The 144,179-nt window shown below is 41.7% G+C and overlaps 4 protein-coding genes across 5 annotated transcripts in view; 2 read left to right on the forward strand and 2 right to left on the reverse strand.

The window, feature by feature from the left end:
- Positions 1-2,994: 2,994 nt before the first annotated feature.
- On the forward strand, positions 2,995-16,588 carry dnajc25 (DnaJ (Hsp40) homolog, subfamily C, member 25). The gene is made up of 5 exons (XM_084324332.1): positions 2,995-3,298; positions 4,171-4,323; positions 12,131-12,501; positions 13,762-13,861; positions 15,414-16,588. The coding sequence occupies exons 1-5, from the start codon at positions 2,999-3,001 to the stop codon at positions 15,534-15,536; spliced, it is 1,047 nt and encodes a 348-aa protein (XP_084180458.1). The 5' UTR covers positions 2,995-2,998; the 3' UTR covers positions 15,537-16,588.
- Positions 16,589-22,585: 5,997 nt separating this feature from the next.
- On the reverse strand, positions 22,586-80,361 carry LOC311237419 (spindlin-1-like). Of its 2 annotated transcripts, XM_084325288.1 has the most exons (8): positions 80,258-80,361; positions 67,103-67,243; positions 50,849-50,963; positions 48,350-48,398; positions 44,816-44,951; positions 36,648-36,765; positions 35,815-36,051; positions 22,586-31,758 (listed from the first exon to the last, which is right to left on the reverse strand). In XM_084325288.1, exons 3-8 carry the CDS (start codon positions 50,880-50,882, stop codon positions 31,559-31,561), a joined length of 774 nt encoding a protein of 257 aa, XP_084181414.1. In that variant the 5' UTR covers positions 50,883-50,963; positions 67,103-67,243; positions 80,258-80,361; the 3' UTR covers positions 22,586-31,558. The 2 variants fall into 2 exon arrangements, with proteins under 2 accessions (XP_084181414.1, XP_084181413.1); XM_084325287.1 differs by lacking the exon at positions 80,258-80,361 and having other exon boundaries at positions 50,791-50,963; positions 67,103-67,129.
- A 5,343-nt stretch (positions 80,362-85,704) lies between these two features.
- On the reverse strand, positions 85,705-114,246 carry LOC311237085 (uncharacterized protein; the record flags this gene model as incomplete). Its single annotated transcript, XM_084324891.1, has 18 exons — positions 85,705-85,809; positions 86,622-86,726; positions 87,006-87,090; positions 88,835-88,935; positions 90,396-90,489; positions 91,689-91,737; positions 96,154-96,241; positions 98,287-98,372; positions 100,328-100,409; positions 100,695-100,780; positions 102,769-102,869; positions 108,259-108,310; positions 109,333-109,479; positions 110,837-110,925; positions 111,598-111,676; positions 113,704-113,746; positions 113,859-113,931; positions 114,185-114,246. 18 exons carry the CDS (start codon positions 114,244-114,246, stop codon positions 85,705-85,707), a joined length of 1,527 nt encoding a protein of 508 aa, XP_084181017.1.
- Positions 114,247-136,289: 22,043 nt separating this feature from the next.
- Positions 136,290-144,179, forward strand: part of mfsd14ba (major facilitator superfamily domain containing 14Ba) — a gene marked incomplete at its 3' end in the record, with an annotated part of 30,287 nt that continues 22,397 nt past the window's right edge. Inside the window, 1 exon segment of the mRNA XM_084325120.1 lies at positions 136,290-136,454. Coding sequence (XP_084181246.1) covers positions 136,368-136,454 — 87 coding nt within the window. The 5' untranslated portion in view covers positions 136,290-136,367.

Consider the following 144,179-nt stretch of genomic DNA (forward strand, 5'->3'; position numbering starts at 1 on the left):
CACTGACCTCCTCCACCCCCACACCTCAGTACCCTCACTGACCTCCTCCACCCCCACACCTCAGTACCTCACTGACCTCCTCCACCCCCACACCTCAGTACCTCACTGACCTCCTCCACCCCCACACCTCAGTACCTCACTGACCTCCTCCACCCCCACACCTCAGTACCTCACTGACCTCCTCCACCCCTACACTCAGTCACGGTCCCTGCGATCCACGGACACTGGTCAGCTCTCCATCCCCCGAACCAGACTACGGACATTCGGGGACAGAGCTTTCAGTGTGGCAGCTCCCACCCTCTGGAACTCCCTCCCTGCAGAATTCCGCACCGCCCCAACCCTGGACTCATTTAAAAAAAACTGCTCAAAACCCACCTCTTCAACTTGGCATTTGATTTAACCCCTAACTTTCTCACTTTATATGTTGTGTCTGTCCACTATGTTTGTTAATTTGTCATCCCCCCCCCCCCCCCCCCCTATGTAAAGCGACCTTGGGTCCTCTGAAAGGCACTATATAAAACGAAGTTATTATTATTATTATTATTATTATTATTATTATTATTATTATTATTATTATTATTATTATTATTATTATTATTATTATTATTATTATTATTATTATTATTTCCATGACTGAGCACCTGTCTCAGGAACAGGGTTCTTGATGGAATACACTAACCCGTTGATCTGCACAGTGTTTTGGGGTGTCAGTAGCTGTAGATGGACCAGGTTTTTCTTTACTATATTACACCCTCTCAAGCGACAGGGTGGCTATGAGTGTAATGGTTTGTTTGCTATAATGTGCATTGTTCTTATTCTGGATTACTCCTCTCAACCCGTGCATATAAATAGTTTTGGACAAAGACATTCGAGATTACTGCCTGCAGCCCCAGTGTAGGCTGGTTGGGAGTAATGGTGTTCCCTGCAGCCAGGCTTTTAATCCGTTGCCAGGCAGATTGGAAAATGTCCAGGTTCTGTTTAACTTTGTAGGCAAAATTCTGCATTTTATAAACGAATGTGCATGGAAGTAATTCTAACATAGTTTGAAGGAGTAGCACTCAAATCATATTATGGTTAGTAGAAACTGAACATGAGCAACACGTTTTAATAATTGTAATAATATTAACTAGAGTGAGTAAACTTCACCTTGTTTATATAAGTAAAAGTAATAGTCCTGTTGCTGCAAGTACATCAGAGTCATACACTCAAGTGATTATGTTTTTTAATATCCAAACAGTCCAAGCAACCGGATCCTCAAACCATTTATGGAACAAATAATATGGTTTTACAGTGTTGGTTGCTTGGCTGGTTTATCTATGACAACGGTGTTTTAGTACAGTACTCATCCAGGCAATACTAGACATGATGCAGTCTGCTGCCCTCTAGTGGCCTCTCCTGCAGAGCACCTAAAAGTTAACTCCCAAATGAAAGAGATATTCATATTAGGGATAGGTCAACATTTATTTGCACAGCACCTTTCTATACAGTTAGGGCAGGCTATAAATGTCCTAGAACCCACCTCACCCCTGCCCACTTTGACAACCTAGGATGGCTTAGATAGAGTAGACGACAGAGTACAGCAACTTGCAATGGGCCTGGTCTACAAGATACACTACACGACCAAGGTACCCATGTACATGTCAAAATACTTCCCAAAGGTCAGTGAATACCACGATCACAACACCAGAGGGAGCTCCACAAATCATGTTAAACCCAGATTCGGCTCAAACAAGGGACTAAACACGTTTCACAATTATGCCACATCAATGTGGAACGCCCTACCCAAAGCTGTAAAGGAATGTGAATCACTACCCACTTTCAAACCCACTCTCAAAGAGCACCTACGGGAGACTGCAATTCGAAACTGGCCCCTGTAAATGTCCTAACCCAACCCCCTCCAATGTACAGTAAATGACCATGTATGGTTTTGTCAATATTCCAATGTACAGTCTTGCTTGTACAGTTGTACAGTGTCCCCCACCCCTCCTACCCAACCCCCCACCCCACCTACTCAACCCCCTCCAATGTACAGCCCCCCCCCCCACCCCACCTACTCAACCCCCTCCAATGTACAGTTTCTACGTCAAATGTATATACTCTCTTTTCTGCACTCTTTTTGTATCACAAACATTACTGTATTTGCAAATCTGGTATGTCATAAATGTATAGATGTAGCAGTACTGTCTATCTGTATGTCATGTGTGTCATATATGTTATGATGAATTGAAAATGGGGGACCCTGATTTAAACAAGACAAAAGTCTTTCTCTGGTCTTTCAGTTTTTTGTCAATGGCGAAAGATTGATCGGGTTTAGATACTTAGGTATTCAATAGCAAATACTTCTCTACTTTTATATAATTTGAATGGAGGACTTTTAATTTAGTACTCATTTATCTGGAATTTCTACTTTTACTAAAATAAAGGAACTGTGTACTTCTTCCACCACTGAGAGAGACACACACAGATTATCAAAATAAATGTCAGTGTGCGTATAAATGTGTATCCTGAGTGAGAACTTCTTATTTTCCTAAATTGTTTATATAGATATCTATGACTAGAACCACGGGCGTTATTTTTTTTCGTAGCCGCATTTTGCGGAGACGCTCTCTGCTTGGCCACTACATGTGACATGTGCGCCCAATCGTGTGACGCCTGTTTCTACACCAGTTAAGCTTAGGCACTCTTTCGAAGTTGGTTAAGGTTAGAGTTTGTCTTAGAGCAGGGCGATAGAACACCAGCCCTGATTCCAAACTCTAACCTTAACCAACTTCGAAAGAGTCGCCTAAGCTTAATAACCAGTGACAAACTAGGCGTTAGGTAGTTTGCAGGCTGTTAGACCCGGAAATGGACAAAGACAGCTCGTCACGCGATTGGGCGCACATGTCAGTGGCCAATCAGAGAGCGTCTCCGCAAAATACGGCTACGGAAAATAACGCCTGACTCAGGTGAGTGAGGCGAACATTGTGCGACTCTCTTTTCGGGGGAGCCGACTGAAATAATGGCTGCGCCCACGGAGCATGGGCGGTGTTTTTGTCAATGGACATCGTTCATTCTCTTCATTTTAGCCGTTTCTTCTGTCCCCTCGGTCACCGCGCTCATAGAGGGACTGTACTGCGGCACGGACATCTGTTACGACGTCCTCGGCGTCGGAAGGGAAGCCGTCAAGGGAGACATAGCCCGGGCTTACCGACAGCTAGCCAAGAAGTACCACCCGGACAGGTTCCGAGCAGGGGACCCGGCGCAAGAAGCCGCTCAACAGCAGTTTCTACTCATCGCAACGGCCTATGAGACACTGAAGGTGGGTGGACACTACAGTTTGACATTTCTCTCACAGTGGATAGAAATATAAAGTAAGTAAGTAAGGCTACGTGGAGTTTAGCCTGAGTTGAGTTGGCCGACCTCAGATCAGCAGCGGTGCTGTGCTGACGTCAACCGGCTGCTTTGCCAATGTGGCACTTCTTCCTCAAGCCGACTTGATACTAAATGCCCACAGATGTTCTGACCGGACTATGCATTGCAAAACATCTATCAGGGGTGTAATTTCTCTCCTCTTCTTCTATTTTGTCCTGGTCACATCCATGATCCCGACCAGTGTTTTACAAATAAAGAATCAAATGCTCGGTGTTGCTGGCATACAGTAGCCACATCAGCATACAGTACGTCACACACCTCTGACTCTGAGTGATGATGTGTCCCAGACTCCCAGCGCATCGAGAAGATGTATAGCATAGCGTCACGTTTGAACACTACATCATATTTGTATCTATTTGTTACAAAAATGAATTGCACTACATCCATACCTTTTTGCATTTGAAAAAGTTTACATTTTGTACCTCATTGTTTGCATTTTGTACTTTAGGACGGTTGTACTTATTGTATATTTTGTATAGTGTTTGGACCTTATTATTTTTACTTTACTTTTTTTTTTTACTGTATGAAGCACATTCCCAGGGGGCTCATACAGAACCAAGCATTTCACTGTTCTTGTACTTTATATGTGACAAATAAAACAACTTTAAACCCTAAAGTATACTTATTTCAGTATTTCATATTTCAGGTTGCATTTCAGTCGGTTACCTGCTACTCCTATCCAGGGTGACTTACTGTACTCCACTATACCTTCCTATTGCCTACTATAAGCTATATATAACATAATATAATCTGGCCTAGGATGAGGAAACGAGGAAGGACTATGACTACATGCTGGACCACCCAGAGGAGTACTACCGCCACTACTACACCTACTACCGCAGGCGGCTGGCCCCCAAGGTTGATGTGCGGATAGTCATTCTGGTCACCGTCTGTGCCATATCAATTTTCCAGGTAGGCTGATTATCATATTACCAGCACTGTTATGTTGCATGTTACAGAACTCTTTTATCCAGCGCTGCAGTCATCAACTAATGTGTCATCAAGTGTGGGATCTATCCATCCATCTATCATCCATTCCTTTCTTTCCTCTCCTCTTCTGACATAAGATAAGATATTCCTTTATTGATCCCCTTGGGGAAATTCGGGGGTCATAGCAGCATGGGGGAGGGTGGAGGGGAGGTACAAGTATGGGCAGGGTAATAGTAGAAAGACTATTGCCCCAACTCTGCCTATTTTTAAGAATAGGCAAAAAAAAACCTGTGTCTGCTTTTAACTGCTGCTAAACCACTGTACCATTCTGTGTTCCTTTTTATATACATTTCTTTTTTATTCCAGAGAATCATTCTTTTTTTATGCTGTGCCTTCTTTTTATAGTTTTTTGTGCACAGCACGTTGGATTGCCTCCGTGTATATGTGCTTTATAAATAAATTTGACTTGACTAGTACAGATGGCAAAGCAACAAGGCCATCCATCCATCCAGCTATTCATTTGCTTAAGTGCCACAGGACTTGGCACAAGTTAGGCAGCACCGCAGGTGTCCAGGGCTCCCGGAAGACTTCAATGTCCTGGACAGGAAAGTTGTCCCGGAAAGAAGTTTGGCATCCAACCACAGTGCAAATGTAACAGTAAAGTGCAATAGTAATGTACAATGTACAGGTGATTAAACTGGGTATAAGATATACAGATTAGTACTACTAACTGAGTGTAGTGCTAATCAGATGTATTCACAGAGTTGTACTATAGTATTAATATATACAGTGATGCAGGTATAAAGACAGTATGGTAGTAGTCATACGGGCAAGCAGCGTGACTAGTAAGAGTAGGTAAGGGATATGTACAGATATAGTATCTAGTCTACAGATATGTAAAAGCCTTATTTGCAAGTATGTACAGACAAACATGTGTAATATATAATAATAACTTTATATAGCACCTTTCATACATGGATTGCAGCTCAAAGTGCTTCACAGCAAACAGGCATAACATTAGCATACAGTTGACAGAATAAAAGCAATGCATAAAGTGCAGACATAGGAATAGGTATAAAAGTAGTGCAATATAGAAAGTGCAGACATAAGAATAATATAAGTACAATAAGTACAATGTTGCTCGAAAGCATGTGAACCCCCCCCCCCAGAACAGCCAGTCCCCCAAACACCCCACACATCAACCCCATCAAAAGATGTATGTATATATACATACACTGTAAGAATAAAACATGAAAAAACCCAGCATTATTGTACATGCTATCATACAGTGTTATATGGGTGTATACGTAGGTATATAGAAGGGTTATATGTAGGTATATTCACAGATATGGATATACAGTATTTATATATATATGCGGTAAATTAATATATATGTGGTATATATAGCACTATTGTACATACATTGCATTACCTCCACTCTGCACTGCAGCAGCTCTCTCCGCTCATGGAATGACCGATTCCTTGAGGAAAAAAGTGTTTTGGTACAGCCAGGATGTCTTGAGTGTTTGGGTCCATGTACAGTAACACAACTCGGTTAACCACTACTTCAGCATGTCCATCCTCCGTATCAATAGTATAATAACATTGTTTGTTTTTATCTTTCTAACACTATGGTAGCTGTATTCCAACGCAACAAACTTTTTGTGGTAACGTTACTCCATATTCTAACTCCATCTTGTTGTTGCTCACACGCAACAATGAATTAATGAATGATCATTGCATTTATATAGTGCTTTTCTAGATACTCAAAGCGCTTTTACAATATAGGGTGGAAATTACCTCCTTCACCACCACTGTGTAGCACTCAATGTTGCACATACACTAGCACCAGGCACACATCACACTACACAATGGTTGAAAGGCTCAGGAGACACTGATAGATATCAGCCAATTAAGGGATTAATGTTGGATACCTGATGGAAATTTTACCAGGAACGTCGGGGGAACCCCCCACTCTTTGCGATAGGCGCCCTGGGTTCTTTAACGACCAAATTCAGTCAGGACCTCGGTTTAACATCTCATCCTAATAGTGCGGTGGCTTAGCACCAGATTTGAGAAGGATGTGGACGCGCCGGACAAAAGCACCAAATTTTTTCCACGTGTTCCTCATCATCATAGCTTTCATTTTGGGGTAGGGGCCACGTCATCATGATGGATTTCAAGATGGCCGCCATGTAAAATCAAGGTTCTGCCCATTAATAAATATCTTGGTCCATAGCGCGCTCAATATTTGAGCGAACATATATTGGTATCCCTGTAAACTAGATAAGCTAAGCTTTCCATTGGTATCATTTTCATTAAGCCCAACTGTTGGGAAGGGGGTTTTAATAGGCAATGATTCAAGATTATGTAAAATTTTCGCCTAGAAAAAACTGCCATGCTCATCTTCCAAAAGGTCCCTTGGCCGTTCACATGAATATATCAAAGTGAACATTGGTTTTATAGGTACCCACAAGCCTCTTCTTTCCAGACATACCCACTTTGTCCAACTTGCATGCTATTTGGGGCAATAATCAAGCAGGTTTGTGCATGTGGTACAAATGTGTAGAACATTCTAACAACTGCCAAAAATGTGAATGTTGGGTTAGGGTTTGTTGTTAGAATGTTGAACATAGAAGATCAATTTTGGTGTCAAACTATACATTTTCTGGGTCAATAAAAGTGTTAATGCTATTAAGTTGTGGTGGGGAGCATAGTGTAGCGTTTAGGGGGTGTGAGGTGATGAAGAAGGAGGTCGCGGTTCGGAGAGTGAGAAAGGAGGGTAAGTTGTCGTATGCTGAGGCGGTTAGCAGGGTAGCACAGGGCAGTCAAGAAAGGGTGCAGGGGGTGGAAGGAGGGCATGTGGCAGAGAGGGTAGAGCAGGTGGAAAGAGAGAGGGGAAGGGAGGAGAAATTAGGTATTGTGGCCTTCGTGGCAGGGGTAGTTACTGGTATGGCAGAGGCTAAGGGTAAAACAGCGATGGTGAAGATGATTGTTAGGATAGCGGTTCAACATCTGGGATTGGAAGGTCTGGGCTGGGAGGAGTTGTATAGCGAATTGGCTGAGGGGGCTGAGAGGGACAAAGCAGCCCAGAATAAGATCGCAGGGGGCAAGGAGGGTCCCGCGGAGGGGGGCTCAGACAGGAAGTAGCAGCATTAGCTGCACTCCAATGGACAATGTAGTTGATGACGGGGTCCAGTAGAAGGAGAAAAAGACGGTGAAGAAGGAGAAGAAGGAGAAGAAGAAGAGCCCATAAAAAGAATTGCGGAGGGCAGTAATACCCTGCCGGAAATTAAAATAAGAAGAAGAAGAAGAAGAATGTCACCAGATGAATATTTGTACCATTCTAACAACATATTTACATAATTTTTTACTTTAACAGTCAGACATGCATGAATCGAATAGACATTTTATTAGGATCACTCGTTACATTTATTATTATTATCATAACTCTTTAGCCCGTATAGGTGTATTTAACTGTTATGGAGATATTTTCGCTCGTCTTGTGCAGTGGTCTTGTGCCCGCGAAAATATCAGAATGTTTCATAAAAATTCCCGCGGTATACTGGCCAGCTCTCAGTGCGCATCTCGTGACAGCCGTCGTGGCTTAGCGCAGCCAGAGGACAGCGCGATAAAGGACATGTTTAAAAAGGCTAAACATAATATAACAGGTAAGTCAAGTGTCATTACTTTAGTTATCAAAGGTGGAATCTCTGGACATAAGCAATAGGGATGGGTACCGTTCACATTTGAACCGATACGGTACCGGTACCTGTGAATCGATACCGGTACCCTTTTTCGTACTTTAGTCTCTAAAAATGTAATCTACCTACCTCAGTCATAAAAAAAATATCCAAACTTCAAATAACTACACTTTCGACCGTTTTCGGCTTGCCATTGCCCCGACTGCTTTGTTGTTGAATCAAGTCAAATCCTAGGTAAGCGTATTGTAGAGGAGCCAAAGCTATATATTTAGGTTATTGTATTATATGAATGTTTATATGTTTATTTTTATAACCTTACATTGAAACGGCATTAGGAATATTGATTGGATTTAGATAGTCATTACAGTATGATGTCATAGTCAAACATTCTAGAACATTTGTGATGTCACAGTATGATGTCATGATGTCACAGTATGATGTCATAATCAAACATTCTAGTTTGTGTATCTACCGTAATTCCTCTAATAGTAACCGGTATTCAATTAAAAACCGGGTCTCTATTAATGACCGGGTGCGCTGTTGAGCTAAGCAATTATAAGCCGGCCTCCTAATACAAGCCGGGTATATTTAGTTATTGTTGTTATATGCTGGCCTGGCTGTGCAGTAAATACCATAATGGTATGGTGTTAATGTTTACCAAGAGAGTAAGCCTACCTCAGAATTGTATAAAACGAAATTATTATTATTATTATTATTATACCAGTATTGTGATTGCACTATTTTACTTTATTTAACTTTTTTTGACCACCTGTAAATGCACTGTTTACTACCGTATTTCATACAGTACTTGGTTTCAATAAATGAACCCAGTACATTTTACTGGGTTCAAACTGACACAAAAGGTTGATTTATTCATTATGATCGGTTTGAAAATTAGAAATATAGGCCTCTCTCTTATACATGCCTCCTCCTAATACAAGCCTGGTATCCGCTACAGTTGAAACAAATACAAGCCGGGGTTACTATTAGAGGAATTACGGTATATATATTCAACAATTCTCTCTGAAGAGCTCATTGTGCATCTTGAAACAGTGCTGAGCAGTACTGAACAGATAGCCTAAACAACATAGATTGAAGCCTGCATTTCTATACCAGGGTGCCTTGCCTACCGTTTTGCTGTTTATTTACGGCTTTCAGGGGAGGAGGAATTTTCATGTGTCGAGTCGGCTGTGATTTTGGAGACTGGGAAAATACAGTTTTCTTACCTTGTATTAGTGACGTGAATATTTAGGAAAATTTAGGATCACTTCTGTAAAGAAAGACTTCGCTGTGGAAGAGAAATAAACCATTTGGATATCTTTGTTTTACACCGGGAGCGGCTGTGGACCTTATTTTTCTTTATCAACGAACGTACTACTCACGAGTAAGCAACTTTAACCAGTAGAGTGGAACGTCGGCCCCGATACGTATATTGTGCGTGTGAACGTTGACATGAAAAGAAAAAACGTTAAAAAATAAATAAAGTGCAAAAAAAAAGAATTATTTTTCTTTCTTTTACGGTATCTCACGTGAATCGATACTCGGTAGTAACGACGTGTTTTGGTAAGTACCTTTTAAAAGTACCGAATTCGGTACCCATCCCTAATAAGCAATGACGTTATAGTTTAAAGCTAAACTATACGTTTTTCTCTCTTGTTAGAAGAGGGATAACTTCTTCAGTTAGATTTGATTTGATCTTTATTAATCTCGAACATTTTCAACCATAAACACATTTGTAATAACAAAAAATAAATAAAAACGAAATAAAATACAAATACATTTAAATATATCTTCCTATGGAGGGAATAATCAACATAGCTCAAGACAAATGGTTGTTCGAGAAGGGACAGAAAGAAGCAAAGCTTATCTGGTCCTGCCCCTTACAATATCATATTAATATGTAATAAGTTATCTATCAATACATAGTTAACTAACGGAATAGATAGTTAACTAATCAAAGTATCAGAATGTTTATAGAAATTCCTGCGGCCTGCGGGCCATCCTCTCCTCAGTCACGACTCACGAGAGCATTCGCAAATTATGCTGCATGCATGCATATCATTGTCAAACGGTGCACGTCTCGAGTCGTGCCACTGTCGGTTGCTTGGTTGACAGTGGCATGCACGAGACCACTGCACAAGACCTCCGAAAATATCAGAATGTTTCATAAAAATTCCTGCGGTGGCCATACTCTCAGTGCACGTCTCATGACAGCTGTCGGTGGCTATACCGGTCATCAACACCGTAATGACCAAACGACCAGGATATTCTTCATAGCATTAACACATTTATTGACCCAGAAAATGTGTAGTTTGACATAGGGGTGGACGGTATAAACGGTATACGGTATAAACGGTATGAATTTGCGCTACGGTATGGATTTTGACTATACCTTGTAACCGGTAGAGCAGCTCTAAAATAGCAATGACGTCATGTAACCACAGCCAGGGCGTGACTATTTCACTCTTTTTTGCCCCTAAAAATAGATAGAATTAGTCATAATAGATGTGCGAACTGGAAAAAGTTATTTAGGAGCACAGAGGCTTCACGCAGTGGGCGTGTCAACACGCAATTGTCATTTCATAATATACAGAAGCAAACTAGCTCTTCCACCCTGCGTTTGAAGGCTGTGTGACAACTTCTCTCGCAAGTCGCACAGTTTCTATGTGTAATGTAAACTCTGCGACGAGTCCAATGGTCTAACATGCTTTGCATCCTCGCCATTCTGGAATGCCCACGTCGCGCTAAAACCTTATGTAATGTTAACTGTGGATGTACTAGCCTCAGCAAGCTAACGTTAGCTGGCTCCACTATAGCAGCCTGTCGATGTACTAGCCTCAGCAAGCTAATGTTAGCTGGCTCCACTAGCAGCCTGTCGATGTACTAGCCTCAGCAAGCTAACGTTAGCTGGCTCCACTAGCAGCCTGTTGATGTACTAGCCTCAGCAAGCTAACGTTAGCTCCACTCTAGCAGCCTCCTCCCTCCCTCCCTCTCTCTCTTTCTGCTAACCATCCTGATTCGATTCTTGAAGCTATTTAATTAAAAAGGAAGATATTGATGGACATTAGCTATAGTATAGCTCAGCAGCTGTAACATAATAAGTGTATTACCACTTCAGAAGCATTTATATAGACATTTTAAGATGAGTTAATATACCGTGATATATACCGTTACGTCTATGCTTCAAATTATACCGTGATATACATTTTAGACCATACCGTCCAGCCCTAGTTTGACACCAAAATTGATCTTCTATGTTCAACATTCTAACAAACAAACCCTAACCCAATGTTTGACACATTTGTACCACATGCACAAGCCTGCTTGATTATTGCCCCAAATAGCATGCAAGTTGGACAAAGTGGGTATGTCTGGAAAGAAGAGGCTTGTGGGTACCTATAAAACCAATGTTCACTCTGATATATTCATGTGAACAGCCAAGGGACCTTTTGGAAGATGAGCATAGCATGGCAGTTTTTTCTAGGTTGAAAATTTTACATAATTTTGAATCAGCGCCTATTAAAACCCCCTTCCCAACAGTTGGGCTTAATGAAAATTGTACCAATGGAAAGCTTAGCTTCTCTAGTTTACAGGGATACCAATACCTTTGTGTTCACTCAAATATTGAGCGCGCTATGGACCAAGATATTTATTAATGGGCAGAACCTTGATTTTACATGGCGGCCATCTTGAAATCCATCATGATGACGTGGCCCCTACCCCAAAATGAAAGCTATGGTGATGGGGAACACATGGAAAAAATTTGGTGCTTTTGTCCGGCGCGTCCACATTTTTTTGCTAAGCCACCGCACTATAAGGACGGCAGAGGACGGAGTGCTCCCTGCTGCACAGTCTTGACCGGGGCTCAAACCGGTGATCTTTCGTGATCTGTTTGAGCAAGAACACTCACTTTTAGTGGACGTACGTTACTTGATAACCAAATAAAAAGAAGGGGGAATTATTTCCACAGACCGCAGCTGCAACCAGTCCATCAACTATGTGCGTATTGAACCCCAAGAACCTCCATCTTCCCTTCCTGACCTCCTTCCTTTTATTTATTCAAATTTTCCATCTCTTCCCCACAGTACTACAGCTGGCATAGCAGCTACAAGGAGGCAATCGGCTACCTGGTCACCGTGCCAAAGTACCGCATCCAGGCAACCGAGATTGCTAAGGAACAAGGCCTCCTCAATCGAACCAAGGAGAAGGGTAAGAACCGGCGATCGAAGGAGGAAATGCGAGAACAGGATGAGGAGGTGATCCGTGACATCATCAAGAATAAGATTGACATTAAAGGAGGCTACCAGAAACCGAATCTCTCTGACATCCTGCTGTGTAAGCTTGTGCTGTTCCCCTACTACCTGACCGGCTATGCTGTCTGGTACGTTTCCTGGGTCTACCGCTTCACCATCCGCAGGGAGGAGTACGGAGAAGAGGAGAAGCTCTATCTCACTAGGTAAGATCAGATAAGATAAGACCAGATATTCCTTTATTGATCCCCTTGGGGAAATTCAGGCATCATAGCAGCATGGGGGGGGGGGGGGGGGTACAGGTATGGGCATGGTAATAGTAGAAGACATAAATACAGGCAATAAAATTATAGTACAGTAGAAAAGTAAAAATAGGCAGTGTAAACAATATAATTAACTCTGAATATACGCATCTGCAGATGAGGGTCTGTATGCCCTATCAGTTAAGATAAGATAAGATATTCCTTTATTGATCCCCTTGGGGAAATTCAGGCATCATAGCAGCATGGGGGGGAGGGGGGGGGGGTACAGGTAGTAAAACAACACGGTATACAGGTAGTAAAAAACAACACAGGCAGTGTAAACAATTTGATCAATATGGTCAATATAATTTACTATCTGACTAGCTGAGGAATATTCACATTATTCACAGTGTCACATAAGGTGCAGTATGCATGAGGTAGTGTTATATTATATATTACAATAAATATGGCTACAATAAACACTAGAGTCTAAATATATACTACGAGTAAGGTGTAACTAAGGAGGAGGTGGTGGGTGAAAGGGGGATTGTATTTACATTGTTAGCAAAAACTCACATACCACATGACAAGGAGATTTTACTGATGAACGGAATGAGTGACAGATTGAAAATGGTACCTGGATAATTAATGGAGGCCTCAAGGTGTATTCAAGTGAAGTCAATTTCTAGTATTCGATGACGACATTGCTGGGGCTGGGTATCGTTTGAAATGGTTTGATACTGGTGCCAATACCAATACCTGGAATTCGATACCGATACCAAAATGATTCTTCGATACCTTACTTTGCTGAGTTATGTGTGCATTGCGTGTGCTCTGTAAGCCAATTGGAGGCTTTGTTACATTTTTGATGATTTTGGATGGTAGAACAGAAGACATGTTATATCTTGGAACAAAACAGACTCACTGATGAGATTAACTACATAGGTATTGACATTTGGCATCGAATGACACGGTGTCATTCGATACAGAATTTTTATACCACAGCATTTTTCGAAGCTCGGTAGTATTGAAGCAATTCAATCGATACCATAAGAGTTTCAAATTTCAATACTTGGCCCTAATCATCGCAGACATCATCTTTGTTGGCAAACGAGAGGTGATTGTAACAAATGTACATATTCAGCTCTACCTTCATGCATATTATGACTTCTTTTTTTATATGATGCAATGATAACTTATTAACTTGTTCTATGGCATCATCAGGAGAAACATGAAGATGTCCCAGTCTCAGTTTGACAGCTTGGAAGACGAGCTCAAAGACACCTTTCTGGAAAAAAGCCTCTGGATCAGAGAGAAATATGTGGTATGTTGGAAGACCTGACTTAGTTTTATTTATTTATGTAGTTTGTTGCTGGGAAACCTCACTGTACACTGTGTATAATGACGCAATGGCCATGATATTTAGTTTAATTTATTTGACAAAATCACAAGTCATAAAAAACAACTTGCATTCAGTGTCAAGGATAACATGATAAAGTGGAGGATTGTTTTCCTTCATGGTCCTTGCTGTTACTGGGACAATATATACTGTACATTTACATGAAAATATATATATATAAAAAAAAAGACAGTCACCTATATATATAATATGATTGTCGGTCCTGTTTATACCAGGGTTGGGATCAATTCAATTTAAATTCAATCATTTTAATTTTAAGGTATCCAACTGACTTTTCTTGTAAACAGCCCACTTTTGTGTTTGAACCAGTCCCTAGAATCTACTCTTGATTCCAGCGTTTGAACCAGGCCCTAGAATCTACTCCTTTTTTTAAATACATTTTTTGTTCTCACTTTTTCTTTTTCTTTTTGATCAAATTTTTATTCAGTTTATTTTTTTTGACATAACACAACAACAACAACCATACAACAATAATAATAATAATAATAATAATAATAATAATAATAATAATAATAATAATAATAATAATAATAATAATAATAATAATAATAATAATAATAATAATAATAATAATGACAGGACATAATATAAAATTAAATATTTCAACAGACCTAAAATAAAAGACAATTATAAAGGGAAATAGACACATGTATTACGATGAACCACCTGAGTCCCCTCCATCTCCAGACCCATCAGCCACAAGTCACAACCCCGGAGGACCCACAGCCCGGCCCCCCGCGAGCCACTTTTTCTGTATTTTTGCTCCCATCCCAATTTAGTCGCTATGCCAATTCCCTTCCTGGTCGTTGCGCGCATTGCCCCACTGTCGGCCTAGGGAGGGTGTAGAACTACCACATGCCTCCTCCGATACATGTGGAGTCAGCCAGCCGCTTCTTTTCACCTGACGGCGAGGACTCTCACTGGGGGAATGTAACGCGTGCAGAGGTTCACGCTATTTCCCCCCGATTCCCTCCCTGCTGAACAGGCGCCCCGACCGACCAGTAGGAACCGCAGTTTACAACGACCAGGACACATACCCCGCCGGCTTCCCACCCGCTAACACTGCCAATTGTGTTAGTAGGGACGACTGACCAAGCCGGAGGTACCGCTGACAGCTGGATTCGATCCCAGAGTCTCTGCGGTGGTAGGCATTCTCCACTGCGCTACCCAGCCGCTCCTAGAATCTACTCTTGATTCCAGTGTTTGAACCAGGCCCTAGAATCTACTGTTGATTCCAGCGTTTGAACCAAGCCCTAGAATCTACTCTTGATTCCAGTGTTTGAACCAGGCCCTAGAATCTACTCTTGATTCCAGTGTTTGAACCAGGCCCTAGAATCTACTCTTGATTCCAGCGTTTGAACCAGGCCCTAGAATCTATTCTTGATTCCAGTGTTTGAACCAGGCCCTAGAATCTACAGTTGATTTATGCCTTTCTCCCCATTTCCGCCTCCCCCAGGTGTACAAACACGAACAGGAAGAGGAGATGAAGATGAAGATGGCCTTGGATCCCAGGATGAAGAGGTACAGACGCTGGATGAAGAATGAAGGACCCGGGCGACTGACCTTCGCTGACGACTGATGGGCCACTCACCTGTACATATCTACTGACTGGGTGCCAGTACGCACAGATAACGCACTGTCCTCTGTGCATATTATGTCAAATACGTGTACAGAAAGATTGACAATGCCTGTTTATATTATCAAGATCAAGAGATATTTTTCATAGCGATATTGTATTGGACTTTAAAAATAGGTGAGAGAGATGAAACTATGAGCATATTTCCAGAATTTGGCTTTGGACCCCCCCCCCCCCCTTTTTTTTCTTTTTATAGTTTTTGGAAGATTTTGTGATTTCTGCCCTTTTAACCCCGTGAATTCCAGCTTTGCTTTTGGTGTTTTGATCACATCCCTGTATGAGATATTTTCAAAGCCAGTGTCGGAAGGCTTTCACTACGCTGCTCGGTACAAGCTAATCCACTGCTCCTCAGAGTGGATACATCCAGCAAACTAAAGAAAACAGTCACACCTTTCTATCATGTGCCGGCAACAACTGACATTTTGGCATTTTTTTTACTCCCCCTTAATTAAGATAAAGGGCAAAAATGTATGCTCTCCAGGCACCCCCCCTCCTGTTAGACGCCTTCTGGAAGATTACGTGCAACTGATCTGATTTGTAGTACTGCTGATACCTTTTGTATTAGAAGCAGGAGCCATGGCAACTCAACCAGGAAGGGATACCTTGAGGGGGAAATGAGATCCTAATCTCAACCCAAACATTTCAGTCCACCGAGTCACTTGACGCGATCTGCACGTTCTGTCTCCCAGCGCTCTACCCAAGCAAGGAGGATGATGCAACTTTGTTTACAGAGAGTTGTGCAAGTGTGTGTTTTTAGGAATATTGCCAGTTGCTGACATGACAGTTGGGAGATCTGAATGTGCAATGTCACCTATCTCAGTGTAACCAACTTTGCGAAGGCAGCGAGTGACCACTTTGGAACATTAAAGCTAGATTACTTCGAGCATCGAGTGGATCGAGTATTTGGCTCGAGATTTGGCCCTGAATCATGTTACATCGTCAATTCTTGAGGAATTCTTGCTGTCACCATTGTTTCTTTTGTGCTTTTTAGACTGAAGCAGTGGGGGGGGGGGGGGGGTTTACATACTCCCTCCAACTCTGTTATAACATGCTTTTTTTATTTAATAAAGGTATGGACTGGGGTGTGGCCAAGAGAACCTTAGCAACAATAACCAGCTTTGTTATCGAGTGCTAAGAAGCTTGCGGGCTGGTCCACTGTAGCCTTGTTCACTTTGTCCATTTGCTCTACTGATGGCTCCAGTGATGCATATGGTCAGACAATAGGTACGTTACAAATACACAATACAACTGTATTAATCCCCATGGGAGGACGGTTTAGGATTGACCGATAGTGGCGGTACATGGTCTCCTGTTTCCTGCATTACGTGTACGAAGTCACTGTGCGTCAGATGACTCTACCATATAGTGTTCTCATGATGAATGCATTTTTCATACCAATAATGGCACATTGCCATTAATGCAGTTAACCCTGCAGTGGCTGTTTTGGTGTTCATAACAGTTTGAAGACAAATTTCCACATTTGTCACTAAATCTCCCTTAATTGCCTCTCATTTGATAACTATCTCTAGTTGTTTTTCATATGGTGAGGGGACTTCCAGTACTGAACAGCCTAGTCATCACTGGCATAATGTACCTGCCGGGCTAGAAGTCAGTCACATATATAAACTAGTGCATTTTAATGTGTCTGTCCTTATTTATTCCATTTCCAGATGATCTTAGCATTGAGACGCTTTTGGGAAACCTAGCCTAGTCTTACATAATGCTAAATTGGTTCTTGAATAAGTGGTCATAAATGTCTTCACTATGAATATGTGTCTTATTTATTTGTTTTTACGGAAACCTTTTCACAAATCTGTCCAAACGTCATGGCTTTTGATTTCTATTATTTAAAAGGGCATAGCTGAATCAAGTCTTGTTTCCCATATACTGGATGCTGGAAATTCAAATGTTGAATGAATACATGTTATAAGTTGTGTATTTTCTATCAGTAAAGACTCACTGACTCTTGTTGCTAGTCAGGAACATGCATGGGTTCACCACAAGGGGGAGCACAATATCATTGAAAACCAAAGTCAATTCAAGTCAATATTGGTTCTGTCCAGAATTTTCTTTTAAACTTTGTTTTAACCAGGCGGGTTGACCAAGAACTATTCTTTATCTCCAGTAACAGCCTGTGGGAGTAGTTGCAGGAAAGAGGGTTACATACTGTACTACACACACACACCTGGGAGCTGCACAGTACAGTCAGTCCATTACTGGGCACTTAACAGCTCTATTGGAGTAGGAGGGAATTAAACGGAACATCACCTAAATAAAAAATGCCAATATGTTATTTCCATGGCTTAGGAAAGTTCAATCAATATTTGTGAACATGAGCTACTCTCTCCCAAAGCCAGAAACTAGAGAAGCAAGAATGAAAACATGTGATGTCATCAAGTATAAAGTCTGGAGCTGCTCCATAGACGATGAATGGGAGACTGATTTTGTGGACCCACAGAACGTTTTGTTCTTTTTTTTTATCCAAATTCATTCAAACCTATTTATTCTCGAAAGGCAACTGAGGTTTCCCTCATTTATAGTTACGTCAGAGATGAGCAATCATAAATGAATTTGGAAAGATTGAGACGTGTATTTTTTTATCAGTAAAGACTCACTGACTCTTGTTGTTAGTCAGGAACATGCATGGGTTCACCACAAGGGGGAGCACAATATCATTGAAAACCAAAGTCACACCCCCCCTTGTCAGGATATTGGTTCTGTCCAGAATGTTCTTTTAAACTTTGTTTTAACCAGGCGGGTTGACTAAGAACTATTCTTTATCTCCAGTAACAGCCTGTGGGAGTAGTTGCAGGAAAGAAGAGGGTTACATACAGTACTACACACACACACCTGGGAGCTGCACAATACAGTTAGTCCATTACTGGGCACTTAACAGCTCTATTGGAGGAGGGAATTAAATGGAACTGACATCACCTAAATAAAAAATGCCAATATGTTATTTCTATGGCTTAGGAAAGTTCAATCAATATTTGTGAACATGAGCTACTCTCTCCCAAAGCCAGAAACCAGAGAAGCAAGAATGAAAACGTGTGATGTCATCAAGTATAAAGTCTGGAGCTGCTCCATAGACGATGAATGGGAGACTGATTTTGTGGACCCACAGAACGTTTTGTGTTCTTTTTTATATCCAAATTCATTCAAACCTATTTATTCTCGAAAGGCAACTGAGGTTTCCCTCATTTACAGTTACGTCAGAGATAAGCAATCATAAATAAAGCATAAAAACCACACGGCATATGGCATCACAGCATTAAGACAAGACGAGGGTAACGATAACGAATCAATTAAAACACGTACATTGATTGACCATGGTTAGTGATCAAGGTCTTAAAGGAACACGTCAACATTTTGGGAAATTATCTTATCGTCTTCTCCAGAGATAGACAAGAAGATATATACCAGTTTCCTCTCTGTGCGTTCAGTAGAAAGCTATCCATCTTCTTGTCTCTCTCTCTGGAGAAGACTAAGCTAATTTCCCAAAATGTTGGCGTGTTCCTTTAAAGCTCTGTAACAGAGGGGAGCATCTCAATATTTAGGGACAGTTGGAGTTCATTCCATGACCTGAGCAAACTCGGGTGACCTCAAGAACCAGCCAACCACTAGAACCGGTTCCAACGTTCCATTCCAATAATAATGATGTGACATAAGGAGGTAGCTTACCAGTAAGGGCCTTAAAATGAACAAATTAATTCGCTTTATTCTATTGTAGTGTTCTCAATGTCTGAAACAGAAAATGTACCCATATACTCAGGACATTCCCCCAGGTGTTCTCAATGTCTCAATCTTCCCCAATTCACCGTCTATGACTTGCTATACTTTTTAGACTTTTCCAGAGGGTAGAATTTGACGTGTCAACGAAGGAGTAAGTGGCTCACAGCCCCAAACCCCCCACATCACAACCTGTACACGGTATGCTATTCAGTTTTAAGAATGAGTACTAATGTTACACTATTACGCTTGGCCTGTGAGAACGGAAATGAGTGCTAGTACCAGAGGCACCTCTTTATAGTTTAATGTGCTCCTTTTATCTGCACGCAAACCGGCTCCATTACAACAGGCCCAGGTGAAATACTTTTTTAGGGGTCGCTGCTTATAATACGCTATATTATAATGGAGTTGATGCAGTGTAGCCACTAGCCATATCATGTTAGAAGAAATAAATGAAACAAACAAAACAATAAAGTACTATATGACAGCCAAGACAATGAAATGCAATCCCAACAGTAGCCAATAGTCTCCACATACTTAAGGAACACGCCAACCTTTTGGGAAATTACCTTATTTGCCATCTACCCTGGAGTTAGACAAGCAGATACATATCATTTTCTTCTCTGTGCATGCATTAGGCTTAGGCAACAGCCGCACCGTTAGCCTAGCTTAGCGTCATCCACTGGAAGTAGGTGTGCCAGTGTAGCCTAGTCAGGGGTGCGTTGGTCATGGGACGAGGTTGCACGCTGAGCAACCGGCTCTGTGAGCAGAAGCTCACTTCAGTGACCTTTGGGAAGTATTTCAACATGTACAAGGGGTATCCCAGTGGTGTGTAGTGTATCTTGTAGACCAGGCCCATTGCAAGTTGCTGTACTCTGTCGTCTACTCTAAGCCATCCTAGGTTGTCAAAATGTGCAGGGGTGAGGTGTGTTTTAGGAGTAAGGCCAAGTAGAAGTCTGACCAGTTTGTTTTGTGATGTTTGTAGCCTTGTTTTTAGGGCCTTTTGAGGTGCTTTGATACCATGAGGTGCAAGCATAGTCGTAGTACCCTTGAATGAGTGCTCCTGTTATTCTTGTTTACCAGAGAGGAGATCCGGTACAAGAATCTTGTTCGTTGGTTGACTTTTTTGATGACATTGGTTGCCATTTTGTCACAGGAAAGAGTTGCCTCTAGGATGGAACCCAGGTAGGTAATTTCATCTTTCCTTGTGACAATAATGTCACCCACTGTAACAGAGAAGCCGTTTGCCTTGCTGAGTTTGCTATTTGATCCAAAGAGAACAGGATAGTTTGTTATCAGCGAGCCAGGTGCAGATTCATCATCTCAAAAGCCCTGTTTTTTTTTAAACTTTCTTTTATTGCAAGGGATAGACCAGGGGTCTCAAACTCATTCCATCGTGGGCCAAGTTCATTTTAACTACGCATTGCACCAGGTGAGTTAGTTAAAGAGGTGAGCCAATTAGTGAAATCATCAGCTGGTGTTTAGGCAAGGCTGGAATGAAACCAAGCATACACTCTGCCCACAATGGAATGTGTTCTGCGATAGACAATTCTGAAATTAAAGAACAGAGGACACTTTTTTTTGCATTAAAATGATTTAATGTTCCTCTCTGGGTTGTCAGGGAGCTGCTGCTGTATGTCTGTGTCTCTCACACTGGTCAGATCATCAGATATAGAGAGCCAGGGTGTTGCAGTGTTTGGGTCCAGAGTGACAGGAGTGAACTTGACCCTCTCCTTCATGTTCTCCCAGACTCTGAAGGTCAGGTTGCCCAGGTGTTTGGCCTTGTCTATCAGCGCTCCTGAGACCAGCTGTGGGTGAGGCAGGTTGCACTGAGCTCTGGAAGAATATTCAAGAGTCAGTCCTGCTGTGGGCTTAGCTTCAGAGCCGCAGAGAAGAGATATTGATTTCCATAAAAATAACTGTATTCCTGGGGCGCCCCAGTGGCGCACCGCATAGTGCCTAGCACACCTACGCCGCCGTCCCGGGTTCGCCTCCCGCTCCCGGGCTGATTTGTCGCATGTCCTCCCCACATCCTCTCCCACTCTGTCGGTCTTGTATGGCCAATAAAAGCTGGAAAAATGCTAAAATAAATCTTTAAAAAATTTAAATAACTGTATTCCATCTCTTCTCCATCATGTTTCTTTTTTTTAATCCTCTCTTTCTCAGATTTTTCTCTGTTTTCTCCCCGTCCCAATTCCCCCCCTCCCCTACCTGTTTGTTGTGCGCATGTTCTCCTACTGGTCGGTACAAGGGAACCCTGAAGTCATCCGCACGCTTCCTCCGACAGGCGCGGCGACAGCCAGTTACTCTTTTTTCACCTGGCAGCGAGGACTCTCATTGGTGAAGTGTAACGCGTGGGAGGTCACGCTGCCTTCATCAAGTCCTGCCTCCGCTGAGCAGGCGCCCAGACCTGACCTGTAGGCGTCGCTGTCCACAACGCCAGATTCCCACCCATGACTTGCCCTCCCCCTAACCCAGCCAAATGGGTTAGTATAGCGATCAGCCCAAGCCCCAAGCAATGCCGACTCCGGGAGTCGAGACCGCAGCCTCTTGCATTGGTGACGAGCGCAATCTCCGCTACGCCACCTGACCGCCCGGATTTATAGCACAGTTTCGACCAATTTCTTTATGCAGAAAACTATACAAGTTATTGTAACAGAGATCAATACTCCTGGTTCTTCGGACCGTTATTCAAGAGCTCCATGACCTCCAGTAGAGCCCCTCTGAAAATCTCAGAGGAAAGAAAATTAGCTGGCAGGTGTCTATTACATCGTTTGATTTGCTGCAGGGCTTCAACCATGGTCTGGATATTAACCGAGTCACCGGCCTGAAAGCGTAGGCATAGTACTGAATGGTCAGGTAATCTACTATGGATATCGATAAGATTTGCACATTCAGAGCCAACAAGTTCAGATGGTGTATAAACACTAAATTCAATGCATGATTTCAAGTCAACATGAGGAGTTACAATGTAGTCCACAACAGCTTTCCCCCTTATAGAAATGGAAGTGAAATTATCTTTGTCAGCGTTTAACCTCCCATTTACATACTACACAGCATTTTGAGTATTTTACTAATTCAATGAACAAGTGTGTAGCAGGGTATTTCTGAAAGAGCATACATGTTCAGCAAATCTTACCCAGACAAATACAGGTGGACACTGCCCCAAAATGAGGGCACCAGATACAATTAAAACAGTCACTCAACCACTGAACTTCACATTACATTTTGTATTTTATTTTCAAATGTCTGTTATAGGGATGCTTACATAACCATATAAAAAGAAATTACTTACAGAATCAAGAAATGTTTTAAAATGTGAATGCAAATGAAACGCACTATCTATATTGTGCTAGAGGATTATGCTAAAATACACAGGGCTGGATTTCCAAGTACAAACAATTTGATTGTTATTTATTCACATCACACATGAATCTCATTTCAACTATCCATGAAAAGATCAGATCTGTGCAACAAATTCCCAAATTTCCCCAAGAGGATCAATAAAGGAATATCTTATCTGATCTTAAATTGTTCAAATCATATTATTTGGTTATGTGTACATCCAACCAGAGAAAGACTTTCGTCTTGTTTACATCAGGGTCCCCCATTTTCAATTAATAATGAATTGTAAGTAAGGGTGCAATTAGCACCGTGCAATCTATTCTTTGTGGATCGAGTTGAGTGAAAATCCACCCTAAAACCGAATTTACAATGTGCTGGATATCAGAGCATCAAGACTTACATTTCCCTTTAAGTTGGTCTCTTTGCTGGTGTGATTGTTCCAATGTCTAATATAAAGGTAAGAAGGAAGGAGTGTGTGTGTGTGTGTCGGACTGTCCTTTGCATATCCCGAGAACCATTAATCCGATCAACTTCACACTTGGCACGTGTATTGCTGAGGACCCAGGGGAGTGCAGTGTCGAGCGTGAAGTCGATCGGATGAGCGGTTCTTGAGAACGCTGCGAGCACCATTACCAGGGGGCCAAGCTAATGGCCCACTCCGGATGGCCACGCCCCGAACGGGCAGTACACTAGTAGAATAAAATAGAAGCCAGTAAAGACCCAGTATTCAAAGCAGACTCTGTTCTTTTGCCTTATATTCACAATTAACTGTAAATTGCACTGCAGAGTGTCCCACTCACTTCCCCAATACTGACACTATTGACTGTATAATACAAGAGTCGAAAACGAAGTGCAAGGTGGCTGCAAAAAAAACAAAAGAAAATGATATTGTATATTTTCTTCTCTTTACATTTGAACAGATAATACCCACATACATACAAACACGCACATACAAATATATTTATATATCTATACATTTATATAACATTTCCCATTCGTTGCCAGCAATCTTTTAATGCCTTTTAGGGAGTATTGCAGAACAACATTAATGTGTTGAAATAACACAGGATTATCAAGGGTTCTTTCCCAAACCCTTCCAAAAGGGTGTTTTTCAAAACATCCAACATAACAACATTTGAGTGTATAAGGTTATGACTTCTTCTGATTGCTCAAATGCAGGACACCCTAAAATATCCCAAGTGACTGATGGTGACCGTCCGTAACCGCAATGAAAATCAATTGACCTTCATAACCATCGAACCATTGTAAAATCTGAAAATTGCACGGCATGTTCTATATGTATACAGTTGAGGATGATATAAATGGTCATAGAGGCTCTAAATGAATGTTGAATGTTAAAGGGTTTATTTAGCTTAATTTCAATTATCTATCAAAAGCTCCTCTCCTTTCTTCAAAACACTGCGTTCACATTGAAGTCATGGTGACTTCACAATGTGAGCAGCAGCAGGGCTTTAGGCAGAGGATAAAAACAAGTCATATTTATTTATCCACTAGATATGGCTGGTTTCACAGAAATGGATTAAGCAGCCCCTTGCTGTTTTACCCCACTGAAAGAAACCCTTTAATCTAATACTAATCCAGGTACATGCAATTGGCCCATAGAATGATTATAGAGATTTATGTATATCATAGTGAAATATAAATCCAATCTCAATAATCTTGTTTGGAAAAAAAAAAAAAGAGTCAGAAATCAGCCCATTCACCTGCCACTGTGAATGTGTTTGGAAACCTAGCCCAGAGCCTGTAGCGATAGAGAAATGTAGACATGTCGAAATACTTCCCAAAGGTCAGTGAATTCCATGACCACAACACCAGAGGGAGTTCCACAAATCATGTTCAACCCAGATTCGGCTCAAACAAGGGACTAAACACGTTTTGCAATTATGCCACAACAATGTGGAACGCCCTACCCACAGCCGTAAAATAATGTGAATCCCTACCCTCCTTCAAAACCGCTCTCAAAGAGCACCTACGGGTGGCTGCAATTAGAAACTGGCCCCGGTAAATGTATCCTCTTAGCAGTTGTTTGTATTGAGCCGTACTGTATTGTACCCATTCTGCAATCTGTTAATAAAGTTTTCAATCAATCAATCAAACACAGTCTGACTTCATACTTAATTTTGGCACAGCCTACCTCCTCAAAGCCCCCAGGACTAAGCTGCACACCATGGGCGATCGAGCCTTCTGCTCGGCCGCGCCCAGACTATGGAATGCTCTCCCCAACCACCCGAGAGCACCATAAACTGTTAATACTTTTAAACGTGGACTCAAGACCTACCTTTTTAGAAAGGCCTTTTATTAGTTTTTATGTCTTATTCATATGTTGTTCTGCTATGTCTTCTTTCTTCTGTAGCACTGAGACTCTCAGGAATGTAGGGTGCGTTATAAATTAAATGCATTATTATTATTATTATACTGCAGTACGACTTAATTTCATTAGTATTGGTTTCAATGGAAGTGTTCGAGTGTTGCGTGGTCTGAATGCGGTTTTAGAGACCTCTCCGCCCCACCAAGACAGAATTCCCGGCCAAACGGAGCAAGAGAGGGATACTACACCAGTGGGGCATGTGAATTCTCGGACTAACTTTTACAATAATGAACAACATGTGGAAACTTGGCTCACGGAGACTCTGGAAACCATGGTGACATTCCTAAACCACCCTCCCCCTCCCAAAACGGTCATGCGTGTGCTAAGAACACAATGAAAGGTCCCATGGTTTAAATTAGGTTACAAAACCTTGCAGGAAAACACCATTTGAAAAAGGGCTTAAGTTTGTGAGGTTTGCATTTAGGGTGTACAGGTTTCAGTACTTATTAATGTCTTTGAACCATTAAAACTGCTGTTGTGGTACTGTTGATGACCTAGAACCCTTGGGACTGTTTTTACTGGCATGGACCGAGCGCTCTGGAGCCAGTCGAAAAGAGCCTCAAATAATGACGTTATCCAGTTCCACCCCAACTGGCCCACAGGACATGTCACTGAATGTTGCATGTTCTGTCCACATCTACTCTAACCAAATGCCACTTCGCCGACGGCCTGCATGGGAACTGATCTTGTCTTCTTAAATGGAACATGCCGACATTATGGGAAATGCGCTTACAGTCTTCTCGAGAGTCAGACAAGATAGACACGATAAGCACATTTCCCATAAGGTTGGCGTGTTCCTTTAATGCAAACGGCAAAAAACCTTTTACTCATTGCCTAGTCCTACACATATATGCTCCTTTTAATGAAGATCTTCATTGAAAGGCATTTCCATGTAGCTAGACGTAACCCATGTCCATGAAACCAGCCTAGTAAGAACTACTGTAGTGATCTACAAAACCATTCACCAGAGCGGCTTTCTTTAAATACCACAATATTTATTTTATTTCTTCTATTTTCCAGGCACATGGGGAGGGGGGTTCTCTATTGGTAATATAATCATAAATAGCATCATTAGCATCCCTCCAAAACAAATCTAGATTATTAGCTTGCAGCTAACACTTCCCACTAGTTTCAATAAGAAATGGGCAAATGTAGAGTGTTTTTCATGTGTTAATTGCTTAGTGAGTAAAAATAACAGATTAAAAAATATCAACACATATAGACCAAACAAACACAAAAGGACATTCATCAGACATTTTTACAAGATAAAAATAAAAAAGATTACGAAAATCCATGAATCTACATTTGTATAAATACACAATCGCTATAAGGCAACAGAACAATGATAGGCCTAAAGTATTCCCAGAGTTTTCATAATAATTCTACTGTTATTATGAAGGGGCGGAGACAAGGTTTGAGGAATTTGGCGAACCTAGCAACCAATCTTACCGCCTATAACTACCGAGTGTGTTTGTCGTCTTGTTACTATTTTGACTAGTGCCACTTGAGATGATAATAATTATTATGATTCTCATTAAACAAATTAAATAAAAACAAGCAAGTGCTTAGATCTCTCATCTCTTTTAGAGCATTACTGGAAGTAATTAGTGCTTATGGAATCTGCATTGGCATGATTTGTACTCTATGTGGGTGATGTTGAACCTGAAGTTATAGTAGTGTAATTCATTTTAATATATATAAATAAACCTGGTGTTAATTTCAGTTACACTGCTGTTCTAATTAGCGTTCTTAGGGATGGAATGGTTCATGTAAACAAAAATCCCAACTGTCCGGTTCTCCCACGCGGTTCAGGCGCCAACAAACAGCCTGTTTCACTTTTCTACTGCAATATGTGTAAGTGTGTCTGGAGTGCTTTTGTTTGTAGAACTGGCAAAACTGTAATATTTACTGTCATATAACACTCGTGTTTAGTTTTGTCTATGATGGAGAAGAATTAAGCGGTGAGAATTGCGCACTGCAAGGCATAAGCAAGCCTCAATTGAGTTTGTTTAGCAAACTATATATGCAATCGCAGATAGTAATATTTCCCAATTTCCCACTCATTCCCAATCTTAAACACTAAGCAGAATTGTCTAATATTCCGGCCTACAGAGGGATGCACCTCCAGAGCCAAGTTATTCAACTGCCCACAACTCTTTGATTGAGAGGGAAGATAACAAAAAGCTATTTGTCAGGCAGCGTAGCTACATGAATAGAGCTCCGGACTCATGATCGGAAGATCACCGGTTCGAGCCCCGGTCAAGACCGTTGTCGGAAAGTGTTGTAGTTGTCCAGCAGGGGGCACTCTGTCCTCTGGACTAGTCAATAACAATGCTCCTGTTACGGTGATAGGGACACCATACAGCTGCGAGTGCCGTCCTTCGGATGAGACGCTAAACCGAGGTCCTGACTGAATTCGCTTGTTAAAGAACCCAGGACGCCAATCGTAAAGAGTAGGGGGTTCCCCGACGTTCCTTGGCAAATTCCCAATCAGGTCGCTGACATCAAGGCCACCTAATAATCCCTCCCCCTTAATAGGCTGATATCAATCCCTGCCTCCTGAGTCGTTCAGCCATTGTGTAGTGTGATGTGTGCCGGGTGCCAGTGTATGGCAGCCATTGAGCCTGCGTAGCCCAAGGTTGGGTGCTACCAGTGGTGGTGAAGGAGGCCATTTCCACCCTACATTGTGGGAAGCGCTTTGAGTGTCTAGAAAAGCTCTATATAAATGTAATGATCATTCATTCATTCATATTCAGACCCCCTCATGAGAGCCACGTGGAATTAACAAATACATGTGTTCCTTGTGCTTTCAGCTAACACGCTGAAGGCAAAACATAATTATCATCATCTTTTTACCAAATATTATTGAATTGTCAATGGTATTTCTTCCTCCCCACTGAACCGTACTGAACCAAAAACTGTGATCCCAAAACTAGAAGATGAACCAAACTGTGATTTTATATTTTTTCGTATCCACTTTTTCTCCCCATTTTTCTATTTTTCTCCCATCCCAATTTCGTATATCCAATTCTTCCCTCCCCTGTCTTGAACGTTGCTAGACTATGCCTCCCACTGGTCGGTTGTAGTGAGGACAGAAGCCTTGCATCACGTGTCCCCTCCGGTACACAAGGAGGCAGCCTGTCGCATCTTTTCACCGCAGCAGCTCGAACTCTCAGTGGCGAGGAGTAACGCGTGGGAGGCTCACGCTGCCCCTGATACTTCCTGCTTCCGCCGCACCGGCGTCACCAAACCGACCTGTAGGAGTCACTGTCCACAACGTCCAATCCCCACCTACCGGCTTTCCCACCCTCTAGCAACGGCGAGAGCTGGGCTTGATACCAGCGTCTCCTGTGTTAGAGGCGAGCGCCTTGCCCACTGCGCCAATCAGCCGCCCTAAACTGTGATTTTGTGAACTGTTCCACCCCTACTGATTATCCAAATGTAGTTACATTTTAAGGTCCCCTACAGTACATGAAATGCCCTATGGCCAGAATATATAACCCAACAATGCTTTTCTTTGCCACAAATTACACCTGAAAAGGTGAGGTTGTCTTATATCCTCGGACTAAAGATTATTGCTCAGAGGTTCAACTCTTGAGCGATATTTAGCCCCTTTCGCTATGACATGTTTAGCATCTATGGATTCTTCATGATCTATAGTTTCATATGATACCACTGGCTCCATGCTAGCTTAAAAACAGAGAGTACAACTTAAAGACAGTAACATTACTGTATGATTCCCCAGCTCTTTAGGTTAAAAGAATGCCATACTTAACCAAGGTCAGGACTGAGGAGTTATAATTCCAATTTTAAGATAATCTTTACATGTTTTCACTTTGAGGTGGGTAAATGTTAGAATAGGCTTAGTAATAGGCTACAGTTTAATTGTATCTTTATTCTATTTAAATGCATTGCAAATCATTGCATTTTTATCTCATTTAAAGACAATTTAATATGTAAATATATACTATATATTTATCAGCCACATTTTTCTGTTAGTATATTTGGTCAGACAGATATAATTATATTCTTAATAAAAACAAGATAAAACCATTTTTAAGAACCTTTCAAAAGGTTGGTGATCTTTTATTCAGGCCAATAGGGTATTTAACGTCATGTACAGAAAAGCTTCAGCCTACAGTATGTTAAAGAATGAAAACCTCTCCCGGTCGTTAACTTCATACATATGAAACCAAGTGACTGAAAGCCCAATCATCATCTACATACGTAGACGTGTGACAAAAGTGTGTTAAAGCCTCGAGATTCGAGGATTGGAGTGCATCACTACAGAAAAGACATTTTGTCCTTGTTTTTGGCCACATCAAGAATCGGACAAAATCCAAAGCTAGGAATCGTCTTTCTGTCTCTTCAATTTCCTTAAAGGATCATGCATCAAGGTATTTAGTGCTCGGCATCCTTCAGATCACACCTTAAAATGGCTTCAAGTCTAATTTATACTCCCAACGTCAAAGTAGCGCTGATGCTTTGTGGAAGGTGTTGCAGGTACCGGTGCCGGGTAAGGAGCCCACAGTACCTGCGGTCTGCGGAGCCTACTGTACGTGCCCCTCTCCCAAAATGAACCTGCGCGTCGGGGGGGGGGGGGGGGGGGGGGACACGGCACCGCGAGTGACAAGGCACCACGAGCGCTGCGATTGGCCCACGTGCCTTGAGGGCCAATCGCACGGATGGAACAATGGAACGATAAAGGCTGAAACCCCCACAACCAAGCTGAAGGACAGATGTGGAAACTAATTCAGCCTTTTGGCAGAGGCCATTTGACATCCCTCATAGTCAGCATTTGGTTTCACTCAACGAGGGACACAAAATGGCATGAGACAAAGCCACCAGTGACAGTGGCTCGGGAGGTAGAGCAGTCGTCTGGTAATCCAGAGGTTCCCGGTTCGATTCCCGCTCCTCCCGTGCAGCATGTAAAAGTGTCCTTGAGCAAGACACTTAACCCATAATTGCTCCCGATGAGCAGGTTGGCACCTTGCGTGGTTGCCTCCGCCGTCGGTGTGTGAATGTGTGAGTGAATGGGTAAAATGTGAGGAACAAATTGTAAAGTGCTTTGGATAAAAGCACTATATAAATGCACCATTTACCGCCTATTGAGTTATCTCAGTTGGATTTAGTTTAGATTATTTGAATCGCCACTAGCAGAAGATTTTATAATGGCAATACTCTTCAGTTAAGTGATAGATCCGGATTCATTCTTAACAAGGTGTCAAGTGAAATGACGTCCCCAGGAGAAACGGCTTTTTGGCAAAGTTCAGTTCAGGATGTCAGAGGTCCCGTCTGCACCTTTTGCTGCACTTTGTAGCAACCGGTCTGCATTGGGTTCAATTCAACTAGGGGAGCAAAATAGCATGAAAGGACAAAACTAGGGATGTCTGATATTATCTGCCTTTATTGGCATTAAAATGTAATATCGGAAATGATCTGTGTCGGTTAAATATATATATTCTTTTTAATCATTATTTCTTTTTTACATTTATTTAACCGTTATTTACCCAGGCAAGCAAGTAAGAACAAATTCTTATTTTATTTATTGTCAAAAGTATGCATAATGTTGTGTTAATTCCACGACAAGAGATATGTAATGTTAATTACCTGAAATTATTCAGTTTTTTTGGGGGGGAAACCCCGCATATATCGGTATCGGAAATTAAGAGTTGGACAATATCGGTATATCGGATATCGGTAGAAAAGCCAATATCGAACATCCCTAGACAAAACCTATGACAGCAAGGGGCTGATAACTATAAGCAATTTCCCCTTGTTCTCCTAAACAGCCCCCTGTAGACCTTGGGGCAAAAATAAACATTTGAGAAATGTTCTAAATAGCCATTTAATTGTTCTATTTTTAGCTGCCACCAGCAGCTCTATAGGTCACTCTGTTGGTTTGTTGGTCGGTCGGTTGGTCCAGAAAAATCTCCCTACCCTCTAGTAGGTTTCACTCTAGGAGGCTGAAATTGGGCATGAAGGTTGTGTGTGTGTGTGTGTGTGTGTGTGTGTGTGTGTGTGTGTGTGTGTGTGTGTGTGTGTGTGTGTGTGTGTGTGTGTGTGTGTGTGTGTGTGTGTGTGTGTGTGTGTGTGTGTGTGTGTGTGTGTGTGTGTGTGTGTGTGTGTGTGTGTGTGTGTGTGTGTGTGTGTGTGTGTGTGTGCGTGTGCGTGTGCGTGTATATTCATGTCAATTGGCTAAAAGGGGGCGTTGCAATGAGAGTGGCCCATCACAGATTTGTCATCTCTATTTTGTCCCAAGTTGTATTGTTCTGTCTCAGTGGGTCTCAGGGGCATCTGTGAAGCATTTGAGTGGGTCTTAGGGAAAACACCGAAAACCAAGTGATCTCAGAAGGGTCCGCAGGAGGTTCTCACCACAACCACGCTGTAAATCAATCTCAGGGGGTCTTAAAGCTAGCAGGTCTCAACTGAGTCATATACGTGTCCTCATCAAACATGACCAAATTGTCTTTCTATAAAGGAACAAATCTCAGCTCGTGTCTTAGGCGGTCTTGACCAGGTCATAGACGTAGATGTGGAAGTCGTCGTCGAACTTGATGAAGTAGACGGAGGGCTTGGCCTCCACCTGGTGGATGACCATCCCTGACCTCTTCCCTCCGTCCTCCTTGGCGTACTCCACCTGCTTGCCCACCAGGCTGTCCACCACCTCGCCCGGCTCCCGCTCCGTGGGGGCGCTGTTGTCTGCAGATAAGAGGATTAAAGGGGACGTTTAGGGGGGGGGTGTACACAATTGCTTCCGCAGCAGCCTATCCCCTACCTCACCCACAGGAGAGCTGTCGTCTGCAGGTAAAGCGTAGATGAAATTGAGGCTGCTCGATTATGGCAAAATTACGATTATTTTGATTGATATTGAAATCACGATTATTAAACATGATTACTCGTTGATTTGGATCAGAATCAGAAAGGTCTTTATTGCCAAGTAGTTTTCACATACAAGGAATTTGATTTGGTAGTTTTTTGATGCAACATTAACGGACAGACAATTACAGTAGAATAAAATAAAAGGTGGAATAAAATAAAATGGAATAGAAACTAAATTAAAATAGAAGCGCAATATAATTATAAAATAAAATTGCGGCCATTAATAGCACCCTTAACTGCGTGTGATTGACTAATTGCTAATTATATAGTAGCGCAAACACGCCCATACAGTGTTGCAGTTGAGTGCAATTTGCTCCTGATATCTGGCAGCGCAGTTGGCTCGCAGAGTTTGAGCAGACCTGTCCATGGTGCTGAATATTTAGGCCGAAGTTAGGCAGTGTGCCAGTGAAAATATTTTCAGATTTAGGAATATTTTTAGAGTGAGAAATGAAGGTGTATTTAATGTGTAGTTAAGAGAATAAAACCCGCATTCTCATATACTCCAGAATAAACTTTTCATTGACCGTGTTTCCAGCGTCTACTCATGGACCTGACGAAATGTTATAAATTAAAGGTGGAGCATATGAGTGTGCAGGTTCTATTCTCTTTAATGTGATTATTACCTAATCCATAGCACTATATAGCATTGCCCCACCGCTACGATCCAGGCATCTAAAACATGTTCGTTTTCGCATGGTGGTACAATTGGAACGCGAGTGCAGTCAATAGCGTCCACAACATTGGGGAAGCCAACAACGTTAAAGAACTCCTGCTTTGTCTCCTCAATTTCCCGTCTGTCTTAGCACGGACGCAATGATGATGGCAGCGCAGTTAGCACGGTATTTCACCCTTTGCGAGTTCTTTGTGAATAGCAAGGTTTGTTTTGGGGCTATTTGCACAGACATAGCATCAGAAAAAGCCATGCAATACCTTTGTGAATTTGCCAGTGTGTGTCCTTGTTATTTAATCTACCCCCCCTATCCTAAGTAACACAAGGCAGGTGGAAGATACACAGCGCTTCAGCCAATCTGGCTCCTCTCCCAAGGTTCTGTGGCCAAACTCCTCTGTGTCTCAACCATCAGCATCCTAGCTGCATGAAAAGACATCAGGGAATATTTATAGCATGTTCCCATCACCCAGCCCTTCACTCCTTGTCGGCCATGTCTCATCTGGACATAGGTTTTAGGATGGGTTTTGGGATGATCTGCCACCATATTAGGCTTTGCTGGAATATTTTAACCTGATCTGCCAGATGGTCTGTTACACATAACCATCTGGGAAGCTGTCCTTTGAAATTGTTTGGAATAGAGCCAACACTCAACATATATATATACTTGGCAGAGTATCTTTGTACGTAGCCACCTGTAGTTCCTCAAAGGAAGCCGTCAACACAACTTGAAGCCTGACCAGATGGATTCTCTCATGATCTCGTGAAGCCAGCTGCCATGCAAGATTAGGTCTGTCCATCAGCTCATCAGATATCCTCTCCTAGCAAGCCCCTTGTCTTGCTAACACACCGAGACATGGAGAAAGAAATTGTATTTTTTCCTATACTTTCAATCAGCTGACATCACCAAGAAATCATTTTAGGGTGAGACACAAGACCCCAACACATCACCACAGTGAGTCCAAGTGATGAGACAAGACCCCAACACACCACCACAGTGAGTCAAAGTGATGAGACAAGACCCCAACACACCACCACAGTGAGTCAAAGTGATGAGACAAGACCCCAACACACCACCACAGTGAGTCAAAGTGATAAGACACAAGACCCCAACACACCACCACAGTGAGTCCAAGTGATGAGACAAGACCCCAACACATCACCACAGTGGGTGAAAAGACCCCAACACACCACCACAGTGAGTCAAAGTGATGAGACAAGACCCCAACACATCACCACAGTGGGTCAAAGTGATGAGACAAGACCCCAACACAGTGAGTCAAAAGACCCCAACACACCACCACAGTGAGTCAAAGTGATGAGAGGGTTCCCATTCCATGGGTCAGATGTGTCAGGCTACTGTAGGTTTACTGCTTCCCATCTAACTGCCCCATCACCTAAAAAATCTATTTCTTAATTGATCCCATTCACTGAATCTCAGGATGCTCTTATGCTATTCCTATATAACCTAGTAGTACAGCTCAGTTTTTCACAACCACTGAAGACAAGGTCCTCTAATAGGGCAATGAAGCTGAATTTCAGCATTTCTGAAAACCCAACCTGGCAAAATAACTAGTATGTTTAGCCTCTCAATTTACTAAATGTGTGTCCTGCGCTTAAGAAGAATCCTCGACACTAGGGCTGGGTGATATGAAATGTATATCGCGATAATCCTCTTTAATTTTTCACAATAATCCATTTGCTAATCCATCGATAATCCATTTGCTGTTCATCGCATTGAACTGCATGATAATGTAAAGTATGATATCAAACCAAAAATATGATCCCAATATGATACAATAAACGATAATATTGAATTATCGGCCAAAACCTACTTGACACTCAGTATGCTATTGCTATATCCTGGAACAGTTCAGAGAATAGCTGATGAAGAGTTATAACACTACATTTCTGCATTTTATTTCCACCTCTGAATAATATATTTTTTTACTTTACTGAATTTCAATTAAGTTATTAACTCATTGACCGCCGGGGATTAGTCGGGCCCCGTTCTAGCACGGCTACGCTTTAAAAGATAGGAGTGCGTCACCTTGTTTGTAGAGCTGCCTATAACTATATTCTATATTATAGCTATGGATACAATACATACAATTTTACATCCACCGTGTTATACCGCGGTGAATATAAGTAGCGTTATAGCGTGGTCTGGGGTAATTCCCGAAAGGCTGAGTAATAGGCTTATACGTCAATTCTACTATAAACGTTGCCGTTTCTTGCCTGTACACGCTATTATTCCCAAATCAAAATCATAGGTATTATGTTTCATCATGAATGCATGAAAGGGGGGGGGGGGTAGTTTTTTGATGCTTTGATCGTCACCAACGGCATACGTTGTGGAGTAACGTTATTACGTTAATGTTGCGATCGGGGTGAAGACATGGTTGGATCAAGGCAGGATTGATATCATATAGCCCTTACCTTCACTAGGATGTACCCCAAAAAGAATATTCCAATTATCTGATTGCGAGTCCCAGTATTGGTGTCAATCGTGTCGCCAACATAATCCACCACACATCATGCATCGGGAGCATTTGACGCTTCTCAATCCGATCGTTATAACCGCTCCATTCGCCCGACAAAGAAAAGTGAGCCCGGTGACATTTGACCGTTGTACAGGCCAAGATACAAGGTTGAAAAAAGTGCTCAATACCGCCGTCTAACTGGATGCGGCCGGTATTGCACATTGGCGATCTCAGACTCATTCCCTATGGTAACACCGAGGTCCCCGGATGAATAATGAATAAAAATATCGGGGGGAAAAAGAAAAACGATCAAATAACGTATATATAAGTGGTTGGCGTTCAAAGGATGGCGCCCAATAACGTATATAAACGTTGTTGGCGGGGAATGAGTTAATGACGAGGCAATAGATGAAGGTTGTCTGGAAGGGGTCAACAAAGCCAGCATGATTCTTTAAAGGAACACAGAAATATTATGGTAGACAGTAAGCATATTTCCCATAATGTTGGTGTGTTCCTTTAACAAAATCCAACTAGATTGGAGTAGAGAAATATGTATATGTATGTGTGTGTGTGTATGCATCCCATACAGTAAGAGAGCTCTTGTGGTTTATCCACATTTTATAGAAGTACAAGATCAGATGTAGAAAATGACGAGGGAGAGAGCAAGAGAGATAGAGGGAGAGGGAGAGGGAGAGGGAGAGGGAGAGAGAGAAATGATGTGTGTACCACTAGAGTCTGGCATGATCCTCAGGTCTCCCTCCTTGTAGTCGTCCAGCAGCTGGTACATGTAGAGGACAGGATCCTTCTCATAGGTGATGAAGAACCAGGTGGCCATGACCGGGGCGCTGGCCAGCACCATGCCCCTCCACTCATCCTTCGACCCGTCGTCCATCTCAAACATGTGCTCCACGGCTTTACCGATCATCGTGTCGGCCAGGTTTGCGTCGGTGGGGCGAGAGTTAGCTGTGGAAATTAGGGATGCTCGATATTGGCTTTTTTACCGATACCGATATACCGATATTGTCCAACTCTTAATTTCCGATACCGATATCAACCGATATCAACTGATACCGATATATGCAGGGTTTCCCCCACCAAAAAACGGAATAATTTCAGGTAATTACGGTAACATTACATATATCTTGTCATGGAATTAACACAACATTATGCATACTTTTGACAATAAATAAAATCAGAAATTGTTCTTACTTGCTTGCCTGGGTAAATAAAGGTGAAATAAATGTAAAAATAAATATATATATATATATATATATATATATATATATATATATATTTATTTTTTAATTATTATTTTTAAACAGATACCGATAATTTCCGATATCACATTTTAATGCCAATATCGGTAGGCCGATAATATCGGACATCCCTAGTGGAAATCAATCCCCCCCAAAAATGTAACATTTAAATAAACCACAAAACTACAAAACTAAATAAAAATAAACAAAATAGACCACAAAACAACAAAATTATTATAATATCATTATTATATTATACTATATAGTCTTTATGCAGCTCCAGGCTGTAGACACATCCCTTACCCAGTCTGTCGGGCAGGAGCTCCAGTCCCTGAACCCTCTGGTCTTTATGCAGCTCCAGGCCGTAGACACAGTCGACACCATCGTACTTGATGAGGTAGAGAGAAGGGTTCACTGGAACCTGACGGGACAACAGGATGAAAACAGACAAGAGAGAGAGAGAGATAGATAATAGTACATTGAACATTAACTAGAGATGACTTAAATGCAGACTCTGTGTTTATCATTGTATTATCATTTTGAATTTCATATAGTAATATTAATATATTAATTTAATATAGTTAAATTATTACACCCGTGCATGTGAAGCACTGACAAGGGGGTATTGCAATCACTCCTGTCCATGTACGTGTGTGTGTGTGTCTGTCGCTCTGTCCTCCTAGAGTTCTGATCCCATTTGGATGAAACTTCCCACATTAGGTGCAGCACACATACTTTTAACAGCAGGCGAATGACCCAAATTCCTGATTTTTTTTTTTTTTTTTTTTTAAATCGGTCAATGGCAAGTATTTTATTTGAATTAATTTACACCATTGTCCATTGAAATCAATACTGAGGGTAGACGTAAAACCGTTTGAATGCACAAGGGTGACACTACACAAAGCCCCACCTAGCAAACCTCATTGTAGTTGATATGCATATTTACATCAATATTGTGCAGTCAAAACAATCAAGCATATTATTATAAGTTGATACATCCAGTGGTGTATGCACAAAATCCTTTTATTTATTTTTTGCAAATCTCCAAGTTACAAAAGATTGTGTAAGCTAAGCAGTGTTGTGTTTATAGGTGAAGCATTTAGAATGTTTGCTATTTGGCCAAACGGGACGGCTGGTCTGGGCAGAAGGCACATTCTCGCTGCACTGTTCTACACGGGGGAGGAATCAAATCTAAGCTTAGGATCTCCCTGCTGAATCAAATATACACACAGCCCACATAACCTGTCGTGGACATAACATAAGTATTTGCTATATTACATACACATACACCCCGCACAGCCATACTGAACTCTCCACACACAAGTACACATGAGCACACACATACACACACACACACAACACACATGCTGCATTCGCTCACACACAAACGGTCACTTTAAACTAAATGGAAAGGACACTAAAACGAGGAAAATAAAGGCCACTTTTAACCCTTTCAGCCAGAGCTCCCTGGGTCTCATTGGCACATCTGCCTACGTTGGAATTGCAATGACGATCGAATCTCGCCAGGTGGCAGTATCGCCTACCGTTTGAACTGGGGATATCACTTGTCTTCCAGTACTGACTTTCCTCCGGCTGTTTCCGCCTAGGAGTGGATCACAACATAGCAATCGGTGGAAGATTTGGTGCCTTAGAGCTATTATTTCCCGTATGGTAGCCATGCCCAATATACACAAGTAATTGTGATCGCCATGGGATCGACTGGGATCTATTCATTTTAGAGTACTTTCTGACTGAGGTAAGGTCTATTTTAGGTAACCTGCTGGGATTTTTTTTACGTAAAACATGCTTCTGTACCGATCACAGTGTCGTATTTTACCGGACGTAAAACATGCTTTTTGTAACAATTGCAGTTTCTAGTTAAAACACCCCCCCACCCTTGATGATTTTGTGAAGAAACATATGTATATGGTATATACCTTTGATTTGGAAGTATTTGGGGTTTCAGGCGATCAACCAAAACGATTTGGGCATATTGCATATAACACGTCATATCTCGCGATCTATGAAAAAAGACTGGATTATTTTGGAAAGGGGCGATGTTTAGCGTGTAATAGCGCACAAACTACAGTATGTAGAAATGAACTGGTTTGTCAGTGATGGACTATGAACAATGCCTGTCAAATGACCCATACTATTGTCTCCATAGCTATAATACAGAACACACGATGGGTCCGCAAAACATCGCTAAAATAGTCAATAACGCTGGCGCCATTGAGTAAAGATGGGAAAAGAGCGTGACGCTCAATGAGTTGAGGAAAGAACTGATGTGGTTCTTGTATAGTATAGTTTAGAAAAAGCAAGTATAGCATAAGGATATAGAGTAAAAACTGTATATTGTATAGTAGTGTACACATAGGACCCAGTGCCTTAATCCGTAGATAACATTGTATTGCACTATCTCAGGACTTTAGCATGTCTATTTTAGCATGCCAATTTTATGTCTATTTTATTATCTGTTTATTATGTCTATTTTATTATTTAGTATTATTGCACAATCAAAGCGGGCATGGCCACCCGCATTTCACTGTATGCCCTGGTATGTATGTGACAAATAAACCTCTTGAATCTTGATCTTTATTATTATTATCACTATCTATTTCATTATTGTTTAATGTAAAAGGAAACGTGTTAGTGTTATTATCATAGATAAGAGAGTATAGTACAAGTCCCCTAGGGTTTCTTGGAAAATATTATGTTTATCATTTGTACAGCTTACTTACTTATTAGTGTGTACAGTGTACTAGGCCGCATGTTCATAGCTCTGTTAAATACATATTCTTTGTACAGCCTTGACTAATAATAATAATAATAATAATAATAATAGATCAAATTTATATAGCGCCTTTCATAATATATTTTAACTAGTGTACAGCTATTCAGGCAATAGGGCAAACATTCTAACACAGTGTTCTTTAAACAACAACCCAAGGCCCAGGACAGCTTGACTTAGATATGACATATTCCCGGAAAACCATTTTGGCCTTGTCTCCAGTCTTGTGTGAGACACGACAAAACCCCTAAACACATCTTTGTTTGAATTTTTTCATCTTTGTTTTCATTCGTCATTCCCAGCTGGTGTATGTTAATTGTAAGTCTGACCAGAGCTCTTTCTCACTTTCTGGTCAGACGCTCGTGTTACACTTGTCTCCGATTGTAAACTGAGGATGCTTTCTGTGGCCACAGAAAATAAACTACTATCTGAATTTCTACAGTTCACAGTATTGGCGCCTTTCAAATATTCCACAACACTACCTGCATAATTCTTTGACCAGATTTTCTATCAATTGTTGTTTTTAGTTTTGTGCATATAAGAGGTGGAGAAAAAAAAGGAGTATCCAACCACATACTTGTGCCGATTTAAAAAAGGAGAACACCCCTCAATTTAAAAAAGAAAAAACATGTTATTTCCGTGGCTAAGACAGTTCAATCAATATGTGTGAACACAAGCTACCCTCCCCCAAGTCCAGACACCAGAGAAGTAAGAACCAAACTTGTGACGTCATCAGGTATAAAGTCTGGAGCTGCTCCATTGACAATGAATGGGAGGCTGATTTTGTGGACCTATGAACTGAGGACTTTCCATGGGTGCTCCGTGTCTCTCAGTGTATAAAATCGTTCCCAATTCATCGTCTATGGAGTAGCTTCAGACTTTATACCGGATGATATGCTCAATATGGATGCTCAATGACTCTATGCAACACTAACCCATCCATCTACATTCATTGCATTTAGCATTTTTGTACCTCATTGTCTGCATTTTACTTAATTGTACTTTCGGTTGTACTTTAGTTTGCATATTTGTATAGTGTTGGGACTTTATTCTTCTTTTTACTTTTTTTTTAACAGTATGAAGCACATTCTCAGGGGCTCCTACAGAACCAAGCATTTCACTGTAATGTACCTTATACAAACTAAGGCTGTCAATCGATTAAAATATTTAATCTGATTAAATCGCATGATTATCCAGTTAACTCGCGATTAATCACAAATTAATCGCATATTTTTCATCTGTTCTAAATCTACCTTAAACGGATATTTTACAAGTTTTAATACTCTTATCAACATGAGTCAACAAATGCCTTCTTTATGCAGCCATTTAACACAAAAGGATGACCCTCATGCATTGCAAATTTGCATAAAAAATAATAATTTAAAACAAGTGTGCATGAAATAATAGGGGAAAGAAAACATTAGGAACTTGTTACATTCACCCACACAAGGGCTGAGGACTCCCCCCCCCTCTCTCTCTCACTCTCCCAGCTCTCTTTCTCTCTTGCCCCTTCCTCATCTCTCACCCCCCTCTCTCTCTCTCACACACACACACTTTGAGTCAGAAACAAACATAGTATCAATAATACACCTGTGAAGTCTGAAAAAAAAAGTTTTAAATTATAATATATATTTAATACAAATTTTACATTTTACACAATTGTCAAACGTTAATCATGCGTTAAAAACATAGTGGCATTAAAATAATTGTTGCGTTAACTTTGACAGCCTTAATATAAACTAAACTTAAAACTTGATATCACAAGTTTGAGTTTTAGCGCTCTAGTTTTTGGATTTGGAAGATATTTTCACTAATATCTTTAGATGAATAACATGTATGAATTCTGAAATTGGGTGTAGTTCCCCTTTAAGAGACCACCATTGAGTGAGCACAGCTGTCAAACAGCAGTTCCAAAAGTTGAAGGACATGCAGGGAGAAGAGCAGAGGTAAATTCTAGAGCGGCATCTTTCTCCATTCATGGCAGGAATGAAAAAGCCTAGTAACAAATGTTCATAGTAGGTGTACATAGCCGACGTTACCCAGATGTAGCATCTCTCTGAGTGCCCTTCTCGTTTTTGTGTGAAAACACCTTTCAACTACACACATTCCATAAAGTGTTCAGCACAAATGAAGACCGAAGATTAAATTAAGATTATCCATTCCAGGGCTTGACATTAACTTCCTTCGTACAAGTGGCTCAGATATTTTACTTGTCCGAAAACTAAACGTACTTGTCCGAAATGTACTTGTGAAAATAAATAATAAATAAAACCGACAAGAGATTTGGACAATTATTATAATTTAAACACAGTGTGTGTGTGTGTGTGTGTGTGTATTTGTGTGTGTGTGTGTGGTATATACTGTATGATCAGTCCTCCAGCTCATGTTCACTCCCCATCAGCACCAGCTCATCTTCCTCATCTCCCTCTCTAAATCTAAATGTTAGATCAACAGGTAACAACAAAACAATAACAATATTGAAACACCTTTCTTATATTATTGTCAGAGTAATACTGTGTGTGTGTGTGTGTGTGTGTGTGTGTGTGTGTGTGTGTGTGTGTGTGTGTGTGTGTGTGTGAGTGAGTGAGTGAGTGAGTGAGTGAGTGAGTGAGTGAGTGAGTGAGTGAGTGAGTGAGTGAGTGAGTGAGTGAGTGAGTGAGTGAGTGAGTGAGTGAGTGAGTGAGTGAGTGAGTGAGTGAGTGAGTGAGTGAGTGAGTGAGTGAGTGAGTGAGTGAGTGAGTGAGTGAGTGAGTGAGTGAGTGAGTGAGTGAGTGAGTGAGTGAGTGAGTGAGTGAGAGAATCAAATCTCAGTCTCAGTTGCCTCAGTCTTTGTTTCTGTAGAGAAAGAGAAAACAAATTGATTTAGTCAAAAGGCTCCCAGGTGGAAAGATTTCACAATCATTATGATATAAAAATATATATATTGTTAATGATGTCTTGTAGATTATTATGGATATTTGCAACTCTTATTATTTTAAGGACTGATGAGATAGTTTAGGAAGTAATAAAACATGTAGTGAAAAGTACAGAAATCCAAACTGAACATTTTCGGTGGCAGCATAGTCATATTACAACAGACACTGATGTATTGGGTTTGAGTTTGAGCCTCTTGGATTCCGTAGTTGAGTGATGTCAAACTAGGAAGTCAAGACACACAGTTGTAAGCTGGAGTCCGATGCATTAAGCGACATGTAAACGAACAGCCAATAAATGTGAAGTTAACTTTGAACCTCGGTTGTCAAGCCTCGTCAATATAACAGATACACCTAGCTAACATGGGGCGGGCTGCTTTGAGCGAACGATACGTAAACTCACAATCAAATCAACTGCTCAACTGTTACATGCAGCTATTACTGCTGTGTAAAGTTTTTTCACACACAGGGCTAATGTTAGCTAGCAAGCAGCCCGCTATCAAGCTAGAACGCTAACTAGCAGCTGACTACTGTATACAGTTCCAATAGACTAACATTACACCTCTGTGATTTAAATGTGTCCTTACCTTACCTAGGGTTGGATGCAGTTCCCTGTTGGTCAGTCTGTGTCTGTTCTCCATTTTCTTCTGCTGTGTTTAACGTTATCCTCTTCAAATAGTGCAGCATGTTTGCGAGTGCTCCCTTGACTGGGAGGATGGCCAGTACCACTTTTATTAAACATTCTGATATTTTCGCGGGTCTCGTGCCACTGTCAACTAAGGCGAGCACTCAGAAGACGTGCACCGTTTGTCCGGGACAAGTAATATTGACGTACAGAGATTGAGAGTTTCCAGTGTGACACTGTGAGACAGGCACTTTCTTATATTTAAATATTCTTTTAAATCCTCCTTTTCTCCGCCCGATTTTTCTTTGTATTGATCTTTTTCCCCCTCCTTTTTCCTCCGATTTTCTCCCATCCCAATGTTAGTCGTTATGCCAATTCCCAATCCCCTTCCTGGTCGCTGCGCACTTACCCCCCACAGTCGGTCTGGGAGAGTGGAGGCTATCACATGCTTCCTCCGACACACGTCTAGCCAATCAACCGCTTCTTTTCACCTGGCAGCGCGGACTCTCACTGAGAGGGTGTAATGTGTGGAAGGATCACACTACCGCCCTTAGATCCTATCCGCGCTGAGCAGGCGCCCCGACCGAACTGTAGGAGTCGCTGTTTACAACGACCCGGACCCACCCCGCCAGCTTTCCCACCCTCTAATACAGCCAATTGTATTAGTGTGAACGGCCAGCCAAGCTGGTGACAACGGCGGAGCTGTGAGCTGGATTCGAACAGGCGAATCCAGCGTCTCCGGTGTTGGTAACGAACGCAATCTCCGCTACGCCACCTGACCGCCTCTCCGCCTGATTTTCTATGCTTTTCTCCCCATCCCAATTTAGTCGTTATGCCAATTCCCCCCCTCCCCTACCTGGTTGTTGTGCGCATGTTCCCCCTACTGGTCGGTACAAGGGAACCCTGAAGTCTAACACATGCTTCCTCCGACACATGTGGAGACAGCCAGTGGCTCTCTTTTTCACCTGGCAGCGAGGACTCTCATTGGTGAAGTGTAACGCGTGGGAGGTCATGCTGCCTTCACCACTTCCTGCCTTTCGCTGAGCAGGCGCCTAGACCTGACCTGTAGGCGTCGCTGTCCACAACGCCAGATTCCCACCCACGACTTCCCTTCCGCTAACTCAGCCAAACGAGTTAGTATGACGATCGGCCCAAGCCACAGGCAATGCTGACTCCGGGAGTCGAGACCGCAGCCTCTTGCATTGGTGACGAGCGCAATCTCCGTTACGCCACCCGACCGCCACAAGACAGGCACTTTCTGATCAGATGGAATAACGTTATTATTCGTTTGGGGAATATATATATATTTTTACTTACAAGTAAAAAGCTGTATTACTTACGGACAAGTTAAAGCTGTATTATGCTTGTCCGACATTTTTTTTTTTACTTGTCAGGGACAATCGGACAAGCCTTAATGTCAAGCCCTGCATTCCTATTGTTGTTCTAAAACCTACACCAGCTGAAGACTTAATGTAACCTTTGGGGGGAAAGGTCACGGTTTCCTTTGCTCTCGCAATGTTTACATCCCATCCGCATGGTTTCCCTTTTGGTTTGGTGAAGTTGTAACGAATGACCTCGAACCCCTTTGATTGACGGGGAGATCGTAATAAAACAATTAATTTTAGTCACAAGGGCATACAGTATGCTCACTCTTTTTATAGCCCCGCCAGCGAGAGCTAGCGAGGGGCTCTAGGAACGACAACGTCCGACACCATGTGGTCGCCTGCAGGAGGCTAAAGTCTCCTGTTAGGGGGCAATTTTCAGATTAACGATTAATCCTGTTAATCGTACAAATTTAGATTCAGGAGTCTAGTAGAGGACTCGACTTCCTCAGGCTAGGAGAAGAATCAAGAACCACCCCCCCACCCCCCATTCTGTGAGCTTGCCTTTTAAGCTTTCTTGGAAAAGGGGGTGGGGGAGGGATGGACAGGTGAGGGGAGAGAAAGGAGATAATACAGGAGGGGGAGGGACAGAGGGAACTTCCACAATACCTTACCTTTATTTTTTATAGAAAGTGTCGTTATATTATATATATGTAATAGACAATGGCTTTGTTTTAGCACTGTGTTCTTGTCTCTCCACCAGACATTCTGTCCTCCCTTCTGTCCGTCTTATCTATCCCATCAACCCACTGAAAAGGTACCTGGTCAAGCACGGCGCCTTTCCAGACAGCATGGCTGCTGCCTTCCTTCCATATATGTTGGATGCGACAGCCTACAATGTTTCGTCTGGACTGGGCCAGGGCCTTGGTGGTAGGACCCATACTGCTCTTGTGTTTCCTAATATCAGAGATTAAAAGATAAATGGATTACAAACTAGTGTGTTTACCCATCTCCCTAGTCTAGACGGTCTGTCCGGTCCCGACTTTCACACCCATGGTACAGGCCCCCATGCTATTACAGCCTCCCCAAAAAACAAACAAATGGGGGTGGGAATCTTTGGGAATCTCTCAATTTGATTTAGATTCTTGGGGGGGGGGTGCCACGATTCCGATTTGAAATCGGTTCTCAATTCACTGCGATTATCTAGAGAAGTCGATTACATTCTAGATTGCTTTTAACCTTTGTGTTACAAAGCTTGTACAGTATTATTGTTTGGATGTTTCTGCTTGGCTAATCTTGGCAATCAGTAGGATTTTGTGAACTTGTATTCTAAGTAAAAGCCCCGGTCCTCAATTTCCATACTTGATTCATGTTGGATCTAGGCTTGCAGCGGTAGTCTGTGATACCGGTGTTACTCTGTGTTCAGGCATCCACAAGTACATTACTTGGCCACCGCCCCCACCGGTGTATGCTTTTTAAATAAATAAAACCCATTTAGTTTATTCAGTGGCCACATTCAAATAAAAACCATGTAAAATACTAAACGTGTTATCGAGCGTGTAAGTCGGACAACATTATAAACTGAACGTGTCTGCGTGGACAGCAGCTATTTTTAGGTTTCACTTTCACTTAAGAGTAGTTTTAACTTCATGTGAAGGAGAGAAAGAAGGCTCTAGAGATGTTTGCGCAATATGTGATCAATACGCTACATTGATCCATCCGTCAATGAACAGATAGAAAAGTAATTTAGTTTTAAATTAGAACCGTCAACAATGTCTGTCCAACAAATGGATACTAATCATTGAAAATGGATTAAAAACAGACGTAGACGGACAGACACTGCAGAGCAATGTAGCCGCATAACATTAAAGATCAAAGTAAGTGCTCTACAGATATTGAGCGTCATTTTGTAAAATGTCTGGTGTCACCGGTCATGGGAAATTCCACATCACCGCGACAGCCATAGTTGGAGCACGGCCCAGCCTCGTGACGCTGTAGTGGCCGGAGCCGTGTTCCAACGTGAATCAAGTATGGAAATACTTTTAATGACTGTAGATTTTTAACCCGACTTCTATCATTCTGTTGTGAGGAGGACATGTGATAATCGGCACAAAAAACGTAACCAAAAAGCTCGGCTCCCTGATAAACTCTTCTGGATGACGTCAAGTGCTGATATTAGGGATGTTCACAAATAAATCAACAAAATCAATAACCATTTGTTGTGTATCATATCGATCAAGCTGGACGAATTAAACGATTTGTCACTATTGTATTTTAGATTAAAGATCCAGTACAATGATGTTTTTATTCAGTCATTAATTGCTTATTGTGGAAGATTAATGTCAAGTATCATTCTTTTCAGTGTTTTAGGTCACCCTCTCTGGGCACAGCCAACTCTCAGTAGGCTGAGGGGGAGTGTTCGAGCCAATCAGCAATACCAACTGAGTCACGTGACTAAGTTGCCCTCTACCTGCACGAGCTGCTGCGCCAAAAAAATTCAACGGGGCTCCATGGAGAAACCATGACACTCCGCTGACTAATAAATGTTTTTTCAAAACGGCTGGATGTCATTTAGCCAAATCAGCATGGCTGTGAGTCTTTCACCTTTTACATATCTAGCTTTAGCATGGATTGATTATTTAGATCGCTAGCATGTTCCTTTTGGCCCCTTGATGCGTGCGCACACCGAGTCTGACGTATACAGCGAACAGGTCTATAGCCCCGGTTATTTTCTTTTCTTCTGCTTATGGCAGAAATGAAGGTTTTCTTTCCTTCACCAGTACTTTTGTCCTTGATTACTGCATGTGGGGTTAATGGGAAAATTGCATTTGAATGAATGAATGAATGAATGAAAACTTTATTTAACAGATTGCAGAATGGGTACAATACAGTACGGCTCAATACATACAATTGTTAAGGGGATGCAGACCAGAGAAAGACTTTCGTCTTGTTTACATCAGGGTCCCCCATTTTCAATTCAGTGACATTTATGACATACACAACATACATGACATCGTGACATTTATGGCATAGGGACATACATGACAAACAGGTATATAGTACCGTCCGTTACATTTGTGACATATACCTACGATATTCAAATATACAGTAGTTACCCATAGATCCTAACAGAGATTATATACATATGATGGGGAGGAGACTGTCTATTTGGGGGGGGGGGGTTTGGACCTTCACGGTGGCCAGTTTCAAATTGCAGCCTCCCGTAGGTGCTCTTTAAGAGCGGTTTTGAATGTGGGTAGGGATTCACATCTTTTTACGGCTGTGGGTAGGGCGTTCCACATTGGCATAATTGCGAAATGTGTTTAGTCCCTTGTTTGTGCCGAATCTCATTTGTGGAACTCCCTCTGGTGTTGTGGGCGTGGTATTTGGGAAGTATTTCGATATGTACATGGGTACCTGTGTGGTTTCACCAAAAGATGTTATGTTTAGTTAATGTTCCAATTTCTAAAAGACGAATTGCTAACCCTAAGATAATTTTGGCTAGTGAGTTTTATTTTTTCTAACCTGCCACTTAACATTCAAAATCCCCTGCCTTATCAAAGAGAGAAATGTATATTAGAAGGCTTTGTTCACGGGTCCACAGCTGTATGAACCACAGATGAAGCTACAGTAGGAGCAATCTATTAATAGTCCATTCATCTTCCTATTGCTACAGCAAAAAAAGACTGAAGACTCCAGAAGCTGCCAGCAAATGTGTCACCTGTGAGTCTATAGAAGCTATACTGTGGGCATAGCTTACACTCAGCTAGATGTGACTGATGAGCCAATCAGAGCAGCTAGATGCGACTGATGAGCCAATCAGAGCAGCTAGATGCGACTGATGAGCCAATCAGAGCAGCTAGATGCGACTGATGAGCCGATTGGAGCAGCTAGCATCTGAAATGGCTTGATTTTCATCACATCAAAGAGCTTTAGTCCTCATTTTTACAACAGTTCTAATATTTTGGATAATTTTATGTAAAAATGTATGTGAAAAAATTAAGCAATATTGAAAAACACAATTTTCATTGTACTGAATCTTTATTCTTCTACTTGAATTGTCATTGCAGCAGATCCAGCTGAATTTTGGGGGGAGTCGGGGGACATATCGATTCCTTAATACAAAATAGAAGACTGGAACGAAAAGATACAGTACAACTGGGGGGGTTCAGCTTCTGGAAACGTAGCGCCAGCAATATGGTCAGTGTGACAGTGACATGCTTTATGTTTAATAAGGCCCTGAGCTAGTGGTGACGTAGTAGGCTAAAGCCTCTAGTAGCCTTACGTTTAAAAACACTCACAACTTTTGACAAGAACAATCCAAAAGGCGACAGAAGAGAAAAGTTATGACTTACTTGTGGGGGTTCTTTTTCTTCATCATGTTTGCAGAAACACCTGCGTGTCCTGAGAACAGAGGGTTGAAAGACCACACAAGTTGAGACTCACTCAGGTATGATTCACCATTCCTGAGGTATTGGCATAGCTACTGTTAATAGCTTGGCTGCTTGGCTGCCCCCCCCCCCCCCCCCCCCCCCTCCTCGAAGGACTTGCACAACTCCCGCGAGCAAAAAACATTACCAAGGACAGCTCACACCCTGGCTTCCACCTGTTCGACCTGTTGCCATCGGGCAGGCGTTACAGGTGCATCAGAGCCAGAACAGACAGGCTCAGAGACAGTTTCTTCCCCAGAGCCATCACCACCCTGAACACTAATATGTAAGGAATAATGTATAGCTACAAGGTCATTGTCGCAAAATAATTGACCGACACGGAGTTCGGGAACACCAAGGCGCAGCCGAGGTGTTATAAACGCAGTGAAGGTTCAGTTCAGTTCAGTTCAGTTCAGTTCAGAGTTTTTATTTGCCACATGGAATAATACAATCATAGTTTCTTCATTAAAAAAATCATAAATAGCCATTCCATGGACAAAAGGAGCAGGAAGAAGAATAAATCTTATAATTACCTGCCCCTTATTCCTAAACTAACATGTATTTTCTTAATGGTCGGCGTATAACCTTATTTACACAAATAATCATTTATACCATTATAAAAGAAACACAATCCACAGTTAAACAAGAAAAATTTAAATAATAATAATAATAATAAAGAATAAAGAATAAAAGAAAGAGAAGAGAAAAAAAAAGATCTCACTATTCAGATCACATTTTGATTTTCATACTGACTAAATGTTTTTTTTTTATACATTTTTTTGAATTGATAAACACTGTTACATCCCTTAAGCTCGCTATGGAGAGAATTCCATAACTTTACACCAATAACTGAAGGACACATCTGTTTAAGTGTGGTACGTGCAAACTGATGTTTAAAATTGTATTTTCTCCTACTAAACTCACTTTCTAAATGAAAAAGATTTTGTAGGTCAAGGTCAATTATTTTGCGACAATGACCGAGTATAGCTATACATTATCCCGCTTATTACATGGCTAACTTACTAACAATATACCTAATTCATTTTACACCATCGACAAGACGAGATCAAATGCAGACGCAGTTGTTCTGTGGCTCCTCTGTCATCGCCGGCAGCCGGCAGGTGTGTGGTCTGATTGCACTGATGAGTGCAGCTGTGCATATGCTGAGCAGCTTTCGTGACTGCGATAAAAATGCTTGATTGTGATTGGTCAATAGCGCTCTGTTACCCGTATCAGCGGTCATTATTGCGCGTTGCCCATGACAGTGGTCAGATATCGAGAAATAACTGACCGCTGTCAGGGGCAACCGAGCACTATTGACCAATCACAATCAAGCATTTTGGCAAATGTTAAAACGCCATGTAATAAACACCAATAACTCACCCCTTCCCCCTCCTCCCACACTGTGCAACATCCTAGCCCTCAAGTGCAATATCCACAGTGCAATACCCACCCACTAACATCTGACACTGTGATTGTTATTTTGTATATTGTTATTTTGTATTGTACAGTATTGTAACATTGTTTTATTGTATAGTATTTTATGTTTCTCTTTTATTACTTTTTTTATATTTTATATTTGCTTCCACTACTGCACCAGACAGGGCACAGGCACACCATGCACAAGCCTTAAAGGAAAACTCCAACATTTTGGGAAATTTGCTTATTTGCCATCTACCCTGGAGACAAGAAGATACATACTTTTTTTTCTTCTCTGTGCATGCAGTAGGAGTAGGAAGACATGCACCATTAGCCTAGCTTAGCGTCAGTCACTGGAAGTAGGTTCCTCCATTAGCCTAGTTCCCAACGTCTTCCTACTCCTACTGCATGCACAGAGAAGAAAAAGGTATGCATCTTCTTGTCTAACTCCAGGGTAGATGGCAAATAAGCTAATTTCCCAAATCTCGTTGTATGCAAATATAATGACAATAAAGTACAATATAATCTAATCTAATAGAATGCAACTAGAGCCCGAACGATACTGGATTCATTTAAACCGATATTTGGGAGATAGTGTGAACCTCCACGCGAGTTACGCTCTCCAGGTGTAAGTCCTTGCTTGTTAGGTGATAAGAAGCAGCTGGCGACTCCACGTGTATCAGATTGTGTCTACAGATCTACTGTACAAACCGTTAAGGGTGACAAGAGAGCTCGTAAATGTGCAAGTCATCTACTGTATGATTCTACTGCACTGTAAAGAAATATAAAATACTGTACTGAATAAAATGTAGCTGATGTTTGCGATAATGTCTTTCTGCCCCACAATGCGTATCGTCATATTTTTTCTTGCATTGCAGTATATTGAATTTCAATGTACTGGTCCATCCCTAGGATGTATTATTGTGTCTTTGTTGCAGTGTTCTGACCTGCGTCAGCTCCGTCTCGGTGTCCCGCCGTGCTCTTCATTCATCAGAAGGTTCTGACCTGCGTCAGCTCCGTGTCCCGGCGTGCTGTTCATTCATCAGGAGGCGGGGAGGCACTGGCAGCCAGACTCAGACTGCCTGACCAAGGCAAGCCAATCAAAACCACCACGCCAGTCCTGAAGGACGGAGACGGAGACAGACAGAGGGAATAATTTACATGAACCCTTTCACTACCACACACTACCAAAGGGTTAACCCTTTACACTGTGACAATACAGAAGGTTAACCCTTTCACTGCCACACGGCAAAGGGTTAACCCTTTCACAACCACACTACAGAATGTTAACCCTTTCCCTACCACACTACCAAAGGGTTAACCCTTTACACTGCGACAATACAGAAGGTTAACCCTTTCACTACCACACTACATACTGTTAACCCTTTCCCTACCACACACTACCAAAGGGTTAACCCTTTTCACTGCGACAATACAGAAGGTTAACCCTTTCACTACCACACTACAGACGGTTAACAGTCTGTAGTGTGGTAGTGAAAGGGTTAACCTTCTGTAGTGGGGTAGTGAAAGGGGTAGTGAAAGGGTTAACCTTCTGTAGTGGGGTAGTGAAAGGGTTAAAAACGAACAGATCAGTCCAGCAGCTAGGTTGCCTGGCTGCTACAGAGACAATACCACACCCATATACCAGGACTGACAGAACAAAGGTATTCACCTTTTGAACTCTTATGTAATTACCGTCGTATGGCCTGGCTTTCATTTGCTCACATCTCTACAGCACAGTTTTTAAATCAGAGGAGAGAGTTTAAGGCGTGTGCTGCTGGTATCATGCCGTCCTAGCAGGCAAATATGAATAATAAGAGTCATGATGACATCCTCGCTTTTCATCAAGTCAGGTCCACTTTATTCATACAGTGTTTTAAACAAAAAAAAACAAGTTTAATACAAAGTTTGTTTTACAAAAAATAGACGGAAGAATATAAAAACAAATGCACAAGATAGGTAATGCATTAGAGTCTGCACACACACTAGATAATAATTCCCATGAACAATTATTGGCATATAATTATCTTGTGTTTTATCTTGCGTTTTCCCGTCCAGCACACAACATGTATGGTTTTGGCTGTGATGTGACTGCTTTTTTCTGTCCCACTGAATTTCTTACCTTAAAAAAAACATTAAAATTCATAAAAAGATTACATGTATCTCTAATACCTTCCCCATATACAGACCCACTCTAACTCCTCCAAACATTCGAGTTATTGGTAATTTTTCTGCTATCTGAAGTGTCAAATGTCCATGTGGGGCGACCGTCCAGCATTGACTTCTATTTGGACAACCGGATTAAAATCACTTTAAATCTATTTAAATATTTCCCTTGCCCTATTTGGCATAATTTCAAACATGTTTTGCATTCATTGACAAAATTATGAAGCATTTGCACATATACTTCCATCATAATATACAAACGAATGTTGTCCGCATATGTTAATTTTATGAAATATCATCTGGGGCGACCATCAAGAAAACACAATTGTGGGACTTTTATTTTGAAACCACCTCAAGGACAGGATGTTGCATCAGCCAGTCACATGTGAGGGAAACAACTAGCAGGTTAGTAAGTCTCTTTCATATTGGCAAATAAATCTCTTTTTTAACTGCTGTAATGTAATTGCCACTTTTGGATGTCTTGTGGGACGACCGCCCCAAAACTGTGAATAATACGTTTTATCTGAAAATCTATATTTTGATGATGAATTTGATAGTGACATGTGGTAAGAGCTAGCTAGTTTGGTTTCTGTAGCTAATGGTTAGCCTGTAATATTTGACTGACCTTAAAAACATCATCTGGGCGACCGAGTATCATGTGGGGCGACCACTGCTGAGTGTTTTAGATAATAATAATAATAATAGATTGGATTTGTAATGATAGATATATGTCCTGTATTTGTAGTTTCTGTATATTTATATTTTATTCATGTTTTATATACATAAAGTTCTTTGTTTTAGCATAACTCTTTGTATACTTTAACATATATTTTTCAACATTTCTGTCATTTTTCATTCCTATTTAGGAATTAACGTTTCTTTTTGAGTATTGTACCATCTTATGAGAACATTTTTAAAACGGTATAGCATGACATTCCATTTAGGTAATTGTACATGTATTAGTCATGTTTAACTAGTTTAACCTATTTTCTAGATGGCACAAACAAGCAAACAGACACTCACTACAGACAGCGGGTCAATGTAGACTATCTTGCCAGGAAAAGAGAGAGGTAAAAAAAAACTATAGGTAACATGCAGTATATCTTTCTCTGGTGTATTTCAAACTGTCATGTTAGTAGGATTAGGAATGACCTTTTCTGTAATATCTTGAACTTAAGTTTGTATGTAATTTAGCCCACCAGAATTAGTATCACATTATATACTATTGTTTCAGCGAGAAGAAAACAACAGGGCAAGATTCCATGTGAAGTCAGATGAGCTATCGGAGAGGGAGAAGGCTGCATCCAGAGGTTACAGGGAGAAGGAAAAAGATGGAAAAGGCGATGCTGGACCTGACACCACCATCCATGGAGAACACTCCACCAGTTCTGGCTGGTGTAGAAGTAGAGAAGAGCAGCAGGGCAAGCTGTGGTGGATCCCCTACCTCTAAATGAGGATTTGAATCACTAACATTTACTTTGATTCTACAGTAGGTTTAACATCCCTTGAAACCATACAGTAGGTTATATATCCAGCTCATGATCAACAGTGACATATTTCAACAATAAATGTTCAGTGGATTGCACTGTGCAACATCTCCATTATAATCTGATCAAAGTTTGTTTCGTGTTTGATATATCTTTGGGGAATGTTGACTGTAGGAGCCAAAGCTATATTGTATTGTATGAATGTTTATATGTTTATTTTTATAACCTTACATTGAAACGGCATTAGGAATATTGATTGGATTTAGATAAAGTCATTGAACCGGCTTATTTGTCATAATAGAACATTCTAGAACATTTGTGATGTCACAGTATGATGTCATGACCAAACGTTCTAGAACATTTGTGATGTCACAGTATGTCATGATCGAACGTTCTGGAACATTTGTGATGTCACAGTATGATGTCATGACCGAACGTTCTAGAACATTTCTGATGTCACAGTATGATGTCATGATCGAACGTTCTGGAACATTCATGATGTCACCGTATGATGTCATAACCGAACGTTAATAATTTAACTAAATGTAAAAAATATCAGTGTTTTGTTTTTTGGTGTGCTTCTTATTCTAGGTGTTCAGGTTGCCTGATTTGTTAAAACATGCACATGTACCTCAATTTGAAATGCCTGCAGTTTACCATGAGATAATATAAAAGGAACTAGGGATTGCACCAATCCGATACTCAGTCTCGGTATTGGTCCGATACTGGCCAAATTCACAGGATTGGATATCGGCCGATCCGATACAGGCCGTAAAGCATGCCATCACGTGAACAGTAGTAGCGTGACAACGTTAGCATTAGCTAAACGTAAGTCAACTTGTTAGCAGCGTGCCGCGATCATGTCAGCTGTGTGGAGTTATTTTAAGCTCAAAGAAGAAAAAGGCAAAACAGCCTGTGGTGTTATGCTAATGTGTGTGCATTAATACAACACAGAGTACAGGCCACCGTACTGGGGTCACAGACAGGTACGCAGGGCAGAGTAGACTAAGAGCGGATAATAACGGACCTGTATGGTGGAGCTAACAGAATGAAGACACGCACAAACAAATACAAAGGGTATACTTGTGGAATAACACGACACAGCCAAGTGTAATATCTGCGACGCAAGTATTTCTAGGGGTGGCAGCAACACTGGAAACTTCAACACCACACAACACTTGCAGATTAATCATGGAAAGGGAGTATGCAGAGTTCAGTGCAACGAATGCCAAGAGGCAGGGAGCTAAATTAACTTTTTGACTCACCGGCCAGTGGCGGGTAGATGGGAAGAGTCTACCCGCCAAGCATATTTCTTACCTGCCAATATATATTTTATATATACAATTTTTTTTTAAATAAAATATATATTATATAATCATACTTGTAGTTGTATTATCTGCGAGACATCGCCACCACGCAATAAGTCAAAATGCTTGCTATCTGCAAACAGCTCCACTGTCTGTTTTGGCTGTGTTGCTCTTCTAGAAAAATAATCCTTTCAGGGTTGCCTATTGAAATACTGTACACTTTCCTACTGTACACTTTCCTGATTAATTGAAATGGGGGACCCTGATGTAAACAAGATGAAAGTCTTTCTCTGGTCTGCATCCCCTTAACACTTTGAACGCCACTAGGGGGAGACGGCAAATCCCTCACCGTGCCAGCCTCTTAAGAGGCTGATTTAGCGAAAACACATGATTTCCGCGGATAGATTTCTATATTATATATTTTAGCTATGTGGAAATGGTTGGGCTCATTTGACAATATGCTAGTTGATGTACAATACGCCAAAAGCCGTTTGTTGATCCATGCCGTCGTTCGTTCACAATTCCACGCCAAAAAAGGTAAACACGAGCCCAAATTCAGCTGCATTTCCTCAAAGCCGAGATATGATCGTTTTGCTGCAGCAGCGCGAAATCATTTCCTCGTCTGAAACACATTGTCCAAGTGCAATAATGTCATGCACTGTACACACAACACTTAGTGGTGTTTATCATTCATGAAATGCAATGCATATATTATATAGAGATATTTGTATCGATCACGTTGTATGCCTATATGCATTTTTATAATAATGTGTAGCTGTATGCTTCAATTCCACACAATTACCGTACACATCTCTCGGCATACTAATATTACATATAGACATTTTCAAGGTAAATCAAAGATATGTATAGAAAACGCAGCAATTTAGCAAAACTGTGCATACGCTTCACATTCGATAAATGGGGGGGGGGGGGGGGGGGGTATATCATGATTGCATTTATTCCAAGTGCATAATGTCACACATTGTACACTATGCACTTGGAATAAATGCAATCATGATCAACCCCCCCCCCCCCCCCCCATTTATCGAATGTGAAGCGTTGTCATAAAGTAAAGTATAAAATATCCCTATATGCATTGCATTTCATAAATGCTAAAACACTAAACCACTTCGTGTTTTAGCATTTATGAAATGCAATGCATATAGGGATATTTTATACTTTACTTTATGACAACGCTTCACATTCGATAAATGGGGGGGGGTTGATCATGATTGCATTTATTCCAAGTGCATAATGTCACACATTGTACACTATGCACTTGGAATAAATGCAATCATGATCAACCCCCCCCCCCCCCCCCCCCATTTATCGAATGTGAAGCGTTGTCATAAAGTAAAGTATAAAATATCCCTATATGCATTGCATTTCATAAATGCTAAAACACTAAACCACTTCGTGTTTTACCATTCATGAAATACAATGCATATAGGGATATTTTTTATAGATTACGTTGCATGCCATATGAATTTTTATAATAATGTATATATATATTATATTGCTTCAATTTCACACAATTACTGTATATATCAGCATACTAATATGTCTTCACAGCTGTTCGTGATGAATTTACCTGCATATCATGGTGTAGTCGTCCACAGGTATTCTGACATGTAATGCATGATGCCTGAATTTTCCCCAAGGGGATCAATAAAGGAATATCTTATCTCATTTTTGCATTGCATTGTATTCTGTATATTATAATCTAAGACACACAAGTTATAAAAATCATTGCATTATAAGTATATAATACACACTTGACACTTGATGGAGGGGAAGAAATGTCTTTACTTCAGATAAGTAGTGATTGCATTAGCAAGTGCACCATGTGTTCAACAGATACTCAACACACATGTTGTAAAAAACACATTGCATAATAATGTTCTGTATATACACACTTGACACTTGAAGTGTACAATATTTATTCACCATTGGGTACGCCATGTAAAGTGCATTCACATTCATGTATATATATATTCAAGTCCATTCATTTTCGACCTGTCAAAATGGTCGCTGCACATGTAAAATATGTTTAGTGTTGACCTGACAAAATGGCAGATAACCATTATGTGTGTGCATCAGCACACATGTACATTTATAAAGGTATTGTGTTCAACCCATATCCTCTGCACACTATAAACACTTCTTCAGAGAAAAGCACCATTGGGTACGCCATGTAAAGTGCATTCACATTCATGCTAAAATATAAAAGCATAACGAACTATTTATAACACTTGAAGTGGACAATATGTGTTCACTTCAGGTAAGGCACACCGTGTAGTGCATTACAGTAGCAAAAACAACATACAATGTGTATATATTCAAGTCCATTCATTTTCGACCTGTCAAAATGGTCGCTGCACATGTAAAATATGTTTAGTGTTGACCTGACAAAATGGCAGATAACCATTATGTGTGTGCATCAGCACACATGTACATTTATAAAGGTATTGTGTTCAACCCATATCCTCTGCACACTATAAACACTTCTTCAGAGAAAAGCACCATTGGGTACGCCATGTAAAGTGCATTCACATTCATGCTAAAATATAAAAGCATAACGAACTATTTATAACACTTGAAGTGGACAATATGTGTTCACTTCAGGTAAGGCACACCGTGTAGTGCATTACAGTAGCAAAAACAACATACAATGTGTATATATTCAAGTCCATTCATTTTCGACCTGTCAAAATGGTCGCTGCACATGTAAAATATGTTTAGTGTTGACCTGACAAAATGGCAGATAACCATTATGTGTGTGCATCAGCACACATGTACATTTATAAAGGTATTGTGTTCAACCCATATCCTCTGCACACTATAAACACTTCTTCAGAGAAAAGCACCATTGGGTACGCCATGTAAAGTGCATTCACATTCATGCTAAAATATAAAAGCATAACGAACTATTTATAACACTTGAAGTGGACAATATGTGTTCACTTCAGGTAAGGCACACAGTGTAAAGTGCATTCACATATGTACATAGTGTGTTAGTTAGTAAAGTGAGCCATATGTACTCTGTGAAACTCTGTGAAAATAATCAGCAGCTAACACCAGGACACTGATGAACGGCATTGACAATATAGACCAACATTGCTACTCTGAAAGTGGACCAAGAATAGTGTTTCAAATATATCCATGTGCACAGTAAATTTTGCAGAGTAAATTTTACTCAAACTGAGTCCATTTGAGCCCAAATGGACTCAGTCTATGCTAATATTCTGGTCTGGCTGAAATAGCTCCTGGAATCGGTTGACAAGGTAATCTAGGACCGGGCGTACTTTGTACAGTTTATCAGCCTTGTCTGCTCTCTCGTTGTTGCTAAAATGTAGAAACCTCCAAATGACCTGGTATCTATTACGTGCCATTGTTTTGGAGAAATAGGCGCAATGGAAACATTTTAGAGTTGACCAGTACAGTTTGAGTAAAATGTACTCAGTTTGAGTAAAATATACTCAGCAAAATTTACTGTGTGCCAACACCTTTGTTCTGTACAACCAGTAATACCTATATTGTGAAATACTTACACTATTTACAAGACACTATACAATATACTACACACCCTCAATAACCCTACGCTCTGCATCGTCTGGCCGCCTCAGACACACATTGTTACTCAGCTGATAGAGTTGTGCCCGTCCTGATGACTTGTCGTACAGAACCTGTAAGTCACTTTGGATAAAAGTGTCAGCTAAATGACTAAATGTATACACTCATATATCATAACACATACTACGGGGAAGTACGCACCCATCCATATATATATTTCATGGAGAGTGTTTCCACTCTTAGCACACAAAGAGAGTTTATGCTAGCGATAATGCTCAGCTAGCATAATCTCTCTTTGTGTGGTAGGGTGTGAAACACTCTTGATGTAGGGGGACTCCACACTTCGAGCAGTATGATCTGGTTTCCCGCCTAATGCCTTTTTTTTTACAGACCCGGCACTCTCTCGTGGGATGCGTCTTTTTTGGGGTGGGTGGGTACTTCTCCATAACATGATTTTTTAGCTTGCCATCCAACCTGTAGTGTGGATCTGTCTTTTGGGCCCTGGAAGCTCCCTCCCACCTCACACCCCCCACCCCCCCACCTGCGGCACCTGCCTCTGCCTCATCTGCCTCACCTGCGGCACGTGCGGCACTGGCCACTGTGCGAGCTAAAGCGGCTGCATCTGCCTCATCACACAAGTCAGCGATGACTTGTATTTGAAACTGCATGAGTGACTTGTGCGGTCCTGTTGGCTGTCTGACTCTGTACAGAACATAGGCATTGTTCATGGCTATTTGAAGCAAATATACTACGAACTTCTTGGTCCACTTTGCAGTCTTCCTAATGAACGGATAGTACGAAATGTGTTGATCTAACTTGTCGACTCCGTTCATGCACACGTTATACGTGAGCACGCAGTCTGGCTTCAATGCCGGTACCTTAGTCCTATGACCCTTCTTCCAGACGAGTGTTTCGATTAGAGTGCCATGGTGAAAGCTGCTGATCATTTTGACAATCCGCTTGTCTCTCCAGGCGATAACCATGACCCGATTGTTGTGCAGGGTCATGGTCTCGCCCACCGGCAGCTCAACATTGGTTACACGCTTTATCTGCGCCGGTTCTCCCCGGTGCATCCTCAAGGTACCGCATATGTGGGTCCTCAACTGTAGGAGTATGTCAGACAAGGCCACTGAGTTATAGAAATTATCCATGTACAAGAAATAGCCATTGTTTGACAGACGTCCTAGGAGCCCAACAACCGTGTCCTTGAGGGGTACATAGTCCCCACAAAATGGTCGCAGTGAAAAGCAGTAACCAGTGTGAGAATCACAGAGCACATATGACCTGATCCCATATTTGGTGGGCTTCAGGGGGCTGTACACTCTGAAGTTTAGTTTGCCACGCCAGGCCAGCATCCCCTCATCTATGCTAATATTCTTGTCTGGCTGAAATAGCTCCCGGAATCGGTTGACAAGGTAGTCAAGGACCGGGCGTACTTTATACATTTTATCAGACTTGTCTGCTGTCTCGTTGTTGCTAAAATGTAGAAACCTCCAAATGACCTGGTATCTATTACGTGCCATTGTTTTGGAGAAATAGGCGCAATGGAAAAACTTTAGAGTTGACCAGTACATATATAATTGCGGCTTCCGATCTATCCCCGTTAGGAATAGTATACCTAAGAACTTCCACAATTCTGCAAGGGTGACAGCCGTCCAACTGCGTAGCCTGTTACTCTGCCTGTTGGGATCAATGACGGCCATTGTTTGGTCAGCATACAAGTTTGTTTCCTGTACAATGCCACCCATGAGTTCATCAGTGAGGAACAGCCGCAGAAAGGCAAGGGGCTTGGTCGATGTGATGGTGGCCGCATCATGTAGTGGTCCTGGCTCTGCGTCAAATGTAAATTTCAGTGGCACAAAACTGTCTGTACCTTTGATCCACTCATCGCTCCCACCAGCAGCTGTGCTTTTACGGCCTCGGCCTCGACCTCTGCCTCTGCCCCGACCTCTGCCCCGGCCTCGACCTTTGCCTGTAAATTATGAGATTACAATAACTAACTGGTATACTACAATGCACTGTAGACACATTCATATAATACATATTTAGAAACTTGTGTGAGTGAATGAGTCAGTGTGAGATAGTGATCAAAACTCACCCCGCTGCTTAGCGTGTACATCCTCTTCTTCAGAAGAATCTGTATCTGCCTCAGCAGCTGGTCCTGCTTTCGCTGAAGCAGAAGCTGAAATAACAAGGGACGTCAGCTTTGTCACAATGCATGAGAGAGAAAGAGAGAGAGATAGAGAGAGAGAGATATATACACACCTATCGGAGGTGTGCATGGTCTCCTTGCTGTACGGATGGCAACTTCGACATCGGAGTCAACGTCCTCCATGTCATCGATTGCGCCGTCTGCAATCTCCTCCACAGAGTCTGTGTCAGAATCTGCAATAAAAAAACAGTAAAGTCAGATTGGGGATTACATGCAACATCAAAAGACAAGTTCACGATTCAAGATAGAGAGAGAGAGAGAGAGAGAGAGAGAGAGAGAGAGTGCAGGGGTGGGGGGTGGTGGGGGGTGGGGAACTAACACCTACAGGTATATGCCCAGCAGATAGAGAGAGAGAGAGAGAGAGAGAGAGAGAGAGTGCAGGGGTGGGGGGTGGTGGGGGGTGGGGAACTAACACCTACAGGTATATGCCCAGCAGATAGAGAGAGAGAGAGAGAGAGAGAGAGAGAGAGAGAGTGCAGGGGTGGGGGGTGGTGGGGGGTGGGGAACTAACACCTACAGGTATATGCCCAGCAGATAGAGAGAGAGAGAGAGAGAGAGAGTGCAGGGGTGGGGGGTGGGGAACTAACACCTACAGGTATATGCCCAGCAGATAGAGAGAGAGAGAGAGAGAGAGAGAGAGAGAGAGAGAGAGAGAGAGAGAGAGAGTGAGTGCAGGGGTGGGGGGTGGGGAACTAACACCTACAGGCTGCATGTATATGCCAGAGAGAGAGAGAGAGAGAGAGAGAGAGAGAGAGAGAGAGAGAGAGAGAGAGAGAGAGAGAGAGAGAGAGAGAGAGAGAGAGAGAGAGAGAGAGAGAGAGAGAGAGAGAGAGAGAGAGAGAGAGAGAGAGAGAGAGCAGGTGGGGATGGGGGGTTACTAACTAACATGCCCCACATACATAAACAATTGAGCCATGCATGAGACATCAAAGCACATCAAAAGACAATCGCTACTTCAATCACTGCAATTTACCATGCTGCATTGAGATCAAAGACCACGTGGCGATATCATGCATGCAGTCACAAAACATTCTGAAATCAAATTGTAATTTGATATGCATGAACTTACCAATTCTTCGATTGTACGGCCAAATACCCTCCACTTCTTGCATGGGTTCATCATCGTCCTCCATGTCTTCCATGTCCATTCTGCCCGGACCTATAAAGATATATAATAAATCACAGTTAGCATCAATGGTCAAACATTCAATCATGGACCCATATCTAGGCCGTGCACTTTGCTTTTCATGACATTGACTAAACACATGCATATATTCGCGTTACTGTGTATATACCCCGCGTTACAGACGCAATATAGCGACACAATAATAATAATTCATTGATTTTTATAGCACTTTTCAAAGACCCACATTCGCTGATCATATACATACGCTGCACATGCATGCTTTAGCTTGCAATGTATCTACAAACATTCGATCATACGAGATACATTCACGCACATGGATTCAATAAACACATGCATATATATATATATATATATATATATATGTATTCGAGTTACACATGCCTTGAATTGACCATTTATTGAATTGAAATTACCTGGCATCCACTCGTCATTATCATCAGCGATGTCGATATCAGACTCGTCCGTGGTGTGGGAGGACGGCGGCGACACATGCCGGGTCTTCGCAACCCGCTTCATTGTTGCTCTGACCGGGAGTGGCGCGATCGTTACCGGAGAACTGATCGGTGCCGGCCTCACCTGAGGAGGAGGTGCACGGCTTGTCCCAGCGACAGCTGCGGTAACCAGGGCCCTGACCCGCTTCTTTGTTGCTCTGACCGGGAGCGGCGCGATCGTTACCGGAGAGCCGGTGGCAGCGGCCACGACTGGAGCACTGATCGGTACCGGCGGAGGTGCACGGCTCGTCCCAGCGGCAGCTGGTGGAACCGGGGCCTGGGTGAACGGCAGTGTGGTCTGGACGTATCGGTCCGGGAGTTTGCCTCGCCTTACCGACTTCCTCGTTCTCCTCATTGTGAATACCTACTCTCAACTATTACTATGAAAACGGCTATGAAAATCTACTAACTAGTGTTACTAAAACACGGACTAAGCACTTATCTAAAAGTGCTGTACTTGCTACAGTACTGCAACTAATATTACCTGGTACTACAAAAGAAAATAAGTATTACAAAATGAAGAAAATATATTATCAATCACTACTACTACTAGAAATACTATCACTACTACTATAAATGCTAAATGCTCAAAATCAAATCAAATCAAAACGCTAATCTCTCTATCTATCTATCTATCTATCTATCTATCTATCTATCTCTCTCTCTCTCTCTCTCTCTCTCTCTCTCTCTCTCTCTCTCTCTCTCGATCTCTCTCAATGATAACTGTATTCACAAAATCCGAAGACGCACTGAGCTCACGCTGGGTGTGTTTAGGTTAAATATCAGGTGGGCAGGTCAAGATCGTCACGATCTTTACTATCGACCAATCACAGCAGAGATCCATCATCCTTATAATAATGCAGGTAGATTGACTGATAACATTATACATGTGTTACAACATAGGGCTCTACTGCCACCTGGCGGAATCGAGCGAAGTTGCATGTCTAGACGTTCAGAAATGTGGTAGCAAGATGGCCGCCGATGTCTAGTTCACAAAAAAAAAAAAAAAATAAAAATAAAAAAAATCCGTGAAATCTCGTGAGTGGCATGCAACCACCATAAAAAAACCCCGAGAAATCTCGTGAGTGGCACTCAAAGTGTTAACAATTGTGTATATTGAGCTGTACTGTACCCATTCTGCAATCTGTTAATAAAGTTTTCAATCAATCAATCAATCAATCACACCTCCAGTACAGAAACATTGTTTGAGTTTGCGTGTCAGGTAGACCATTGATTGACAGTCGAGTCTGCCAATTACATCACATCGCTTGCACTCCGGTGCTGCAGCTGGACCCATTGCCCACCTCTGCTGTTGATAACACTAGCCAAGTTATTATACACACAGATACACAGTGGGCCAGTGACTTTGGTGTAGGGGTGTAACAATGCATCGATCCTAAGGGGGAAATTCAACTGCATCGATTTGAAAATGTTAGAATAGATTATCGCAATTTTAATGTGTACACGTTATGTTATTGTCATGTCCGTTACAGCCAACACACCGACATACGCTACTGCATCAACGTTATGATTAACAAAGCAAGGCATTCGTTTTGTTGCATTAACGTTATATTACTATTGCTATCGATAAATCTAGGTGTTCTAAAATCTATTGCTATTGGTAAGAGAGACTATAATAAGTTGGTGTCTCGGAAAACGAGAGCCCTGATCGCGGAGTTTCAGGAAGTAAACAAGAAAAATGAGAGCTTCCGATTGGTCATTTGCTTTATTTCCCATGAAACCAGTCACTTCACTCTACTGTGATTGGACCGTTGGCTTGAGTGCAATGTGGGACTTGTAGTTTTTTAACGATCTCGCAGCGGAGGAAAAAAAAGACGAGAGAGGCTATAATCTGTATTCGCACAGCGTGCGCGTAATTGATTTTTACCGTTCGCATACAAATATTTTTAGGGGCCTGCTTATGAACTACACGCCACACGGCGGGCAGCCCTCTAAGTGTCATGCGCCAAAGGTAAAAACAGACCGCCCCTGGCGGGCGGCGGCCTTTAGTTTCGGTCCCTGCCAAGAGGAAAAGTTTTGTCGCAGCAGCTAACATAGCTGGAAACCATTCAGAAGCGAGAGAAACTCTGCAGACAGTAACAAAGCAAAGCTGAAGAAAACCGAGAAAATAACCACATTTATTGTGCTGGACGACCAGCCCCTTTCTGTTGTTGAAAATGTAGGTTTCCGACGCTTAGCCTCACTTCATGTTGCCAAACCGTCATTATCTCTGACACGGCTATCTCAAATAGGTACAATGTTGTGTTTCTTTTTCAAATGTAGCCAAGAGTAAAGACCCTAACCCTATCAAAACAGCAGTCAAAGTGTATATTTTCAGCACTATGTTTGTTTACCAATGATTGGAAACTCTCCACGTATTTGTACAACACTGTGTACTTTGGCGCACACCTCACATATCGGCATGTAACTCGAGAACCGCTGAACGGATTGTGTCACCTGAAATGGCTATCGACAGGCAACAAATAGGGCTTTAATTCGATATATATATTGTATTAAAATATATGCACACCCGAGCCGGTAGAGGTCGCCAAAGTGCAGGTGGGAAAATCTTCCTCGCATGTTAACATGTTTTACTTGTGATATTTGAATGAATTGAAGAATATTTTTGTTGACCACTTGAAAAGATTTTTCTTTTGTCTGAACTGCATTGTGTAACATTTTAAATAGACTTTTAACTACTCATCATTTGGGGTGACCATTTGTCATGCGGGGTAACCAATGATTGTCAATAACTGTACTAAATTCAAAATAGAATATCCATCAGTTTTGTCTCAAATATTAATCACTGGTATACTATGCTTAAGTGGATACTATCTGTACACATTTTAAATCAGTTTTATGGGTTTTAGAGCAAATATGGGTATTGTAACTGCATTACGAGGGAGACACTGCCATTATAGAATAAACTTGTGAAATCATGGTTTACAAAAAATTAAAGGGCACACAAGCCTGTCTTTCTTAAGATGTATATTTAATTACTGATACCTGTTAAAATATTAGTAATGTTAAGGAAATATATTAATTTTGAGATAAATTACGGTCGCCCCAAATGACTTTTATTAAGGCCATGTCCTATTAATTCAACTTTAAAAACACTCAAATCTATTTTTTTTTCTTCATAAATGCATGTATACACTACATTCCAAATGTTTGAAAAATGGCCAAATATATCCTTATTTTTTGTATTTTAAAATTGAAAAGTCTTATCCGTCAATGACCCTTTTGTAAACCTTTTACAAGGTAGTGCATTAACACAGAACAGCTTAATGCAACGTAGTGACACTTAATAGTAACAAGATGCCATCTATGGTAAGAATATGTCACTCATTACCGACATGCTATAGCTGTGAAGCGTCAGACTCAGATAAAGATGTCTGACCTGGGATACAGATGGAAACAGCCTTTTCTCAGCCTGAGAGAGAGAGAGAGACTCAGGAGGTAGAGCCGTCGTCTGCTAATCGGAAGGTTCCCGGTTTGATTCCCGCTCCTCCCGGGCAGCGTGTCGAATTGTCCTTGAGCAAGACACTTAACCCCTAACTGCTCCCGATGAGCAGGTCGGCACCTTGCATGGTTGCCTCTGCCGTCGGTGTGTGAATGTGTGAGCGAGTGGGTGAATGTGAGGAACAAAATTGTAAAGCGCTTTGGATAAAAGCGCTATATAAATGCACCGTTTACCATTTAGACAATACAAAACAGCTAGACGGCCAGAATTGATCTCAAACTCCGGCCACTTTTCTCGATCGTCCAATCACAACTGTTGCTTTCCTCGGACAAACAAGGTTTGAAAGGATGGGTCAGCGTTGATTCACGCAAGTAGTGGCATTGTCTCGCAGGGCTGAACAACTCCCGTGAGAACGCCGGAGCCGCCTTCGACCCGCCCTCTTCTTATCTTATTCTAGAGGGACATGAGGAAGAGGGAGTCCATGTATTGATAACCTTTAATTAAAAACATACTGATGGGGGAGCTCCAGTAGCTCACCATGTACCTCGACGCGAAAGCATCGGGGAATACCGTGCTGCGTCACGGATCTGGTTGACTCCGAGTTCGATTCCCGGACCCGCCGTCATTTGCCGAATGTCTTCCCCTGTTCTCCCTCCCGTTTCACCCTGCATCTGTCGGTCATGCTTAACCAGAAAAGCGATAAACGCTAAAAAATGAAGTAAAAAAATAAATAAAACACACTGATGGTGGAAGACGTCTCTTTTGCAGGTTATGTCCCGACCGCGAGAGCAAATAACAAGTATATGATATTCCTTGGCATTCTGTTTATATCAGAATTCAGTTTTTTTAATTATACAATACCTTCTGTGTTTTCCGCAGAACAGAAAATATACGGTCCTGTAAAAGTTGATCAGGATTACGATAATTGTTTTGCCCCTGTGACACTCGCGCACACTGGTCCCAACATGGTCGGGAAATTCATCTATGAGCAAAGGCCATGGAACAGGACTGTGGGGCCAACATGGCTGGCACTGAAATTTTGCCCCCAAAAACATGGAGATTTTGCTGAACAGGCCAAACAGGCAAGCCGTGTAGCCAGCAAAAATACACTCCAATGTTTCAATGACATCACTGTTAAACATCCTATCCGGCAGCCAACAGTACAGTAAGTGGGCACAGACTGTATTCCATTTTCTGCAGAGTAATGCCTACTACTAGCAGAGCGGCTTAGCCAATGGGGGGCAGCAAGGACAGAGAGAGGGAATGAAGGCATTAATAATACTGACTCAACTAGGTCGGAGAGAGAGGGAGAGGTAAAAGAGGAAGAGAGGAGAGGTGGGAGGAGAGAATCATCCATCAATGGAATGCAAAAAGAGAGCGTAAGAGACTAAGAGGCAGCAGCGGTGTGTTTACCCGCTCCAGCGTCCAGGCGTGTTGCTGTAGTTAAGGGCCGTCTGTGCAAGATGAGGATCCAGGAGAGAGAGGAATGTCAGGCCTCGCTGCCCAGAGAGAGGAGAGACAATAATACCAGGATCTCTCAGGGTGGCACTTTACCTGGAACAGAGATAGAGGATAGCATCGAGTCATTTCATGAGGGCTGTTGAGCTGGAATCCATTGTACACTAGAAAGAAATACTAGTTTATTCCTTTTTAAAGCAAAGCAGCATTTGCACTTAAACCATTGAACTCAGGGCAGGATGTTACAGAACACGCAATTGTCCTTTACAGTAGGACAGATCCAAATGCTTCAAATGCTGCCATGGTAATCAATGCCAAAATCAAGATTCAAATGCTTTTCGTTCATTTTTTTACCCACTCCAAAGAAATGTCTATAATCACTCAGCATAAGAAAGAGAGTATAGAAATAATAATAATCCAACATTAATTTTGACAATTGGCTCTTCTCAAACAAGGACACAGTCGTGAGAAGAACTACCAGAAACCCTATCTACACCATTACTCTAATTTACCCACTGCATTGAAACTGTGCACAGCTTTGATTATTCCGATAATACTGAAGCGTCGAAGCCCAGAGATTGGTAATCAGGACAGCCCCCCTTTACAGTATTTAATCGATTCAAATCATAACATTAGTTAACATGTTTAAGAATACCCATCTCTATGGAAAACCTCCTTGCATGTTTAAAATATCAACAGGGACCTAGCCTGAATATTGTTTATATAAGAGTGATTCTTATCTGGCTCTCACACAGGAAAGGAAACCAAACGTCTACTGTCAACCAGGTAAATCCCCCCATGACTATAGCTATTTAGGCACTTTCGTTCAGTGATCTTGCATACGTCAAGACTTCATTCAGAAGAACTTAGTCATAATGTCTGCACGAAAAGCAGCAACAACATTCATTGAAAATGATCATACATCCGTAAAAGAAAGGAGAAAGTACAGAGCTGGGGTGCCATGGCAACCAGAGCTCAGACATACTGTATGGCAGTATTTCAAATCAAAAGATATGTGCATGCCTCATTGCCTCAGGAGAAGGCAGAGAGCACCGCTATGAAAATAACTACTTTCACCACTTAACCTGCAGAGAAGAGCACACGAAACCATAGTGGACAAATGTCAAAGGATCGGCCTACCGCATTTAGTAACCTATGCGCAAGTAAAACTCTGACAGAGGAGCTGAGATGCCTACAATGACATCCCATTTAAAACCCACCTCAAAACCCACCTGTTTAGGCAGGCGTATGTCTGATTTTATTTTTTGTCCGATTTTATTTTTTAATGGATTGTTGATTGTAAATGAACTGTTTTTAAATTGTTGTACGGCGACCTTGAGTGCCTTGAAAGGCGCCTTATAAATAAAATGCATTATTATTATTATCATTATGGTGAGGCGCAGCATTCTCTCACAGGTTCAGGGAGACGACACCACCTCTGACTGCTGCCTGGGTGCCATTTATCTTCTCATTCTAGACGTCAACTTTAAGATAAGATATTGCTTTATTGATCCCCTTGGGGAAATTCGGGCGTCATGGGGGAGGTACAGGTGTGGGCATGGTAATAGTAGAAAGACAAATATAGGCAATACAATTATAATACAAATATAAATAAACAGTGTTTAAACAATAATTAACTCTAAATATAAGAATATGAGCAAGTGTAATCAAGGTGCAAATGAGGGTCTGTATGCCCTATCAGTTATATTATACGTATACACATATAATAAATATGGGCAATAAAGAATTAGAATATATACTATGAGTAAAGTAAACAGTATACACAGGTGCAGTATACACAAGGTACCCTAACTGGCATGATATACGTCATACCTCATACGTTATACATTGAAGTCCGTGCGGATTAGGTGGTAAGAGTCAGACACCTAAGCCTTGGCCTAAATACGTATGCAATAAGATAGGAATGATGTGATCAGGACAACACAATGAAATAGGTAAAACAGTGGGTGGTGGGAGTGGGGGGGGGGGGGGGGGGGGTATGAACATGGTAATCGGATCTTCATTTGTTAGAAATCACAGCGGAGGGCGGTTGAAAGGAAAATCACATTCCCCGGATGGGCTAGTTCAGTGTAAGAGCAAGAGGAGGAAGAATACATCAATGAATGTGGAGAAACGAAGCTCCCTCTCTGCTGTCATGGAAACAGGGAGATACCTTAACTGCCCCGATGTCACGTGTTGTCTATGCTGGCTTCCAGCCCGAGACCAGAGTCTGCTGCTCACAGAACTGATCTGCACCACCAACCTAGCGGCGGTGCAGACACCTCCATTCTGACTCCTGAGTGACGTGTGCGCATGTTGCTCATTATGGTTACAAATATAATGATAACAATAATAATAATAATAAAAATAAACTTTAACATTTGTATCGCACCTTTCATACAAGAATTGCAGCCCAAAGTGCTTCACAGCAGTGATGTAGACACAAAATAGAAATAGACATAGGCATAAAATGGGCATACAATTGGCGTAATTAAAGACGGGCATAGAAATGAGCAGATAATTTATATGAATTTATTTATAGATTTCTGTCATTAAAATCTATAGAAAATTATAAAAAATATTGTAATAGATTAAAGGCAGGTCCCACCCACCGCCAGGGTTTGAGGCCCCACTTTGTCGAATCGTGCAGTTTCAATCTTATTGATTATTAATAATATATGATAGATTTGATAGATCACAAAGCTGCAAACGACTTTACCATTAATACATTAGGGAAGGGCTTCTTCCACTTAGGGGTACAACGGTGTCATTTTATTCTTTATACTTTTATTCCACTTCATTTCAAAGAAAATATTGTACTTTTTACTCCACTACATTTATCTGAACCCATCAGTTACTAGTTACTTTGAAGAAAAATACTTTGTCTGAAGATTATAGAGTATACTTTCACATTTGAAGCCTGTCAACTTCAATAGGACAAAATCAGAGCAGCAGAACTGGACCACATACCACTTTCACATAACCTTTATCAGAGCAGCAGAACTGGACCACATACCACTTTCACATAACCTTTATCAGAGCAGCAGAACTGGACCACATACCACTTTCACATAACCTTTATCAGAGCAGCAGAACTGGACCACATACCACTTTCACATAACCTTTAATGAGAGCAGCCTAGCTGGACCACATACCACTTTCACATAACCTTTAATGAGAGCAGCCTAGCTGGACCACATACCACTTTCACATAACCTTTAGAGGTCAATGGATCGATGTTTGAACACTCCCAAGCACTGGAATACACAAACATGTGTACTTTTACTTTAGATACTACCGGTAAGTACATTCAATAGCAAATTGCATGCGTGGGTGCGAGATTAAGCGCACGTAGGGTGGATTTCATATTACTACCAAAACTGCATCCAACCATATTCAGACCTCAGCTTCACATCTTAAATAAATACATTCAGAAATAAATAAGAGGTATATGCGATTATCGGTCGCCCCAGGGTTCTACTCAATCACATTTAAAGGATAACTTAGGTATTTTTAAACCTGGACCCTATTTTTCCATTGTGTGGAGTCTAAATCACTTCAGATGGCAGCCACAAAACGGTTGTAATCACAATAATCACACAGGGAAAACATGCATGACAAAGTACGTCCACTAAAAGAGCTTGTACCACTGACTCAGACTGTTATAATGAGGACTCCGACTCCTCTATTTCTTTTACTACAGTCTGGCTCAAACAGAAGTCATACCTCGAAGCCTGACTTGTTGCACAAAGTGTACAGCCAGAGACTGTGTTGGTGGGGAAGATTTATTGTGCCGCATGTTGCGTTGCTCTCATTTTGTCTTGTGTTGTAAATGCAGCGCACCCTTCCTTCACAGCAATGCACTGTGGGCGACAGTGGCTCGGGAGGTAGAGCAGTCGTGGTAATCCGGAGGTTCCCAGTTCGATTCCCGCTCCTCCCGGGCAGCGTGTCGAAGTGTCCTTGAGCAAGACACTTAACCCCTAATTGCTCCCGATGAGCAGCAGGTTGGCACCTTGCATGATTGGTTGCCTCTGCCGTCTGTGTGTGAATGTTTGAGTGAATGGGTAAAATGTAAGGAACAAATTGTAAAGCACTTTGGATAAAAGCGCTATATAAATGCAGCCATTTACAATTTTTTACCTTAGCCCAAACAGTAGTTTCAGCTCGTGTTGAGAGGGAGGAGGGAGTCACGGCACGTTTCTCTGGTTATTTTGAAACGTCTTCGGTAACTTGTTGAAGATGACAGAAGTGAGCCTTTGGTCGAGAAGAAAGGAAAGACTAATTCATCGTCGTCATATGATGTTCTCAAATCAATGAGTACTCAAGTTTAATAATCGTGATTTCAATATCAATCAAAATAATCATGATTTTTGCCATAATCAAGCAGCCGTAGCGGAAGGGGAGAATTACGACTGAAATAGTCGTCCAATGGCATGCTTATATCCACACACTATATCCTGTGATTCAGACGAATTAATGATGGATGAGGTACTTGGCAAAAAAAAGAAAAAAAGAAATACTAGTAGTCAGCCAAACTAAAGGAAAGGTTCTGTCAGCAAGTACTCAAAATCAATTAGGCATAATCATACTTGATCAGCAAAAATGCTACCAGTGAATTTATAGAATTAGGTAGCCAAGGCCTATATGTAATTACATAATGTGTATATGCATAATGAATGTATACCATGTATAATTTATATAGACTTGCTAAGTGCATCTAAAAAGCTGGCGTGAGCCCCAGTATGTCATTGCTTTTTGTGTGCTTACAGCTTCTCCTACACAGAAATTTGGATGACATTCCACTGTCAAAAATCTCTGCCCAAAGAGGAAGTAAACTAACCGTTGCTACCTATACTCTTTAACATATTGAATAAATATTGTCCCCCCCCCCATATTTTCCATCTCTTTTATAAATAAGAACTGAAAATGAGTTGAAAAAAGTTCTGTCCACTTCTGTGCAGCCTTGTTTATTCACTGTGTCCATGGAAATGACGATGAACGCAGCCATAAAAAGATATGGTTTCCTTATGCAGAAAAGATAGTCTGTTTACTTTTCTGAAAACTACTGTACATCACAGCATAACTCATAAATGTTCAGGCAAGCTTAATTTTGGGTTATCTGTGATACTCTGCATACACCCAATTCAAAGTAATAGCCGCATTTTCTTTCGAACCAACAGCTTTGCTTAGGTGTATTTATTAACGTAAATATTACAAATAGACCCCTTTGTATTTCCTGCTGCAATGTTTGTTAATTAATACAGTTGCTAGACAGGAAATAAACAGGGACCAAAGCTGTTCCCCTAGCTGTGGAATAGCAACAGAATACTTCTGAAAAGGTCTATAGTAGGCTTGCCACGATAGTCGGTCATACCGATGTGCTCTGTGTTCAGGCACTCACAGAGTATATTACTTGGCCACCGAATAAAACCCATTTAGCTCATTGCCCACATCTAATAAAAAATCAACAGTGTTGGGACTAACGCATTACAAAGTACAGTAAGACCGTTACTTTTGGCAGTAACTAGTACTCTAGTCTAACGCATTACCACTGCACAAATGGCCTTCTGTGTTTGTTTTTGATTTGTATGTTTTTTGTTTAATGTACTGTATATTCTATATGCCCTGTTTTTATGTTGAAACACGTTGTGTGCCGTGTTGGTCAGGACTCCCTGGAAGAAGATATCTTGTATCTCAATGGGACATTCTTGGATAAATAAAGGATAAATCTTTTTCTTTTTTTATATTACTTTTTAAATTCAGTAACTCAGACAGTTACCGTTACTAAATTATTTGTTACTGCGTTATTTTAATGTAGATTGGTAGCGAGCATCCATCCTCCTGACTCCTGTTTCACTTGCGGAGATGTTGGGCCTAAAAAAAATAATGGTTTGTTTCCGGTTGCCGACCGACCCTGCCGATTTATGTGCGACCCAATATATTTTATGAGTAAAAAATAAAAAAAATAAATAATTCAAAAAATATAAAATCCTTTATTTTTATTTTTTTTAATAAAGTTTCATAGAAATCTTAGTCAAACCTTTAGTATTATGGATATTAAACATGCTGGTAGAGTACATGCATCCATGTTGTTGTAAACATTTTAATTAAATAAAGAAATTCCCTATCCATAGTCGCCGTGGGAAAGAATAAAATAAAAAATTAAATAAATTCCCTACCTACCCATGGCCTTAACTGACAACCAACAGGAAACAAACAATATTTTTTGTTATGCCTCAGGGTGTGTGTCTTGGATGGGGATGTGGTGGGGATTGATGTGTGGGGTGGGGTGTTTGGAAAACTGACTGTTCACATACCTTCAAGCAACTGAAGTATTGGTATTAAATTCCTCAGTCTAAAGAGATGACCTTGCCCCTGGCAAGCCTTCTAGTGATCCATTGTTAAAGCGCCTCTGAGTGAATCTCTTCCAGTAATGAAGAACACTCTTATCTCAGTTTTTGGATGAATCCCACTCATGAGAAACAACTAATATGTGATTCTTCTTGCAGGGAGTACTCCTATCACAGATAGCTGATAAATGACATTATTAAATGTAGCGTAATACTAAAACAAACTAAAAGCTCAAGGACTCCTATAGGAGCCAAAGCACTCATGAGTTATACCTTATTTCTATTGGCTTAGTTGCCTACACTGTTAAAGTCTACATTTCAGAATACAATGGGGCTTAGCTGTATATTTAGGTTATTGTATTATTATATGAATGTTTATATGTTTATTTTTATAACGGCATTAGGAATATTGATTGGATTTAGATAAAGTAATTGAACCGTCTTATTTGTCATAGGGCCTAACAAAAATAATGGTTTGGTTCCGGTTGCCGACCGACCCTGCCGATTTAGATGCGACCCAATTTATTTTATGAGTTTAAAAATAAAAATAAAAGATTACATTTTTTTATTTTTTTTTACAATAAAGTTTCATAGAAATCTTAGTCAAACCTTTAGTATTATGGATATTAAACATGCTGGCAGAGTACATGCATCCATGTTGTTGTAAACATTTTAATTAAATAAAGAAATTCCCTATCCATAGTCGCCGTGGGAAAGAATTAAATAAAAAATAAAATAAAATAAATTCCCTACCTACCCATGGCCTTAACTGACAACCAACAGGAAACAAACAATATTTTTTGTTATGCCTTGGCGTGTTTGTGTTGACTTGACTCTAAAGTCGCCAACTAAATCGAGTTTTTGTAGAACAGTGTTTCCCCTATATGCGCTGCGCCGCTGCTGAATTAGGACCGCCGCTGCTATGAACTAGACTATTAAAAAAAGATTAAAAAAATAAATAAGATTATAATATTTTTTTTTTTTTTATCATTTCATTTGGGCTGTGGGGGGTGCTTAATGTAAAAGACTGACCTGAGGAAAAGGCTGCAGGGAGAAAGCACTGCAGTCTAGTTGATTTTGTGTTTTGAGCACAAAGTTCATCATAGATCTAGCTTCTTTATTTTGCTCTCAAAGTGCACCATGCATTTAACTTTAAAATGATTTTGTAAAAATATTGTAATGAGTAATACACTCGCTTCGCCAATAAACTGAATAGTTTCAAGACATTGCGTCGGTCTGAGAGAAGAATCATGCATCGGAAATACATTTAGACTGCAGTATTCTGTTGTGGATGGTTAAAACCTTTGTTTACATATTGTGGTGTGGATTAAAACGTTCGTTCCTGGACCCGTTTGCTGCCTGAAATCAAGCTGGCGGGCTTGTTCAGAACACAGCTAGAACCTCCACCACAAGTCTCTGTAAGTAAGCTAGCTAATAGTTCTGCATCCTTACACTAGTTGGCAAGTATTTCATACCACGCTATGTCCAAAAATCCAAACCAACTGTCTTTTGAAGGCCATAACAGGCTCAGTTTTTAAGCTAGCATGAAGCCAGTGGTACCATTATGAAACTTTAAGTGACACTACACATCATTCTAACTTAGCGGAAAAGGGGATAAATATCAACACCTCTGGTATCTAGACCGTGAATATAAGACAACCTGACTTTGTCAGGTGTCATTCACTGGAAACTGTCAAGTTGATAAACAGATTTTGACTTGGGCATTAACTCTTTCAGTGCCACTCACGAGATTTCTCTGGTTTTTTTATAGGTGGTTGCGTGCCACTCACGAGATTTCTCGGATTTTTTTTTTTTTTTTTGCGATCTGAAAAATTATTGCATCACCCGAGCCTACCCGAGTATAGCCGAGCTGCGCCGGTGATCACTGTGGAAAAAAGCTCCCCCTGTCGTCTCCCAGATGACATAAGTGATTTTGGAATGGACTCAATGATGGGGGAAAAAATCCGGTACTCCACATTTTCCAGTTCACTGATCCAGCCGGGGTTACCACAGTTCATTCTGGAGCCTCAGATCCCCGCGGATCATGGAGATCTACAGTGTCGCGTTGGATCCATACACGTATCGATTTTTTCGAATGGTGATCAGGAATTGGAATATACCAGTTGGATACCATCTGATGTCAGGTAAGGACTCTATGTTATCAGTGGTAGGATAATCGGAGTAAGTTTGATGAAGTTATAAGCTGTTTTGTGAAATGTCTTCTTTCGGTTTCACTGTAAAAGCTGTTTTTTATATCAAAACGGGGGCTTTTCTAACTGCTCTGAAACGGAAACGACGCGATAAAAAAACAATCTGCCTTCACAGCACTGACTGGAAAATAGTCTTTGATAATGCGATGGGCAGATTAGACACATAGCCATAATTTAAAACATAGATTAGGCGATATTAACGTTAACATTGGCGCCGATGGTGGCATTCAAGCGGTAAAACGGAAAACCAGGCGTGGCACTGAAAGAGTTAATGGGAGCAATTGAAATAATGTTGTTTTTGTTTTTTTAAGTAACTAAAAAGTTACTTTTCACAGTAACGCATAACTTTTTGGTGTAAGTAATCAGTAAAGTAACTGAGTTACTTTTGAAATGAAGTAACTAGTAATGGTAACTAGTTACTATTTTTCAGTAACAAGCACAACACTGGTTATCAATAATTAGTCAGACAACATGATAAACTGAACGACGTGTCAGCAGATCTATTTTAGTACAGAGTAGCTTAAGTTTCACTTTCATTTAGAGTAGATTTAACTTTGCATGGATTGGATTGGATTTTACTGACAACAAACATAACAAGATTGACAGATCAACATTTGTATTTGCCTTGTCAGGGATAAAACGAAAAGTCCAGGACAGTCGTGAAGGAGAGGCTCTAGAGATGACATGACTTATTTCAGATTAAACCACACAGCAGTTCGACTAGAGAAGAGCTGAGGATCAGTCCTGACCAGCAACAGTGTGTTTTTGCACAATGTGCTAAATAAGGCTGCAGCTACATTGATCCGTCACTGATCAGTCAATGAAAGGATAGAAAATGTACAGAAAATGTACAGAAGGTATTACTGTCCATTGGTTATTAGAACATTTATTAGAACATAATGTCAACTCTGTCTGTCCCACAAATGGATACTAATTAATTAAAAACAGATGTAGATGGACAGACAGTGGATCAATGTAGGCATAACATTAAAGATCAAAGTAAGTGCTCTACAGATATTGAGCGTAATTTTGTAAAATGTCCGGTGTCACAGATAATACCGGTGTTGTCATGAGAAATTTCACATCCCTGTAGAAACCCTAGTCTATAGATAGCCTAGATGTAGCCTATACATAGCCTATACACGCATAGACACGTGGCCTTACAGAAACCCCAACATGAGACTTTAAAAAGTGGACCCACTAGACTAACTACATTATTCACCAGAACAGCACTCTGACCTGCCTAGGTTGACTGAGCAGACAAGCCCTTCCTCAACTACACCCTCATTCACCCTCACAGCTGGATGTACCCAGAGTGACACAAGACACCAGTGGCCAGTAATCAGCCTTTGGAACCACTGGAAAGGTTGGGAGGTTATGCGGCAGCCGGCAGGTGCCTTGCTCAAGGGTACCTTGAAGATTAAGATATTGAGGGGCCCGGCCAGAGATCTGAACTGGCGACCCTCCTCCTCCAGTGACAGCCAGGCCTGCCTCCCTTTGAGGTACGGCAGCTCTCTGTGGAATGTGGTCCTAAAGGAGCTCCAACATGCCACCTCCATTATTCATCACCTGGGGCTCTGGAGCTCTGGCCCGCTGTGTATTATTTATCTCCAGCAGGTCAGAGTGACCCATTATGTCAACTGTCTGTCTGGTAGAGAGGCAGCAGCAGTGGCCCGGGACAAAGTCCTGGATTTGAGCTATAATGGGCAAAGGGACTGCCCTGCTTCTCTCAGCCTAAGCTAGAGCATCCATTAAAAATGTAATGTTCTGTGGTAAGGATTCTACAAATGACAACAACAGAAAAAGACAAATGACATAGATAGGGCAGTGACTGTGTACTACCTACCACTGCCATGTGGTGGATGACCCAAGACTAGGGTTGGTTATCATTTGAAAAAATGTTGTAGGTGTATGAGTACGGTAGATCCCTGTCTAAATGGTAGAGAGTTAACTATAACTCCCTGGTGTGCCATTCCCACGCTCTACTTCCTCATTTCCACTGTGTGCCACAAGCTTCACCATCCTCTGGGAACACCAGCTGAACCTTACTGGCTATTAGTTCCGGCTCCCGGTGTACACAAGCGCACTCATTCCCACACATTTATCAACAGCTTAACCCATAATATATTTCTCAATACAAATGAAAACCAGCCCATACTGAATGTGAATCGAAGGAAGGAAAATGGGAGAAAAACTATTCTATTGGTCTCATTCCAAACACACAACCTACTTAAAGGAACACTCCAACATTTTGGGAAATTAGCATCTACCCTGGAGTTAGACAAGAAGATACATACCTTTTTCTTCTCTGTGCATGCAGTAGGAGTAGGAAGACGTTGGGAACTAGGCTAATGGAGGAACCTACTTCCAGTGACTGACGCTAAGCTAGGCTAACGGTGCACGTCTTCCTACTCCTACTGCATGCACAGAGAAGAAAAAGGGTATGCATCTTCTTGTCTAACTCCAGGGTAGATGGCAAATAATTTCCCAAAATGTTGGAGTTTTCCTTTAAGGCTTGTGCATGGTGTGCCTGTGCCCTGTCTGGAGGTTTCCTGCAGCGCAGACAGAGAGGAAAGAAAACAACATGGGAACTGTAGTGAAGGAACGGAGCCTCCTCCTCCGGGACTCAGGCTCACTGAAACGTTATTGTACTAGTAGGTATAAGGAAGGACACATCTTATCTGGTGACTTGCCTGAAAAAAGCGATCCCCTTTTAATTTTTTATTAAAATGATTTTACAGAATTACAATCAGAATTAAGAGTACATTTCTAAACCATGCTAACTATTTCAGGAGCAGTGAGCGTCCATAGTCCAGCACCCGGGGACTAACTCGCATTCTAAATGCCAGCGCCTTGCTCAAGGGCAACGGCAGGAATAGAGTACTGTATGTATGTAGGCTATATCTCTACTGTACCATGTGTGTCTTTCTCCAGGGGGAAACCCCACGTGATCACGGTGAGAACATACAGACTTCACAGAGAAAGACCCCCAGTGGGGTTCAAACCCAGGACCCTCCTCTTGCTATGAGGCAACATTCCTAACCACTACACCACCGTGCTGCAGTCTTTGTTTTCTCACAGTTTTGAGAAACGCTGACGGGGCGTATGATTCATCCGATATGCGAGAGAATAATTTGGGTTTAGAATTAAGACAATCCATGAACCTCGCAATAAACACTATAGCCTCGGTCCAGATGACATCAGATCACGTTGCTAAATGTCATCCAGAAACATCTGGATTCTATCTAGTGCCGTCCTACAACAAGCCTGGGTCTCTCTCTCTCTCGCTCCATCATCAAACCCAACACCAAAAAGAACATACTGGCTGCAAACGTCATGACTGATGCAGCCAGTATTTAAATGAGGTGGGTTCCAATAAAGCTGGGTCAATTTGTGATTCTAGTATTCACAGTTCAAACACTGAACAACTTGTGTCATTAGAAGATTCTTGTGTCCAAACTGTTAAGAAATAATCACAAGCGTGTTTATGACATGTTCTGCGATTATTATATGAAGCAGTTGGTCCTTGCACAACATTCTACCTAAAGGCAGTTCAAACTAGTGGTGGAGGAGGGTGCAAGTGGGAATATAGCCTACGTTCTCATTCATGAATCAGTTATTGTCAATACTTTTGCATAAAGTATTTACTGTTTTAGTATTTAATAGTTAACCGTGGAAATGTTCTTTACTTCGGATAAGTGGCTTAATCAAGTTGACCTTTGACTTGCTTTAGTTACAAGCGGAGTGCAAAGGACATATAGCATTCACATTATTAGGTTAGAACACGTTAAACAAACTAAGTTGTCAAGCACTGGAAATCCTATGTGTTATAGGCTACTGATGGCATTTCATTAGAACACAGCAATGCATAAATTAGAACTTGTAGCACACTTAAGAGAAACTCATCTGTTGAGCCTAGAGTCTAGACACATCTTTCTGAGGGGGGGGGCTATTATTTATGACGTTAGTCATAACAGTACTGTACTGTATTTGCAAATCTGGTATGTCATAAATGTATAGATGTAGCAGTACTGTCTATCTGTATGTCGTGTATGTCATACATTATGATGAATTGAAAATGGGGGACCCTGGTGTAAACAAGACGAAAGTCTTTCTCTGGTCTGCATCCCCTTACGTGTATTGAGCTGTACTGTACCCATTCTGCAATCTGTTAATAAAGTTTTCAATCAATCAATCAAGTCACGTTACCATAATATTGGCTACTAAACATCATCAGCTGCATTTACAAACAGCAAAGAACACTCTACACTGCTGGCTGCAGTGGCAATGTCAGCCATGTTGCTCACTTAACTTTCACTTACTATTATTTACAGAAAGGACCCATTCAACAATTGAGGGGCTGTCTGGCTGTCTGACAGGACATTTCAAAGGAAAAGCAACACACAAAAAAACAGCGATTCCGCTTTCAAATATCAACATTGGCAGCCCGTGCATTAGTACACAAAACGAAACCTCAGCTTGTGTAGTGTGTAGTTTTACCAGCGTTAACTTCTGTACTAAATGTCACTAGGTTAGTATGCCTTGCTTACCCCTTTTTATTGAGACATTATTGCAAAATATGATGGATTTTTGCCTCTCGCCGTCCAGTATCCGTAGTGAGCAGCAGCCTCGATTCCTCATAAGCAGAGCTGCTTCAGCCATCTCACTCTCCGCCCCTTCGGCACGTTGCCCAATAGTGCGACCGCAAGGAAATGCATTGGCGACATGTAGTTCTCTTCTCTTGCAAAATAATGATTTACCAATGAATGCGACAGTGCTGTCACTGTGGGATAGGGTGACCAGATGCAAAAAGTCCAAAAGTGGGACAACAGTACGATTTTGGTGTGACAAAGTGGGACAGATAGATAATGTAATTTTTTTTATTAGAATAACTGCCATGGTCTTTACTGAATAGATTTAAATCAAAGGTTAAAGGTTAAATCAAAATAAATACAAATTAAATACCACCTAACATCTGTTTTAAATATTCAAACGTCATCACTTGACAGGAATGTCTTGTGTTTGATATTCCCTGTTAACACAGAACTAGGGAAAACAGTGTAGTATAATACAAAAATAATAATACAAATAAATTGTGTTTCTATATTAGAATAACTGCCATGGTCTTCACAGAATAGATTTAAATCAAAGGTTAAAGGTTACCACAGTCGGCTGACCTGTATGAATGGGAGTGTTGTACTGTGTGATAGACACTTGTTATCTCAGCTGCAGTGACCTTGTCCGTCTGGCTATCATTGTTTGGTTTAAAAAGAAACGTATCCATAGATCTGGATGTTTCTTTTTGGTGAGCCACTTTCAAGTGAGACTCACGTCCACTGTGGCGCTTCAAGTTGTATTCTCCTCCATGCGCAATTGAAAACGAACTATGACACAGAAAGCCTGCTGCGGATTGCCTGCTATCTGCCTCACCCAGTCATGTGTCGTTTGCCAGTCTTGGTTGTAACTGCAGGTCCGTTTCTTTTTACTGCTTTCCATCTTGAACTAGTTCGCTTGTAATGTTGTTGTGTTTTTTTTTACCAATCAGATTTGCGATATGAGGTAGCGTCACGACTCAGTCTCAGTCACGTCACAAGCAGGCAAGCAGCACGCTAAAGTACTATAACCAATCAGAGCAATGTGTGTGGACAAGAGGCGGGTTGCTACGTTTACTGTCTGTAGGGAGGGGCTTTTAGACGCATGTTTTTTTTGGCTTCGAAAAGAGGGACATCCTCTCAATATGAGGGACGCGGGACATTTGGTCAAATGGTGGGACAGTACAACCAAAAGGGGGACACCTGATCACCCTACTGTGGGACAATTAGAGGTAGCTAATCAATGAACAATTCATCCATGCATTCATCAATTAATTAATTATGTTGTTGTGGGAAATATTTTCAGGCTTGAGAATATTCAGTTGACTTTGTGCTTATTTTATATATACCTTATTTAATTGGGGACATTGATCTAAGTTAAAAGTTATTATTAAATCTTATTAGGTACAATCATTATCGATATATTATCTATATATATATCGATAATGATTGTACCTAATAAGATTTAATAATAACTTTTAACTTAGATCAATGTATATATATATATATATATATATTGAGTGTGAATTATGACATGTTGTGTTGTGAGTCTGTTCAGGCCTCTTCTTAGTCCAGTGGCGTCTGTGTCAAGGCCAGGGCATACTACATTTTTGTTATCTCTGAGTCGACCTAAAAGACACTTTAGCCAAAAACACAGGCTAGCATTTGAAACTAGGTTTGGTGTGAAAATGCACTGATTGGCCACCAGCCATACGCCTATTATATTATATGGACAGAGCAGAGTATAATGCTGAGGGCTAGGGGATTATCTCTGTACTCACTATCTCTTTCTGGCTATTCTCTCTCTCTCTCTTTCTGTCTTTCTCTGCTTCTACTGTATCTTTAATCTCTGGTATTCTCCATCTATTTTACTATACTTCTCTCCTTCCTGGTTATTCTTTCGTCATATTCCGCTGTCGTGTTATTATTAATGTCTGTTGTGAAGTGTTCCATGGACCACCCCACGTAAATATAATGTAATTATGATTTTGATCTTTTCAATAAATACAAGACATATTGTTTGAACTCCTATTCTGTGTCTAATGATTTATATTATTCTGTTTTAACCATGAGTAAATGGACCAGCTGAGGTGTGTCCAGAAACCACCCACAATGTCATGATGCAAACAAGTCATTCCTCTGATGCCTGGCTCTGACGAGGCTTTTCTGTCTCAGTTCATGTTCAACATTGTCAATAGGGCCCCACTATAGCCCTAGAACAATGGTTTTAAGAGGCCATATATTCATAGGCAACATACTAAGAAAATGTTGCCAACCTGTTCAATAATTTTTCATTATACTCTTGACTCATGTTACGTAATGTGTGTGCAAAACAAGAAATGATAAGATCACACATTACATTAGTGTCATTTCATTTTAATATGTAGGCTGGATCTTGCCGTTTACAAAACTGATTTAGAAGGATCTGCTCAGTGGATTTAAAGTATGGGCTGAAAAGGGGTTAAGGAAAGTGCAAGACGTATACAGGGAGGAGGATGAAGTATTCATGTCCTTTGCGGAAATATCTACAAAATATGATATTCCGAAACATCACTTTTTTAAATATCTTCAGCTAAGGAGTTTTATATCATCTCAGAACCATTCATTGGATATACCGAACATTTCCATCTTAGAGGTAGCAGTCACTAGACACTGTTATGGTAAAGGTCTAATTTCAATGCTATACGACTTATTTGTATCTGGTTCAGATGAATCATCTGAATCAAAACTGAATCAATGGAACGAAGACATAGAGGAGGAAATATCTTTAGAAGAATGGAGCGTGGCATGTAAAGAGGCACAGAGTCAGACAGTCAGTATAGCAACCTAAAACGTATACAATATAAATGGCTGATGCGTACATATATAACTCCTGTTAAATTGCATACGTTTAATGATAATATTCCAGATACTTGTATTAAGTGTAGTGAGGCAAGGGGGACACTGTTCCACTGCATATGGGAATGTGTGAAAGTGAAAACCTTCTGGCAAGATGTTATTGATCTGATCGATCAAATGTATTCAAAGAAGTTGCCATTGAATCCCAAGCTTTTTATTCTTGGTTTATATCCTACCACCCCACATCTACAACGCAAAGAGTTTAGATTTATAGATATGTGCATATTACAAGCAAAACGTGTAATAGCTCTTAATTGGAAAAATGTTGATGGACCAAGAATTGGTATGTGGATTCAAGAAATGGCTTCAAATATGAAAAGATGGTGTATATTGTTAGACGTAAACAATTTTTTTTTGATAATGCCTGGGGACCGTTTGTGTACTTCTTAAAGCATAATACGAATGTTGGGAACTTGCTTCAACAAGAACAGGATTAGGGGGAGTACTGTGGGACAACTCTTATTATTGTGTAAAAACGACAAGAAACACCCTTTACTTAATGTGTAAAACATTTTGGTTGTATTATTATTTATTTATGTTTATTTTTTATTATTTAAATCTGTATCCTTCCTACGCTGTTTTTGAAGTTAATTATTATTTTGTGTGGGGTGGGGTTAGGGGAGGGAGAACGGGGTGAAAATGTTTGCTGAATACTGCTCTGCTGATATACATGTTGCAATTTGCAAACTAAAACCCAATAAATATATTGTTAAAAAAAAGAAGGATCTGCTCTATATGATAGGTTTGTCTGATGATGACCCTTGTGCCGCTATCATTGAATGAATCGAGTATTTATGAGTCTTATCGAATTGTGGTCAACTCATACATAACCCAATGTGGTCAACTCATACATAACCCACTGTGGTCAACTCACACATAACCCACTGTGGTCAACTCATACATAACCCACTGTGGTCAACTCATACATAACACTGTGGTCAACGCATACATAACCCACTGTGGTCAACTCATACATAACCCACTGTGGTCAACTCACACATAACCCACTGTGGTCAACTCATACATAACCCACTGTGGTCAACTCATACATAACACACTGTGGTCAACTCATACATAACCCACTGTGGTCAACTCATACATAACACTGTGGTCAACTCATACATAACACTGTGGTCAACTCATACATAACCCACTGTGGTCAACTCATACATAACTCATACATAACACACTGTGGTCAACTCATACATAACACACTGTGGTCAACTCATACATAACACACTGTGGTCAACTCATTCATAACTCATTGATGACATAAATATTATCTAGACCTATAACAACACTTTTGCAAACAAACAATTATAGGTACTGATTCCACACATACATACAGTATATGTTATCATGTTTGTTTTCTAGACTAAGAGGATCAAATTATCTCTTATCATCAAATACTCGCTATCTAATATATAACGCCTAAATAACGCCTATACTATCTAAGGAAGCTGAAGCAGGCTGGCCTGCCACGAAATCTCCTTGTCAACTTTTACCATTGTGCGGTTGAGAGTGTGCTGACCTACGGTGTGTCTGTGTGGTTCTCCAGCTGCACAAAGGCAGAGCAAGAGGCTCTACAGAGGGTGGTGAAGGCGGCAGGCAGGATCGTCGGGACTCCTCTACCAAACATCACCTCCATCTTCACCTCCACCGCTCCAAATGTATCATCAAGGACCAGTCGCACCCAGCACATCACCTCTTCCAACTCCTTCCCTCAGGAAGGAGATACCGGTCCATACATGTATGCCAAGAGTACAAGATTTAAGAACAGCTTTTTCCCCCAAGCAGTTAGACTGTTAAATACTCATTGACTGTCCCCTCACGTGCACCATGCACTTACTTGATAATCTCTGATTACCACCCATTATGCACTTTATTATTTAAAATATTCTGTTATGTACAGTGTTATAATGTGTTCATGTATGTATATATGTACTGTGGGAGCTCCCCTGAAATGTTGTTGTATACTGTGCAATGACAATTAAAAGTCTATTCTTAAAAGTCTATTCTATCTAAAAAAAAAAAAAATGTAATCCCTGAAGAAGGCATATTTTTTTATTTGAATCATATTCTGTTTATAGACCGTGCCAATGAATATAAAGGCACGTTTTTTCACTAAAAGTAGAGTGCCTCTGCTTTTCTCATTCATTTTAAGACATATACATTAAATAATTAAAAACACTTAACCTAATCTTAGCTATGTGAGTCATGCTAGCCATTCAAACACACACTTGCGCGCGCGCATCCCCGGTTCAACCCCAGCTCCTCGTCTTGAGAGTGTCCTTGAGATGTAGAATTGTTGTTGAGAATGTGGCCTTCAGAAATGTATTTTTGTCAAAAATGAAATACAGTAGCAGGCAGCCTTGCGTTGTATTCAATCAGTGTTTTTATTATTCAATCATCAATTTACCAGCCTCTCCTTGTGATCAGTTCATCATCATCATCATCATCAAAAGATCATCATCTCTTCATCTATGTTCACTCTCTAGTCCTCCGCCTCACATGCCTTTGAACTGCTGCATGATGGAGAGGAGGTGTTCGCTGCGCTTCTGGATACTATTGTGCTCCTCCCTCAGCTTCTCCTGCTCCTGCACCACCTCCTCCTTAGGAGAGAAAGAAGAGAGAGAGAGAGAGAGAGAGAGAGAGAGAGAGAGAGAGAGAGAGAGAGAGAGAGAGAGAGGGGGGGGGTAGGTGGAGAGAGTCTTAAAGCAATGCAATCAATAGAACGATTTAACAGAGGCATTTGGTGCAAACAAGATGAGAACAAATGAAGAGATGGAACGAAGTGGAGTGGGAGACAGAGAGACAAATAGAGACACAGAGGAGAGAGGACGGGACAGAGAGAGACAGAGGGGCAGACAGAGAGAGAGCTGTAATGTCTGATTTCTCAGAAAGCATGGGGTTATACGGTTCTCTGGGTTTTCAAACGAGATACCAAATGTACTGTAGTCACTGTCTGTCTACTTGGACAGTAGGTGCACTCCCTCACTCCCACAGATAGCATTACAATGCTGCCCTTGTTACATTTGAACAGATTATCCACTGCATGCCCAAATTTCTTCACGTCAAGATATATAAAAATAAATAAATAGTGTGTGTGTGTGAGTGAGTAAGTGAGTGAGTAAGTGTGTGTGTATTCGTACACATGTGCTTGTGTATGTTGTGTTTTAATAATTTCCCTTACCTCTGTGATGTATGTATCGTCTGTCTAAAGTCTAAAGTATTCTGTATGACAACTAATAAAGAAACTTGAACTTGTCTCTTTTCTATTTTATTTCATTTACATTTTTTGTCCCCTTTCCCTATGTCCTCTCGCCAGGCCGTCACTGTAAATAAGAATTTGTTCTTAATTGACCTGCCTGGTTAAATAAAGGTTAAATAAAAATAAAATAAATAAAGATGTCTGTTCACACACCCTGAGCTTACAGAGCTCCTTCCTCTCTCTGTCATTTTCCTCAGCTCTCGCTCTCAGCCAAGCCTCATTCTGAGCCCTGTGTCTCTCCACCATGTCCTGTAGCTCCTGCACAACACACACACACACACATACACATGCACACACAAACATTCAGACACACGCACACACACAATATTCAAATTGCACATTTTCAAGTTGGGAGAAATGCTCCATTTAATTTCATGTTATCTAAACCGTGGAAGCAAAATATACTAAAACCAAAAAGTTATCAGATTTACATTACTGAGATTTAGTAATCCAGTGGATTACATCATTTTAAGCAGGCACTCAGTGATATAAGGTAAGCAACCTTCCAACCTGTAGAGTGAATGAGTTGAGGCCTACCTGTTCCTGTTGCTGTCTGTGGGCTTGTTGGGCCTCCCTCTCACTCTGAAGAGCAGCTGCTGCCTCAGCAAACTCTGACTTCTCTCTGTAAACAATCAATATATGAACCAAACAAACCAAAATATCTGTGAGTCTAGTATCTATCTATCTATCAAGTCAAGTCAAGTCAAGAGTTTTATTTGTCACGGCATACAAGTATACAATGAAATGCGGGTGGTCTTGCCCGCAACGATGTGCAATACAGTAGTACAACATATAATAGAATCCAATAGACAACATTGTGCAATAAACAGGTAACATAGTGGGACATCACGGTATTTGTACATAGTTATTTACAGAGCATGAAGGACATGCTAGGTCCCTAGGTAGTGCAATACACTGTTACTACACTATTTTTAAAGTGACCTTTCTTTGTGGCCATAAGTGTGGGCGTGTGCAGCATGAGTGAGTGCTTTCTCATGTTAAAGTGGCTGCTAGTGTGCGAGCGTGCACAGCGTGTGTGTCGTGTGTGTGCTAATGTGTGCGTGTGTGTGTAGGGTTCAGTGTTCTGTGACCCTCAGTGTTCATTGTTCAAGGCTCTGATGGCCTGGGGGAAGAAGCTGAGCCGAAGCCTCTCTGTCCTAGTAGCTGGTGTTTGCAGGCGTCTGCCTGACCTCAGCAGCTGGAACAGGCTGTTATTGGGGTGGTGAGGGTCTTTCATTATTCTGCAGGCTCTGGATTTGCACCTCTTGTTGTATAGAACCTGCAGGGGAGGTAGTGCAATACCTGTGGTACGCTCGGCAGAGCGCACCACTCTCTGTAGGGCCTTCTTGTCCTGTGCCGTGCTGTTACCATACCAGGCAGTGATGTTTCCAGTCAAGATGCTCTCTACAGCTCCGGAGTAGAAGGACTGGAGTATCTTCCCCGATACTCTGAACTTTCTTAACTGTCTCAGGTGGTAGAGGCGCTGCTTCGCCTTTTTTACAACTGTGTCTATGTGTGTTGACCATGTCAGATCCTCTGAGATGTGGACCCCCAGGTACTTAAAGCTGCTCACCCTGTCCACGGTGGCCCCGTTTATCCTCAGTGGTGTGTGTGTCTCCTGCTGTCCTCTCCTATAATCCACGATCAGCTCCTTGGTTTTACCAATGTTCAGAAGCTATCTATCTATCTATCTATCTATCTATCTATCTATCTATCTATCTATCTATCTATCTATCTATCTATCTATCTATCTATCTATCTATCTATCTATCTATCTATCTATCTATCTATCTATCTATCTATCTATCTATCTATCTATCTATCTATCTATCTATCTATCTATCTATCTATCTATCTATCTATCTATCTATCTATCTATCTATCTATCTATCTATCTATCTATCTATCTATCTATCTATCTATCTATCTATCTAATTATCTATCTACCTACCTACCTACCTACCTACCTACCTACCTACCTACCTACCTACCTACCTACCTACCTACCTACCTACCTACCTACCTACCTACCTACCTACCTACCTACCTACCTACCTATCAATGTATCTATTTATATATATAGTATCTATCTATGTCTGTCTGTCTGTCTGTCTGTCTTTCTGTCTCTCTGTCTGTCTATCTACATACTGTACATGTTCTTCTCTGAGGTGTTCCTGACATGTTCTTCTCTGAGATGTTCCTGACATGTTATTCTCAGAGCGAGTGACTGATGGACTGACTGAAGGAATGAGTGAGTTAGTGACATTGGTCGCTCAAAGAAAACATTAATAATATTACATAAATGTGAGCTTTAATTTGTCTACCGACCCCATGTTCGTATCAAGTAGGTCTGTGTTTGTTCTTACCTCTCCAGCTTTTGAAACTCCTGGTCCAGAAGTGAGAAAGCTGTGTGGATCATCTCCATCGCCTGTGCTCTCACCGCAGTGAAGTCTCTATGGACAGTCACCTAGGATAAATACAATTATTCACCAAGGATCACATACACTGTATCATTTTAATTCAGTTAGAAATGTACAGTAAGTGGTTGTAACCTATAGTTAACTAGGAGAATACATGCACACAAACATTTGCAAAAAATAAGAAAAGTGCTAAAAAGGGGGTTGGGGTGTCATTCTCTCTTATCACTCTTCAAATCACCCCCTGTGTAAAAGTATTGTTGAGAGCACTAATAGGCCTATTGCTTAAAGGAACACACCAACACTATAGGAAATGCACGTATTGTCTTCTCCAGAGTCAGACAAGAGGATATATACAGTATAGGGATGCTCGATATTGGCTTTTTTACCGATACCGATATACCGATATTGTCCAACTCTTAATTTCCGATACCGATATCAACAGATATCAACCGATACCGATATATGCAGGGTTCCCCCCCCAAAAACTGAATAATTTCAGGTAATTAACATTACATATCTCTTGTTGTGGAATTAACACAACATTATGCATACTTTTGACAATAAATAAAATCAGAATTTGTTCTTACTTGCTTGCCTGGGTAAATAAAGGTTATATAAATGTTAAAAAAAATATATATTTAAAATTTGAAAACCGATACCGATATTTTCCGATATCACATTTTAATAATATCGGACATCCCTAATACAATACAATTCCTTCTCTGTGCATTCAGTAGAAAGCTATCCGGCTGCAAGCTAGTCTAGCTCAGCACAAATTAATGGAAGCGCATACAGATCAGCTAGCCTAGTTATTTGCTAGTTGGCAGCGCCTTTCATATAATGTTGGCATGTTCCTTTAACAACCAAATGTATTTCCAGAAAGTAACAATTGAATACAAATGAACCTAAGTCACAGCTTTTACACAAGGCTTTTACACAAGCAAAGTCCCCCATTCATTATGGAGCAGATATTACATCCAGGTGACAAATTTGATATCGTTATCTCTCTCTGATCTATAGGTTTAGGAGAGAGAGATGCACGTTCACACATAGTAGCTGGACTGCCTTAGGGGCACAGGGATAACAATGCACTTATGGACACATATAAGAGAGAGGAGCTTGAGCAGTAATGTGACCCTATTATTTTTTCTCATTTGGATATTTGGATATATAAAAAACTGTACTTTTATTTTATTTTTTATTATTTGTTATATTATTTTTATTTGTATTAAATTATAATGTCAAATATTGTAAGGAAGGGGCAGGGCTTGATAAGTTGTTTTACTTCCCTGTGTTCCTTCTCGAACACTTATTGTATGGAAATAGTCTTTGACTATTAACCTTTTTGTTTTTTAAACTTGTTAAGTTGTTTTATGTTTCTATGTTCGAGACAAATAAAAATCAAATCAAATCAAATCAAATTATTAAAAAGGGGGCAACATTCCCCTTTGAACACGTTGACATGTTTTAGGGTGGATTTCCTGTGTAACTGTTGTGTAGGCAGCACCTGTGCGGCTGCAGCTGTGCCTCTCCTCTCAGACGGAGACAAAGCAGAGTCACTCAGCTCATATTTGACGTTGGGAACCTTCGTCGGAGCGAACCTGAAGTCAAAATGAGAACGAAAGCGCCCGTCAAAAAACTGAAACTCACTTTGAATACGACTCACATCGAACCCCAGACAATAGATGCACATTGACTTTCAGACGCACACACACATATACAGACACTCAAATCTTCAACATGAACCTGCAGATCAAATGTAAAGAGCATGTAGGTTAATTATATTAGATTAGATAATATTAAAATGTATTGTCATTATACAGCACAGTAGGACAGTACAATGAAAATAAGTTGAAGGTGAAGGTGAATGCAGGCTTCATTGATTTGCTGCCCACTGATATCATTATACACGCCTATGTTTACATTTACATTTACATTTAGTCATTTAGCTGACACTTTTATCCAAAGCGACAAGTCAGCAAGAGAGGTACCTCTCTGGCAGCTAATGGTCAGTGGCATTGTTCATCAAATAGTAACACTTGAGTGTTACACTCTGAGTGCATAGTAGGCTAGTATAGACATAATAGCATGATAGGTACAGTGCTAGTATAAGTAGCATAGTAGTAGGGTAGGGCCTACATAGTAGTAGAAAGACAATTTATTTTTTCTTCTTTTTTGTTAATTGTTTTTAGTTGAAGGCGGAACATTGGCTGGGTTTCGGCTGTCCTGACTGTGGTGGGTAGTTCGTTCCACCATTGTGGAGCGAGGAGCGAGAATAGCCTGCTTCGCTTTGACACTATGTGACACTTGCAGACATTTCCAAATGATAAACGTGTTAACTTTGGCAAAAAAAGAAGAAAAACTGCACTTCAAAGAGGTTTTCAGTGGTTGCATAGCAACACGAGTTATAACTAGGCCTTCCCCTATATAAGCATCTGCTGAACCCTGCTAGATGAAAAAAGAAAATAGGTGTTTGAGGAAACAGGCCCTTAGAGCAACCTTTATGTACCAGTGACACAGCCAGCTAAACAAATGTGTCCCCAGTACATTACTATGAGTCAGTTGCAGTGGAGCAGAACGGGAATCAATAAAATATTAATGAAACAAGGAAATGAAAAGATGGAAGGGCAGATATATGAGTAGGCTGGATATAATAAATCATATTTATCTTTCTCCCATAGAGTCAACTGAGACAGCTGAGAGACAAACACACACACACACACACACACACACACACACACACACACACAAAGACACACATGCACGCTAACTGTCAGGGGAGGGGGGGGGGGGAACTCACCCATGACTGATTCCCTGAAGACCGAATTCAGACAGAATCTCCTTCATAACTGCAGAGAGGAGAAATAACCTCAAAACACAATGTCAACTAAACCACAGAAAAATAGATACATTTACATTTAGTAATTTAGTTTATCCAAAACGACTTGTAAATTGTGTACAACAAGTCAGCAGGAAAGGTACACCTCTGGCGACTAAGGGTAAGTGGTATTGTTCGTCTAGCAGTGTCAAACTTGAGTGCTTCACTTTGAGTGCGTAGTAGTATAGACATAGTAGCATGTAGGTAGTCGAATAGACACAGTAGCATAGTAGGTAGTAGAATAGACACCGTAGCATAGTAGGTAGTAGAATAGACACAGTAGCATCCCCTCTACAATCCCCTCTACCACAATTAGAATCTACCCAAATCAAAAGCCCTGGGTAGATAAATCCGTCAGTGAGGCTCTGAAAGTGCGCACCTCAGCCTACAACACAGGCTTGTGACAGGCAACATGAATGAACACAAGACGGCGAGATACAACGTCAGGAGAGCAGTAATAGAGGCAAAACGGCGTTATAGGGATAAAGTTGAACTTAAGTTTTAACAGGCTGACTCTAGAGGTATGTGGCAGGGCCTCAGAACGATGACAGATTACAAAGGCACCTCCCTCAAACTGAACAGTGACATCTCCTTAGCAAATTATCTCAATACCTTCTATGCAAGGTTTGAGGCTGTGAATAACAACACCAGCCTACAAGCCACGGCAATGGGGAGGGGGGGGGGGGTCTGCTGAGGGAGATTCAGTGTTCAGAATAACAGAACATGAGGTGAGGAGGACCTTTAAGAAAGTGAATATCAGGAAGGCAGCAGGACCGGACGGCATCCCCGGCCGCGTCCTGAAAGTCTGTGCCGACCAACTGACCCCGGTATTCACTGACATCTTTAACCTGTCCTTAGAACAGGCTGTCATCCCCACCTGTCTGAAGAAGTCCACCATCATCCCTGTACCCAAAAAATCTACGCCCGCTTGCCTCAACGACTACCGCCCTGTAGCTCTCACCTCCATAGCCATGAAGTGCTTTGAGAAGCTAGTGAAGGGCTACATCTGTTCCTCCCTCCCCATCAACCTGGACCCCCTGCAATTTGCATACCGCCCTAACAGGTCCACGGAGGACGCCATAGCCCATGTGCTGCACACAGCAGCATCACACCTGGACAAGAGGCAGGGGAACTATGTGAGAATTCTGTTCATCGACTACAGCTCAGCATTCAATACCATAGTCCCCTCCAAACTCATAGCCAAGCTCAGGGACCTGGGCTTGAACTATGACCTCTGCCAGTGGGTCTTGGACTTCCTGACGGGCAGACCCCAGGTGGTAAGAGCAGGCAACTGCACCTCCTCATCCATCACGCTCAACATAGGGGCCCCCCAGGGCTGTGTTCTGAGCCCACTCCTCTACTCCCTGTACACACATGACTGTGTGGCACAGCGGAACAACAACACAATCATCAAATTTGCTGATGACACAGTAGTGGTGGGCCTGATCTCTGCCAACGACGAGAGGGCCTACCTGGAAGAGGTAGAGAATCTGTCACAGTGGTGTCAGGAGAACTGCCTCTCCCTGAATGTCAGCAAAACAAAAGAGATGATTGTGGACTTCAGGAGGTCGGGGGTCAGGGACTACAGCCCCCTCAGCATCGACGGGGCACCGGTTGAGAGAGTGAACAGTTTTAAGTACCTTGGAGCCCACATATCCGAGGACTTGACATGGACCACACACATTGACAGTGTTGTGAAGAAGGCACGACAACGCCTCTACTTCCTCAGGCGCCTAAGGAAGTTCCAAGTCAGTCAGAAGATCCTTAAGAATTTCTACTCATGTACAATAGAGAGCATCCTGACTGGCAATATCACCTCCTGGTTTGGGAATAGCACCGCACAAGACCGAAGCAGACTACAGAGAGTGGCACGTTCAGCCGAACGCACAATTGGAGGGGGGCTTCCCACTCTCCAAGACATTTACAACAAGCGGTGCAGGGGTAAGGCTAAGAGAATTATTAAGGACTCCAGCCACCCAAACAACTGCCTCTTTGAACTGCTGCGGTCAGGCAAGCGATACCGGAGTCTCATGGCAAGCACAGAAAGACTCAGAAGAAGCTTCTATCCCCAGGCCATCAGGTTGCTCAACGAACAATAACACTATGCAACAACCATCAAATGCACTCACAACACAACACACACAACACACACATCCATACGCACACACTCACTTTAAACAAACAACACACTGCAGCACCCACTCTCCACACTTTAGAACACCTAGACACACTTTATATTTATTGGTAAAGGATTTGCACTACAACCCATACCTCAGTACACCTTACTGTAAATTGTACCTCATCCCATTTCTGCTTTGCACTATATAGTATTGTATATTAGTATATTGCATAGTATATTGTATATTGTACGGTAACTCAGTTACTCTATTCTGCATCGAACATTGTACATATGTATATACTGAACACTGTCTACGTACGTGACTTCTATTTTTACTTCTATTTTTACATGCTATACTATTTTATTTTATACTCATCTTTTGTCTAGCACAGTCTCTGGAGCGTAACAGAAAGAAGCATTTTGTATAAAAGTATTCTGTACTTCTGTATGACAACTATTAAAGAAACTTGAACTTGAAACTTGAGCATAGTAGGTAGTAGAATAGACACAGTAGCATAGTAGGTAGTAGAATAGGCATAGTACATATTAGTACATAGTAGATATTAGTATATACATAGTAGCATAGTAGGCAGTAGTATAAGCATAGTACATAGTAGATAGTGCATAGTAGTATAGACATAGTTGCATAGTCGGTAGTAGTATAGGCATAGTAGCATAGCACATAGTAGTATAGACATAATAGCATAGTAGGTAGTAGTATAGACATAGTAGCATAGTACATAGTAAATAATAGTATAGACATAGTAACAGAGTAGGTAGTAGTATCGCATAGTAGGTAGTAGTATAAGTATAGTACATAGTAAATAATAGTATAGACATACAGTAGTAGCATATTAGGTAGTAGTATAGACATAGTAGCATAGTACATAGTAACATGTGTGTTTCTGAAGTGGGGTTCACTTGCAGGAGGTTCCAGGGCGTCCCATGAGGAATACATTTATTCAACTATTATTCTATTCACTAGAATTGGGCCCGATGAGAGAATGTATGAGATCATAGGTTTCTCTCTGTCTCCAATGCATCGCCAGACCTCTGTCGTGTGCAAGAGGTGAGCAGGGGGCAACTGGCCACGAGGTTCTGGGCTTCAGCCCCCGAATGCCCTTTTCAGATCTAGAAATCCAAATAAAGTTTTGCTCTATTCGTTGCTGGTGTCTATTTCCAGTTTGAAAGGGTGCATGTCCTAAAGAAGACATAGTAGTAGAAAAGACTCACGCACATCCAAAGTGTAGTCACGTGTGCTTGACTAAAAAATGTATCTGTAAAGTTGCAAAAAGAAGTCAGCACACCATCTGTAGTGTTCCCAAGTTTTATTCAAATAAACACAACGTTTCGGCCTGTGGCCTTTGTCAAGTGTCCACTTGGGACACTTGGCAAAGGCCACAGGCCGAAACGTTGTGTTTATTTGAATAAAACTTGGGAACACTACAGACGGTGTGCTGACTTCTTTTTGCAACTTTACTGTCCTAAAGAAGACACCTTCAATAGGCTGTAATTTTACCAAAAAGTCACACCAGAGGAACACTCTCACAGAGATTATAACCTGATGCCAGGCAGAGACCAGGCCCAGGCCTACTTTCCCATTGTCATCACGGTGGGGGTGTGGGACTCAATTGCAGGAGGAATGAGGCAGAAGAAGGTCCAAGTGTGTTTACATGTAATCAAGAAATCAAAGTCGAAGTACAAAACAAAAAACATAATATCTCACAGTAGGGAACTGGAGAACTGAAAGTCCAAGAGCCAAAAAAAAACAATGTGGGGAAAACGAAAACACGAGAAACACCTGGGTTACTGTAAACAAGCAAACTGAGACCTGAGAGGGAAACAGACTAACAAAGAACTACAGGAAACAAGGCAGGGACTACAACTACCGAACAAGACCCAAAATACAAGAAAGAGAACACAAGTCCATGATGGAGAACCTGGAGGGAGGGAGGGAGAGAGGGAGAGAGAGAGAGAGAGAGAGAGAGAGAGAGAGAGAGAGAGAGAGAGAGAGAGAGAGAGAGATAGAGATAGAGATAGAGATAGAGATAGAGATAGAGATAGAGATAGAGATAGAGATAGAGATAGATAGATAGATAGATAGATAGATAGATAGATAGATAGATAGATAGATAGATAGATAGATAGATAGATAGATAGATAGATAGATAGATAGATAGATAGATAGATAGATAGATAGATAGATAGATAGATAGATAGATAGATAGATAGATAGATAGATAGATAGATAGATAGATAGATAGATACCTGGTTGTCTCTCTGAGGGGTTGATCAGCTTCATCACTTTCAGATCATTAAACTCCTGCTCTTCATTCTTCCCTCCAAATATATACAACTGTATATATACAAAAAAAACATACACAGCTCTGACACAGAGATTGAAATGCATATTGTACAGCTATTAACACCTATTAAGACCCAAATAGATACATTATATGAAAGAAAGACCCAAATACAGTAAACTACTGCCACAGTAGTAGTTGAAATGTTCACAAATTGTGAAAATCGTGGTGACCTACCGCCCTGTTTCTATCCTTACATCCATCTCGAAAGTCATGGAAAAAATAGTATACGAACAGATCGAAAAGTACCTCGCGGAAAAAAATCTAATCTACGAATTCCAATCTGGCTTCAGAACATCCCACTCCACTGACACATGCCTTCTCTACTTGAACGACCACATCAAACAAGAGGTGGACGCGGGCAAATACTGCGGCATGGTCATGCTGGACCTACAAAAGGCCTTCGACACTGTCAATCACACCATTCTGATTGACAAGCTAAAAGCAATTGGTTTTGATAGTTTATCAGTGAGCTGGATACAATCCTACCTGGAGGGGAGAGAGCAGATGGTGGAGGTAAACGGTACCCTATCCCCCCCCCTCACAGTGAGCTGTGGTGTTCCACAAGGAAGCATACTAGGACCGCTACTATTCCTAATTTATGCAAATGACATGTCGTCAGCTTGTGACTGCAACTTGTTCCTGTTTGCGGACGACTCAGCCCTGCTGGTCTCTGACAAGAACAAGTTACAGGTTGAAAAAGCCCTCAGCTCGGAACTAGGCAAAATCTGCATATGGCTCGCCGACAACAAACTATCATTACACATGGGCAAAACAGAGTCCATTCTCTTCGGTTCAAATAACAAACTCAGCAAGACCGACGGCTTCTCGGTTACAGTGGGTGACAATATTATCACAAGGAAAGATGAAATTACCTACCTGGGTTCCATCCTAGAGGCTAATCTTTCCTGTGACAAAATGGCATCCAATGTAATAAAAAAAGTCAACAAACGAACGCGATTCTTGTACCGGATCTCCTCTCTGGTAAACAAGAATACCCTGAAGACTCTAGCAGGAGCACTCATTCAAGGGTACTACGACTATGCCTGCACCTCATGGTACCAAAGCACCTCAAAGGCACTAAAAAACAAACAAACATCTCAAAACAAGCTAGTCAGACTACTACTTGACCTGACTCCTAGAACCCACCTCACCCCTGCCCACTTTGACAACCTAGGATGGCTTAGAGTAGACGACAGAGTACAGCAACTTGCAATGGGCCTGGTCTACAAGATACACTACGCGACCAAGGTACCCATGTACATGTCAAAATACTTCCCAAAGGTCAGTGAATACCACGATCACAACACCAGAGGGAGCTCCACAAATCATGTAAAACCCAGATTCGGCTCAAACAAGGGACTAAACACGTTTCGCAATTATGCCACATCAATGTGGAACGCCCTACCTAAAGCTGTAAAGGAATGTGAATCACTACCCACCTTCAAAAACACTCTCAAAAAACACCTACGTGAGACTGCAATTCGAAACTGGCCCCTACAAATGTCCTAACCTAGTTGTACAGTAAATGACCAAGTAAGGCTTTGTCAATATTCCAATGTACAGTGTAAAATGTGTGTGTGTCCCCTTCCCAACCCCCCCCCCACCTCCAATGTACAGCCCTCACCCAACCCACCCAACCCCACCCCACCCAACCAACCTCCTCCAATGTACAGTTTCTATGCCAAATGTATATACACTCCTTTTCTGGACACTTTTGTATCACAAACAGTACTGTATTTGCAAATCTGATATGTCATAAATGTATAGATGTAGCAGTACTGTCTATCTGTATGTCATGTATGTCATATATGTTATGATTAATTGAAAATGGGGGACCCTGATGTAAACAAGACGAAAGTCTTTCTCTGGTCTGCATCCCCTTAACAATTGTATGTATTGAGCTGTACTGTACTGTACCCATTCTGCAATCTGTTAATAAACTTTTCAATCAATCAATCAATCAAACCTACAAGCCTAATGTACCAGCATGCAGCAGATACAGTACTCTGTCTTTCTGAAACACACAGGAACCCACGTGGCTGCGCAGGATGAAGGCTGTGTGTCCGTGTCTGCGTCCAGCAGGAAGCCCCACATATAGAGGCACCTTCCATTTCATCTTAGCTAGAGAGAGAGAGAGAGAGAGAGAGAGAGAGAGAGAGAGAGAGAGAGAGAGAGAGAGAGAGAGAGAGAGAGAGAGAGAGAGAGAGAGAGAGAGAGAGGAGAGAGAGAGACATTAATGAATATGAACATTTGGTTGTGAGCAAAATGATCAACGTTGTGTTTGTACTACAGGGTCAGCTTTAGCTTCACTTTCATCTGAATGGTACAAGAATAGTTTGTGTTTATGAGCGGCAGTAGACAATCCCACCACCTGATTGCAGCCTAACATTCTGTACCCTAGTATACTGTATTCTATTATTTCTATTCTCTCATACTAGGTGGAGACGACGGGGGAGGGGGGAGAGAGAGAGGCCAGTATTTCTTTATGATACTGTGTTTGTGTTCATTACAGCCATTGATTTCCCCTGCCAATCCCCATCCCTGCTGAGGGCTATACCCGTCTCTGTTGCCTCACTATTGTCACTCTCAGTGTGACGTAGCTATCAGACTTACTGTCTGACCAGTGTATGTATTCTGCAGTCATTACGCTTTAAAGTTGTAGTAGCCCGGCCCTCTACTATCTAGTGATGAGGAGGGAGGTTTACTTCAACCTTCAATGAGGAAGGTGTAAACAATGCTTTGCCTCTCTAAAGAGGAGCCAGCATAAATTAATCCAAGCTGGTAATTACAAGAGGTAACATGTAGGCAATAGCTGGTAAGAGGACATATCCCTTTTAGTAAGTAAGTAAGTAAGTTTTTATTTACAGTATTAAAGCACCTTTTCCAACGATGTTGCAAAGTGCTTCACGTGATACAGAAATAATACAAAGTATATCACACAACACAATAATTAAAACAAGGTGCAACACGGGGGCGGTTAGGTGGCGTAGCGGAGATGCGTTTGTCACCAACCCCGAAGCTGTGAGCTGGATTCGCCTGTTCGAATCCAGCTCACAGCTCCGGGGTTGTCACCAGCCTGGCTGGCCGTTCACACTAATACAATTGGCTGTATTAGAGGGTGGGAGAAGCTGGCAGGGTGGGTCTGGGTCATTGTAAACAGCGACTCCTACAGTTCGGTCGGGGCGCCTGCTAAGCGCGGATAGGACCTGAGTGGGATAGTGTGATCCTTCCACACGCTACGCCCTCTCGGGGAGGATCCGCGCTGCCAGGTGAAAAGAAGCGGTTGATTGGCTGGACGTGTGTCGGAGGAAGCACGTGATAGCCTCCACTCTCCCAGATGATCTGACTGTGGGGGGTAAGTGCGCAGCGACCAGGAAGGGATTGAGAATTGGCATACGACTAACATTGGGATGGGAGAAAATCGGAGGAAAATGGAGGGGGGAAAAGATATATAAAAAAAAAAAAAAACAAGGTGCAACACAAGAATATAAAAAACAGCTAAATACAAGAGGATAAAAACATTACAGTACAGCCCCTGAACAGGGAAGGCAAGTTGGTAGAGATGTGTTTTGGGGCAATGGGTATCTCTTTTAGGGGAATCCCGAACAATTCCAATATATATATATACAGTATATTATTTTTGGTGGTGGGGCTGCCTATTTGCTTGTGTTTTGATCACTGATTTGGTCTTCAAAGGGATACTAAGGGATACAGACTACATGTCTAAGAAGCCTATCTGATTAGTTACCAATTGGGAGTCATGTCAGTCCACCCCGGAATGTACTAATGTAAAGTGATTTGAAATGCTATGAAGCAGAATGCTATTTGCTATCCTCGTCCTAAGCTAGTGGAAGTGATGAGGCATTCTAAATTAAGTTGCTAAGCCATATCCGTGCGTCAATACCCGCTTGTCACTACACTAAATTCAGCCACTGACAGACTCACAAGTGGCCTATACTCGGCTCATGAATCGAACAGCTTTAGTGTTGGATTGGTTTCTATTTCTATTCCTGTCCGTGTGCTCTCACACATTACTGAGTTTGTGGATCTAACAGTGGTGTCGTTATTCAGCTCACCAATACTCAGTTTATGGATCTCGTTTGATGAGGAGACGGTTCCATCTTCGCCGGTGCTTTTACCACCAAACAGATAGATATCCTGGACGGGATGAAAATGTGGGGAAGACATAGTAATGACATGGAAACCACAAAGAATGTCTCGTAGTGCAGTCGAAAGTGTGTGTGTGTGTGTGCGTGTGTGTGTGTGTGTGTGTGTGTGTGTGTGTGTGTGTGTGTGTGTGTGTGTGTGTGTGTGTGTGTGTGTGTGTGTGTGTGTGTGTGTGTGTGTGTGTGTGTGTGTGTGTGTGTGTGCGTGCGTGCGTGCGTGCGTGCGTGCGTGCATGCGTGCGTGCATGCGTGCGTGCGTGCATGTGTGTGTGTGTACCTTGTCGTGGTGTGCTGAGAGTGTCTGTCCTGCTGAGGCTTGTGGTGACTCTCCCTTCATCTCCAGTCTCTGCCACACCAGACTCTCTGGGGACACAGGGTCGGATGGTGAGCAAGGTAGTATGCCATAGCCCACGCCAAAAAACAGGGTACCGGTCTCACAATCTCAGGCTACGCTAAGCTACATGTTTACTCCTTCTCCATCCCACACCAAGAGACCAACTAACTCAGACAATGTTCCTTTAATACAGCGGTTCTCAAACTACGGGCGATATATAGTGGGGTCACGGGTAGGCGATATATACCGTACTTTTCGCACTATAAGCCGCACCTGACTATAAGCCGCAGCAGCTAAATTGAATGATGTGTACATATATAAGCCGCACTGGACTATAAGCCGCATGTGTTTTAATGTTTAATGACCATATGTAAGGAGTGGAGTTTGCGGCTTAATTTGACTCAACACGGGAAACCTCACCCGGCCCGGACACGGAAAGGATTGACAGATTGATTGCTCTTTCTCGATTCTGTGGGTGGTGGTGCATGGCCGTTCTTATATTGAGCTTTAAGTTCCCACCTCTACAGAGAATGACTCCCACCTCTACAGAGAATGACTCCCATTGGGACACAATACTGTCGGACAAATAACAAGAATTAACTCATTTACAAGTTGTATTAAGTAAATAAGGGAACAGATAAATACCATTTCAATGCAGTAAAAAAAGCTATATTTTGATTTTCGGGGTTTTGTACACATATAAGCCGCACCATTATATAAGCCGCAGGGTCGAAAAATGGAGGAAAAAGCCGCGGCTTATAGTCCGAAAAGTACGGTAAATGCAGTCCATTTACAATCATCACTGACATTGTATATCTTTCAGGGTTCCATTTGACTATGCAGTATATGATGTCAAGGCAGGTAGTGGCTGGTACTGGAATGTTGCTGAATGAAACATCACTACAGTTAAAATTATATTATCAACTACTATTACAGTTGATATTTTGGATACATGGTTTTTGGATTGCTCAGGAATTCTCTGTAGCGATGTAATAATGCACCACAGTGAGGTGTCAAGTGAGTTTAGTATCACACACAGTGGTTGGTTTGTTTGGAAGCACGCAGAGAGAGTTGGACGAAGTTCCACTCGCGTTCCACTGTCAAACATCTCTGCCCAAAGACGTAGTAAACTAACCGGTGCTACCTATACTCACATTATTGTCCTTTAACATATTGAATAAATTGCATTATATTATTGTTTCCACCCATATTTTGTAGTCTCTTTTATAAATATGAACCCAAACATTTCTTGAAGAATAAAGTTTAAAGTTAAATAATACAATTTCACAACATCTGTGCAGTCATGTTTATTCACTGTGTCCATGGAAACAATGATAAACGCAGCCATAAAGGTAGGATTTCCGTACACAGAAAAAAATAGTCTGTTTACCTTTCTGACAACTACTTCACTGCATAATTCATAAATGTTCAGACAAGCGTAATCTTTGGTAATTTGATACCCTGTATGCACCCAATTCAAAGTTATAGCCACATTTTCTTTCAAACTAATTTGGCCACGGTACACATTTGGGCTCTCTTGGGCAGAGACGTTTCGCAGGCTGTGACGTACAGGCGTAGAGACCGCTCTGCGTAGGAGTGTGGTGTGAAATCAGAGGGGGAGGTGGGGAGAAGCGTTCTAAAGCTCTGTTTGTTAGCAAACAGCAAACAAAGAACACTCACAACACTCTTTTCTGACGTATTACAACAGTTACCAGAGTTATACATACAAACTCTGAACTTACCCTTTTTATGTTGTATTTTCTATGAACCAAAGCGGTGCCCAGAAGTTTTGTGCTTGTTATTTGTATAGTATTTTGTATAGTATTTTTCATTCTATATGAATTGAAAATGGGGGACCCTGATGAAAACAAGACAAATGTCTTTCTCAGGTCTGCATCCCCTTAACAATTGTATGTATTGAGCCGTACTGTATTGTACCCATTCTGCAATCTGTTAATAAAGTTTTCATTCATTCATTCATTCATTCATGGGTTTTACCTTCCAACTGTTTCTTTACCTGTGTTGAGAACATGGACATCACTCTTGTAGCTTCCATCTTCTCCACAACCTCCAAACATAAACACCTGCTCACCCACCAGAGTGAAGGTGTGATTGTACCTACACGCACGCGCACGCACACACACACACACACACACACACACACACACACACACACACACACACACACACACACACACACACACACACACACACACACACACACACACACACACAACATTAACACACACATAAACATATGTATACATAACATAAACACACACACACTTACATGCAAACAAACATACTGTATGTATACATAATATAAACATGCATATACACAAATTCCTACACACTTGCATGCAGACACAGAGGCATGCTCGCACACAAACACCAAGTTTATCCCATACAATCCTAGGATGCAAACAGCAAATAATGAAAGAAGATGATAAATGAATGCACGTTTTACACATGGAAGTACAATAAATAACCTAATGATATAAACCTGTAACTGACTACAACCCATACTGTACAGCCCTGGTCCCTGTTGTTCCAGAGGGCTGTGTGAATGTAGATTCGGTGGATAACCTTTGCTTTCATTGGATCCGTTACTAACCCCACTGTAGAACGGAGCTACTTCACTGAAATGAATAACTGCTGCCATAGTAACACTCTCTCCACTCTCTGCTATGGTACTGGCTGGCAAGCTTTCTAAGCAACTGGTGATTTCATGCCAGCTGAATCTTTACAACACTGGGCATCTCACCAAAAAGCAATGAAATGGGGGGCATTATTTGCTGCCAACAGTTCTTGGTTCTCAAGTGGCACCAAAACAGTGTACAACCTGGTGAAACTATCTGTTAGGATTGAGGGTAGTGAGGGAAGGAGAGTAGAACCCAATTTGCAGGAAAGGAATGGAAGGAGGCAGAGACGGCAGGATACGTGTAGATAAAGACTTTACTGGGACAACTACACGATACAAAAAAGAACATAAACGGCGCAGCCGAGCTGGCACTAATAACAGCGAACTGTGAACACGGAAAATAAAAGTCAATAAAACGAAACACTAACAACACCTATTTAGGATGAATAACAACAGTGCAAGACGACAAGGACAGGAACAAGAGGTAACCGGAGGTATGACGCCACAATGAGGTGAGGACAGACCACACTTAAATACAACACTAATTCTAATTGGTAACAGCTGGCACCAGTCCAAAACACAGAATAAACCAAACTAGACGCCAAAGCATTAATACAATAACAAAACCAAACAGGGGAACAACATCACACAAGGGAAGGGAAAGTCAACAACACACACAATGAAATCACATTAATCATACTATTAATTACATTAATCACATTTGTCAGCACAGGCAAAATTAACACCTGCACCATCTGATGGTCCCCTCTAGAGGGCGCCATGAGACCACTGAAGGGAGGTAGGGAACCAATTCCGCTGGAATTGTGATGGAATTCTTCTCATCACAGCCCCACAGAGGGCTGGGCCTGGGATCGTTACACTATCTTTATCTATGATACTGGCTTAGTGGCTTCAAAGACCACATATTTCTTTCCTGTCTTTAAAGACTTAGTTTGACTTTTTTTTTACTAAACCCCAGCTAGTGGAGAATACTACAAGCAGGCTTTTAACAAAAAAGTTACATACCGTGGAACATAAAGTAATACCACTAGGGTTGGGTACCGTTCACATTTGAACCGATTCCGGTACCAGTACCTATACTTGGAATTCTGTACTGGTACCCAACAATACCTTTTTTTGGTACTTTACCCTCTCTATAATAACAACAACAAAAAGTCCAAACTTCTTGATTTGAACATTATTATTTGTTGTAACTCACAACACACACCCCACACACAAGAAAAAAAATGTCATTCCTGTTGCCGTCTCGTGCAACTAGTTGTACGTTCAGAATATTACACTCTTATACTAAACATGTAAAATATGAATGTATAGCCCCTTTGGTTCCTTTTTCAGAATGTTTTTTTTTCTCTAAACCATGCTTTCAAGGTACCAAAATGTGGCACTGATTGGTCTAGCGTGAATCAGTACTCAGTAGTACTGATGTAATTCGGTCTGTACCCTTAAAGTACAGAGTTCGGTACCCAACCCTAATTACCACTGTTCTTGCATCTCTTCACTAGCTCCCTTTCAACTATAGAATTGAGTTTGAAGTCGTACTGTTAGTTTACAAAGCCTTACATGGTCTTGCCCTTCTGTACATTACAGGATATCTGTCCCCATACCATACTGGTGGAACCACTGACCAGGTGCTTTTATCTGTTCCTCTGTCTAGGACCAAGACTGCCCCATACTATCAGATCTTCCCAATCCTGTCATGCCTCTCCAGACCTCCAGGGTTCCCGTCCACCTTAACCCTTGTTTATCCCACTCTATCCCTACCCAGCTACTCTCCCTCTCTTCCTCTCTCTGAGTACAGGATGGGGTGCAGGTGCGTCTATACTTTCTGTAGCCGCATTTCTGGCGAACGCTCTCTGATTGGCCACTGACTGACGCTCTCTGATTGGCCACTGACATGTTTGCCCAATCGCGTGACGAGCTGTGTCTTTGCCCATTTCCGCGTCGAACAGCCTGCAAACTACCTGGCGTTCTATCGCCATGCTCTAAGACAAACTCTAACCTTAACCAACTTCGAAGAGTGCCTAAGCCTAACCAGTGTAGAAACTGACGTCGGCCAATCAGAGAGCGTCTGCCAGAAATGCGGCTACGGAAAGTATAGACGCGGTGCAGGTGTGTGACACCGGAGGAGCAGCTGATTAGACACCGGAGGAGCAGCTGATTGACATCTACCAGCTGATTACCATTCCTATTTAGACCTGGCTCAGATGTCATGAGGCTGCCAGATCGTAGTGAGAGTGAGCCCATTTGAGGGCCTCCGGACTAACTGTCTCCGGGACAAATAACTTGTGTGGACAGGAACTGGATGTTGAGCCTGTGCGGCCCGGATCGTGTTCTCGATGTCCCAAGTGACAGCCGCGATCACCCGGGTGGCAGGTCACTCTTCTCTCGGCTATCAACCCCCACTCTTTCCCGATCAGGAGGAGGATGTTGGAGTTCCCTCTGCCCAAGCTTTCATCCGCCGTTGTCGGAGCACTTGGAGGAGGGCTCGGGAATCCCTACTCCGGACCTCTGCCAGGTATCGGAGACAGTACGACCGACACCGGACACCTGCTCCCCACTACCGCACCAGCCAGAGGGTTTGGCTGTCTACCCGGGACCTTCCATTAAAGGTGGAGAGCCGTAAGCTGGCTCCTAAACTTATCGGCCCCTTCAAGATCAACCGCTCTGCCGTCCGTCTATGGTTACCCCGGTCCCTTCGTATCCACCCTACCTTCCATGCTTCCCGAATGAAACCTGTCTCCTCCAGCCCACTTCAACCCCCCGCTCCTCCTCCTCCTCGGATGATTGATGATCACCCAGCCTACGCGGTTTGTCGTCTACTGGACGTGCGTCGCTGTGGACGGGGTCTCCAGTACTTGGTGGACTGGGAGGGTTACGGACCGGAGGAGAGAAGTTGGATTCCCCTGCTGCCAGATCCTGGACCCTTTCCTGATAGCTGATGTTCAGCGAGCTCATCCCGACCTCCCGGGACGTACACCAGGTGGCGTTCATTGGGGGGGGAGGTACTGTCATGCCCCTCCAGACCTCCAGGGTTCCCGTCCACCTTAACTCTTGTTTTTCCCACTCGTTCACTTCCTGGACTGCCTAAAGACCTGGTTTCAGTCTTCTTCTTTTCCAATTAAATACACATTTATCATTTGTGTTTTCTCTGATTCACATCGTCTCTGCCTGTTTGTGTCTGCAGACACAAATCCATTGAGACTTAAAAATAAAATAAATTATAAAACAGTGTCTTTTTTTGTTGCTTTTAACTGTGTCAGAACTCGACTTATCTTTGCTTGTGCGTGTGTGCGTGTGTGTGTGTGTGTGTGTGTGTGTGTGTGTGTGTGTGTGTGTGTGTGTGTGTGTGTGTGTGTGTGTGTGTGTGTGTGTGTGTGTGTGTGTGTGTGTGTGTGTGTGGTTTCGCGGCCACTGGGATGAGTCTAATTAATCCCAAGAGGACCGGGATATGTAAACAGACGTGGGGCTGTTTGTAGAGCTAAATCTATACTTTATAGTATTGCTATCTGTCCATTCTCATTGTGAATTGAGACCATAAACCGTCCCTTCAAAATGGCTTAAAGAAAAAAAATATTCATCAATACGTTCTCATTTTATAGCGCCGTGAATATAAGCATTATACCGGATTTGGTCTAGTATATTTCCTGGAAGCCGAGATAATGGGCTAATAGCTAATAACGTTAAATCCAATGGCATTTCGGTTATAGATACACTCCAGTTAAAACTCAAACTGCATATGATCGGCATGATCCTCACTCACTCACGCGGGGGACGTCATTTCTGATTATCGATTACCAATAACCGCGTTAGCCTCATTAGCCTCATAGGCCGAATGCCTGGATGGCTATCAAAACAAGGCCCGGGATGTACTTTACGTGAAAAAGATCTTACCGTGGTCCGATGGGATCCCCCCGAGCATTTCCCCGTTATCGATCGCCATATGGTAGATCGATATGTCCATTGGCTGATGATAAATCCCCTTATTGCACGGTGAAATCTGCGATGCAAAACGTAATCCAAGCTACAGGCTGCAGATCCAGAATCGAGCTAACATAAAACTCCATTGAAAGTAAAAAAAAATAGTCCACCGTTCGGCCACAGGGAACACTGCATTATCACGATAGCGCCCCTAAGAGGATCTGGCCGGTATTGCACCTTCTCGAATTCAAAGAGTAGGGTATATCTGCAGTGCCGCTCTGCGACCTTGAATAGGTTATTAAAATGGAATAAAAGCAATAACAACTTGCCACGGATTTATCCGTGCTTCTGCCCACAACGGGTGGAATCGAAACACGGATATATACGTTGTTCGTCCCCATTGTGTTAAAAGTGTAATCTTTTTTAATAAAATATCCACAGAGCTTGTAGAAAGGTGTGGAATAAAAGCATTGCTTTTCCCCAAAGAAATGCACTGATTAATGAATGTATCATTAAAAAGAATGTGCGGGTCCAAAATAAATGTTGTTGTTTACATGTTGTGTGCATGTAGCCCCTCCCTACTTCCCAGGTCTCTGTGTGGAATGCACCCGATTAGATAAACGTGCCGCTAGTTGAGACTGAGAGGTCTGAGTTTGGTCTGACATGCTGGTGCTCCAGTGCGACATCTAGTAGCTGAATGTTATCTAGAGCACCTTTAACTTTTATACATTTATTTAGCATGTTTTGTAAAGCACTTTGAAACAAACCTCTTTTGTGTTTAAAGCACAATTTGAATAAAGTTGACTTGACATGACTAGGCTGCATGCAATTATGGTGATTCATGAATGCTGTATTGTTCCAGTGTTTACTGTGTAAGAGCATAAACTAAATGCATTATAAGTGATATTCAAATGTTTTTTTTATTACCGTGCAGAAGGCAAGGTCCCAGTAGTCTTCACTGGAGTCCAGGTTAGAGACACTGAAACAAAGGAGTATAAGCAGTGGTGGAAGAAGTAGGCTACACAGTTCCTGTAAAAATACCCAGATAAATGAGTACTCTGGTAAAAGCTATTGAATGTACTTAAGTATCTAAAGTAAAAGTATGCATTCTACATGATGTTTGTGTATTCCAGTGATTGGGAGCATTCAGCCCTTGATCCATTGACCTCTAAATGTTATGTTAAAGTGGTATGTGGTCCAGTTCTGCTGCTCTGAGTAAAGGTTATGTTAAAGTGGTATGTGGTCCAGTTATGCTGTACTGATTAAAGGTTATGTTAAAGTGGTATGTGGTCCAGTTCTACTGCACTGATTAAAGGTTATGTTAAAGTGGTACTGTATGTGGTCCAGTTATGCTACTCTGACTAAAGGCTATGTTAAAGTGGTATGTGGTCCAGTTATGCTGTACTGATTAAAGGTTATGTTAAAGTGGTATGTGGTCCAGTTATGCTGCTCTGATTACATCCTCTTAAAGTTGACAGGCTAAGTATATAATCTTCATACATTTTTGCCATGTTTTCTATGCAAAGTATTTTTCTTCAAAGTAACTAGTAACTAGTTCAGATAGATGTAGTGGAGTAAAATGTACAACATTTCCTTTGTAGTGGAGTAAAATAATAAAGTTCCCTAAAATGAAAAGACTCACAAGTAGCTCGAAATTGTACTTAAGTACAGTACTGGAGTAAAAATACTTACTTTCTACTTTCTAAGTTAAGACCTATAAGATCTTAGAAGAGTAGATACCATATTAATGACAATGACAATCAAAATATTCATATACTATATGAAATAGCCCAATCGATATTTGTGAATGTGAATACAGTACCTTTCTCCAAAAGCCAGAAATCAAAACTGTTCTGTTCTGGAGTTCTCTGGTTTCTAGCTTTTTGTTCTTCACGTTCACAAATAATTCTTTCTGTCCCAGACCATATGAATAACCTGGATTCTGAGTGGTTTTCCCCATTTAAGGAGCTGAAACTACCTCACAAAGCAGATAATGCTGACCTGTGTTGAAGACCATGAGGTCATCGGTTGGAACCCCCTCCGCCATCCCTCCATACACGTAGATGTTGTCTCCCATGGCAACAGAACTGTGTCTGAGGGTTCTGAGGGCCACCCCCCCAGTTGCTAGGTGATCCCACGTCAGGGAAACTGTGAGGAAATCAAGGCCGCATTAGCCTACGTCACATTTAAACCACTGGAGGACATGGATCCAGTGCCTTTTTAGCATGTGACTTCTTAATAGATACGATTCTAAGCGTTCTGTCCATTTCCAACGGTCATAGTATTCTGTAGGAAATATATTATTTGATACTGCCAATATGATTAAAATGGTGAAAAAACATCAAGGTGGTTCTTAGTCAACTAACTAATAGTCATAGGACTTTGTTGACGACTCAATTAGCTGGCTTTATCAACAAATCTGTAAGATGATCAACTATAAGAAGTAGCCTATACTTTCTGTTGGAGAAGAAGTGCATGTGAGAGAACTTAGGACAAGATAGAGAAAATAATGTACACAGTCTTAAAGGGCTAGTTCAGATTGGACTTTAAAATACTTTACCGTACCTGTGAACCGGCTCCAGCGTGTATACACTGGCTTTTTTCAAGAAACAAAATGCCAAGTTATTTTGTGTTGGAAATTGGTCACCCTTTTGCCTGTTGTGTTGATAAAGATTTTTGTTTTTTCCGGTTTTGTTTTTTTGTTTTCCGCTTCACTCAGAACCTGACCAAAAGTCAGACCATGGGTCTCAGTAAATAAGCTAATAGCTTTGTATCAACTACACTACTGGCAAGTATTTCATACAACTTAAAGGTAGAATCTGTAATGGCGTCAAACAGTGACCTCTAGGCAAAAGAGCCCTGCTTGGTGTTGTTTGTTACCTTGTTACTTTGTTTACATGTTTTATTTTGTTCTGGTGTGTGGGTTGGATTTTAATGGATATAGGGAAGGGTTTGCTATTGCTGGCCACACCTCAGGCTCTGTGAAGAGAGGTCGGGAGAAATTCACAGTATAATAAGTTACCAAACACAAACCCAAACATCAGACCAAAACAAAAACATTTAAACAAAGTGCAATACCTTTTGCCTAAAGATCGCCGTTTGACGGCATTACAGATGATATCTTTAATGTCCAAGAATCTGAAGTACTATCCCTTTAAACTCGCAAGTAGAACTCGTTGACTGAAGGACAATATTTTTTATCCCAAAGAATCGGGGTCGGCCAACGATGACCTGAAAAGGACCCTTTGCGATCGAAACATTGTCCTCCAATAAACAAGTTAGCTTAGGGAGCTTAGCGTGCTGTATCTTCTCTCTTTATCAATAAATCTATAAAGCTGTGTTTTCCACATACAAGCATGCAGAAGGGCCTCTTCAAATGCAGTGCTTACAAGAGGTGTGCTTGTAATTCTTCAGGAAATAGCTCGTTCAGCAGGGAGAAGACAAAAAGCATAGAAAACAACTAAGAGGAGGAGGGGGGGGGGGGTACGCTGGGTGATGCTCTCACCTATATCAAAGCTGTACACCCCAGGGAGGCTTTCTACAGCGTCTGGGTCCGATAATCCTCCAAACAGGTAGAGCTTTCCTTTCGCCACGCTGGAGCATAGCGGAGCAGACAGCACAGAGATAAGGTTACCCTATAGGGGTATCTATAACTAAAAGGGAAAAAGACACAAAAGGTGTTGTGCTGTGAATTTTTAAAGGGATATTGTGACATTTAAAATGTTATTTGTCAGGCACTTTGGTTATAGACCAAGGATTCAGTTACCCAAGCAATGGCTGGTTTGTTAGCACTCCTCTTAGAAGCAATCGGTACCACCGGTCGGCTGGATGCAAGCAAGCAAGATAATACTTAAAATGTCACATTATCTCTTTAAAGGTAACAGCCTGACAAAGACTTTTGGTGTCTACGGCAACAATCTCAACAACAACACAACTGTTTCCATTGACTTTGTCAGTGGTTCCCTTAACCCTTTCACTACCACACTACAGAAGGTTAACCTTTCACAACCACACTACAGACAAGAGTTTTTCAAGAGTTTTATTCATCACATACATACCAGGGGCATACAGTGAAATGCGGAAAGACGGTAACCGGACGGAGGGTTAACCCTTTGTCGTGTGGCAGTGAAAGGGTTAACCTTCTGTATTGTCGCAGTGAAAGGGTTAACCCTTTGGTAGCGTGGTAGTGAAAGGGTTAATATACTGTTGGATCTAATATACGGTACATGTCACATGTCTCGTGATGTGTCCTTTGCCTTTACATACCAGAGACCGTGTCCTTCTCTTGCTGAGGGCACTGCCCCATTCTGAGGCATCACCTCCCATGTCACCTCATCTGGGGTCACTGCAAACACAACACCCGACCCCCCACGTTTCAATCCATTAGCAATAACATCAATAATTTATACCAAATGGGAGTCAGCATGACTTGGTTTAACCTTTTTATGTTGGTTCACAAAGCAGTAGGCCTAGTGAAAACACACTTGTGCCTCTGATACTCAATATGGATAATTCAGCTTTTTCTTTTTGCCTGGTCCTTGTCAAACTGTTTTCTTGATAAAAGTCTTGTGAGTTTCTCTCTGATGTATCTCAGAGAAGGGACCTAGTTGGTTTCACTAAAATAGCCAGTGGATATTGTTCTGTTTGGAGCACCGGTTTTGAATAGACAAATTGCATAGAAGATGTTCTGCCTGTCTGCGCTCAGTGAGTCGACAGTTTAAGTGAAGAACTGAATCTGCCAAACCAAACCAGTCAGTCACTAATAATATTATGCTTCAAATTGTAGCTCATACCAACTTCCAATTTGCAGCTTGCTAGAGTGACACCCTTAGCTGTATGGCATGGAGGCCTAGCTTTTGAGGAAATGGATTCAGAATGTCATTCATCATTATACAACAGGTAGGTCCGATCACGCATTGTGATTGGTCGAGAGCATTCTAAACCGTGAGTATATTCATGATACACTCACGGTTAAATCACCATGAATATACCACTGCGCTGGCTTTAGAATGTTGTAGAAAGTTTCAACATCAACACCATCAAAACGGTAACTGTAACTGTAACTGTCAACATGACCTACTCCGCCGACAACATTACATTTGATTTAACGTACCCGCGTTAACTATAAACTATAAATAAAAGACGAGCTGGACGCACTGGAGAAAAGCCGTAATGAAATCAACACCACCAAGTCACTCCCGGAACTGTCCAAGGTGCTGATCCCCAAAGGCGCTGATGACTTTCTCAGACTTTCGCTTGCATTAGCCTAATACGTCATTCGTTTGCATTGCCAAGCTGGTTGATAGGCGCCTACTCCATTTGAAATTCCATAGCAACGAGATCTTTAGGAACTATTTGTCGACGCCAAGTTCACTGAAATCGATATAAAAGACCCTAGAATTGTCTGTATTCATCCTATATTTTTCCCGATGGTGCAACTTGCTGTATAAAAGCAATAATATACGAGAACCCGTGGGATAAATGACACAATTAAGACATTTTATAGGCTAATTAAGCAATAATACACGAGAACCTGTGGGATGTCATGAATATTGCCACGGCTGTGATGCGCCCAGAGGCATCACAGAGTGGCAATATTCATGACATCCCACAGGTTCTCGTGTATTATTGCTTAATTAGCCTATACAATTTCTTAATTGTGTCATTTATCCCATAGAAAAAAACGAATTGAAGATAAGTTGTCAAAAGGAGCTATAGAATTGCCAACCATAGCCAAAATGTTCCAGCACCTGGCCCATGGCTATAACATATTAAGATAAGATAAGACAAGACAGGATAAGATAAGATAAGATAAGATAAGATAAGATAAGATAAGATAAGATAAGATAAGATAAGATAAGATAAGATACGATATTCCTTTATTGATCCCCTTGGGGAAATTCGGGCGTTATAGCAGCATGGGGAAAGTAGAAAGTCATAAATATAGGCAATGCAATTAAATCTGAATGTAAAGAAATATATGAGATAAAATTAAATAATTAAAATAAACAGTGTAAACAATATGATTAACTCTGAATATAAGAATATTAGAAAAGTAAACCGTGCAGATGAGGGTCTGTATGCCCTCTCCGTTATATTATACGTTACAATAAATATGGGCAATAAAGAATTAGAATCTGAATATATAGGCCTACTAAGCCCTGGATATACAGTAAGTCTCATTTCAAGTGCTCTCTCTCTCTCCTCTCTCTCTCTCTCTCTCTCTCTCTCTCTCTCTCTCTCTCGTCTCTCTCTCTCTCTCTCTCTCTCTCTCTCTCTCTCTTCTCTCTCTCTCTCTCTCTCTCTCTCTCTCTCTCTCTCTCTCTCTCCACTCGTGCCAACAAGAGATGTTGAGGTTAAAGGATACGTTACCGGTGAGCATGTAGAAGTCATTCAGATAAACCGCTTGTCCATCCTAAACAGAGTAGAGTCAACGTCGTACAGATACAAAGTACAATCACCAAAAAGAGATGCAGACGCAGTCTCTGAAAAACACAGTATTGGTTTATTAGCATGACTGTTCTTACCTGGTGGGTCATAGTGGACACTCCCCCAAACAGGAAAGCAATGTTTCCTGCGACAGCCAGGGCATGGCCATGTCTAGGAGAGAGATCAGGAGTCAAGAGTCAGCTAACTAACTTTAGAGTGTTTATTTCAATTTGTTATATTGGATAATGTAATTTTATTGTGTAGACAAACAAACAAAGAAACATAATTTGAAATGTGAGTAAAACATTTCCACTTATATCACATATTGATGTCATGTTAGCGCACACACGGACACACACACACACACCACACACACACACACACACACACACACACAGACACACGCACGCACACACCTGCTTACCTGGGACTTGGCACTTCACCCTTCATCTCTTTCTCTACCCAGTGACCACTGGCTAGGGCCATTCCTGTGTCACACACACAAACATGCGTGTGCACACACACACACACACACACACACACAACACACACACACACACACACACACACACACACACACACACACACACACACACACACACAGTGAGTTAAATATTAAAATGTTTTTTTTTTTTTTATCCACCTTTTTCTCCCATTTTTTCTATATTTTCTCCCATCCCAATTTCGTATCATCCAATTCTACCCTCCCCTGTCACGAACGCTGTTCTTGCCTCCCACAAGCCGGCTGCAATGTGGACTAAGTCATACATAGCACAAGTCCCCTCCGGTACTTGAGGTAACAGCAGTCGCATCTTTTCACCTGCGCAGCTCGATCTCTCACTTCCTGATTCTACTGCGCAGGCGCACCAACCGACCTGTAGGAGTCGCTGTCACAACGCCCGATCCCCACCCATCAGTTTCCCACCCCCTAATACGGCCAATGTGTATTAGTACGGACCGACCCAGCTAAACTGAAAGCAAATAAGCGCTGGGCTCGAACTGACGAGCCCAGCGTCTTCAGCATTTCGTGGCGAGCGCCTTGCCCACTACGCCACGTAGCCACCCTAAATGTTTAACTTAAGGTTTAAAATTAAGATACATAAAGAATCGTCTCTGTCACACAGCCTGGCTACCTAGTTCTGTGTGTGTGTGTGTGTGTGTGTGTGTGTGTGTGTGTGTGTGTGTGTGTGTGTGTGTGTGTGTGTGTGTGTGTGTGTGTGTGTGTGTGTGTGTGTGTGTGTGTGTGTGTGTGTGTGTGCGTGCGTGCGTGCGTGCGTGCGTGCATGCGTGTGTGTTTGTGTGTGTGTGTGTGTGTGTGTGTGTGTGTGTGTGTGTAGGTGTGTGTGTGTGTGTGTGTGTGTGGTGTGTGTGTGTGTTGTGTGTGTGTGTGTGTGTGTGTGTGTGTGTGTGTGTGTGTGTGTGGTGTGTGTGTGTGTTTGCAACATATTATCGACAAGTAATGGCTGGATTGCTATGATGTTTTCTGTGCACATGCATGAGGAACAGATCTATTGATTTTTGAACCACTAATGCCACTATCAGGCACTACCAACCTGAGAACAAGATATCTCTAAAAGTAATAGCCATATTGCCATAATATTTGCTGTGCACATTCATGACCCCAAAGGAAGAAATCTATGACCTGTTCTCTAGTGTCCTCATCAGGCCAAACGTTCCATTTTCAAATGACCCATTACCCGTACAGTCACAAACCTGTTGAATTTGATGACACCATGACCTTTCCTCTAGCACCATGGATTTATAGTCTTGGTCTGTTGAGACTGGCAATATCGTCAACTCTTGTTTTTATCATCTACCCAGTCTAATGTTGCATACAAAGTAACAGCAAAGTAGGCAGCTTGTTAGGCCTTGGCGGAGGTCTGCACTCAACTGTGTGCATTCTTCTAGTTGTAAATAGGAGTTGTATTCAACATGGGAGGACGACATGTGTTGTACAATGTGGTAGATGTGACCTTGCCAACAAAGCTGTCCTGTGTTACTGGCAGGAACATGCTCAGGCATTTAGGGGGGTAGGGGTTCTAACAGCAAATGGGCACCTCCCATACCTAACATCTATAATGGGGAGCTGGTGGGATGCCCTTTTCTAAATATCATATTAAATACATATGCACAAGAAAAAACACACACACACCAATACACACTTTAAAAGAGGGCAGTTTCTATATGGCAAGGAAAGAGCTAGAGCTCAAGGCCCCTTTTGACCCTATCTGTGTTTCTGTGTTCAAAGTTCAGGGGCAACTCAGGACAAAACACTGAATGGGAAAGAGTGGTCCCTGGCCTGGTTAGGTATCATCTACTGTACACCCTAATGTTAGTTTTTAAGAGGTGTCCGTTGGTTGCTAAAAAGACAACAACAACAACAGCAACAACCTTTTTTGTTCCAGTTTGTGCTAAAGGAAAATGTATTATAAAAACAAACAAAGCAAATCAATGACCTACCTGTAAGATGAATTAGATACTGTATGCTCTTGCCACTGTCCTGCACCGCAGTGGATCTATGCTCCTGGTTGCATTGAAGGAGGCACCAGCCTCAGGTGGAGAGCGAGTTTAGTCCAGTTAGCTGGTTAAGCTCCAACTCACTGTCCCTGCACATTTCATCTGCTCGACAGCAATCCTTGCCCGACAGGTACACTCAGCATGGTGACTGCTGCCTAGCAACACCCCCAAACAGACCACCTAGAGGTGCACAGTAGAAAAGCACAGAAGTTATTTTTGACAGGAAGGAACAGGAGAACTCTGTATAGGATAGAATTAAATCATTTTTAATAGAAAGAAATATAATAGATATTACCATTTGTATTATTATTATTGTTGTTATTATTATGAATTGTATTATTATTATTAGTAGTATTATTAGTATTGTTGTCATTAATAATAATAATTATTATAATAATAATCATAATTGTAATAATAATCATAATAACAATAACAATAATAATAATAATAATAATAATAATAATAATAATAATAATAATAATAATAATAATAATAATAATAATAATAATAATAATAATAATAATAATAATAATAATAATAATAATAATAATAATAATAATAATAATAATAATAATAATAATAATAATAATAATAATAATAATAATAATAATAATAATAATAATAATAATAATAATAATAATAATAATAATAATAATAATAATAATAATAATAATAATAATAATAATAATAACAACAACAACAACAACAACAATAATAATAATAATAATAATAATAATAATAATAATAATAATAATAATAATAATAATAATAATAATAATAATAATAATAATAATAATAATAATAATAATAATAATAATAATAATAATAATAATAATAATAATAATAATAATAATAATAATAATAATAATAATAATAATAATAATAATAATAATAATAATAATAATAATAATAATAATAATAATAATAATAATAATAATAATAATAATAATCATAATAACAATAATAATAATAATAATACTAAAAGCATCATCATCATCATTTATCAACAAAAGCAGTAACTTCTCATTAAAGTCTGTTCGGCTGCAATAACCACCACTGTAATGAAATGCACAACACTCGTTATTGTTTGCCTCTATCCCCCATAGGCTGCATATTTAATTTAAGTCCAATGAGGCATAGTACTTAAGTCAAATGAGTCATGTTCGACTATCCCTGGATGAGTTGCTGACCATGCATTATTCATCACTCAGTGAGTGTCTTATGTAACTTGATACAACTAACATTACGCTGATAAAATACTCATCTGAGTACAAGAGCTCTTAGAACGAGCCTCTCATCTCCTTTCATAATATTATGTTAAGCCTGCGGTATCTCTCACTTAGGTCTCACGGCCTCCTCACACATTGAACTCAACAAAACCCTGACAAACTTCACCCACTATGTGACATGCAAGACCAGGGGAAACAACACACTGTCACCCGAACAACTGCCTCTTTGAACTGCTGCGGTCAGGCAAGCGATACCGGAGTCTCAAGGCGAGCACAGAAAGACTCAGAAGAAGCTTCTATCCCCAGGCCATCAGGCTGCTAAACGAACAATGAACACTACACAACAACAACCACCAAACGCACATAGCACACACATCCACACGCACACACTCACTTTAAACAAACACACTGTAGCACCCACTCCACACACTTTATAGCACACACCCACTTTAAACAAACACACTGTAGCACCCACTCCCCACACTTTATATTTATTGATGAAGGATTGCACTACAACTCGTACACCTTACTGTAAATTGTACCTAAATTGTACCTCATCCCATTTCTGCTTTGCACTATATAGTACTGTACATTAGTACACTGCATAGTATTGTATATTATATGGTAACTCAGAACATTGTACATATGTCTATACCGAACACTGTGACCTCATTTTCTTCTTCTAAATTACATGCTATACTATGTTATTTGATACTATCTTGTCTAGCACAGTCTCTGGAGCGTAACAGTAAGAAGCATTTTGTATGAAAGTATTCTGTACTTCTGTATGACAACTATTAAAGAAACTTGAAAAACACTGGACCTTCTGTATGCTAATATGAAGGAAGCATACAGTTCTACTCCCCACCCCACCCCTGACAGCAGCAGTCTGTCCCCCACCACCCACGAACACCCCCCCCCCCCCCCCCCCCACACCACCAGCCCACTGCCCCTGGAGACAGCATCATGCCCCCCTCCCCCACCCTTGACCATCACTAAGAGCCAGGTGAGGTGGCAGCTCTCCAGGATCAGTGGAAGCAAGGCCAGAGGACCACATGCACCGGGCAGCTGGCAGCTGGCAGCTGGCAGCACCGTTTCAGCACCTCTTCAACCCTCCCCCTGAGGCTGGAGAGAGGTGCCCCAGCTCTGGTAGACCTCCTGCATTGTCTCGGTTTCCAAGAAGGGACACCCTAGCTCCCTCAACGATTACAGGCCTGTCGCTCTGACGTCACACGTCATGAAGACCTTTGAGAGGCTGGTCCTGCAACGCCTCAAGCCTCTGTTGCGTGACTCCCTCGACCCCCTGCACCTCCAACTCAACATCAGCAAGACCAAGGAGCTGGTGGTGGACTACCAGAGAGGCAAGAAGAGCCCCCCCCCCCCCCCAACTCCCATCACCATCCGAGGGGATGAGGTGGAGATGGTGGAGACATACAAGTTGGTGGAGACAAGTTCCTTGGAGTACACCTGAACAACAAATTGGTCGGACATCTACAGGAAGGGAGACTCGGTCTTTCAATAATATGTGCAATAGACTGCTGCAGTCATTTTGCCAGTCTGTAGTAGCCAGCGTCCTCATTTTGCCACTGTATGCTGGGTGGGGCTACATCAACTCAAGGGACACCAACTATATTCATATTTAACAATATTGTTTACAACTCCATGCTGCTATGACGCCCGCAAGTCCCCAAAGAGGGATGGTGAGTGGGTGCCGTTTTTGGACACATTTTATAGTAAATAAGGAAATGTATGCAAAGATCATGCTAACATGTCCTCTTATTCCTCCCATGATGTAGAGCACTAGTACACTTTATGAATGTTCCTTTTATCCTGATACATTTTTATACCCGTCATTGTCTGCTGTCTATTTGTGTCATGGTGTGTTATGTGTAACTGTACTGTTATTGTCGGTGTAGATTGTGCAATATATACTGTATGTATTTGAGATGTATTGACCGTAACCTGCCACGGAACTGCAGATGAAAATTTGCTGAAGCTACTGTACAGTAAATCTGGTACAATGCATCAAATGGCAACATTTATGTTTAATAGTGTATATGATCCGTTTATCATGATCCCAAATAAATAAATAAAGTAGGTCTAGTTGAATGCCCTCTCTATACCATCTCTGTTAGTGCTCATTCAAATTCTGCCCAGTAAAGATAATGTCATGCTCACCCAAACAAAAGATATTTGTAATGGCCAGCAGGCTGAAAAGTATATAGCATATATTATGTCCATATTGAAATAGAATGATATAGTTTCACATATCCCTCCTAGCTACATGTGCACACAGTCCCCCACACATTCTGTTGTTGTTGTTTTTATCAGAGAGGCATGTGGTGTAGTGCCCCTGGAACACTTAAGCAGGATGGTGGTAATCACCATACAGTAAATTCTAATACCAGTCACCAGCTCACATTGGAATACATCCCCTTGTCAGTGCCAGGGATCGAACCAGCAACCTTTAAGTTACCAGTTGGTGTTTTCTACCGCTATTCTGCCTCCCATCTGGCCATTTGGAGAATGCCCTGAAGAATACATTATGATTATGATTCTGAAACAGTTGATCTGCCTTAGACCATGTGAGCTTAAATAGGCTACCTCCTATTATATTATTATTATTATTATAGATAATCACTTCTCTCTCTCTCTCTCTCTCTCTCTCTCTCTCTCTCTCTCTCTCTCTCTCTCTCTCTCTCTCTCTCTCTCTCTCTCTCTCTCTCTCTCTCTCTCTCTCTCTCTCTTATATATATATATATATATATATATATCACACACAAACTTACACACTTTATATTGTAATTAATATTACATGATGTTATATATGAATAATGTAAATTACAAACAAGGGATATGCAGTGAGCTAGCCTACTCAAGAGACCTTTCAGTTGCATAATGATATGCTCTACAGGCAATCAGGTTGGATACAACATAATTAGGTCAGACAGCACAATACCATACATACAGTATCTGCTTTCAGGGCATAAAAAGCAACGTCTCCTCCGTACTGTGCGACTGCCAATCAGAGCAGACACCCAACAATACGTCACTAAATGCGTTTCCTTCCTCCCAGTAAGACCAGACATCAAGTTTCAAGTTCAAGTTTCTTTAATAGTTGTCATACAGAAGTACAGAATACTTTCATACAAAATGCTTCTTACTGTTACGCTCCAGAGACTGTGCTAGACAAGATAGTATCAAATAACATAGTGCATGTAATTTAGAAGAAGAAAATGAGGTCACAGTGTTCGGTATAGACATATGTACAATGTTCTGATTTACCATATAATAATATACAATACTATGCAGTGTACTAATGTACAGTACTATATAGTGCAAAGCAGAAATGGGATGAGGTACAATTTAGGTACAATTTACAGTAAGGTGTACGAGTTGTAGTGCAATCCTTCATCAATAAATATAAAGTGTGGGGAGTGGGTGCTACAGTGTGTTTGTTTAAAGTGGGTGTGTGCTATAAAGTGTGTGGAGTGGGTGCTACAGTGTGTTTGTTTAAAGTGAGTGTGTGCGTGTGGATGTGTGTGCTATGTGCGTTTGGTGGTTGTTGTTGTGTAGTGTTCATTGTTCGTTTAGCAGCCTGATGGCCTGGGGATAGAAGCTTCTTCTGAGTCTTTCTGTGCTCGCCTTGAGACTCCGGTATCGCTTGCCTGACCGCAGCAGTTCAAAGAGGCAGTTGTTCGGGTGACTGGAGTCTTTAATGATTCTCTTAGCCTTGCCCTTGCAACGCTTGTTGTAAATGTTCTGGAGGGTGGGGAGCCCCCCTCCAATTGTGCGTTCGGCTGAACGTGTCACTCTTTGTAGTCTGCTTCGGTCTTGTGCAGTGCTATTCCCAAACCAGGAGGTGATGTTGCCGGTCAAGATGCTCTCTATTGTACATGAGTAGAAGTTCTTAAGGATCTTCTGACTGACTTGGAACTTCCTTAGGCGCCTGAGGAAGTAGAGGCGTTGTCGTGCCTTCTTCACAACACTGTCAATGTGTGTGGTCCATGTCAAGTCCTCGGATATGTAGGCTCCGAGGTACTTAAAGCTGTTGACTCTCTCAACCGGTGCCCCGTCGATGCTGAGGGGGCTGTAGTCCTTGACCCCCGACCTCCTGAAGTCCACAATCATCTCCTTTGTTTTGCTGACGTTCAGGGAGAGGCTGTTTTCCTGGCACCATCCCGCCAGGACCTTGACCTCTTCCAGGTAGGCCCTCTCGTCGTTGGCAGAGATCAGGCCCACCACCACTGTGTCGTCAGCAAATTTGATGATTGTATTGCTACTCCGCTGAGCCACACAGTCGTGTGTGTACAGGGAGTAGAGGAGGGGACTCAGAACACAGCCCTGGGGGGCCCCTATGTTGAGGGTGATGGATGAGGAGGTGCAGTTGCCTGCTCTCACCACCTGGGGTCTGCCAGTCAGGAAGTCCAAGACCCACTGGCAGAGGTCATAGTTCAAGCCCAGGTCCCTGAGCTTGGCTATGAGTATGGAGGGGACTATGGTATTGAATGCCGAGCTGTAGTCGATGAATAGCATTCTCACATAGTTCCCCTGCCTCTTGTCCAGGTGTGATGCTGCTGTGTGCAGCACATGGGCTATGGCGTCCTCCGTGGACCTGTTGGGGCGGTATGCAAATTGCAGGGGGTCCATGTTGATGGGGAGGGAGGAGCAGATGTAGCCCTTTACTAGCTTCTCAAAGCACTTCATGGCTATGGAGGTGAGAGCTACAGGGCGGTAGTCGTTGAGGCAAGCAGGCTTGGATTTTTTGGGTACAGGGATAATAGTGGACTTCTTCAGGCAGGTGGGGATGACAGCCTGTTCTAAGGACAGGTTAAATATGTCAGTGAATACTGGGGCCAGTTGGTCGGCACAGACTTTTAGGACGCGGCCGGGGATGCCGTCCGGACCTGCTGCCTTCCTGATATTCACTTTTTTAAAGGTCCGCCTCACCTCATGCTCTGTTACCCTGAACACTGCGCCTCCATCAGCAGCCGACCCCCCCCCCCCCATTGCCGTGGCTTGTGAGCTGGTGTTGTTATTACCAGCATCAAACCTCGCATAGAAGGTATTGAGGTCATTTGCTAAGGAGATGTCACTGTTCAGTTTGAGGGAGGCGCCTTTGTAGTCTGTCACCGTTTTGAGCCCCTGCCACATAGCTCTAGAGTCAGCTTGTTCAAACTGGAGTTCAATTTTATCCCTGTAGCGCCGTTTGGCCTCTGACACTGTCCTCCTTACGTTGTATCGCGCCACCTTGTGGTCATTCATGTTGCCTGCCACTAGGCCGTCGTTGTATGCTTTGGTGCGCTCTCTCAGAGCTTCACGGACGGATTTGTCTACCCAGGGTTTTTGATTTGGGTAAACTCTCATTTTGGTAGTGGGGATTGTTTCTTCCACCAAAGTACAAACATAGTCCACCACTGTCTCCGTGTAGACATTAATGTTATCTGTGTCGCGGAACACATTCCAGTCTGTGCAGTCAAACGCAGACCGGAGCGTCTCCCCCGACGTCAAATCCCATTTCTGCACCTCTCGCGAGACTACAGGAGTACTTTTGATTCTCTGTTTGTACATTGGTGAAAGAAAGATTGACGCGTGATCTGATTTACCAAAGCCACTATCAGAATGAGCCTTGTAGCCACTGTCGTATATTTCTAAATGAAACCATGAATAAATGCAAGTGAAAATGTACAAGGAAAATGATTTGAAAGACAAAATGCTGCTTGATAGAAAGGTTATTTAGAACACCATGTGAAGGTATTTCTGAGACCCTAGGGTAGAGGCGGTTGACTCCCCAGAAAACAGATGGCTGACCTTAAAGACAATAAAACTGACCCCTACCCTAAGTAAGGACTTTCAAGTTACGACATGGCAGAATGGTTAGGGGACAGAGTAAAAGGAGTGGTAAAAAGAGCCTCTCAGATAGACGAGTCAGCAGCACTCAAGTAAGGCCAAATGTTCAAAATGCATCCAGGATATAGAGAAAACTAATAAGGTTACATGTAGGCATAAACTTTTAGAAACTATTAGAATAACTTAGTCACAATAAAGAATAAGTATTGGTTAAATGTTCATCAGGAAAATAAAGTGTTCTATTAAAGGACGGGGAGATATGGTTTGTTGTCTGGACACTGTCTGAAAAAGTGAGTCACTGGCTAGACAATAAAGAATTATCTTAGTATTCTAAAATGCAATCACAGAATGGTAAAGAGTTTGTAGATGGAAATAGCTCATGTTTTATTATTTATGCATCAAAAGCCAGTCTGTCTCCCCATAGACTGTGAAAACCGTTGTCACCAGAACCAACTGGTTGTGTCAGCAGAAGAAATTGTGTAACATGTGGACACAGGACACCAACAGACAGGTTTCTGTTGGAATGTGGACCAAAATAAGAAAAGCGTATGGACGTGAACAGGCAGGCAGGATCTCCCCCCTCCCTCTCGCTCTCTGTCTCCCCCTCCCTCTCTCTCTCTCTCTCCCCGCGGATAAAAAGGGCGAATGGCGACTCACTAGACACACGACTCACACCAGAAGGAACCTGGAGAGACACACGTCACACACACCCGGTGACACTCAGAGGAGACGGAGAAGGATCCCTGCAGAGCCAAGCAGTGACACAGAGGGACTGAGACCCGATGACAGACGAAATCGCTTCGCATCAGGAGAAGCGCTGACACACCAGAAAGGACCTGAAGACCCAGAGACATGGGGACAGACGATGACAGAGATCGAATCGCAACTGGAGCGCTGAAAACCTCCACCGACAGAGGGAGACTCGCGACTCGACTCGCCACTCAGGCTACTGAAGAGCCGATGACTCAGAGAGCCATTGAGACCAGATGACCGAGCCGAGGTTCATAGCGGACTCCGCCGATACGAAATCAAGCACTCCCGGCCTGATCGACGAGGAGACCAGGTTGTCTTGACAACCAGACCAGCGAACCACAAGAGAGGACTCGGTGTTGGCCATGGACAACCTAAGACAGCGAACAGCACCGAGAAACGACAACAGCCAAATGAAAGAGACGATGTACTGTTTTAATTCCTAAAGCTGTTTTATTAATAAACACCGCCGCCCGTTGATTTTGACCATATCGTCAGTCTCCTCTTACTTGAAACCGAACATCTGAAAATACCTAAAACCATGCAGAGGAAAGGGTGAAATAGAACACTATACGATCAATGAACTTAGATAAGAGATACATGAATTAAGAAAAGACACTTCAAATGGTGCCATGACCCGTCCTGCATTGGACCAGAACCGGTTGAACCACAGAGAGGTTCTCTCCCCATCATCGAAGCCCTCTGCGACTGAATGATCGTCCACTTCAGCCACGGCCAGCGGGACTAGGTAAGTAGTGATGATGGTGTTTAAGATTAGTAATGGTCGAAGCAGGCTCGCATTTTGGGGTTGCTATTGCATTAGGTAGAAATGAGTTGTAAATGGACCAGGATAATGTTGGTGTTGGAGGGGTACCGGGGTCCAGGTTTCACAACCTGGCTCTGGTCTCAGCCACACACCGGCGCTGCACTTAGAGATGTTCAGTTAGGATGCCTATAATTGGTACAAGGCCAAGTGAGGAGAGGAAATAGATGTCTGTATTTAGTTATATCAGTTTAGGGGATAGGCTTGGGATTAGGTAAATTATTTGAGGGTACCGGCGTAGGAGCAGTAGAACGGAGATTAGTCACAGATAGCGGGAAGTGGGACTGTGCGTGACGTAGTGGTTCATAAGAAGGGTAAAGAGGAGTAGTCAGATCTTAAAGAGTAGTAAAGAGATAAACCGTGGTGTAGCACAGGGCAGCCTGGTTCCACGAAGAGAAAAGAGAACAGAAAACGGAGTGTAGAGTAGTATAGGATAACCGTGGTGAAGTTCAGGGATAGCCTGGTTCCGCGAAGAGAAATAGAGAACAGGGAGGTAATTGGTTGCTTTTTTTCCGCGCCATCATTCGCGGACTTCACTCTTAGAATCGGCACGTATAACAGACGAGTTTAGAAAGACGTTTTCATACAGATCTGTTGTAGTGTGACCCGACGGAATCTGCTTAAAAAATTCGCCTTTGGTACGGATTTTTGAGAAGGTATTTGGTCGATTTGGGGGTGAGACAGGTAAAAGCTCCCCAAACGGCGCTGAATATGAAGATTGAGAGGCTGAGAAGAGGAATGATGGGGGGGGGGGGAAAGTAACCTTTGGAGATAATGCACTTGTGGGAGAAATGCGTGGGGTAACTGCACAGGGGATGAGAACAATAGGAAGAATATTGTGTGAAATGAAGCAAGGAAATGCGTTTGGAAGGAATGTGTGCATAAATGAATGGTGTGCTTATGAATGAGACATTAATTTGTTAAGTATATGTGTTTGAATGGATGGATGTTAGGAGCTCTGAGTAAATGTCAAGGTATTTTTTGTATTATTATGAACCAGCTGGTGGCCAAGGCTGCAACGGAGAAACCACACCCCTGTCCTGCCAGCATTAGCTGGCGCGACGGGACTAGCGTGTGGACGCTGTGTTGCGTTTTCGAGTGAATTGAATGAATGACATGTGAGATGGAACCTAGAAGATGTGTAATGTGCGTTGAAATTTTTCAAATCGGGGCTGTAGAAGTTTAAAAGTAATGTAGTAAAGATCAAAGAAAACGGGGATTTTGAAGCTGGTGACGTCACTGGAAGCGTCGGAGCTGGGGTGCGTTTGATACTGTGTATTTCGGTCGGCGGGGCCAAGCGGGCGAGCATGCTAGAATGAGGATAATAATATAGGTTCTGTAAACGGGGGCTTAATAGGATTAAAGTTATGTTACGGGGTGTAGCTGGGGTTGTGTAAACGTCGCGATGTGTTGTGCCGCTCGAGTCAACAGGACTGGGCCGTTTAGGAGAAGTGATGTTGGATGCTAAGCTAAGCTGGTGCTAGCGGCACTGAGCTAACGAAGCTAAGATGCTAAGCTACCTGTGCTAACAATATAGCATGATTGAACTCTCGGGGAATCTCGCGTGTTGCTACTCTTTGCTAGTGCTGGATCTTAGAGAGGCGATGGACAGGTACTTCCGGTGTAGAGGGTTCTGGGAATTGTAGTTTTGTGGTTGAGGTGGAACGTCGAGTTGACGTCTTGGGGTGGTTTACGTAATGACGCACTTGCGGGGGAGGCGTGGGCACCTCCTACAGGAAGTGGTGAGTGCTGTAGTGCGTTGGTGGTGATGAGCGTACGTTCCAGTGGAGGGCGCTGTTGCCTCTTTTATAGTTTCACCTATACAGGTAAAACGAGGTGCAGTAGGCAGTAGAGAAGGGTTTTGTGATTATTATAGGTTTTGAGTAAGCGATCATTTGTGGGGATTTGTAAATTCTTTATATTAGGTTTTGTCAGTTATTGATGGTGGGGGTGTTTACTGGTTTGATTATAGGTCTGTAATTGTTATGGGCCAGGTGTAATGGCGCTGGTGGGATTGGCGTGAACCCCCCCCCCCCCCCTTTTTCCTCTGTCTCTTCCTCCCTCGTTCACACTCCCTCCCTCCCTCTCTCCCTCCTTCCCTCCCTCCCTCCCTCCCTCCCTCCCTCCCTCCCTCCTTCTCCCCCCCCCCCCCCCGCCCCCCTCCGCTCCATCCCTGTCTCCCGGCTTAACTTTGTGAGGGGACAGGTGCACAAAGGGAGTTTTTGTTTAGTATAGATTGCCTGATTGATTGATTGATTGAAAATGTTTATTAACGGATTGTTTAATGGGTACATTATGGTACAGCTCAATACACACAATTGTTAAGGGTATGCAGACCGGGGAAAGACTTTCGTCTTGTTTACATCAGGGTCCCCCATTTTCAATTCATCATGGGTTTGGAGTATTGGTTATATTAATATAGTGTTACTTGCTAAAATAGGATTACATAAGGATAAATAGAATATTCGTGGTCATTCTTTTGGTCTGATTAGAGTTAAGGTTGATTTAGACGGTTTTGGTAATAGTTAATGTTGCATTGTGTGCCCCCCCCCCCCCCCCTTTCATCCCCTTAGTCCCTGTATCCCTGTATCCCTCCCTCCTTTTTTCTTTTCCCTTCCCTGTCTCTCCTTGTATTTCGCCGTCCCTAGATTGCGGCGTGTGTTGTGGGCATTTGGTTGTAGGTTTATTTAAACTACGTTGTTATTGAGTATGTGAAGTAGTGATATTCTTGGTGTGGTAAAGCTTGGGGTGTTTCCGTTCAGGTTCGAAACTGAAGGGAGGACGCTTTGGGCTGTGAGTTGACGGTTCTTTGTGTATTCAGAGAACTGGGTGAATATTGCGGTGGCATAGTGCGGGTGTCCATGAAATTATTAACGTGGCCAGCTGTACTATGTGTCGGTCAGGGTTTTAGTGATCTAAGTTGCTGAAAGTTTATTGTTTTCCCTGATTGGGTGGTTGGTAGCAGTAGCAACACTGATTAATTTTTATTAAGTGTTGTGGGGGGTAATGGTTGTGTGTAAGGATGAATGAAATGGATGTAGTATGAGAAGTGAAGCGAAAGCGAATAATACATTTAGTCGATACGCTAATCGGGCATTTAAAAGTAAGAAATAAGGTTAGGATGAACAGATTCATCAAGCAAAGAGAGATTAGAATCAGATGAAGGACCAGGTTTACAAAGGATTATTAGACAATGGATAGGAAGGGGATAAATGATTATATTTCCCAGGAAATCAGGAGGAGAGAGCACACAGGGGATTGGAAAACTCCAGTGTTCCTGTTGAAGGAACGGACAAAAAACAAGATAAGCTGTATCGTTATTTTTTCAAGCAAATCACACTGTGTCTCTTTAAAATATTAGTATAGTGTTGCCCGACATTTCCAATGCGTAACGAAGAGTGGAAATAATAAGGGAAATGCCACTGTATTAAGTTTGGATTTCTGCTTTCTTTCTATACAGATGCTCGGCCGGACAGGTGCTCTAACGACTTCCACAACCATCTAGGGAAAACGGCTTTAATGCGCCTTGGTATAAGTATGAATGATAAGCCAGTTATCAATCCTTGTCTGCACAGTAAAAATTTGACAGTGTGAGTGTTTTAACTCAAGTAAGTAGAAGTAGTGGAAGACAGAGAAACTTGTTTTTTCAAACGGTGATTACAAGAGTGTGTTGAAAGTGGAATGAATGTCGGGTACACAGGAAGTTCACCTTAGTGGAACATTGATAGGAACAACTGAAGGTTTAGAAGCAATAACAATAGCAAAAGTAGACACTCTGTCTATGTCAAAGACTGGAAATATCACAATAGAAGTGAAGAAGCCATGGCCAAAGAGATTCAGGCCTTTACAAAACCTTGTATTTAAGTATAAAAAAGGAGGCTGTTATAGATTGAGAAACAAAAATAAAAAACAGAAAAGGAGAGCACGAAAAGCGATGAAAAGAAGTAATGCCGACAATAGCAATAGGCTGACAACCTTTGCAGACACTCCCGTAGAAAGATTGATATCTGAAGTTAATCTGATTGAGTGGGATGTGATGGAATTTCCTCAGGTGACCAGTACGACAGAGGGACTGGAAATAATGACTTTGATTCCAATACAGGAGGTCTTACAGGAGAGAGAACCAGAGACAACGGTTTTACTCCAACCAGAACCGAGCCACACTGGGGTGTCCATTGCAGGCGACTGCAGTTTAACCAAGGGACAGAGAAAGAGACTGAGAAGAGCGGCATTGTTACAGCAGTCCCACGAAGTCTATTCTGGTCGTACGGCTGGTACAGAGACCAACAGCAGGTATGGAACTATACATGAACAGTTTCTACAGCCCACCTGTTTCCCATGTCCAGTCGTCCCTCGAGACCAAAGCCGGGATGAGAGGCGTGGGCCGGTGACGAGGAGCCAGCCAGCGGGGGCCAGGGGGGAGGTAGAGAGGATGACGTGCCTCTCTCCAGAAAGACAAAGAGCATTCACGGAAGCGTCCGAAAGACATGAGACAGTCCGTAGAAAACTGGTGGAGAAGCAGCTGGCGGTTGACCAAGTCACACGCGAGAGGGAGGTGCTAGAACAAGAGCTGGCGAAACAGACTGTGATCAGGAGTGATGTAATTTTGGAAATCATGTTTCGTACTGCAGAACAAGGACTCAGTGAACAAGAGAAGTCACCTGCCCTGTTACCTGAACAGGGAGCGGAGCAGCGAGGGAATGATGACAGCCGCAGGGGGGGTGAGTTTCCAGGCCCCTCCCAACAACAAAAGGCCCAAGGTGCGGCGGCTGGGAAGAACAGGTATGTCCCTCTCTCATCCAGACAACAGAACTGGCAGCCCCAAGGAGGGAATGGACGACAAAGAGGGGGACCGCTTGGATGGCCGGCATCAACTGAGTGCTGGAAATGTGGAGAAATCGGCCATCTCGCTCGATCATGTGGCAAAGGGTGGCGAGCTCAGCAAGAGTCCAATAGACAGCAAGAGTCCATCAGAACACAGAGTTGCTGGACATGTGGAATGTTGGGACATTTTCAGAAGGGGTGTAAAGAGGGTGTGTCTGCAAAGGCCATAGGTTAATTAAGAACGAGGCAGGAATGCACAAGCGGAGCTAATAGTGCTGGGGAAAATAGAGTTATTAATAAGTTAAAATGGGAAGAAGGACTGATTGGAACAAAAAATAGAATAAAAAATATATAGGAGCGTTGATACATTAGATTATGAGTGGAAGCGACTAAGATGGATGTGCAACTAACAGGGAGAGGTGAGATGACTGACAGATGCATGAGCCAATTGTACTAACAGTTAATTAATAGACAAATCATGGGTTTTCCTTTTTGCTACAGTGTGTCTGATCAACTCTTGCTGTGGCAGTGAGGAAAACGTAAGGGAGAATGGTATGGTGGACGATTTTTGGTATCTCCCACCTGTGCAGCCTGGCCCGGCTGCACAGATTGGAGAGAGAGAGAAAAATGGTCACCGCAATGGCTCTTGTGGTCATGTGAACTCTGAACCAGAAGGTGTCAGAGAAGAGTTAAATAGTTGGTTTTAGACAGGAACAATGGAACACATAATATTAGACAGAGTTAGAAACAAAGGACTATTTATAGTAGTGATTACAATACTTGATCAAAGGGTGGTCAAGGTTGAATTAAAAAAAAAAAGAAAAAAAAAAAAAAAAAAAAAAAAAAACAACAATATTATTATTTCATTACTTATTTTATTTCTTTTTGGATTTCTAATTTTGCTGTCTTAGTTTTGCGGGGGTATTTATGCCTCTGGATGATAGTTTAATTCTGTTGGATGGGTGTGTAGCATGTAGGCACTCACAGTTTTTTGTTTATTTTTAATTTTCTTTGTTTTTGGTTGACTAAATTTTTTTTAGGAACTGGCTGGCTGGGGGGGTTCTCTCGCCGGTCAGGGGTAGCAGGTGGTGGTGACACAGCGAGACTGGTAGGAGGTCTGATATAATGAGCTGGAAACTGAGAATGGACGGGAGCTGGTTCATGGTTTGTTTTCCGCTCATTGAGGCTCCAGATGTAGAATCTGGGGGGTTGTGTCACTTTTTGGGTTATGATAAGTGTTGGGGAAACATATTTCTCTGTCTATAAGAAAGCTCTGTAGGTTGTTGGTCGCAATTTGGCCAGTTAGTGTTCATGTAGGGTGCAGACATGTGAATTTGATGATTGACTTATGGAGGACTCTGCACCGGCTTGTTGAAAGCTGGCGGAGTGTGTGTGATGTGTGTTTAAAGGGACTGTGGTTTGTTGACCATGCACATAGGTTCTGTTGGTGATTGGCCTCGTCTAGAGCTGACTGTCCGGACCGGGGAGCTGTCGGGAAACGAGGTAATTGAAAGTGAAATGATGGTTATTCCACTGTCAAGGGTGGAGGTAGTTGTGTTGATCTTAAGATATTTGATCTAGTAAAACAGTACAGCACAAAAAGAAATGAGACAAAGATGATTTGATTGAATGCTAACGTAAGAAGCTGTGAAATACATAGATAATGAATTGGAGAAAAATGTATTGTCAAAATGCAGAACAGTAGAGAAATGTATCTGCGAAAATAACTGTTTCCAATCTATTGTGTGTTTGTAAATAATAATCCAAAATGCAAAAAGGACAGAGGGAAAATCGATTCCTTCTGTGGAAAATCGGAGCAGTACCAGAGACCTGCATACAACAAAGAAGGGGCGGTGATTAGCACAAAATACAACAAGAAGAAACAAAACGGTCAAAAAACGAGTTAGCAGTAAAGGCCTTAGGAGGTTTAAACAGGGATAACTGACAGGGATGAAAGCAAAGGATAATTGAGGCCTCAGTGGTCTTTTTAAGGAGTAAAAATGATTTATGTTGCTTGTTTGAATTTCCCTCAAATGTTTAGAGAGTTAATCTTTTAGTGGTGTGATGTATTAATCTTTTCTTGCAGAGTCCATTACACAAAATAGACATTTAAGCTAAGTACATGGATAAATATAGTCTTAAACAAAAAGAAGCTGAGAATGGTACGATCATCTCTTTGCATAGAGAGACGGACCTAGACTGGATGTCATAATAATAACTGATAAATGTGTATAACTGTGAAAGGAGGAAAAGGTAGGTGAAATGATGATTTTGTAACTATACAGATGGAAAGGGGTTTTGTAGTTTGATTTGGGTCAATTTTGGATTTTTTTGAAATTTTGAAAAATATTAGCAAAAATTATGGATATGATTTTTAACATGTTTTAATTTAGAATATTGATGTTGTATAGGAGGTTATTAAACCCCCTAAGGGTGGATTGTCGTATATTTCTAAATGAAACCATGAATAAATGCAAGTGAAAATGTACAAGGAAAATGATTTGAAAGACAAAATGCTGCTTGATAGAAAGGTTATTTAGAACACCATGTGAAGGTATTTCTGAGACCCTAGGGTAGAGGCGGTTGACTCCCCAGAAAACAGATGGCTGACCTTAAAGACAATAAAACTGACCCCTACCCTAAGTAAGGACTTTCAAGTTACGACATGGCAGAATGGTTAGGGGACAGAGTAAAAGGAGTGGTAAAAAGAGCCTCTCAGATAGACGAGTCAGCAGCACTCAAGTAAGGCCAAATGTTCAAAATGCATCCAGGATATAGAGAAAACTAATAAGGTTACATGTAGGCATAAACTTTTAGAAACTATTAGAATAACTTAGTCACAATAAAGAATAAGTATTGGTTAAATGTTCATCAGGAAAATAAAGTGTTCTATTAAAGGACGGGGAGATATGGTTTGTTGTCTGGACACTGTCTGAAAAAGTGAGTCACTGGCTAGACAATAAAGAATTATCTTAGTATTCTAAAATGCAATCACAGAATGGTAAAGAGTTTGTAGATGGAAATAGCTCATGTTTTATTATTTATGCATCAAAAGCCAGTCTGTCTCCCCATAGACTGTGAAAACCGTTGTCACCAGAACCAACTGGTTGTGTCAGCAGAAGAAATTGTGTAACATGTGGACACAGGACACCAACAGACAGGTTTCTGTTGGAATGTGGACCAAAATAAGAAAAGCGTATGGACGTGAACAGGCAGGCAGGATCTCCCCCCTCCCTCTCGCTCTCTGTCTCCCCCTCCCTCTCTCTCTCTCTCTCCCCGCGGATAAAAAGGGCGAATGGCGACTCACTAGACACACGACTCACACCAGAAGGAACCTGGAGAGACACACGTCACACACACCCGGTGACACTCAGAGGAGACGGAGAAGGATCCCTGCAGAGCCAAGCAGTGACACAGAGGGACTGAGACCCGATGACAGACGAAATCGCTTCGCATCAGGAGAAGCGCTGACACACCAGAAAGGACCTGAAGACCCAGAGACATGGGGACAGACGATGACAGAGATCGAATCGCAACTGGAGCGCTGAAAACCTCCACCGACAGAGGGAGACTCGCGACTCGACTCGCCACTCAGGCTACTGAAGAGCCGATGACTCAGAGAGCCATTGAGACCAGATGACCGAGCCGAGGTTCATAGCGGACTCCGCCGATACGAAATCAAGCACTCCCGGCCTGATCGACGAGGAGACCAGGTTGTCTTGACAACCAGACCAGCGAACCACAAGAGAGGACTCGGTGTTGGCCATGGACAACCTAAGACAGCGAACAGCACCGAGAAACGACAACAGCCAAATGAAAGAGACGATGTACTGTTTTAATTCCTAAAGCTGTTTTATTAATAAACACCGCCGCCCGTTGATTTTGACCATATCGTCAGTCTCCTCTTACTTGAAACCGAACATCTGAAAATACCTAAAACCATGCAGAGGAAAGGGTGAAATAGAACACTATACGATCAATGAACTTAGATAAGAGATACATGAATTAAGAAGATACACTTCACCACCTTTAAATTGCGTGTAACAGTGATCTAGGATGTTACCGCCTCTGGTGTTGCAAGTCACATGCTGATAGAAGTCAGGTAATACCTTTCTCAGATTGGCGCTATTGAAATCACCCAGCACCAAAATGGCGGCGTTAACGTTCGCCGCTTGTATTCTATTTACCTCGTTGTGGAGTCTGGAGAGCGCGACGTTGTTGCTGGCTTGCGGTGGAATATACACTCCTACAAGGATGATCGCCGTTAACTCCCTCGGGAGGAAGAAAGGACGACACTTGATGGTTATATATTCCAAGTCTGGGCAGCAGTGGTTGGATAATTCCTTCACGTTAGTTGGATCGCTCCAATTTTTGTTAATCATGAAGGCAATACCTCCTCCACGCTGAAGAGTTGCTGTGACACTGCATTGTCTTTAGACGTCCCAAAACGATGATACAAAGCAAATGATTTTCACTGGTTGTGTTGCTTCAACTGCAGTAACTCAAGTTCAAGTTTCAAGTTTCTTTAATAGTTGTCATACAGAAGTACAGAATACTTTTATACAAAATGCTTCCTTCTGTTACGCTCCAGAGACTGTGCTAGACAAAAGATTTTTTTTATCCACTTTTTCTCCCATTTTTCTATATTTTCTCCCATCCCAATTTCGTATCATCCAATTCAACCCTCCCCTGTCACGAACGCTGTTTCTTGCCTCCCACAAGCCGGCTGCAATGTGGACTAAGTCATCCTTGCCCCACAATGGTGGAATGAACTACCCATCCCAGTTAGGACAGCCGAATCCCGTCCAATCTTTCGCCGTCGACTAAAGACTCACTTCTTCAACCATTATCTGAAATGATAAAAAAAAAAAAAAAAAAAAAAAAAAAATCTAACCCCGACTAACCTTAATGTCATGCACTTGTCCTAATAAACTAACCTACACTGTAACACGCAACACTTTGATGAACATTTTTACTCAGCTGATAGAGTTATACCCTTCTTGCTGTCTTGTCGCACAGAACTTGTAAGTCGCTTTGGATAAAAGCGTCAGCTAAATGACTAAATGTAAATGTAAATGTATACATAGCACAAGTCCCCTCCGGTACTTGAGGTAACAGCAGTCGCATCTTTTCACCTGCGCAGCTCGATCTCTCAGTGGCGAGGAGTAACGCGTGGGAGGCTCACGCTGCCCCCGACACTTCCTGATTCTACTGCGCAGGTACACCAACCGACCTGTAGGAGTCACTGTCCACAACGCCCGATCCCCACCCATCAGTTTCCCACCCCCTTTTCTTCCTTCTTTTTGCTGCATTTTAAAAGTATGATCTCCGACCACTGTGTGTCGACTTGTAACGGTCTTAGCTGATTTTTATTGTTTATTCTTATTTATTGTGCCTACTGTATATGAAATTGCTGATAAACGTTGTCTTGTTTTGTAAGCTCGTCGCTGGTAACTTAAATGTCTTACGAGTTTAAATAAAGCGTTGAAATTCAATTAAACGTGAAATATTCTGCATTCATGTTTAACAATAAAATGTCCATGTGGAATAAGGCGAAATGTACCTACTGTATGTCAAATATCACCTGACTCAGCTCGTAGCATGCTTGTGGAAAAAGAAAGAGATTAATATGAACATTGAAATCATCACATCAAGAAAATGCAAAGCAAATGCACTTGTTTATCTTTACTTATCATATTTTAAGTAACCTACAATTAAAAGCATTTACTCTGCCTTTGCATACATGTCAGTAAATTCTATTTTTCTCAGCATACTGGCTACTTCAAGTGCCAACTATCATAATCATCATCATCATCATCATCATCATCATCATCATCATCCAGACCAGAATTCGAAATAATAAACGGGAAAAAACAACGGTTTGTTTTTTTCTCAATCAAACGGCGAGACATCAACCTTTTATAGATGCCCATTATCTCTGAATGTGATGCAGTTGGTAGGTCACGTTTTTCACCACAGCACATCACGATTATATATTTTGAGCTGGGGGGGGGGGGGGACATCTCTGGCGGCGACACGTGACGGGCCTGCCTCTCTCTCTCTCTCGTCTGCCGTGTGTGACATCTGATCTGATCCCCGTTCAGCTTGGTCACCTTGGCTCTCACACTCTATTTCGAAAAGGTGGCTTAATATGACTGACTTCAGTTCAGCTTTGATCTCCCCCCACTAATAATCCTCGTGTCGCCGCACGCGCGGTGGGCGGGTCCTAGGTGTGACGTATTTTCAATCATCGCGAGACCAGCAGAGCCCCAATTGAAATCGTCCCTGGTTGTTGCGACCGACTCGAACCCGGCTGCGCGTCCCGTTATACCGTGAAGCCGAACCGGGTTAAACAAGGAGGAGGAGGAGACGAGCAGAGAACCGTACCCGCCTGTGTGTCGACGTGTGTGGTGTCCATCTTGCACTCATTCAACAGCGAAACAGACAACGAACTCTCCCGGATCTATTATTAGGATAAAAAAAGAATCCACTAATTTAACACGGGTTAGCCGTTCAGGGCTAAATTACAAGTCACACTGGAAGCGGAGGGACCACCCAAGATCTCCACCAGGCATGGCTTTTATGTGACTTCGTCGCCGGCGAGATGTGAGGACATGGCGGGTCCAGCAGGGGAGATGATGGAGCCGCGGGGGACCAGCCGTGTGGTGCTGGTGAAGAAGATTGTCATGAAAGATGGCCTGGTAGGTGGTGCATGGATGGATGGATAGATGGGTGGCTTTTTGGTTGTTTATTTTATTATTATTATTTTATTATTATTTTTATTATTATTTATTATTTATTATTTATTATTTATTATTTATTGTTTATTATTTATTATTTATTATTATTATTATTTTATTATTATTCAATACCTGTTCATAGGTTATAATAGTCTATAAAGGGATCATTCAAAATGTGATTTTAATTAGTATTAGGCCTGTGCCAAAAAAAAATAAAAAATGTATGACAACTAAATGGTAGGCTATATTCGCCCTAATTTCTAGACATTATTATAATATTAACGTTGGCATACAGTGACATATGGATGCTACTGTGTCTGTATGTCAGATTCACTGCAAGGTGCGCTTGACAAATGACAAACTGCTCGAAATGGACATGATGCTCTCTCTCTCTTCTCCGCCTGGAAGTAATTCAGTGATGATGATTAATACGCTTTCCATCGTCTCTCGACGGATGGGATGGTGCAGAGAGTTTTTACTGAAGCCCGGCGTCTATGTGATGATGTTATTGGGATGATGGGGGCCATTAGAGCCATTACGTAATAATATGATCATCTCTCTCTGTTTCTTCTGGGAGCTGGTGTGATGCTCCGTATAGGAGCTGACATACAAAGCGAGCATCACACCACTAGCTCCCAGAAACATATGATCCAGAACTGAATTCTACAGTCATTATACGTATACACCCAAAGGCTACAATTCATAGATTTGATAATTAGGCTACGGTTTTGAGCATGTCAGAGCATGCTTTAAATGGTATATTCTGATTCATTTGAATGTCTCCTCCATCCGTACGTTGTATAGGCACTATAATGATAGGCTACCATTTTGAATACAGTTAGCCCTAAGACCCTTTCCCCTACATCAATATGTTTTATCACACTAAGAGTGTAATCGGGGAGTGATTTGAAGGTGTATGAAAAGGGATAGCATCCCATTTGTTTACACACATTGATGTCATAAATCTAATTGGAAATCTAAAGAAATTACCCCCAGGTATTTTCCATAGACTGTGTAGGCCTGCAGTTTCCAAGGTTTCCCACATTACCCTGTTTTCTTTTACTCAGACTCTGGTTCATTTTGCATGTAGACTCCATTTTAGTCATGCATTGGGCCTCTAGTACTGAGCTTAATGGTCAGTAGTATTTTATAGTTATATTTAATCTTCACACGACTGGGTCTAACCACATTATGGATTGATAGACGGTTCATTTCTAGGCCCATGGGGCCTATAATGACAATGTTATAAATCATGTCTGCATTTAATAGAACAGAATGAAATATAGGATAATATGTTATATATTTGATTAAAACACATCACACTACAATACAACACATTATATCCCAATGTTATGTAAATACAACTTTAATTCATCATTATCCAGATGCATCAAGAAATAGCAGAATCCCAGGATAACCTAAAGGAGTACAAACATAACATGAAGTGGTTTATATGCTCTATGGCCAGCAGGCATGTGTTGAATGTCAGTCTCTTGTCGATTGTCTTTGTCCTTTGTTTTAGTCCATTGTGAACAAAGAGATAATAGGAGCTTTGTTACATTTCCCAAAGGGAAAAAAACATAATATTTTTTACTACCAATATTATATTATGTAATTAATTATTCTTTGTGCTATAGTCTAGTGTGAGTACACATACATACATGGATGGGCATCTAGTTCAGATATTAAAGGAAAGGGGGGGGGGGGGCAGTGAGAGAGAGTGAGCATGTCATTAGTGTTACCTACCAGTAGAGATGTTTTGCTGAGTAAGGCGCACAGGGCCCTGTTTCTTGTACCTGGATAACTGAGTTAGCCGGATAACTTTAGCTGGATAACTGAGTTAGCCGGACTTTCCGGTTTCATGTACGTGGATTTTCCAAATCACCATGACAACAGATCCAAAAGTTTGAGCCTGGTCGAAAGCAGAGTTCAAGTTCAACTTAGCCTGAACCATCGCCACGCCCCCGCAAAGAAGTGACGGCCCGTTTCCTGAAACTATTCCCACAGTCTACGATCTGCATTATACCATTCTGAATTACGTTCTTGTGCTCCATTCTTCCAGAGGGGGCTTTTGAAATGTAAAATAGACCCAAAATGCTGATACTAAATTCACTTTGTCCTAAATAATGCACGTTATATATACCGTGGCGACGGTGGCGCTCGCTCGTGCGATGTACACATTATGTGGTTATTTTAATTGTAACTGGGATTAAGATGTCTGATGAGATGCGCTGTTTGACGGATTTGAGAAATTGAATTATCCGTTGACGTCACATTAATGAATGAGGATAAAGAGATAAACTTCATTCATAACAAAGGATATTCTAAACACGGGTCTCTCGTTCATTAATGTATAAACAATGAATTTATCCCATCTGGCACAGTGGTCCAGCGGTAGTGCTCAAGCCTGCCAACCCAGCGACCGGGGTTCAAAACCCGGTCTTTCCAATATGATTTTTTTGAATATAATATTAATGATTATACGCCAAAGTAGCCTGGTTTTAAGTTAAAATATTATAAATCTACATGCATTGAGGATGTCATTCTTTATATAGCTCTCAACGTGCACCAAATTGAATTATTCCTATATTGCAAAAAGAAGGAGACGACTAGGGTCTTGAACCCCGGTCGTCTGTGTGAAAGTCAAAAGAACAACCCGTTAGACCACATTGGAGATAAGTTAAAGATTGACTATACATCAATCAATGGGTAAGAGAGCCGTATCGTAATTCTGTATAACAGTTAACTAATTATTTTCGCTAGCAAGATCTCATTTGATTATTCAATCCAGCAGGCAAGTTTAAAGAAATATAATCTGATTGATTGAGGTAATGAGGGACTTAAAATTAGCCTATAGATAACGCATTTAACTTGTCGGTGAGGCGATTGAGCCGTACTGCAATATGTTAATAAAGTTTTAAATCAATTAATCAATCAATGCCGCTAGAGAATCAGGATTTCTGCGATCGACACCTGCTGTCTTCTCAGCTGAGGCGGGCGCGCGCACTGATCCTGAGAATCAAGTCTGGCTTGAGTTAACGAGACTGAATCCACCTTCTTGGAACAGGAAAATCCCGGCTTCAAACATCGGGTTAACTGAAGCTGGATAATGACATCTTGATCGAATTAGTTGAACCACGTACAAGAAACAGGGCCCAGCAGCTCTGTGTGATTTGCCTGGTTTTGGAGATGTCTGCTGTCTGTCTTCACTCCAGTACAATGGAGGTGAATGGCCCCCAATGCAAAAAAATATATACATTGATTTGAATTACTCAATATGATAATGTCTCTTTCCAGAAATCATGACTAGTTTTCTTAAGATAATCCACAGACATTGTGAGCAGTTTCATGTAGGAACAATTCTTCGACCAATGTACACCCTCTATAATAATGTATGGCAGGTGTACTTCGGTAGAAAATAGTTCCTACATGAAACTGCTCACAACAAGGTCTTTAGATTATCTTGAGTAACTGCATCATGATTTCTGGAAATGAGTGCCATTCAGCTCCATTGTGTTTGAGTGAGGGTGGGTACATGTACAGTATGTCTATGGCAGATATCTCCAAAACCAGGCAAATCACACAAAAACCATCTGGATGGATAGATGGCACTTTGGGTGAGAGGAGAAATATGCTTTTATTGAATTTTGGGTGAACTTCCCATTTGAAGGCCCAATCAGTGATACAAGCGTAAACAAATGTGTAGCCACCTCCAAAACCAACAAATGAGAGTGGAGACATGTTTTCATTCTCTTGTTGATTGACTTGAGCTCTTGATACAAAGACTAACACTAGGCAACAGGCTAAATATGAGTTCATAATTGTATTTGCTGTATTTTGTGGCTATAAAAGGACTGTTTAAGTTGATAATGTTTGTAAACATTGCGGTAAAACAGACATAGTCTATATTCTGCTTTATGATGGCGTAAGAAAGCATATGTTCCACTTGCAGACCAGATTCCTCAAGAATGTATGTGAATATGCCCCACGTTTATGTGGTAAAAACAAATCAATGATTAGGCCTTTTCGTGGTAAAGAATACAGCCTCCATTAGGAATGCACCGATACCATTATACAGCCTCCACTAGGGATGCACCGTCCGATACCATGGCATTATACAGCCTCTACTACTGATGCACTGATACCATTATACAGCCTCTACTACTGATGCACTGATACCATTATACAGCCTCTACTACCGATGCACCGATACCATTATACAGCCTTTACTACTGATGCACTGATACCATTATACAGCCTCTACTACTGATGCACCGATACCATTATACAGCCTCTACTACAGATGCACCGATACCATTATACAGCCTCTACTACTGATGCACTGATACCATTATACAGCCTCCACTACTGATGCACCGATACCATTATACAGCCTCTACTACTGATGCACCGATACCATTATACAGCCTCCACTACTGATGCACAGATACCATTATACAGCCTCCACTACTGATGCACAGATACCATTATACAGCCTCCACTACTGATGCACAGATACCATTATACAGCCTCTACTACTGATGCACCGATACCATTATACAGCCTCTACTAATGATGCACCGATACCATTATACAGCCTCCACTACTGATGCACCGATACCATTATACAGCCTCTACTACTGATGCACCGATACCATTATACAGCCTCTACTAATGATGCACCGATACCATTATACAGCCTCTACTAATGATGCACCGATACCATTATACAGCCTCTACTACCGATGCACCGATACCATTATACAGCCTCCACTACTGATGCACCGATACCATTATACAGCCTCCACTACTGATGCATCATGCACCGCCACCGATACCACTTTTTCACTGCAGATACAGATTCTGAGACCTAAACTCTCAGTATCATCCAATGCAGAGTACCGATCCGATCGTCAATTGTTTTTAACTAAACAGTATAGACAGTATAGTATCAGTTTTGGGGTCATTGGGCAACCATTACAATAAATGTTTGTTTCTTCATTAGAGAGATCAAATTTGTATGTGTCAAAAATGCAGCAAACCAAGTCACTGTGTTTATTTTTTTTCTTCCGATTTTAGCGCTGGGGAAATTCTCCATCACAGATACACTATTTTAGCTTGATATCTGTCCGAGATCTGATAGCTCCCAGTATCAGGATCGGTGCATCCATGGCCTCCTTTAGCTATGGATGTATAACACTCACTCACTCACAGACTTTATTATGAGATTTAAAAACACCACTTGGAGTGACAGTGGCTCCAGTCAGGAGGTAGAGCGGTCATCTGGTAATTGGAAGGTTCCCGGTTGGATTCCCGCTCCTCCCAGTCAGCGCGTCGAAGTTGCAAGACACTGATAATAACCCCTATTTGCTCCTGATGAGCAGGTTGTCACCTTGCACGGTTGTCTCCGCCGTCTGTGTGTGAATGTGTGAGTGAATGGGTGAATGTGAGGAACAAAATTGTAAAGCACTTGGATACAAGCAGTAAAATGCACCATTTACCATATACCACTTTTCTGGAACCTCCAGTTCAAGTTCAAGTTCTAGTTCAAGTTCTTTATTTGTCAAATACACAACAATACAGGGGCATTGTAGATAATGACATTTTTGTGTTTCGAGCTCAGACTCAACAGTGCACAATTAACCCATTCAGTAAAAAGTGTATTAAGGTGCCTCCAAATAGATAAGCTTCTTTGTCTATAGGATTCATGATGAAAGGGAATAATTTTAAAACAGGTTAAGCATTATGATTCACACGTGCATGCATGTAAACAAACAAACAAACAAACGTGCAAGCACACACACAGAGCTGAGGCACATAGATCTACATGTAAACAAATATGCATATACACACATACTGTATGCGCAGGAGGGCTTACTCAACACACATACACTTCCAAATCTGTCTGAATTTGTTGCACTTTGAGGGATTGGGGACCTATGTCTGTAGTTATGTAATCTTGGGTAACACACATCTCGTAAAATATAGCAGGGACTTTATAGAGCTCACAGACACAGAAAGAGGCTTGTCCCCTTCTTTCTCACATGTGATAATGAGACATAATAAAACATAACAATGTGTTCTATGCCTCGAGATCACCCCCCCCCCCCCCCCCTGGAGAATCTTTGCCAGATGACAGCGTCACCCGGAGGAGAGCAGACCTCTAGGCTCTAGTTAAATGCAGATGCTATTTCCTCAGTTATTTCCACTAGGCCCAACTCGAGGGCAGTTGTCATGAAGTACAGTAATTGAGGAAATAGCGTCTGCAGTTCACTGTTTGTCTGCTCTCCTACAGGTGATGTCATCCGTTGTCAGAGTTTCTCTGCGAGCTCTCCAGACACTGAAAGCCACCTCGGGACTGTACTCAAACAGCGTTTCTCAATCTCTTTATTCTGGGGAACTGGCCGACAGACAGTCTCTCTCAGGGACTGCTCACATTAACAATAGGAGTTGTTTACATTCAAACTAAGTGCAGACAAATTTGACTACGTCTATGCCAGTTAAAGAGCATCTTAGTTCCTACTGTGCCACCGCTCTTAAGAGATAGGAATGCGTGGTGGTGTTTGCAGGGCTATATCTATATTCTATATTATAGCTATGGATACAATACTATGGCTCATTTGACATCAACTATCCAAAGTTCAATATGTGAAAAAGAATAAATTTTTTCATATATACATTTGCGTGTTATACCGTGGTGAATATAAGTATAGTTTCAGAGTGATCCTAGCTAATTCCATAAAACGGCGCTATGGAGGAATACGTGAATTTTACTAAAAGCGTTGGCGTTGCTTGCCTGGACACGCTACTATTTCCAAATCAAATATATAATATATAGTATATAATAGGTATTATGTTTCATCATGAATGCATGAAGGGGGGGGGGGTAATTTTTTGATGCATTGATCGTCACCAACGGCATACGTTCTGGAGTACGTTACACATGGTCGTTGCGATGGATGTGAAAGAATGCAGCCCAAAGTGCTTCACAGCAGTGATAGAATAGAAGAGAAGTACTTTATTGATCCTGAGGGAAATTCAGCAGATTTAGACACAAAATAGACATAGACATAAAATGAGCATAAAATTGGCATAATTATAGACATAACTAAAATGAGCAGAGAATTTATATTAAAACCTTCCAGACAATTTGTAATTTTAATCTGTCATTAAAATGTATAAAAGACTATTCTGACTAAATAAAAGCAATGCATAAAGTGCAGACATAGAATTAGTATAAAAATAGACAGAATAAGAGCAGTGCAATAGTGCAGTCCAATAAAGATTTTCTCATCTACAGTACAATCACAATCTGGATGCAATCAGTCCAAGCAGCAGAGTGTATTAAAAGGCTATGTTTTAGCTTACTTTGGAAAATATTTAGTGATCTAGCCTCCCGAATGTCCATAGGTAGGGTGTTCTATAGCTTTGGTGCATAATTCGAGAAGGCTGCGTCCCCAATTTTCTTTTGGCTGTGGTTGGGAACGGGGACCGCTCTGCTCAGAGGCACAGCCTGCCGGGAGGGCCCTCATTTATCAACAATGCGTAGAAAGTGTTCTATTTTCGTTCTTAAGCACAGAATTTAGAATGTGTGTACGCACAGAAAAATCGGGATTTATCAAACGTGCGTACACAGGTTCTACGCACACTCCGTGTTGATAAAAATACCATTTGTTCTACGCTCCA

This window comes from Notolepis coatsorum (assembly GCF_963971535.1).
Source record: "Notolepis coatsorum genome assembly, chromosome: 11".
Taxonomy (NCBI): domain Eukaryota; kingdom Metazoa; phylum Chordata; class Actinopteri; order Aulopiformes; family Paralepididae; genus Notolepis; species Notolepis coatsorum.

What these genes read in the sequence shown, in the direction of transcription:
- dnajc25 (XM_084324332.1), top strand. Translation starts at nt 2,999, where the DNA reads ATGGCTGCGCCCACGGAGCATGGGCGGTGTTTTTGTCAATGGACATCG. An exon ending in GAGAAGCTCTATCTCACTAG is followed by an intron (nt 12,502 to 13,761) that starts GTAAGATCAGAT and finishes TGGCATCATCAG; the next exon opens with GAGAAACATGAAGATGTCCC. An exon ending in GGATCAGAGAGAAATATGTG is followed by an intron (nt 13,862 to 15,413) that starts GTATGTTGGAAG and finishes CGCCTCCCCCAG; the next exon opens with GTGTACAAACACGAACAGGA.
- LOC311237419 (XM_084325287.1), bottom strand. Translation starts at nt 50,830, where the DNA reads ATGAAGAGCACGGCGGGACACCGAGACGGAGCTGACGCAG. An exon ending in CCGAGACGGAGCTGACGCAG is followed by an intron (nt 48,399 to 50,790) that starts GTCAGAACACTG and finishes CTCTGTTCTCAG; the next exon opens with GACACGCAGGTGTTTCTGCA. An exon ending in GCTCCTGCCCGACAGACTGG is followed by an intron (nt 36,052 to 36,647) that starts GTAAGGGATGTG and finishes TAATTTCCACAG; the next exon opens with CTAACTCTCGCCCCACCGAC.